Source organism: Archocentrus centrarchus, chromosome 10, assembly GCF_007364275.1.
Source record: "Archocentrus centrarchus isolate MPI-CPG fArcCen1 chromosome 10, fArcCen1, whole genome shotgun sequence".
NCBI classification, from domain to species: Eukaryota; Metazoa; Chordata; class Actinopteri; order Cichliformes; family Cichlidae; genus Archocentrus; species Archocentrus centrarchus.
Window position 1 is genome coordinate 39,740,161 of NC_044355.1, and position 142,822 is coordinate 39,882,982.

The window sequence follows — 142,822 nt, forward strand, 5'->3', positions numbered from 1 at the left end:
GGTTTGCACGGCAGCTCTGCAGTCACGACTGCCCTCAAACGCTGCGAGAATGAGGCTAACGCTCCGGCAGAGTCGCTGTGTGGACTGCAGCTGCTCCCTCTGCAGTCACGGGTCGCCCTGCGTCAGAGCCCGGCTTTACAAGCTCCGCTGATCAGCATCGCCGTATACGGCAATCCTTTGAGCTCCCAGCAAGCCTTTACGTCATGGGGACTTGCGTCATACACAAGTGACGACATGCTTCAGATTATGCATCGATGCTATTATTAGAAAACTACAGCGAGAGGGAGCGGGGGAGGGAGGGGTAGCGTGATGAATACCGCTCCTGCTCTGCCCCCCACGGCGGCTCCAGCAGCAATCAGTTTTCATTATGCTGCCCTGGCATCATGCTGGGTTTTGTAACAGTGTTATGTATGGCTCTGGGTGGGCGAATTACCTAAAGTGTGCACACAGACACACAAACACGCGCGCAGCGTTGTGTGGGTCTCTTGTTTGCATGTTTCCTGTTTGATGATTTCTGCTGACGGTGCTGCGTCCAGTTATTCTTCATACACACCGTCATCACAGCTTTGCTGCTCATTACAAACACATTTTCAGCATCTGGGGTCAATCATAGCTAGAAGTTATTAAATACATTTTTGCACACATGTAGCTTACAATACCCCAACTACAGTACTTCTTAAATACAGTCATTATAAACGTCCTCACAACTATTTTTAGCCTGTTTAGAGGATCTCACAGGGATCCAGTCAGAGTGGTGCCAAAGAGGATTTTTATTGTTGCTGATCCACCCTTCAGTCCACCACCCTGTGGTGTGCAGTCACACATCAGTCCTGGTTCTTACAGACGCTGCAGGATCAGCTGAAACTGAGAGGCGGCTACAGCAGATGGTCCGAGGACTCTTTCACATAACCTGATGTTTTTAAGCTGTGATTAACATGCTCACACTGCTGATTAATAATCCGGTTTGAATTGCTGCTCCTTTTTAAAATGCAGACTGACTCGGATTGATTACAGCATGTTGGCAATCTGCAACTGCTGGTCTGCGACGTGTCTCTTTGCAGCAGGAGGCTGGTCAGCTGATAGCAGGGGTGCTGCAGTTAAAGGTGTGTCACAGTGGCAGCACAGTCATTAACTCAGGGACAGCTCAGGGTAAACGAGGCAGTGAGAAAGATCTGTTTTCACTGTTTGGCTGCCAGTTTATTCTTCACCTCACTTCCATTTTTACACGAGCTGACGTCACAGCTCTGCTCCAATCATCTTTATGCACGCCTCATTCCAGCCAATCAGCCTCCACTCTGCAAAGTTTAAATCTCACTGCTTACCTGTCATTCTCCAACCCACCTCCACCAGCATCCAGACCCCAGGGGCAAACACACATCAGACAAACACAAACCTCCACCAAGGATACTGCGCAGTATTTCAGTAATATTCATTATAAGGGAATATTATTTTTTTTTGTATGTATTCATGTGGTTTGTTCTTTTTTATCAGATGATCATGACAGACGTCGATTACACAAACATGATGTCGGAGCAGGTCATGATAACATGATTAACTGGAGCTTAACTGTATAATATTATACTGCAGTATATTTCTAACGTTCTCCTATTAATGATAAAACACAGTTTGGGGTCAGCTTGAAATGTGAGCCACATTTAAATGGATTGTTATCATGACCTCTGACCTCTGCAATCCTACAGAGTTTTATCAGAATTCAGTCAAATCACACAAGTGCTACCAAAAACATCCCGTCCTTGGCAGAGGTAACGATGCAGCCCTCCTCCTGAGCTCCACCTGAGCCTCCATCCTCAGGACCTCCCAGTCCTCCTGATATCAGAAACACGCTGATCCTCCTTCAGCCTCCTCTCATCTGAGCCGCCGCTGATTTCAGACAGAAACACGAGGAGAACCTGAGCGTACACTGGATTATTTGGAGAGTCTGTGCCACACCAAAGCAAGCTCCTGATTGGCCAGTCTGCCTCTGGCTCTGGTATAGCATCAAACCTCTCATGTAGATGGCAATAGCCTAGCAGTTTATCATGTTAGTCACTGTATTATCACAGATTGTACCTAATCTCCGTCTCAGTGCACCAAAGTCACTTTGAAACAACTGACTGTGAGTGCTCGTAGACCTTTAAAGGCAGTCTCAAAGGCAGTGAGATCATGAGCTTCCTGCACATGGTCACAGTTCCCACAGTGTGACTGCAGCACGAATGGAGCCGAACCTTCAGGTGTCTGAGGAACTGCAGACCTTATCTGCTGCTGATATCTGCTGCTCATACTTTTAATCATAACAATGTTTCAGTGGGTATGAATGTACATCCCTATAACCTTTGATAGGCATGAAGGCTTTGATTGGATTGCCACTGCTTTATCAGGGACTCCATTTTAATATTGGTATATTTCAATAAACCCAACCAGATGTTGGTTCATATTTAGAGGCAGCACAGGATGAAGAACAGCCCGACTCTGCTGACTTCACTGGTACCATCACCGCTTCATCTACTGCTGGTGGAGCATATCATTCAGCTGCAGTACAAACCAGCCAGTGCTGCCATGCTCCATCATAAATGACTGGATCATTATTTATTTTACTGGCCTTAAAAACTGTAAAATATGATCTTATATTTTTATTTTCAAATGAGCAGATGATGGTGTATTTAGTCAGGATGTGTGTTACTCAGTTTCTGTAGCTGAACAGCATCCTCAGAAATATGAAACAAACATTTGCTGAGATATGAACTGTGTGTGTGTGTGTGTGTGTGTGTGTGTGTGTGTGTGTGTGTGTGTGTGTGTGTGTGTTTGTGTGTGTGTGTGTGTGTGTGTGTGATTTTTATGAAGGGTCTGTTGCTCACTTTGCATTATTATATTTTCATTTAAAGTAGTACAGTAACTGTTTATACCTGAGTGCCAAATTTCACTGCCATACATGAAAACCTGAGATGTGAATTTTAAAATCCTCCCACTGTCACCAAGTGCTGCTCATAGGGGGTCGTTCTGACTGTTGAGTTTTCTCTGTATTATTGTAGGGTCTTTACCCACAATACAAAGCAGCTTGAGGTGACTGTTGTGATTTGGCGCCATAAAAATAAAATTGAAGTGAAATTGAATTGAATTAAAATTTCAGCAGTGATGAGAAGGATTTTTTTTATGTTTTGGCGACCTCAACCTTTGACCTTGCACATGAACCATGTTCTCGGGCCCCTGAGGAATATTGAGTTCTCAGCTGCCAGATGTGCACACACCTGAATGAGACTGACCAATGACCATCTGACTGAATGTCAGCACAGCTGTAAGTGAAGTTAGGGTGAGTGTTACCTGAGGCCTCTGCACTCGTTTCATGTGCACAGCTGTAACTTCATTAATTAGCCAGAATTAAATCTGAAACAAGCTCCCAATGATGAGCCACAGCACTGTCCTGCACCTCCAACAGGTGAGCCCCCAACAGGTGAGCTGCAGTTTTACAGTTAATAATGTAAATAGCTTCATTGCAGCCGTCCACATTTTTCTTTTAATATTAAACCATTCAGGTCAGGGTTTTTGTTTTAAAATTCAAAGTATGTCTGGTTATTGTGCGCGCATGCACGCACACACACAACAGCACCTGCTGCTAACCACATCTACATGCGTGAGTGTTACCCAGCAGACACACACAGACACCACAGACATGACTGTGAGCCACAAACCTTTACTAACCTCTGCAGAGGGACTCTCACTGTTTACAAAGCCTGAGTGTGAAAATCAGCGCACACACACACAGAACCCAACGAGCACGTTACAACATGACACAGAGGAGGTGATGCTGCTGAGAAAAGACGCTGCAAAGCAAGCACAGAAAATATCTGCAGCATGCTTCTATTTTACAGCACGTAGACACACAAACACGTCAGCACAGCCAGTGTCACATGAAAATAATACAAAAACATTCCTGACGTTGGATTTGAGGGCTGGAAACGGTTGGTCAGGGTCACAGCCCCCCCCCCCGTCTCAAAGGAACACCGGGTCAGTTAGTTTCGTGTCGCTGTGACGTCAGGCTCGGTTTAAGCTGGACTGACCTGATGGTAAATTCAAAAATGTGACTCCCACAAAGAACTGAAGATAAGTGAAGCACAGAGCAGCGACTGAGAAACAGTTAGAGGCAGAGAGCAGAGGCAAAGCAGAGCAGGAGATCGTCAGACTCGGTGCCTGCAGCTGTGTTTGGAACGCCCTCCCGGTGACCTGGACTTCTCAGGTGTGATCTCAGACCTGCTGCTGGACCATAGCCGGCAGGGCGGAGCGATGCAGCGCGTCTAGCTGAGAATGCACGTCTTTGACTGTGATTGTGCACTCGCTACAGGAGGAAGCAAGGAAAGGCAGAAGGAGAGAAAAAAGGACAGAAGTTAATTTTAGCAGTGAAAGTATTTGGAAAGTTGTGCAGTTTGTACAGCAGGTCGCTTCCTTTTGTTTCTCTCAGCTGAGGCTCCAGTGTCCCTCAAAAACAGGCTGTTCAGGCGTGCTGAGCATCTACATCCCACAGGAGATGAGCGCAGTGATGCCGACAGCCTCCTACCTTGTCTGGCTGCTGCAGCTTTCTGGGCTTCCTCCTCTTTGGCTTTCTTAGCTGCTTCGATGGCAGCCATTTTGGCGTCGTGCACCTCCTTCAGGGCGTTCCACTCCTTCCTGTTGTTCATCAGCCGCTCCAGCATCGGGGTGATCTCCACGTGGAAGCGACTGAACTCCTGAGGCGAGCACACACAAATCAGATCAATGTTCGATCCAAACTGCTAACGGTTATCACAGGATCAATCCGTAATACGATTCCCACATTTACAGCTGGTTATGGTGATGCAGTTGCACACCTGAGGGTCTGCAAATAAAACGACTCAGTTTTCCACCTGAAAGGCGGTGCTGAGTTTCCCTGAAGTAAATCATAGCTCCAGCTTAGCCTCCTGCAGAGTTTATTTGAGTCAGGAGCAGCTGTGGGTGTCTGAGTGGGGTGGGCTCTGACCTTATACACAAAAGCGCAGACAAAGTCGATGAAACCACACTGCAGCTTTGGAAGTTCATCCGCTTTGTTCCTGTCCATCATGGGCTGAAGGAGAGAGAGAGAGAGAGAGAGAGGGCTTTCAGTGTTGCTGCACTGGCATTAGTGCCTTTTCCTGTCCTGATACTGAAACTTCACTAAGTTTATCCTCCTGCTGTGAGGTCTGAACTCACAGCACCCTTTAATGGCTGCACAGTTCTTACAGGAACAGCTGAGTTCCTGCAGTCCTTACATGCTCCTGAACTCTCTGTGGGACGTGTGATGGTGAAGGACACATTTGTTCTGTGACTGAGGCTTCTTTAAGTGTTTCTTTCAGACAGGCATCACCTTTAAAAACAGAGGTTCAGGTATGAAAGGTCAGCGAGGCTGCGACTCGCCTCTGTCCATGTTACATTAGCAGCTACATTCAGACTCTGCTCTGCAACAACTTAGGTGAGCAGCAATCCAGTAAAAAGGTCATGCTGGCTGTAACTGCTGGAAAAACTGCCCACCTGCACTTCACAGAGTGTAGCCGCCTCTGCAGAGTCCTGTCAGGCCACAGTGAGTCACAGACCCCACTGTGGGAAATAAAAACACAGCGGCTGAACACGGCAATGTGAAAGAGTGCAGGACGGTGCTTCTCGCTCTTCAAGTGTCTCAAGGACACGAAAGTGTGAAGCAGAGCGAGGAGGGGGGGCAGGAGAGCCAGGGAGGTTTGGGTCAGCTGTGTCAGCGACCGCTCTCTCTGTGTCAGTGCTCCACATAATGAGTCGTACACCACCACCACGGGGACACCGATCTGTCTTTCAGCTCCGTGTTTCTGTCTCAGTCTGATCTTCTCTCTTCCCGTCCTTCCTGCTCCCCTCACTAATTAAAGCCCTGTGGATCTGTCCACCCACCAAGTCCTCCCAATGCCGCTCCAACTTTAGATTAAAAACATGAATCAGTGGAAGTGTGTCTGAGAACAACATTTGATTTTACAGCTGCAGCTTTAGTTGGTTCAAAGTGTAGAACAATGATCTTGTAAGCTTTGTGCTCCAGCAGCATGATGATTATTAAACTTCATTAGTTCACATCCTGATGTTTGCTCTCAGATGAAGAAGCCTTCAAACTTAAACCAGCACGTGGCTTCATCAGTCTGAGCTGAATTCACCTTCTTATTTTCCCGCAGGTCAGATCCAAGCTAAAACTGCCTCCCAAAATCAGAGGACTGGTGAGTGACTTTAAAGGTCAAAGATTACAGATGACCTTTGTTGCTGCAGAGACTAAACATGCTTGAACCTGTAAGCTGTGTGCTTAGCGTCCTTCTTGCTCTCTTACGATGGGCTGTTGCTCCAGGACTGTCCTCTCCAAGTCTCCCTGCTCCCAGAACTCTGCAGCCACCGACAGCGCCACCTACAGGGGGAAAGAGAGGGACCGCTCAGACCTTTTGATGCTGTCACACACACACACACACACACACACACACACACACACACACACACACACACACACACATACACAGTGCTGATTGGAGGAAAGCCTCGCGCACATGTATCTAATATCATCCTATAAATGGTTCCCAGTCAGATTGCTCTGCAGAGATCAGGAGGCAGTTTCAGGCTCAGTGAGCTGAAAGCATGTTTGTCTCACCTAAAATGGAGCGATGTGGGCTCTGATGAATAATATGGAAATTCTGTATTCAGCAGTGAGTTAGTCATCAAGCCCATTTTGGGGGAACAATTGCCATGAGGCGAGCGTAGCCTGTAGACACAATCTGTGTGCGTGGGAAGCAGAGTGGGAAATATCAGCCATAAAAATGTCAGCAGAATCTCTTCCAAAGAATCAAGAAGCTCGAGCTTTTGTCTCTCTGAAGCTTCTTAAGGAGCTTTCCCCTTCATCAGGGAAAATCTGATATCAGCTTCCATCACAAAGCAGACCTATAACAGCTCATTTCCTGCTCAGACACACTGACTCAGGTTCAGTTACATTTTGTTTCCAAGTATCTGCACATCTGTGGACATTTCACACCTGTGAGGGTCCACTCAGTTGTCAGTGTCACAGCAGATGCATGCTAATGATTGAACAGAACACTATAAAAAATAGACTGCTTTGTCAGTATCTTAGTTTTACACCAACTTATTTTGCAAGAGGCTGAATTATAAAGAGTGACGCTGCAGGAAGCAAAGACTCCTCTGACTGCCTCCTGATGAAGACTCAGTGTGTGCTGAGTGTGTGAGGGCCTGGAGCACGGCCTCCTTTCAGTTATTTATAGCAGCAATCATCACTAACTGGATCAGTGTGTATTGCATCACACAGGTGACAAAAGTACACACATTCTTCACTTAACTAGAAGTACAGATACTAGTGTTAAAAATACTCCAGTAGAGTTTGAAGTACCGAGGCTCAGAGAGTAAAAGTAGCTCTTTGGAGGAGGTTTGCAGCAGATACCTCTGTGCACAGCTGACTGAACCTCAGGCTACATTAATAATAAAATAATATACAAACATATTTTCTGAGCTGAAGGTACTGCCGCACGTTACTCCATTTAGCTGTGGCGCTAACTACCACAGCTTACTGAGATCTGCCAAAGTGTTTCAACACTACTAATGATACACAAACCATATGTCTTTGCCTCTTTCACGTCTGTGTGTGCGATAAGCCGCGGAGATGGAGGACACACCGATGTCTCTGTGTTTAGGCTCCAATCAGTTTGGTGGGAAACAATAACTCCACTCAGGTGAGTCACGCCTAAAGTCACGAGCCTGTTCTGTGAATGTGAGGAGCAGAAAGTTCAGATATTTGTGTAAAAATGTAGGGAGTAAAAGTACTCAAGTACAGATACCTGGTAATTCTACTCAAGTACGGTAACAAAGTATTTGTACTTTGTTAGTTCCTGCCTCTGTTCCCGACCAATCAGCTGCACAGAAACATTTTCAGTTCAACACCTGTGATGTGAGAAAGTTCCTGGATAAATGTCGTCTGGATGAAGTTGGAGCAGCAAACAGTTTTAATAGAAACCATCAGAAGGCTGTGGGTCACTGAGGGCCTCAGCTGCTGTTCCCCTCTGAAGGTTAGGGACATTTGGTCCTCGAGCTGAAGACACGACGAAGCACCAAAGTGCAGAGACAGACCTGAACCTAACGCTGTGTGATGGACGCCCAACATGTGAAGACCAACGCTGAGTCTCCATCTCACAGAATGTTGGACAGAGTCACAGCTAGAAGATGATCCATCAAATGTAGGTAGAAGGAGACCTTTCATCTGTTCTCACCTGGTCTGAGCAGACACCTGTCCCTCAAGGCTGACCCTGAAAGTTTACCCAGAATGCACTCTGTGAAGTTTCCTGCAGTGAATGATCAGAAACAGATCAAACATCCAGGTAGCAGTGCTGGCTTCCTTCAGCTCACAGACCCTTACAGTGGGTGTGCTTGCACAGTGCAGCGGGCCTCCTGAAACTGTTATGAGCACTCAGGATTGTGTGTGTGAGGCAGGGTACACCCTGTACAGGTGGCCAAGTCGGCTAACACAGCGAGACAGACAACCAATCACACCTGCAGGCAATTTAGAATCACCAATTAACCTAACTGCATGTGTTTGGACTGTGGGAGGAAACCAGACACAGGGAGAACATGCAAACTCCACGCAGAAAGGCCCAGGCCAAGGTGGAATCGAACCCCGACCTTCTAGCTGTGAGGCAGCGGTGCTAACCACAATGCCACCTGTACAGAAAATATTCAGCATGAAGGTAGAAGCCCTGTTTACCTGCAGCTCCTCTGAATATGGGTCTGAGTGCAGGAACATTTCAATCAAAGCATGTTTGTTTGGTTCACTTCCATCATGCCATAAGTCATGCAGAGGAACCTTTTATGTTACGTTAATCATGCCCCGCCTCCTCAGACGTGTTTGGCCAGTCCTGGGGGGTCCAGAGCCCCGCTGGGGGCTGCTGTCCCAGAAACTAAACACATACTAGTCTTTGAGTTCTGTCAGCAGAGGCTTCACCTGGTTTGATTGTGGCTACAGTGTTGCAGTAATAGGTGTATGTACAGGAACATAAAGCACACTGCAGACAAATAAAGGTAAGAAATGTGGCTGTCAAACAGCCAGATATGCCTGCTGTTCATGTTGATGTGGCGGTGTGAGCCGGCGCCACAGTAATGTGTATATTACATACTTTACAGAAATAAAATGCTGAGCCTGCCAGGCGGTGACGAGGGGAATGAAAAGCAGCAGGTTGCTTTTGATGCATGAGGCCATCAGGAAGCAACGCTGAACGCTGCTCAGAAAAATGGCAGTGCTGACAAAATGTCTCTCTGTGTCTACTTTATCACCGGCTCGCCTCAGCCCGCCCGAGCCGGCGTCTTATTCCTGCAGAGGGCTGGAGAGCCGTTTTACAACGAGAACCGAGCAGCATGGAGACAGGCTGTCACACGGGGCCTACCTTACTCTGGATCTCCCACGGTTTGGCGATGGCAGACAGGTCACAGGCTGTCATCATCATGGCCCTGCAAGCACAACACGTGGCTGGGGTGAGATCCTGGAAGGACTCTGAGTGTGTGTGTGTGTGTGTGTGTGTGTGTGTTTCTGCCTACATGACGATCTCTTTGCGTGTGGTCTCCAGCATCATGTATTTGGTCCAGTCGTTCCAGTTCTCGTAGGTCTTGGACTGGTCCACAATCTTCTGGAACATGGTCCTCTTCCTGCACAGAAACAAACGGCCATAACTATACAGACATGAGGCTACTGCAGCCTCAGGAACCATGCTGTTGTACTGACTTGAAGTACAGAGCCAGATCAGTGGCAATGATGGCGATGTCCATGAGGTGGATGACGAGGTCGTGCTGACGCCGGTTCAGATTCTGATAAATGTTCAGTGACTGAAGCAGAAGAGAAAGAGCAGAAGGACTCAGGAAAGGACCCTGATACAAAGGTGGAGGTCTGCATGTGTGAGACAGAGGAGCTCAAAGAGGCCTCCTCTGCTCTGAAGCAAATGATCACAAATCTGATAAACTGGGAAAGCTCAAAGCACATTCATGACTTTCCTCTCTATATATCAGAGTAAGTATCTCTGCTGGACAATAATGTTCAAATATCTGAGCTTAACAGCACCAAAGCTTCAGTGCTGGAGACCGGCTGCTGCTCACGGAGCTGCTGCACGACGTGAAGATAATCAAACAATCGATCTATGAACAAAGGTTAGCTAGAAGAAGGGCGGAGGCATCGCTGCTCCATAACAGGTGCTCAGGTGTGTGTGTGAGACCCAGCGTACCTCATCTCTCAGCAAAGTCTTTCCAAACTCCAGATGGTGTCTTTCCAAGATTGAGGAGCCGTGAAGCTTCGCCAGAGGATTACCGGACCTGGACACACACACACACACACACAAACACTCACACACACACACACACACACACACACACACACACACACACACACACACACACACACACACACACAAAATGGGAGGTCAGACTGTGATAAATCATGCATGTTAAACTCAGGGTGGGCCTGGCTGGCTGTGGCCACTGCTAATGGTGGGTTTCATTAGCTCATCCATCAGCAGGAGGAGCAGCGCAGCTGGAGGCGTAGCTCGTCAATATCGGCTCATTGATATTCTCAGAGGGTGACGTTAACTTCACCTAAAGAGCTGAGGTCAGCTCGTCAGCACACGGGAGGAGTGAATGCTGTCACTGAGAGTCGATTAAAATGCTCCTCAGAATAAACCCACAGTCTGATTTCCAGAGTTTCAAAGAATGTGACTGATGCTCTTCAGGAAATCAGGTCACGGCTTTATTATTTACAACTTTATTCTCAGGTTAGGGTTCAAAGTGCCGGTCTTCCTTATACGTACGTACCAGAGACACGGAGTGACAGAGAGATGGAGGTCAGACAGGATCAGCAGCAGCCCGAACACACTGCTGCACAGAGGATCACAGCACTGTCAGCTGTGCGGTGGCCAGAACACCTTTCTACTCATTATGGCAGCAACGACACAGGTACGTTTGCTTCTTGGCCACCTGCGTCCACGAGGTGAGTCAGCGTGGCGCTCTGGACGGAGCCGTTAATGAAACTTTGATCAGATTTAGCTGTGGAGTCTCAGCATGTCTGCAGGCACCAATAAATGTTGAGGCTCTGATGAACTCGACAATATGAACACAAGCATTTGAAGTGTTATTTGAAAAGCTCCATCTATAAAAATGAAGATGAGTCTTACTGCCCTTTGCACAGAACTCTTATTTTAATTTAAAGCAGTGCTGATATTACCGCTGCAGCTACATTATATTTTCCTATTCTATGTATTCAGCTTTGAATTTGACACAGCAACACGTCTCAAAAAAGGTGGGACAGGGCAACAAAAGGCTGGAAAACTCAGTGGTGCTAAACAGAAACAGCTGGAGGAACATCTGGCAGCTAATCAGGTTAGCTGGCAGCAGGTCAGTCACATGATAAGTATAAAATGTGTATGTATATAAAAATGTATAATAATAATGTCTGTCAGACAGAATGGGACAACATTCCTCTCCCAAAGTTCAGCATCCCAGCATGCTCAGGTGTTTTTATTTAAAGATTTTTGTAATCAACGCCACTTTTTCTGCACATGCTCCTGCCATCTTCAACATGCCTTTAAATCTTTCTGCTGCCAAACTCTTAACTCTGCCTTCACACCGGCTCTCAGTGCTTGGGGGTGGCTGTGGCTCAGGAGGTAGAGCAGGTCACCTACTAATCGGAAGGTTGGTGGTTTGATTCCTGGCTGCTCTGGGCTGCATGCCAAAGTATCCTTGGGTAAGATACTGAACCCCAAGTTGCTCTCAGATGCAAGCATTGGAGTGTGAATATGTGTGAATGTTAGACAGTAAGCACTCAGCTTAGTTACACATGGAAATGCTGGTGTGACTGGGTGAATGTAAACGTGTTGTATAAGTGCTTTGAGTGCTCAGAGTAGAAAAGCGCTATATAAGAACTAGTGTGTTTTCACAGACATCAGCGTTTCTGGGTATGGACTGTGTAGGGATGTAACCATCACTCTGCATGCATGTGCCTCTAATGTCCAGCAGGGGGCGGCGGCTCTGGCTGTAAACGGAGCTGAGTGTAGAAGTCAGAAAATGATGCTCAACTGATATGAGCTCAGGAACAGTTTGTGGTCTCAAATATTCTTTAATACAACATGTTTATTTTGGACATTAGAGGAAAATAAACACAATGCTCCCCACCCCCTTCCTCCTTACTTCATCTGGTAGAGGTTGTTGGTGCCTCTGTGGTCGATATCGTGGCAGAAGCCAGCAGTTACCATGGCCATGCACTCCAGGTCTGTGTAGTAACGCTTCAGATCACCTGTCTGTCACAGAGAGCTGATGGTTATTCACAGAGGCAGCCATGCATCCAGATTCACACACACACACACACACACACACACACACACACACACACACACACACACACACACACACACACACACACACACACACACACTTCCACACAGTCATGCATGGTCACATGTACAGTACATGCCACACAATAATGAGGAAAATATTGAGAAGAGAGAAGAAGAAATAAAGGGTGTTCATCACGCTGACTGAGAGACAAGAAGAACGGGCTGGAGAGAGGAAAGGACTGAGCCGGGGGGATGGTACTTAGGGAGTAAGGGAAGATGGAAAGAAGTGTGTGTGTGTGTGTGTGTGTGTGTGTGTGTGTGTGTGTGTGTGTGAGAGAGAGAGAGAGACCATCAGGAGGGTGAACATGGTCTGTCCAACGTTGAATCCGTGCCTCCAGTTGTGGTAGGTGATCTTCCTGTAGCCTTTACTCAGAGAGTACATGAATCTCACCAAGACCTGTAACACACACACACACACACACAGATTAATTATTCCTTATGAAGTTTTGTCATGTAAGTACCAAAAAAATAAAGAAAATGAATCTCTGAGCAGATGAAGCTGAGGTGAACTTGGATGATGAGACGAGTCTGCAGAAGCAGAGAAGCAGCTGATGACCTGAAGGATCATCGTGTGTCTAACATGGTGGAGGCAGCATTAAACACAAAGCTCAAGGCTGCAGCAGAGCATGTGCTGACGTCCATGACATGAAAATAGTCCTGATATCTAAAATGATCTTAGTTTGTCCAATTAGGTTTGAGCCTCTGAAAATGGGCGACTGTGTCTAAAGTAAACTCAGAGGCACAGCTCCTCACTGGGACGTCCGGGATCAGAGAGTAGAAGCTGAGGGCGTTTAGTCATTTAGGCTGAAGTCAGAGAGCTGCAGCTGTTACCTGGCACAGGTGTGTCTGAGCTACATGCTCTTTGTTCTAACACACAGCTGAGGACTGTTTTTGTGTTGAACGCTGTATCTTGTGACTTTGTAGTGATGCGTGTGCGTGTTGTGGGTCTTTGCTGCTTTCTTCACATAAAAGTCAGAATTGTGTCTTTCAAAGTGTGGAGCCAATCAAAGTGAATGTGAGAGGATAGGAGCCATCAGAGCTGTGCAGTCCCACAGAAACATCACTCAGGTTATTCTTAGACACATGAAGCACTGAACATCAGCTGTCTCATCCTTCATCTATGTCACAGTTTGATATTCCAAAATGCTCCTTTTAATATTGACTTCAAACTCCAGTCCAGCTGAGACAGACATCACCTTAGAGACGGCCCTCAGACCTCAGCTGGATGCACAGCTGGATGCACAGCTGCAGACTGGTCTGAGCTGCTTGTTGGTCATCAGTGTAACTCCTGGATAATGAACTGTACTGTCTGTAACACACTGCAGACCTCTGAGATACACAAACACATCACGTAACATCGACTAAGCTGCGCAATATCCTCCTCCTTCACCCGTGTGTTCATCACTGTGCCGCTGACCTACCTGTGTAACACCTATGTTGGTGACAGTGCCCCTCACCCCCAACTCCACACATCTGAAGAGGAGCTGATTCATGTGTTATGGGGCTTCCCGGCAGGGTTTCAGGGCTCCCTGCTTGTGCAGGTGTGGAGTCCCAGCCAAGAACTCCAAGAAGAGCAGGTGATGGTGTTACAGCACAAACACTGAGTCTGCTCCCTGATGTGAAGGCGCACTGAAGGCATTGAACCAGGGGCCTCCACCCCTGCTCGCAGCCTCTCACTGAGTCCAGCCCCCCCCCCAGCTGTGTGTTGACTACATCAGGTCTGTAACTCTCGACCTCACACACTGACTCCTCTTCCCCACTACACAGGTGAGGTCCCTCCACCTGAACCCCCCGCTCTGGGCTGAACACCCCCCGCTCTGGGCTGTGAGTGACAGGCGAGCAGATCCATGAGGGTCATTTGGGCGGAGGCCTGGCTCCAGGGTGGAGCACACAAACCCCTCCACCATGATGAAGTGATTCATGGAGGCTGTAAATATCAGCTGTAAACTTTTTTTCTCCCTAAATGATATGATTACCACATTATTTGTTATTTACTGTGATTAACGTCATTAATTGTGTTATTATAGCTGCATGTGAGCGTGCACTCATTGAAATCATCATGAATGTGTGTGTGACATCATCTGCTCTGCTTCTTCCACCTTAAATGAGGAGAAAAGCTTTTGCAGTTCACATAACGAGTAAAGAAGACACGGACCTCTCTGGGAATGTGGAACTTGTCCACCACTTTGAGTTCGTAGTACATCTTGATGCCACACTTCACCAGGTCCAGTTCGCTGTGTTCAAAGTCACAGAAGTGGAACTCGAAGATCTCAGCTTTCTTTGAGTTCGGCAAAACCTCGGACTGTGGAGAGAAATGAGGAAGATGTGTCAGTTCAGTCTGGAAAGACTGTATTTGGCGATGACTCGGAGCGCTGTGTGAATCAGGAAGTGCTCAGCTTCGTGCTTCAATCCGTCCCGATCCTACCATCGGACCCGTTTCATTCGGCCACAGGACTCGGCCTGATTTCTCTCTGACGTCTGGTGCTCTGAGCATTTCCTCTTTTCTTGAAGTTTCTATAAGCACGAGCCGAGATTTATTTTGAAGTTTACCAGGATCTCCTGAAGCTCCTCCTCCTCGCACTCGTCTGGTTCCTTCCCCCATCTCTCTCTGGTGTCCTGCAGAAAAACACACACATCAACAGTCACCTTGGATAAAATGGTTTGGCATCCATCAACTGCCTCCTGATCTGAGGTCAGTGCAGGTCACCTGTCTGCGTCCGCTGACAAATCACCTCATAGAAAACCTGACAGCTTATTTCAGCCTACAGATGATGCTCTGCTCCTGCTTCCATCATCCCCATCAGCCAACAAAGCTTCAACAAAGACAGGAATAACCAGCTCCTGCAGCCAGAGCGCGCCGCCTTTTTCTCCATCTGATTAAAAATACATCTGAGCTCATCCTCGCAGAGCTGACGGTGCTTTCATTTAAAACCAAAGATGGTTCCTCACTTCCTGAGTTTAACTCATCACAGCTAACATGAAGGCACATTAATATGAAGGTGTTACAGGCTCTTACAGCAGACATGTTTATTAAGGAAACTGTAAGTTTAAATATCTCAGATTTAAGTCTCATATAAAGAAACTGACTATTAAATACAATCTCATCAATTCAGGCACATTAGAGGCTGCCTCCCAGTGGATGCTGCTGAGACCTTCATGCACTCCATGATCCTTTCCCATATGTCGGATTGTTGGGGCCAAGCTGGGAGACAGTGACTGAACCACTGGAGTCTCTAAAAATCTGTGTTCTATCATCACTGTAAGGATCAGTTAATGATGAACCGCAGTGGGTGTTTGGTGTTTAGGTCCCTCCTCCACTGCTTCATTTTATTAACATTCATCCAGGAAAATCCAGGAACTTTGGAGCCCAAATATTCAGCCAAGATTCACAGACGTGTACACATTTCTGTGCGTGTGTGTCTGTGTGTGTGTGGCCGACCGCCCCACATTTACTCACCAGGATGTTTTGGATTTCATCTTTGCGACACTTGACGTGGTAGAGCACCATGTCCTGGTAGATGTCCTTCCTGTTCTCCAGCTTGTTCATCTTGTCATAGGTGTCGGTGTTGAGCACCGACCAGCCCAGGAACTGAGTCAGAGACTGGGAGAGAGAGAAGCTTCACTCAGCTCACCGTCACAGCTGCCTGTCAGTGCTGGAGCCACAGACAGGCAGTAAATAACATACCATCAAATGTTTGTCATGTCTGTGATGTGTAGGTGAAGGCTTCCCATGTGTGACTAATTCATGCTCTGAAACTGCTGAGAGAGCGCGGCTGGAGCACCAAACTTCTGCATGTGTTCTGTTTCATGTGTGCAGCCATGTATAAATAATCCATCCATCCTCTTCCACTTATCCTGTTCAGGGTCGCAGGGGGCCTGGAGCCTATCCCAGCTGACACAGGGTGAGAGGCAGGGTACACCTGTACAGGTCACCAGGCAGACAGACAACCATTCACACCTATGGGCAATTTAGAGAGACCAAAGAACCTAACCCCAGTAACTGCATGTGTTTAGACTGTGGGAGGAAACCCACACAGACACAGGGAGAACATGCAAACTCCACACAGAAAGGCCCAAGGTGGAATCAAACCCAGACCTTCTAGATGTCATTCTAGCTGTGAGGCAGCAGTGCTAACCACCACGCCACCATGCCGCCCCCGATTCTAAATAAAACACAATTAAACAATGGGGTAGGGTGGCTATGGATGAGATCAGATCAGAAGGTCGGTGGTTTGATTCCTGGCTGCTCCAGTCTGTGTGCCAAAGTATCCTTTGGCAAGACACTGAACTCCAAGTAGCTCTGATGCAGCCATCAGAGTGTGACTGTGTGCTCATGTTAGAAAGCACTGTGAATGTGTGAATGAGGCATGTTGTATAAAGTGCTCTGAGTGCTCACAGTAGAGAGAACTTCATAAGAACCAGTCCATTTATCATTGTATGTTTACTACTTTATATTCCAGTGGGTAGCATCATCAAAATATCAAAACTACACAATATCTTCCTGCCTTATTCTGCAGCAGCACCTGTATGCAGTCACTACAAGGTGCTAACAATGCAAGCATCAAACAGTAAAGATCCAGCTTTCAGTTACGTTCATTCAGTGATAAAGCAAATTAATTAAAGGCAAATAACATTAAGGTGTTTGTTCATGAGTGGCTTTGATGTTAAAGGTGAGCCGAGTGTTGAGGTGAGACGGCCAGAACATCAGGAACAGCCTCCAGGCCTCATTATCAATAATGCAGACGCTCCCAACAGCCTGCAGTGTATTTATAGTAAACCAGCTACACACACACACACATACACACACACACACAGTACCTCCATCAGGGTTTCATCCATTTCATCAAAAGGTTTCCCATCCTTCCTGTTATAGAATGTGGCCACGCCCACAATTTCCTCCTTCTTGTTGACAATGGGCATGGACAGGACGTTCTTCACAGTCCAGCCAGACTCATCGAGCGGCTCCGTCTGAGCAGGAACACACACACACACACACACACACACACACACACACACACACACACACACACACACACACACACACACACACACACCTCTGAACAGTGTTTATTAGATGTTTTAGTCTTAATGTGACAGAAACACAATCAGACCCTCTCTGAGTCCGTCTCTAACATCAGCACCAGCAGAGGTGACATGTTCACAGCGTGACATGTCAAACTCTCGCTCTCCTCTCACGGTCTATGAATACACTCTGCAAGTCACAGCCGGTACCACAAGAACCAACCAGAGACCTGCAAACCCACACTAAGGTCAGAGACTCAAACAGCACTCTCAGACTCATCCCTGAGCCCTCAGCACACTATCCCACACTCCATTAAACAAAAGCTCATTCAACAAACCCCCTCCAGTGACATCAGACATGACATCACCAGCACCTTAAACACAAAAGCAGGAGATGCTGGGTGGGGCCAGGCAGGTAGAAATGTAAACCTGTAACAGAATGAAAAGAAGCGCGGCTCCTGGCTGTGTGTTTGCTGTAAGCAGCAACACAAACGAACCCACAACAGCAGCCGAAGCAGCGCCGTGCTGGCCACGGCACACAAACACGTGAACACGTAGAAGACGCTGCAGTGCATAAAGTTATCATGCACGAGGAAAGTGGTGAGCATCAAAGTGGTGAGCCTCATGCTGAAAGCTCAGCTCAGGGAGCGGCTGAGCCTTGCATCAGATCGTGCACCGGTTAGTGTCACATTACCAGTGGAGCACCAGTTTATATCAGTCTAATTCAAAAGGGAAGGAAAACACACCGGCGAGGAACGATCAAGCAGCCGCTGCAGAAGCAGCATCTTGAATCGATGCCCCAGAAACGGATACAAAAATACAGCTGCAGGCTCATTTCTACAAACCAGGAGGAAACAGAGTAACAGGTCAGTCTGGACCACACGCGTCTCAGGAACTGTGCCAACAGTATTTTGGAAAATGTGGGAAGTTTCTGAGTGATCAGACCTTCAGAAGGCCGGCTGGAGGAATGTCACTGCCTGATCTGATTAGGAAATACATTTCCTGGAAACTTCAAAGTGAGATGAAGCTTTCAGAGAGTACAACAGCGTTTCGTCCCTTCACTCACCTCGGACGATGCTACCACCACCAGAGGCCCAACATAATAAGAATCAAGGCTGCTGCAGCCCCAGAAAATCATTTAAAGCAAGGAGAGCAGAGAAATATCACTGATTCATATCTTCATGACTGCTCTCTGGCGCTCTGTTACAGTACAGCAGAGGCCATTATAGGGCCACGGTCATTTGTTACATACATTATTTCCACACATGCTCTGAGCTGAAGGCAGATAAACTCCAGCGTGCTCCATCAGACGGACACTGAGGCTGAGACAGCAGCCGCATCAGGACCCTAAAACACCACACTTCAAAACTTTTCAAACCTCCAACGACATCCTGCTCAGAAATGATGGTCACCTGTACACACCAGTCTGGAGTCACTGATCACTGACAGAGGGTCAGTTTAAACTCATTTAAATAAAATCTTTGTCATTTATTGAAGATGTTCTACGAGGCAGTTCATCTTTGGAAGAAAAGATGACGTTCATCTTACCTGGAAGTCGAAAAACTCGTCCTCTGCTGCATTCATTATGTTACAAATCTGTCGGAAAAGGAAATGAGAAGATCAGCGTCTGAGGAGAAGAAGCTTCACATGTTAGCACCAGATTTCTGAACCCACATTCATCCCCAGGATAATCTGCAACGTCGCTTCCAGTTTTGGAAGCATCAGTGATAATGGAGGAACAGAAACTGTTTAGGCCTCAGTTCTTTGGAGGAAAGAACCACATGTTCATGTTCCCCTCTGTATCACATCAGTCAGTCTCAGCTTGTTCTCTCAATCATGGAAACGTGAGTGGGTTTCACCTTGTACATAAAGCAGAAAATGAAATATGAAGGAGGAAAGATGATGAGGATGGGACAGGAGGAGGAGTTATTACAGTTGTATATGACAGCAGCGCGTGGCCGAGCACCTTTCACTTCCACAGCGGCGTGCACACCGACAGCTGTGTGATGGCGCTCTGCTTATCGACCACCCGCTGACTCCACGAGCATGTGTGGACATCAGGGATCTTTGGCTTGCTTACAATCAGGGATTTAGATTCTATGCATTTAATGCTTGATTTTATTGAACTGTAGCCTTTTTAAAGCAGTGTGGATCTGACTGAGAACACGAGCACACTTTGCACACCTGCACCACAAATCAGAAGGAGGCCATATTGTTGCACACCTGCTGCAGCTACTTCACACCAAATGAGGCATAACTGACATCATGGAGGTCATTCTGCATTGAAAGCATGAACTCATCAGGGCAGAGTTCTCTGAGGTCAGCAGTGAGCAGCAGGCTCCTTTTCAGAGCCGCCTCCTACTGGCCATTAGAGAGAATGCTGCTTACAGGGAGTTGATGGAAGAGTGAAGTCCTTGAGCTCCTGCCTCTGAGGCTGAGCCCAGCCAGCCTTCAGAGGAAGCTCGTTTCTGCTGCTCGTATCCAACACCCAGAGCTGGTGGTCCCAGGTGGAGGTAGCTCAAGCTTTTAAGGCCTTTAAGCTCCGCTCTCTCTCTCTCCATCACAGCAGAGCGGTGCAGAGTCTGCATCACTGCAGACATCTGTCCCTCTCCCTCTCCCCCCACTCACGAACGTGACCCTGAGATACTGAGACTTCTCCACCAGGGGCAGCAACTTATTCCCAACTGAGAACCATGACCTCAGACTTGGAGGTGCTGATTCTCATTCCTGTCACCGCCTGATGAGGCCAACAGAACCGCATCATCTGCAAACCTGACACTTTATATAAATCATTTTAATATGTCTTGTATCATTATTTTTGTGAATGCAGCTTTTTGTTGTTGCTTCCCCTCCACACCAGAGGACCTGAACTCCATGCAGACGCTGTGTGTTGTGTAAGTTCAGACCAACACAGCTCTGTTTGTGTGAGAGAAGCTTTGGGCTGCTCCTGTATTCACAGAGACGCCACTGTGGGCGGCTCCACTCAGCTGCACACTTCTCTGTGCTGCTGTTTCCTACCATCAGTTTCTCAATCTGTACAACTTTCCCTGTGTTGTTGTCAAACAGGAACCCTCCCATTGGTCCGCAGCACTGTGAGGATCTGCAGTGGCTCACAGCCGGACCTCGAGCAGCACGTTTCCTGCTGCGGCAGCCTTGAGGCAGATATTTGAATCCCGCAGTGAAAACAGCTCGAAGCATCATCGGTGTGGAATATCCACCACAGATAAAGAAACTTTACGGGAAACTCAGAGAGGTGAAGCGACCTCACTCAGCAGCTGGAGGTCAGCACTGAAGGTTCAGGAGCCTGAACCTTTCAGTCAGTGTTTCTGCTGCCTGGTAGTGAATCTCACCTGTTTGCACTCAGCCGGCTCACTCACCATTCATTCATTATTCATCTGTTCATTAAGTCACACGTGTGGGGCCTCCAGGGTGTCCGAGCACAAAGGTCACATGGTGTTCAATACCTTCGCCGGTTATCACATGTCACGTGACCTGACAGACTGTCAAAACTGCCTGTAAGACGAGAATGCAAATGTCTCACATTTAAATCTCATTATAGTCCTGCTCATATCTGCTCTTACTGAAGGCCTCTGGGAGGTGACTTTCCTTACAATGCCAAAGAAAGAAGGTCCCACAGCCACAGAATGAACAAGGAGGAATGATGACGTTTTTATAACACGAGCTGCAGAATCCACCTGAACACCAACCACGGCAGGACTCCTCAGACTGTCTGTGACACACCTGGACACTGCCGGGGCCAGGACGTCAAACACGAGTAATGCTGAACTAGTTCAGGACCGGGGTCACTAACCTGTGCTGTTTCTAATGACCAGCAGGGGCAACGACGGGCTGCAAGAAGACTGTTTAAAAGTGTACAGGACAATGAGCCTACTGCTGCTCAGGGTGGGCCTCACTGCTTTAAGTCCTCTTAATAAGACGTGATGATTATTCTGATTCCATTAGGAGTAAAATAGGTGATAAAGCAGGGTGTGCAGAGGCCTCGGTCTCTCAGTCAGATCCGAGGCAAGACTGCTTAGGATTCATTCTGCTGTGACAGTGAGCTCTGAGGAAAAGCAAGTACTGACCAGCCCAGTTTCAGCTACATAGGTGGGTAACCCGCTGACCAGGGCCCAGTGATCTGCTGGAGGATTCCTGGAAATGAAGACGTGCCACACAGAAAGTTAAAGTGCCACAATCACCTTTAACAACAACCAACACATTTCAGAGGTCATGTTCATGTTCCTGCATCAGTGTTAACCAAACCAGCTGAAGTCAAACCACGCCTGCACGGCCTTCAGTTTACGCTGCTGTGGCTTCCTGTGCTCTGAAGTGTTTGCACAGTGCTTATGAATGTTTGCAGGCCTGAGCTCCCCCATCTTTCTGCCTCAGGTCTGAATCTGCTTTTCTTTTTCTGTTATTAGCACTAAACTCGGATGCTTCATTTAATGCCAGTTTATCACTCATGCTGAGTTACCTGTGCTGTCTCAGACTATAGTTACAGTCATGCTCGTTTCATTTAATCATTTTAACAACTTTTCCAAGAAGATTTCTGCTGCTAATGTTTGTTTGCACAGGGTCACGATTTTGTTACGCTGCCGTCACGTGTTTGAGTGTTTTCAGCAGGGTCAGAGTTCATGTTCAGGCCGTAACACAGAGTAACGCTGTGTCTGAACACAACCCTACAAATATCGTGCTAACTTCATTAGTGCAAAGCTGCAGTGTTTACATCCATGTTGAGGTTTCCGCCCTGCACCGCTGCCCCGACCAAAGACACTTACGGGATGACTTTGATGTCCTCTTTGCCATGCAGGATGTAGTCAATCACTTTGTAGAAGATGATTTCCTTCAGATAAGATGACAGTTAGTTTGTTGGAAAAATCTGGATACACTCTTAATCATACAGAAGTCTGACACAACCTGTGCTCAGGTGTGTAGAAAAACAGCACTTTCTGAGCCCACCGTGTGCAAGTCTTAATGATTTAGAGCCTTGGCCAGAAGCCGGGCTGAACCGTGAGGTCAGCATGGTCTAGAGGAGCATGATTAGTCGGGGAAAGGCTGGAAGTGTGATTTTGCTCAGCAGGTGTCACAGAAATCTGTCTGTTAGCTTCTGATTGGCCTGATGGTGCTACAGAAAGTTGGATGTGTTACAGAGAGAGGCTCGTTTTGACCTGCTGGAGGCACCAGAGTCACTGTGAATGAAGGATGAATGCCAGACTGCTGCAGCTGAGGTCAGGACCTCTTACCCTGCCATCAGGAGTTTTGGGTCCATCGTAAGGTGGAACCTCTCCCATCAAAATGGGCCACAAGTCAAAGAACTCCTGTAGACATAAAACACAAAGACAGAGAGATTTAGAGGGGAAACATCACTGATGCAGCTGCTTCTGGTCTGTCATTATTTAAGTTCCCTGCCTGTGTGCTGCAGGTCACACCCCAGCCCGTTATCCTGCCTGAAAACGCTCCTCGCAGCAGCCTCTAAGGAACAGGGCTGCTGCTGCTGCGTCTTCAGAACATGCAGCGTTTCAAGGAGCTGCATGTTCTGTTTATTATTAAGTGTGTTATTCATGAAAGCCAGTATTGTAACCAGACAGCCATCTGTGCAGACACACAACATGTGTTTGTTCTCTGATAGCAGGTGCTGGGAATCAGCCGGCAGCTGCTTGTAATTAGGTGACAGCCACAGCCAATCAGTAGTATTTATGGTCCCGCGTTAGTTATTACAAATTCACGAGGAAGAAGGTACTTTAAATATTCTTTAGTTAGCACGAGGAAGAAGCGAAGCAGAACACACAAAGGAAGCTCAAAGGAGTCTGAAAATATCATTCCCAAAAGAGGAGGAGAAAAAATGAACTGAATTCCATGGGAAAGGACGGAAACAGGAATGACAGCATACTGTCACCCACGGTGGCTCTGCAGTCCTGATGCTGATCCCAGACCAGCACAGGCCTTCACTCTGTGCAGGTCTTTGTGGATTTCCTCCCTCCAAACATGCGAGGTTAATCCTCCTGTTCCCAGGATTTCCTCTCATCCAGGCCTCAGACCCTTTTTTAGGGTCTCGGAGTTCTTTGGATGTATGTGATATATTATTTTCAGGGTTTATGGAGCCAAGCTGACCTAAGACTGCTTTCTAAGTTTCTGAGCCTGCTGCTCCCCGCTCAGGCTTCTTTGAAGCTGCTCTGAAACTTCAAGTTAGTGGGAATCACAAGATCATCTTTATGGGAGCAACTTCAGAGCCAAAAAGAAACAAACCGTGTGCGACCGGCCGCTCGCTGTTGGTAACCCACCTTGGTTTTGGTCATGTCCAGCAGACCCACAGAGTAACGGTCACAGTTGAGGAAAGCTCTGACTGTGTACAAGGCCTTGTGGAACTGCCTCTCGATGTCCGTCATCTCCTCAAACACCTTGCTGGCTGACCACAGCAGCACCTGGACAGTAAAAGAAAACCCGAGCATCAGAATCTGCTTCTACTGCAAAGACCTGTGACTGCTCAGTGTGAGCTCAGCCTGAGAAGCTCTGCAGCTGGATACCCTGGAGACCCTCACCAGGTATTCACATCATATCTGACATCTCAGCTCAGAGCCAGCAGGTCAACACATCTGATCCACCCTTACCTGTCCTCCATCCTTACCTGTCCTCTCCTTGTCTCACAGTTGTGCAGGTAGCTCAGGTGGAAAACTCTCAGCACCAGGTTAGCAAAGTTCAGATATTTGTTCAGGGTCTGGAAGAGAACAGAACACGGCTCCAGCTGTGCTGAGGATTTTAAGGGACATGCCATCACATTTCTCATTACGTCACTAACACAGGAGAGAACAGTCCCAAGAAGTCGCCCCCTGCTGCTCATCTGGGAGAATTACTTTAGGACATGGAGGCAGTGTCCATCTTTAAATGAACGGAGAGTTCCTGGGAGGAACTTGCTGAAGCGCCTCATTGGAAGTGTCACTGTATTGTCACGGGCCTGTGTGCTGGAATTAGGAGAGACACAGCAGATTTTACATCATTGTTCAGCTCACTCTGGCCTCACACTGGAAATTTCCCTCTTCAACTGCTCACACCTTACTCAGCTGAAAAATGCTTCCAGCTCTTGGGTTTAATCAGAGGATTCAGCTTGTTCATTATGATTTTTGAGGCTCTGGATTTATTTTTAGTCTGAATTTCAGTGAGTTCCCCTCATCGCTGTGGCTTCAGTCAGACAGGAAACATGCACTCTGTGCTGACTGGGAGCGCTTTCCAGTCAGCTGATGGAAGGATTGGAGTTTTGTGATGAAGCTGACCTGACTGTCTCGATGCCGTCCAGCGTGAAAATGGTTTGGTGTTTTTCTGGTGACGGTCGCACCTGTAAACTCGAAACCATCCTCCTCGACAAGGATGTGACTGGTCTTAAATTAAGATGATTTATTGGGGGTATTACACATAAATAAAGGAGGTAGTTAAAGGAGTTAAAGGCTCAGTCTAGTCCTTTAGTCTAGGACTACGTTTAGCCCAAGTGTAACTGGCTCTAACTGTTATTAGGTAAGACGACAGGGCTGCAGGGCTTCACAGACCAACTGCTGCTGAACAACAGAGGCTGCAGCCACGAGCAGACCATTCATGATAACGTGCACATGAAGCTTCATATGTTATTGAATCAGTGGCATGAAGGACTACAGGTTACCTCTTCATCCTTGGCAGTGAAGCACGGCCCGTCCAGCTTGTTAACAGCCATCATCACGGCCACCATGTCCTTCCCGTTCATGATCGGGACGGCGAGGACGTTCTTTGTCTCATACTCGGTCAGTTCGTCCACAAAGTTACTGAAATGGGGGCTCTAGGAGGAGAAAGAAGTGGATATTTCATTGTGTGTAATTATCACATCTTTCTGCACTTTCCAAAACTCCCAGACCCGCTTTGATGAACACTCTGCTCTTATCCAGAAATGCTGCAAGCAAAGACCTTCCATTATCCACAGACTCTACGCTCTCTCTGCTGCACTCCATCTACTTTCCTCCTGAGCAGCAGGGGTCATCAATTGTGTTCCTCTGGGGGTGTAACAGAGTGAGAGCAGCTCATTAACTGCCACGGAGGAACAAAGACCTGCACAGAAGCCAGATTTGGGTAGTTTCTCCTAGTTTCTCAGGTTGGATGGTGCAGGTCGTATCAGTGTATCAGTGCCTGCACATGTCTGAGAGAAAATCTGGGAAAGTCTGATTCATCTCTCTTTTGTCTGCTTCTCGGTAAACGTCACAGACGCCAACAAAAGGCAAGTCCTAAAGCTCAGACAGTGAGACGGTATAAATGGACAGACGCTGAAGCCGCTGCTGTCATGTTCAAACTCTTCTTCTACTCTAAAAACAGCGGTGTGACAAATGTGCCCCAATGATGGGAGTGAAAAAGTACAGCTAATTGAGTTTGGAGGACCTGAGACCTGATCAGCACTCAGCTCCTGTCTCAAACCTCATCACCTGCATTCATTAATGTCTCACACTGATTTCTGCTCAGTGTTTGGTGTGGAGTGTGAAAAGGTGCTGGGAGGGAAACACCCCACTGAGACTGACCCTGGATCAGTACAGCATCTGATTCACCTGCAGCCTCACCATTGAACACACTGCAAAGATCTGGGCAATTTAATGGCTTGTTATTAGGTGACCTTTGACCCTGTAAAGCTTAGAAAGCTCATCATCCTGCACATTACCTCCTGCCACACACGGAGCGTTTACCTGATTGATATTTTTAAAGGATTTCTAATAACTGACGCAGCTCTTCATCACAGTGGGTTTCTGCTCGGGCTAATTCAGCCGGCCGTGACGCGCTGAGTGCAACTCCAACAACACAGGAGGAGAGCGATTAAAGGTGTGCGATTGTGCTGAGTCTGTGAGAGTGGCTCAGGGCCTGCGTGACCTCTGGGAGTAATCTGGGATCTCTCTTATTCAGGACAGATTAACCTGCTTCATGTGGAGCCTGTCTCCCCCCCCCCCCCCCCCCCCCCCCCCCACACACACTATATGACACAGTAACAGTTTAACTGCTGTTCTGCGTTTTACTTTGAAGGAAAAGATGGTGAGGGCGAATCGAGGTGGGTTCCTACTCCGATCCTCGCTGGCTGAGCCGCTGTGGACTGAATCAGGAAAGGCAGTGATTCCCAGTGTGTACATTTCACATCATCTGTGCATTAACATCATAAAGCCAGCCAATTATCTGGAAACAGTAGCTGCTCCTTCGCTGCCACGGGGGAAACTGAGGCTTTGATCACTCCCATCATGCTGTCGTGTGTTTGTGTGAAGCTGCGGTGTGTTTCACAATGAAGAGGCTGCTGGGAGCAGAACTGCTAGAAATAAACCAAACGGGAACAATGAACCCCAGCCTGCTTTGTTCCTCCATCAGCAGCAGCAGCAGAGCCTGCTAATATCCAATGAAAGCATGTGATCGAACTGATACAGGGCAGTCCCTGTAATCCATCACTTATGTGAAGTAAGCTGCTGCCTTACGTAGTGTCAGTGTCACAGTGAGAGGTACGAGCAGGAGCCTGAAGCAGACCTGCAGCAGCACAATATGGACGAGGGAAAAAGCTGGCCAGCTATTTTCAAATGCCAAAGGTATTGGCTGTAACGAGACTGAGCCGGCTTTGGTTTGAGGGGATTAGTGGCAGAAACAGGACGGTGTCACGTTGCCCTCTGCTGGCCACACAGAAACAAAGCAGCAGTAGCCCTAAAAGGCATTAATTAGCACTTAAAAGCTCCTTTAAAACATTTGAACATGAAACGGAGTCCATCATTCAAAAATGTGAGAACACAGATGATCAGTGACCTCCACCCAGAAATGTCTCAGCTCCTCTGAGTGTTTGTCCTTCCTCGGGGCTCTTTCACTCCTCCCTCACCTCTGGCTGCTGAGGCACCCCCCCCCTCCCTCAGTCATGTTTCTCCATCCTGAAAGGGAGTTTTTCCTCCTTGCTGTAGCCGAGCCCTTAAAGGGAGCCCCGAGGCTTCAGTCTGCACTTCTGAATCTTACTTTATACTTTAGTTTGGTGCTACATTCATAAAACTGCAATTACTACACACACTTGAAGTCATAATCACACTAATTCCCTCTGTTTAAACCAGTTATGCATTCTTTTAGGGGCCGGCAGTGTATATGCAAGCCTGAAGCTCAGCCTAACAGCCGAGCGTGCTGCCTTGAAGAGCGGAGATGATATTTAATGGTATTTTCTGTCTTTCCTTCACGTCTGATGGCAGACCGTTTCTGATCTACACGGAACATCACAGTGAACAGAAATCATGGAGCGTTTGGAGGCGTCTACCTGTGACACATCGGGAACGTTGACCATCTTCTTGCTGGTGGCCACATGGCCCACGATGCCCATATCCAACGGGTACACGATTTCACTGTCGGGCTGCACCAGGCACTCCTCAAACTCAGCATCTTTGTGAACATTGAATAATCTGGAAGCAATCAGAGACAGAAATATAATGCATCAGTGCCCCCTGAGGACCTGGACATGAACATAAAGATAACCTAAACCTGGAGCTCCCAGCTGGGTCTGCCTCTGACGGCAGGTGTGTGAGCTGGCTGCCAAAGCGGCAGAGGAGTGTAAAGTGACAGACCACATTAGTGCAGTCATGCCAGCCGCTGCAGCGTGTGTTCAGGTCTAATACCAACACACTTTCATGCGCAGTAACCTGGTGGCCAACTCAGCAACGCCGTTCCTCTGCCGGTACATGAAGAGGCTCGTGCAGTCTGCCCGCAGCATGAAGCTCAGGTGTCTCATCAGCTTGAAGACCGACTTCTCCATGTTGAGGTTGTCCTGGATGTCACGCACCAGGTCGATGAGGATCTCGCTCTCATCCACCATCGTCAGCTCGTGGAACTTGCTGATGTCCACCGCCGTCTTACGGTTGGGATCCAGCAAGTCTGAGATGACCTTGGGCCGGAAGGTCATGTCATAGTACTGCTTGGCGAACTGCGGGTTGGCGTCGAGGAACTGCTCTGCTGCCGCTGCGTCCACCATGGCTGCTGCTGACAGGGAACAGATGGAAACTGAGCGGAGGAGGGCTTCCCCATAAAGTTCAGATTCCTGTTTAAGATCTCAGTGATCACTTTCAGAGCTCCGCAGGGTCAAACGCCTGTGTACATTAGTGAGCTCTTACACCCAAATATAACACACAGACCTCTGAGGTCTACTGACCAAAAGCAGTCGGTGGTTCCTCGCTCTAGACTAAAACCTAAGGCAGACTGTGCGTCTGAGGTTGCAGCTCCTAACCTGAGATCTGCGGACTGAATCGTTTAAAGAACAGCTCAGGACTCACCTGTACAGGCTTGCTTTTACCCAGAGGTCTGTGTGTGTTTACTGTGGACCACTGTTCTCCTTGATTGTTGTGATTTTTATCTAGAAGGGTGCTCTATAAATACATTTTACTTACTTCCACTGACCACAGGTACTGAGAAAAAGATCTGACTCTGAAGCTTCTTCACCTGCTAATTCACCGTACAAGAAGAAAAACTGGATTTGAAATGTTGTGTTAAACCAAAACAGTAATGTAAAACCTACATCTGTATTCCCAACAGGTAAGAGAATAGAGAAATAAAGCCTTGTACCTGTTAGAGTCCTCCTGTTGTCTCCAGCTAAGTGCTAATCCGTCTGTCCTGCTGCAGATGTCTGATTACAGGGCTGGTTCTAATGTCATGTGTGGACATAAGCCTGCGTCCAATTATAACACTGGGATTATTTAACAGCACCGTGTCCCACTCCTCTCTCTGCTACTCCAAAACTCTGCAACACTTACTGAGCTTCAACCGGACCAACAAAAAGGCTTTAAGAAAGAGCTTTATTTGTCACATACATGCAGTGAAATTCAGTCTCTGAATTTAACCCATCACACACAGAGTGTGTAGCACACACGGCCCAGCGTGGGGCAGCAACCTGGGGGGTTGGGGGGGCCTTTCTCAGGGACTCATGTGATGCCAGCCCAAGGATTCAAACCAGGGGTCCTCTCAGTGATGAACCCTTTTCTTCTCCCCTGGGCCACCACTCCCCCTATAAATGAATAAATAAAGCTTAAAGAACACACACACACTTACTTAATCTACTGTGCTGAAGCATTTAGAAGCATTAAGACTTTTACAATAACTTTGTGGTTTTCCTGTTGAGTTTCAGTTTTCAGTTGAAGGCAGTAAAGCTCTGAATGAGTATAAAGGCCCAGGAGGCCTCTGTTCACTGAAGATGGAAGGAAACCAATCTGTTTTCACTTCACCACGGACAGTCCAGTCCGCTGCTCTGCACACCATCACCGCAGCCACCGAAGGGACAAACACCGGTGAAAAGCATCTACGCGTGGGCCAGCCCCGGGTGGCTGCACGGGACCGACCGGAGTAAGATGGAGAAGCAGCAACATGAAAACAAAAAGAGTCCACCCCAAGGCCAACACCCACATCTTCATTTGCCTGGACCGGGTCACTCAGAACAATGTTACACCCACACACTAACGCACCTGTTACCACACTGCTGCATTGGGTGGTCATTACAAGAACATGTTGTTCCCCTCGCCGGCGTTTCCTGTGGCTGATCTGATCCACTCTGAGGTGATGAGCCCCAAACCTGAGAGCAGACCAGAGGTCAGATCTTTGGGGAACAGAGGAAGCGTGAAGCACTGACAGCACAGTCATCATTTCAGAGCAAAGAGACACAAATGGCTGCACTGCAGGGGGGATGTTTTAACTTTAGGTGAGTCCAGGAGGTCTTTGTGGCATTGGGAGGAGTGCAGAGGGACTGTGTTTGTTTCTGACAGCATCACACATGGTTTCTCTTTGAAAACAGAAAATTTTACCATGACTGCTACATTTAAAAAAGACAGAGAGCGGGACCAGACCTGAGAGACTCTGAGAGGACAGGACAAACTGGTCCAGACCTCAGGAGACATCACAGAGGTGTTCCTGGGTGAAATACACGCTCTGTATATGTGTGTGTGTGTGTGTGTGTGTGTGTGTGTGTGTGTGTGTGTGTGTGTGTGTGTGTGTGTGTGTGTGTGTGTGTGTGTTATTATTATTAATGACGATCTTTAACACAAAAAATGAACAAAGTTTACAAATTAAAATAAGACACTCTGATACTGATCTACTTCATTTTCTTTTAAGATAAGATAAGATAAAACTTTAATGATCCCACGATGGGGAAATTTGTGCATTACAGCAGCTCAATACAGAGAAAAAATGAAAAGGATGAGTAAGAACAAATAACTAAACTAAAAACTAAAATAGAATAGAATAAAATAAAATAGCAAAAATCTATTCACATATACATAAGCACTATATACATAAATATATATATCAGTGTCAATACCCACATTTACATATACACACATATACACACACGTCAAAACACTATATACAGATATCAAAATATTACATACATTTGTAGCCGGTAAGGTACACAGCATACACGGTATGCATTATATGGTAAATGGACTAGTTCTTATATAGCGCTTTTCTACTCAGTATGAGCACTCAAAGCGCTTATACAGCCTGTTTGCATTCACTCATGCACTCCCATTCATACAAGCACTTCCATTGTTACGAAGCTAAGATCTTTTTTTTTAATTAACTAACACTCACACGCATTCATACTCCGACAGAACGGTCGGAGAGCAACTTGGGGTTAAGTATCTTGCCCAAGGATACATTGGCATGTAGCCTGGAGTAGCCAGGATTTGAACCGCTGACCTTCCGATCAGCAGGTGACCTGCTCTACCTACTGAGCTACAGCCACCCCTATGGGTGAGTGTAATAAATAAAATGTATCTGACTATATGGATAAAAGCAAAACTAAAATTATAGATCATGTTTTATTGCACAGAATAAAATTTATGATTTAAAAAGTAAATCAAAAAAGAGCTATTTCCAACTTTTGTAAAGGGCTTTATAAATTAAATGTATTATTACTGTCACGACCAGCAGAATGAGGTGACACACGGAACGTTAGGGTTAACAGGTTTATTTATCGTGTAGAATGAGCGAGGGGGAGGGAGCAGGAGCAGGGGTTGCTGAGGGAATGGAACAGCTGACTCCGACGAGGAATGAGAGTGACGGTGACACCAAGGGTCTCCAGAAACGAGAGGACGAGGCGGCGGCGGCGGCGACTGGGCGCAGGCAGGAATCTACGGCTGGCCTGAGACGAGAGACGAGAAGCAGGGTAAGACAAAAGCTACAGGTAAGTAACAACCAAGATACTGAGCCGACACTGACTGTAACTCAATCAATGATCCAGCGATGACTCGAGGTCTGCTGTCAGCTTAAGAAGTCTGCGTGAATGCTTCAATGGGAAACAGGTGTGGAGCAGCGCCGTGGAAGGACCGCCCAAGAGGGAGGTATCTCGGGAGGTCGCCGCCTCGGTGTCCACCCGTCAGTTGTATACACGCCTCTCACGTAGAGGACCAGCCGGAGAAAGTCCCGACAAAACCGTCACCCACACACACCAAAATCCACAGGGCATGACAATTACACAAAAACAGAGTGATGAGCAGACAGCAGCAAACAGAAGGATTTGACCTTAATCAGTTTGTTGGTATCAGAGTCGCTGTAGGTCAGATTTTCACTGAGGGTGGACCTGCAGAGGATCACTGCAACGTCTGTCTTCAAAATGCTGTACTGGCCAAATACAATAAAAAAAATTACTGTTCACTCTCACCTGTGAAAGGTGAGCCCACGTGATCCAGTTTCCTCTGTAAAACCGTTTGAACAGCCCCACGCAGCACCAGAGTGACGCACGTCTGTTTATGTTTATGTTTGCCACATCCAATATGGAGGCGACGCTGACGTACGAGTCAGCGCTCAATGCGGCGTCTACGTACGCAGGTCTATGATGCCGATAACACGCAGGTCCTTTTTAATTTGTTTATTTCGAACAACAGTTTACAAACAAAACAAGGCAACCATATTAATACAAAGAATCAGATAGGTTTCACAGGTTGAATTGTACATATTCAATCTAATAAAACAAAACAAAAAAATGTTAATAACAGCGAACAAACATCGAAGCTTACAACAAATCAGAGTTGTTAAAGTACAAAGCTGTTGGGCAGTTTTGCTTTTAACCACCTTTAGAGACTCACAGAACGAGCTTAGGAAATTTTTCAAACTACATAAATTTGGATTAACTTTAAAAAAATCTGCATTTATGAGCCAAAAATTTCCCAGTAAAATTAAATTATTAATTAAAACTTCTATTTTGGAGTTTTGAAAATATATACCGAATTTAATTATTGTTAAACTCAGAGCTGGCAGTTTGATTCCCTGGGCCTGGAGCCAACCCCACATCCTGCTCCAACGGTGTTGAGTGACACAGCACTGGGAGAAAAGCTGATCTAAACCCTGTTATTATGGCAGAATGTGCACCCAGCAGTATCACATTTAAATCTGGACTTCAGAAAAGCATTAGTTGTCATTTAGAATTTTAAAATGGACTTCCTTTACTTTTGGAGGTAGGGGAAACAAAATATACTTTGTCCTAATTTTAGAAATTATATCTATGTCAAAACCCTTAAGAATATACTGCCATTCAACTTGACCAGGATACAGTTCCTTTTGTAAAACTCTCCGAGTGAACGTGTTTGTCATCTTTTTATCTTTAAAGTCCATAAAGATAGATTTTAAAGATAACTTGGAGTTGAGTGGGAGCAGGAGAGCAGCACATAACCAGAGATTTAAGAGGTGTTAAATTTGCTTTTATCAGCTTGTTGTAAGTCTCGACATCAAGAACACAATTGAATTTCAAACAAAATTTGTTGAACGATAATATATAACCTTTATCATCCATGTGATATGGCCAAAATCCCTTTCAAACACATGTTTTCTAAAAATATAGATTTTCTATTCAACAGAATATACCTGTTGTTCCATACTGGAGTATTATGTGGTGTGAATTTATGTTTGTACAAGAGTTTCCAATAGAGCAGAATCTGTTGATGTAAAGTCTGACAGTGTGATGGGTAACTTATTATAGTCAAAATCGCATCTCAAAAGAAAATCAATTCCACCTACATATTGAAAAATGAAATTAGGAATGACAAACCAGAACGAATGTGAACAGGTATAAAGGATTTCAGCCAGTTGGGTTTTAGGACACCGTTCATGGGTCAAAGGTCATGCTGTCCGTGCCCACCGCTGTCCAAAGCTTCAAAAGCTGAACTGAAATAACTTGACCTCTGACCCATTTATGGCAAAATTTTAATGGGGTGATATAGGAATCTCTGGCCATCTTTCCTGCAAATTCACTATGCAGTGAATCATTTTACTGTAATATTGTTAACAGACAAACTATCATAACTGAGACCCTCTGTTTAAAGACGCTGACACACCTGGAAAATACATCCCAGCAAGAATGCCTGTTATTGTTACTGTAACAATAATAATAATCAGAATAATAAGGTTGTATTATTTTTAATGCAAACGCAAACTGCAACTAAAATTTACCGCAGATCCTTCCTCCCAGCAGCTGTAAGACTTTATAACCATCACTGCTCCCAACAAAAACCACAATAACCTACACAATGTAGGATAATATATAATATACTGTAAATAGTCTGGCCTGTTAAGGTTCAACACACAGGCACATCATGTACATTGTATATAGTGTTATTATTAGTAGTATTAAGGTTAATCTTGTTTGTTGATTTTATATATATATATATATATATATTCTTTATAGTGTGAATTATTATATTTTTATTTATATTTATAATAACTGCGGCTGCTGTTACACCCAAATTTCCCCTCTGTGGGACAATAAAGGCTGTTTCTTCTTCTTCTTCTTCAAATATATTTTCTATGGTCAGCGTGTACCTGCAGCATGACGTCTGCAGAGGTCGCTGTAGAACGTATGACAGCACGCTGCGCAGCCGCAGCTGAGTGTCCCGAGTCTGCAGGAAGCAGCAGGTTCCGTTTAGATGGACTTACGTCACTGTGACGCTGGAACAGAGTCCGACACGTTGATGCTGCGCTGATGTTTGAGCCTAAATCACAATTAAAATGACACTTATGATATATTAATATTGATGCCAGGGAACAAATCCACGCCACGCCACTTTTAATAATAATAATAATAATTTGGATCTCTCAGATGAATCAGATTTTTTGAGTCTCCCATCAGTACGTGAATGCATCCCAGTAAGAGTTTTAGCTGATGGTGGGAATATTTATACTTGGTACCATAATCCAACTCAGAAGATTTTAAAGCAAATATTAATAAATAAAAAGAAAATAAAGCTAATCAAAGCTGGAGGATTTATTTTTTTAAATTGCTGCTCAGACATGCGCAGTTGGTTTGTCCCAACTGTGCCAGCAGCGGTAAAGGGAGGATGAGGATGGAGGAGGGGTTAAGGGGAGCAGGATGATGCTGAAGAAGGAGGAGGAGGAGGAGGCTCCTGTCCGCCGGCAGCGCGCTGAGCTGCTCTCCATCCCTGCGCTGTAACGGGGAGAAACGGGCTCGCGGTCAGACACGTGCTCCTAGGATTGTGAAGCTCTCTTTTTAATTAGTTGCTGGGAATAATCCAGCGGCGGGCGGGAGGATCATCCAGTAGTCCAAATGCTTCCCTGCTCATCATCCGCGCAGATGGAGGGGTGCTCGGAGGAGAAGGACGCACACATGCACACAGAGGTAAAATATTCTGCCCTCTAACCCGCTTCATTCTGCAGGTGAACCGGGACCACGAGCGGAAGATGGAGCGGTTCTCTTGCGCGAACCGGACATGTCGCCGGTGAATGTGAGTCGCTTGAATTCGCCGGCCGGCTTCTCTTGGAGGATGTCGGACATGGAAGCGCCGGACCCCTCCCTGAATGCTGCTCTGCACGCCATTTAACTGAATCCACGAGGCAGAAGAAATGATCTGAATGCCACAGCTGGGGAAGTTTCTTTGTGTCCTTCTGTGAAAAATGTGCTGAGTGAATGAGGATGCCGGTTTGATTCCGGGCTGTAAAGGCTGCACGCTGCATCACAATAGACAGAAAAGAGCCTTTAGGCATTTAGTGTCCACAGTCAGGGCCGGGCTATGATCCAAACACCTGCATGGGAGGGGGTGGACATAGGGGCAGTGAACCCCAGACCCTTTCAGGGGTAGTGCCTTGCTTTCCAGAATTTAGCTGCCCCACCCTTTGGCCTCCCAGAGCAAAAATAAGCTTGGAGTGAAGTGATCCCTCAACCTTCAGTGCTTATCACCTGCTTGCTGTCCCCTTTTGATTGCTTTTAATTGGAATTGGACCCCCATTCAGTGCCTGGCTCTGATGTTCCAAGGCAAAAATGAGTCACTAAGCTACATGTTCAGGGTTCATTCCATCAGGATGTACCTTCCAGCAGCATCTTCTCTGCTTTGTGGCTAAGAGTCGTACTGTGTGCTGGTCCCAGGTCAGCTGCTGGGTTAGAGCGTCACTCTTTGCCTCTGCCTGAATATTAGAGTGCTTCATTTGGGGGTCTCACAGGCGACTGCCTCAGTCATGATCACACAGTCACAGCCTGGAAGCGCACGCTGTGAAGCCTCAGGCTGAGTGCTTTCAGAGAGTGAGGCGTGGATCTGACTGAGAGACACCACAAAGGTACCAAAGCATCTCCACCTGCGCCTCGTCCACCTGCCACACGTCATTCTGATGCTTCAACCTGGCTTCATCAACACAAAAAAGCACAACTTTGATCACGTGCACCAGCTTTTCTTGCTGAAGGGAATTGTTGGATTCCATCGTGTTATCATAATAGTCACAATGCAAAGAAAATAATATCCATAAAGTGAGTTTGTTCCCATTAAGATTGAAGGAAAGGATGCCAGTACCGTTGCTCTGATTAGTGGGTGTGGAAGATGTTTTATGTACTGACTGAATCAAATGTTCAGTCACTGGGCAGGGCAGGAGATCGAACCACTAACCTGAGTGCCTTGCTGTGTGCCGGTGAGGCGGCTGCCCTCACTGTGCTCCTGAGGGAAATCTAAGCTGACAGCCTGTGAGGCTGCAGGTAGAGCCAGGGAAAAGTGGGACAGAGCTTCCTGCTGCTGCAGGAAGGAGAGAGAGAGAGAGCTGGATGCTGAATATGGGTCCGTTTTGCTGCAGTTCCTCCCTTTTCCAGCCTTGAACTTTGATCAAGCTGTTCCCTTTAACACCTCTGTGATTTTACTGTGAAATGCATCCCATCACACCGCATCACACCTCTCTGGAATCTGATCTCAGGGGAGCTGGAGACGATGAAGCATCGATTTAGGGCTACACCCCAAGAACAGCTCAGGTCCTCGGAGCTCTAACGTGGTCCTGCTCTCGCTGCTATCTTGCGTCTTACCTTTTATGGCAATAACGTTTAACTGTTTTGCTCCCAGAGGAGCTGAAGTCTCACCTTCGGCATCGGTGTGCAGGTGAAATGTGTTTAAGGGCCGAGGAAGCTGTTCAGATGTGTGTGAGGAAACAAAGACATTTCCAGAACTAACACACACGTGTGAGCTTTTGTCGAGTGTTGAGTCGCCGTCAACAAGACAGCCTCCATGTTCTGCTTTGCTGATGTATTTACCTGCTACGCCCTGTTAGAGAAACATCAGGCAGGAACTGTGGTCAGATGTGTCCCCGACACCTGCCTGTGATCATAACACCGTCATCATCAGAGCCGCACAGACCAAAACTAATGATGAAACTCTTCAACGCCTGAGCTTGGTTCATCAGCTGGAGGTCACCCTGTAACATCAGTTTAACTCCATTTGTCTGGAGTGCATGAAATAAAGGTGCATGTCACAGCATTACATCACCCATCGGTTTGGGAAGCTGAGTTTGGCCTTTCATCCGTCACCATCTTTGTTTTATCATGATGGAGGCAGCCATGCCCTCACCCACGCCCAGCTTCATCTTCTATTGTTCTTTAAATGTGACTGAAATGTACTAAATGAACACGCGCTGCATTCAATAAGGCTTGAAACTAATGACAGGGGTGGCTGTAGCTCAGGAGGGAGAGCAGATCACTTACTGATCGGAAGGTCAGTGGTTCGATTCCTAGCTACTCCAGGCTGCATGCCAATGTATCCTTGGGCAAGATACTTAACCCCAAGTTGCTCTCCAACACAACCGTTGGAGAGTGAATGTTAGATAATTAAAGCACTTAGCTTAGATACTCATGGAAGTGCTTGTACAAATGGGTGTGAATGAGTAAATGTAAAAATTGTTGTATAAGTGCTTTGAGTGCTCAGACTGAGTAGAAAAGCGCTACATAAGAACAAGTCCATTTACATCATCATAAACTCATCAAGAAAATGTGTCTGACTTCCTTTTGGAACCAGAGAAGTGGCCCCTGCTTACAGCGGCACTGCCTTCACCTGCAGCCTGCTGCAGTCACATGCTGCTGCTGTATTCACCGCTGACTCATGACCACCTGAACACAGATCCCTGATAAGTACAGGCTGGCTACTGTGGGATTTTTCCAGGCTTACCAAGCAGACAGTAGCTGCCTGAATGCATCATTAAACTGCTGGTGAGAAAGCAGTGATGGACACTAAAAGCCACAAACGAGGCATCAACATCATCATCATCATCATCTATTTCTGAGAACTGTAGAAATCAAACATGTAGAAGTTCAGATCCTGAGTCCCTGAGAGGAGCCTGTAGCTGGGCCATAAGGAAGATCTGCTCCGCCTGGACTGAGTGCCTGATTGGACACTGGTGACAGTGAGCCCTCACTCCACCCTCTGGGCTGTTACTATAGTCCATCTTCTCCTTTAAGTAGTTACCTGTATTCCCTGGAATATGACCTCAGAGTTCACCTTTGTAACCTTGGATTTAACATCAGTGAAGGGGTCTGATGTCGATGACCTTTCACATGTTAACCATTCTGTGTGTTTCACTGTGTTGCTCCAGAAAATGGGCTTGAATCAGTACAAGTGTGCAGAGTGCTGGTTCATGCAGTGGGTCTGTCCTCTGGAGGATGTTTAATCCCAGAGGGAGACGTCTCTTTGTACTCTGATTTTTTGAGTTCCAATTACCGTTTTAAATGAATCTTATGCAGAGCCCAGCAGATACTCCATTATTGGTCACTCAGAAGGCCTCAGTTCATCTGTCCTGCACGGGGAAGAGGACAAAAACGATGCTCTGTCAGCACGCAGGAGGCATATCTTTGAGAGAAGGTCGGCCATTTACCTAAATTATTATTCTTTTTAAAAAATACTCATCATCCTAAAATGTCTTTCAGTCGCTCCCTTATTCTCGAGGGTCCTCATTCCCGGATGGCCTTCCTGATGCAACGCTCCCAGGGATCTGTGTCTCCACCTGGTCTCAAACAGGGATCTTTCACGTTAGGCGACTGTGTCAACCACTGCACTACAGAGCCGCTATGTGCTCTAGCACCATCCAGTTTTTCTGATGTTGCAGAATCAAGTCTTTTCCTTTAAGGATGCAGTTTTAGGAAGCGGTGGTAGTACAGGGAGACTCTCAGCTGAGCGTGGTTCATCTCAGTCAGAGTGGAAATCAGAAGGTTTCTATGTGTGAGTGCTGTGGAAAGGTCGATGTCTCTGCTGCAAATGAGAGATGAAAAAGACCAAAATATATAAAACAGCTTTGGGAAATATTTCCATCATGGCTGAGGTCAGCTGGTCCAAAAAACGAGCTTTGTCCTTTCCTCAGTTTTTCCCTGATTTTGACACAAAGATCATGAAGTGAAGGGAAGGTGTGAGGAAAGAAACGGGATCCTCTGGGACACCCAATAACGTGACTGCAGGTGCTGAGGGGGCCCTCCATGCTGCAAAACTGCGCCTCATGCACGGCCCTGCCTGCAGCACCTTTCTCAGTGTTCGGAGGATCCAGCCTGCTCTAATGCTGTCTGCAGTCTGAGCTCCGCCGGCTCTTTACCTCCACATACCAGCTCCTCATGCTTTCAGACTCTGTGAGTCAACACTAAATGACCCCGGAAACGTTTTTGTTGACTCTTAGTAACAGAACCACATGATTGTCAGTGACACAACACAACTTTTACTTCATACTGTGAGTCTGTGTGAGTCTGTAAATGATAATAAAATGCTGGTTTTTGTTGTGCTGGGTTCCTGCGTGTTAATCGGGGACGTTTGCGGCAGCCGCTGTCGTCGCCTGACTTTCATTTTTCCAACATTCGCAGCTTCAGCTGCCCGTCCTCCATGTAGCACAGGAAGGGACAGTCGCAGAGGATCCCATGGATGTAAATATGAGCAGTCATGGCCTTTTTGGAGCAGAGTGAGTCAGTCTGTTATCAGAGGTGATGGGCTGTCAGTGTTACTACAGAAAGCCAGGCAGTGTTTTAAGGCGATGGAGAAGGGCAGCGCAGCCTTCAGCAGGGAGGGGGATCGGGCAAAATGAACGTTTATCTGGAGGACGGGCTGAGGAGGAAGTGCCTGCGGTGCACTTTGAGTGTTAGCAGAGTCAGCCTTGTGTCTTTGGAGTAGATGTAGGTATGAACCACAGTCAGACACCATTAATATTATTGGCAGGATTTGAAAGGAGTGACCAAGAATGCTGCTGTAGGTAAATCCACTCAGAAAGGTGAGCTCACTGTCACAGTGATCCACAGCTAACCCTGCACACATTCAGTGCTGCACTTTATGGGTCTGCATCCACTGGCCGGCTGGGCCTTTCTGCGTACCTGTGTGGGTTCTTTCTAGCTCCTCCCACAGTCCAAAGACATGCTTGCTGGCTGACGACCTGTCCAGGTGAACCTCTCATCCCGTGACTGCTGGGATAGGCTCCAGCACCCCCACAGATGGAGGAAGCCTGTGCTTAGGTTATAAAGCTAAGGTACTGTGGACTGTCTTGTTAACTCCCCCCATAGTTTGGCTGTGTTCTGACCTGACCTCTAAACAGGAGGGGAACCTTGATACCACATGTCACCTGATGAGAACTGCTTGTTGCCAGTGATGTCAGGGGCACCAGGCTGGAGTACCAAAAGTCTCTGCCTGCATCAGGATTAAATATGTGCACCTGGAAGGATGGAGAGGAGCTTTCATTAAAGCTAACACGCATGTTTGATGTGGATTGTTAAAATGATGACTCACTCATCAGCAGCAGCGGCGCACCTTCCAGGTACCGTTTGTTGTTGCTGCTGAGCGTGTTTGAGGATGAAACAGCTGCTTTGTCCCAGCTCTGTGTGTGTGTGTGTGTGTGTGTGTGTGTGTGTGTGTGTGTGTGTGTGTGTGTGTGTGTGTGTGTGTGTGTGTGTCAGTGACCCTGCTGTCTGACCCTGCTGTCTGCTCCCACAGTGCACCCGACTGACGGAGGAGAGAGACGAGGCCGAGAGGCAGCTCAAACACATCAAGAGGGGTGAGTCGAGTTCATGTCCACCTTCTCAGACTCGTCACAGTGTGGGCGTTTACCTCCCAGAATTCTTTGCCTCCAATAACTATAACAGCCACAAACATCAGTGCTGTGCAGAGGAGGAGCCTCTTACTTTTAAAAGCAGTCAGATCTGAAAGATGCCCCCCTCTGAGTTTGGGCCCTTTTAATGCATTTTTTGAATCCTTATAACTTCATAAGTCCAGGAGATATCACCCCTGGATGTTTGATCTTTCTTCAGTTATGACTGCTCACGTTGACCTGTAGATAAACAGGTCATGTTCATTGATGCTTTCTGTCTTATTGCTCACATTTCTTCACCTGTCAGGTTTGTAAAATCTTCATGCTCCTTGTTGCAAACTCTAATGATCCCTTAAAAGGTTACAATGTTGCCACAGAGCAGGATACTCATGGAGCAGACACACCTCACAGTCCACCCTTCACTTCCTCCCTCCCCCTTCATATTATTCCTCCTCACCTCTGTTGGCATGATGTCACCTCTGAACAGGTGCGTTTAAGAAGGCGTCACTGTTTCCGTGGTGAACGTCAGCTTAGGTAGCAGGTGTAGGAGCGAGCTTCTGTTTTGTGGAGTTTGAGCTCGGCCTGTAATGGTGAGGAAACACCAGCAGGTATCCACAGCTCCCACGGATCACTCACAGAGGTAAGAGGAGGCTCGTCAGGAACGGCCAATCACAGAAGCTCGTGTGCTCGTAGTGCCGTGTTTTTATGGATGAATCAGTTTAGGCTCTTTTTGGCTGCTGCAGTATCATGAAGTCAGATTACCGGCAGGTTTCTCTGCAAAAAGGTTTATGTTTTATGTTCATGTATGAATTCATATGTTTAGTAGTTTTGTGTTATGAAGTCGGTGGTGTCAGTCGGTTCACTCACCTGTGTGTCTGTGGTTGAGCTGTAAACACAGGTAAAAGCCCGGCTTCTCCTCAGGTGATGTTTCAGTAAACTGGTGAAGAGTAGGCTGGTTCTTAGTCATTTATTAGTGCTAACCCTCCCCTACTTACAGTGATTCCTCATAAATCCAATCATTTCATTAAATTGCTTATTTTCTGCAAATTTGCAGCAGACAGTGAAATAAATCTGAGCTCTGACCCCCCGGCTTATGGCCTGCTTTAGGACATTTAGTGTTTTAAATGAAGGTGTTCCAACTAGACTGTCTCTCTGAGAGTTAGTGCTCATGGTCCCCAATGGTTTGTTTTTCACTTTCAGTGAGATAGCAGGTGTTAACGCTCCTTCTTGGTCCCCAGAGGTTCAATCCTAATCCTGCCGTTTCCCCCCGGTGCCACCATCAGGTCCCAGCATCCGTTCCCCACCTTCACGGCCCCCCAGAGTTTAGTGATGCTGCCGTGACTCTGAGCTTTTCACGATCCCGGCAGCGTTAAATGATTCATGTTGGTGATTTTGCTGCAACATCAAGTTATAATTAGTGTTCCCAATGATTTGGTCTATGACCAGCGAATCAGCCTGACCTTTCTTGAGTGCTCTCTGACAGTTAGCAGACTTTGGCACGCTAACACGCTAAACTAAGATTGCTCTCATTCATTATTACAGGTTAGCATCAGCTGTTAGCAGTGACGCAGCGTTTATCTCACAGCACTGATGAGCAGGCCCACAGAGCTGCCATCAGCGTTCAGGAATAATAATAATATTATTACTTAGATACTAAGTTAACAAGTCTTTGCAGGTTTAACTGACAGCATGGGCTGAATTATCCGACTCCTGCTTTCTTCTATCTGATATCGTGTCTCACTGAATAATGTTCATATTAAATAGTAATGATGTGGCAGTATAAAATGCATGCAGTGCCATTCTCTGCTAATGGAAGGAGACTCTTATGTTTCTGTTCTGAGTGTAAATTATGGCCAGCGTACGGCAGGGACACAGTTTAGGGTTAGAAGCTTTCTGCCTGCAGTTATTGTGTTTATCATGTTCCTTTACTCAGAATAAAATCAAACAGCTTTGATAGAAACCTTTAAATGTTGATTCGAAGGACAAAATGAAAGTCTGGGTGTTCATTATGGGATGTTTCCCAGCACATTTCAGTGGAAACCCGTGAGTTAATCCGACAGAAGAGTGCAGCAGTGAAACTGGAGCTGAAGTGCTCGGTGGCGTCAGCAGAAACTGTGATCCTCCGTTTCAGTGTGGTTCTCCTCACTGCATCTATCACTCATTTATTCATTCACTGCCTTCCCCCAGAGACGGCAGCAGTAACTCCTGTCACGTTATTCTCATGAATTATTAAAAGCTCCTGACATGAATAATTCAGCAGCAGAAAACTGGGAAGTGTGTGTGGGAGCGGTTGGGGGGGTGCCTCTCTTGGCTTACTCTTTGTCCACTGCAGTCCATGAAAGGGCCTTTCTGCCTGTTACTCCATAATTGATGAGCATATTCTAATGGCTTTAATGAGGGAGACTTGGCTCACCGGCAGGTACTCGATTTGGAGCTCAGAGGCCGTCAGAGATTAAGTGATCATAAAACAGCGAAAACATGTCCCGACCCGACAATACACTGGCCTCAGTGATGGAGGATCATATTCACAGTCAGCGTAATCTGGAGTGAACTAACTGACGAGAAGTAACAGGGCAGGTGGATGGTTTCATACAAACACGAGACTCTCTGATAGATCCAGACAGCTCTTCATATTCTGACTGAAAACCTCACAGAGTTTAATGGAAGCATATTTCTGGTTGAGATGGTTGGTAGCTGGTGGTAAACAGGTCCACCTCAGCATCAAAGAAACCTTCAGATCCACCGATTGGCTGTCGGGGAGCTTTTAAACCAATCATCTTCATGAACAGAGGAAGAGTGCGGATGAAGACACTGCAGATTTGTGACTTTAACAAGGCTTACTGTTGGCAGCACCATGCCGCTTTGGTCTGTGAGACATCACTTTTCGAGTGTCCAGACTACATTTTAATTTATTGATAGCTAATTGTTCCAAAAAATGTTAAAAATCTAAATACGTGCCTGTTGTTTTCTTTATGAAGCCAGTCCCAGCACTTCCTGCTAACCTGGGAGGAACACTGGCTGCTGTCTCTGTGTCAGACTTGGCTTTGAGAGTATTAGAGTCCCATTTATTCCTGGATGTTTAATACCTTTGTACACTTTAACTGTATTTATCTGAAGTGGAGCGTAAACAACATGGAGGCTTTCAGGCTGCTAATGCTATGATAATATATGCTAATGATATGTAGCCTCTTTCTCATGCCTGATTGGCTTAGTTTAATGATGTGATCATATTGTGCTGTGTGATTGGCTATACCTACTTGAACATTACTGAGTGAAATGGATAAAGTGGGATTCCCCGTATCTATCAGCTGACCTCGGTCCCTGAACAGCTGGCAGGAGCTGATGGTGAGAACCTTCCAGGTAAAGAGCCAGTCTGTTTACAGGAACATCAGTTCTAGGCTGCAACCTGATTGGTTAGCCTGTGAGGCCAACTTCTGATTGGTCAGGACGACTCATGGCCATAAATAGTACAGACTGTGACTCATCATTGAGCAATATTAAAGCCATACCTACTGCTCAGCAATATTGCTCAAATGTAAACTGCATGGTTTCCTTATGATTATAGTTATATTATGCATAATGCATTGATATTAGCAGATTATGTAGTAATATTCCTGCACACACAGGGTCAAAGTTTAGGAAAGGCCTCCAGATTGGGGCAGAATAGTTTATCAGAAGGTAATCAGACGTCTGCTGAAGGGTTTCTGTTATGAAATGGGGCTGTGATGTTATGCTGACCTCTATATTTATTTGATATTTCATTAATGGCAGGAGGAAATCTCCATCACTGATGGGTCTAGTTATGCTCCCCAGAGTGAAGTCCAGAGTCTTCCAGCAGTGCTGTGCATCACCTAATGTTGCATGTAGCTGGAGTCCAGCTGTGCTACCACTCAGCTCCACAAACTGATTGCCTACAGTGTTATTATCATGTGCAGCCTAGTTATTCAATCTACTGTACTCACATCAAAGCCTGTGGCTGCACTTTCCCTGCATTGAAGTACTGCAGGAAATACTGTAATTACATGCTCAGAGCACGCGGTGAACCAACAAGCTGGTAACATGTGACCAGGAAAGGGCCATTTTCTTTGAGTGGTGTCACGCAGGTGACCAGAATGACATCGTGTGATAGTGTTTTTTTTAGATGTTTTTGTATCACTATTTCTTTGAACTTGTTTTGCACAAACACACTTATTAATTATTAAACCTGAAACAAAAGTGTTGCTACAGTGTAACAGCGTCTGAAGGCACACAATAAGAAGACAAACTAAAGGCTGAAGAGCTGCTCCTCAGCAGTCAGGAGCTTGTTTTGCTCCACTGATAGAAACCCTCAGACCTGGGCATAAACCCATATATTAGGTGTGTGCACAGGATTATAGCAATAGGTTTTCTATAAGGCAAATGGATTATTTTAATGACAGTGGAAACCAGATTTCCAAGTTTCAGTACACATGATTGGTTAAGAGCTTTATTGTTGTCATTGGAGCAGCTGCTTCAGTTCTGAAGGCACCAGAGGATGAGCACTGTAAACAGCTGGAGGACTTCCAGAGTGATCACACACTTGGATTGTTGTGTTTGTGAAGCAGCAGCAGGAAGAAATGAGCACCAGAACGGTGCTCACACGGTGGCTGATTACAGTCCATCGATAAAAGACTGTAAAACATCATTTCATCATATTTACAGCGAACATTGAAGAGCTGAATGAAGCAGCTGAAGGTTTGAGACATTCAGCCTTCCACAGCTTAGCACTGGAGCTTAAACACCAACTCAAACACTGCAAATCATTTTTGTACCAGAAAGTTCACTAAAATTCATCATTTATATTTAAAGTGCTGAAAATCAGCGTTAGCTGTCGGCTCTTTAAGGCTGTGGTGGGATTTCATGTTCCGCACAGATGAATGTCCGGACCGTTGGCTAATCCTGCAAATCTGACCACGGAGGAGCTTCACCAGCTGCAGCTCACTGATGAAAAACAAAAGCAGCTCTCTGTTTTTAGGTTTAACAGCACGTCATTGATCTCAGGAGGCCCTGAGCTCAGAGGAGCTGCTGACCCAGAACTGTCTGTGAGAGGACAGCCAAGCCCTTTTCTATAAAACCTTTAGAAAGAAGAGAAGGCAGTAAATTCATCACTGCTCTGTCAGATAATGCATTTGATTTGTTATATAGTTTCATTTATAAAAATAAAACCAATCCTAGTTTCACTGTGAATATTTTCCAGTGTAATTCTACTGCAGTAGTGAAAATACCTGCCAGTCACCACGTCGCTCTGTGGCCTCTCTGTAACTTCAGGCTAAATTTTTGAAGACTCTTTCAGTTCCTGCACTCGCTGTCAGCATGTGGGTTGTAGTTGCTATTGAATGAATTACTATCATCTCCAAATGTCTGATATGCATGTTTGACAGATGTTTGAATGAGCTTCAGTGGATTTAAGGCTGATTCTGTGGGCTTCCACAGTAGATACATGTGCAACAGGAAGGGCTGCTCTGTTTAGTGGGCTTAGCTGGATAAAATGTTGAATACAGCATAACCGTAATGACATTAAATATGGAGTATGAAACTTTTCTTCCATGCATGTGTTCAGCCCAGTCTGGAATAATGACGTATCTGCTCACAGTGGATTCATGCACGTTTTAACTAAAACAGGGACAGCTGCATCAGTGGCCTTTCAGTAAAGTGAAAAATCAGAGTCACAGGAAGAAGTCTGACATTTCTCACTGCACATTAATAGCTGCTGGATTATTGGGGGATCTAGAGACTGCCCCGGCTGAGGGTTTCTCTTGTCAAGTAAAATCTAATAAAACCAGAGCTATAAATAGCTGAGTATTAACTGTTTTCACCCCATTGTTACGTCTGACCCACAGAGCTGCAGTGAAGTCGAGTGGAGGACGATCCGCTGTGGCGTGTGGGTTGAAGCAGTGTTTAAAGGGACCAAACGCTTCCCTGAGAGGGTTTAAATGAGGCTGGGAGGGAATCACAACCAAAGCCATCTACAAGCATTAAACATTGAGTGAGGGATTAAAAATAGATCCAGAAGCCTTCCCCATCTTCCTTCTCTCTCCCACAGCATCCTCAGCCCAAACCCAGGGCCTTGCATCGACATGACCAGTGTCCTCTGCAGCTACAGCTTTCCTGCTGCCCTGTTTGCAGCTTTTGGCTCCTCAGAAATGTGTGTGGATCTAGTTTGGTCAGAGATATCAGGCTGGTATGTCTTTAATTATCCTCCACAGGCACGATGGGATCATATTCTTCTTTCTTTATTCATTTATTCCATCTGATGATAGGTTTAGAAACAAAATCATATGATGATATTAACCTTGTTTTGTTCATGTTTGAAACAAATACAACAATGCTCATAATTGGTTAACTAACCAATACCATCCATCCATTTTTGTGGGGATAGCAGTCTAAGAGCTCAGAGCTGCTCCCCCAGCTCCTGCCCCCCCCCTGGGCTGCTGCTTCAGGGGTGTGGGTTATCTGCTCTTTTGTTACAGGGTATTTGTTCCCTGTACAACAATAGTGAGAGCTTGGTTCACACTGTGGGCAGTAAGTGAGACTCGTTCCTGGTGGGAGCCTCAAGATCGCCTTTCTTTTTTTTGCTGATGACGTGGTTCTGTGGGTTTTATTAAGCAGTGACCTCCAGCTTGCACTGGTGCAGTTTGTAGCTGAGCGTGGAGCAGCTGGGATGGTTCTGAGCCGGGAAAAGATGAAGTACCCACTTCAGGTCAGAGAGGAGTTGCTGCCTCAAGTGGAGGAGTTCAAGTATCATGGGGTCTTGTTCATTAGTGGTTGGTTAATACTGATCCAAAATGCTGCAGCTAGAGTACTGACAGGGACTAGAAAGAGAGAGCAGATTTCTCCCATATTTGCTTCTCTTCATTGGCTCCCTGTTAAATCTAGAATAGGATTTAAAATCCTTCTCCTCACCTACAAGGTCTTGAATAATCAGGCCTCATCTTATCTCAAAGACCTCATAGTCCCATATCACCCCAACAGAGCACTTTGATCAAGCTTATAGTTAGGGCTGGATCAGGTGACCCTGAACCCTCCCTTAGTGATGCTGCTATAGGCCTAGGCTGCTGGGGGGTTCCTATGATGCACTCAGTGTTTCTTTTCATTCAGCTCTTTTCACCCTGTTTATACCCCACTCTGCAAAGTGCTGCTCTGATCAGTGACTTTCAGTGTAAAATATCTGCTAACACCAACAGCTGAAAAAAGTAAGCCTGAGGTCGCTTACAGGGTCACAGAGCTCAGCTTCCCCTAACAAATGTACAGCTGTGCTTTAAAAGAAGTCTCTCTTTAGAAATCACATCAGTGTCTGACTGAGTGATGCTGCTGCAGTGGGAGCATCGTCACATAGAGGAACATTAGTCATGTCACCTGGATTACCTGTGATGGGCTCATGTGACCTAAAGGCTTCACTGACACAGATACAGGGTCAGCTTGTGGTCATTGAAGTATTTCTGGGTTTTTTCCTTCAGCTTGACAGAGCCACAGCCGGTGCAGTATTACTCTGACATCTGTACTTTTTCAGTGGCTGCATATAAATCAGTGCTGTTTAATGTCAGATAAAGATCTGTGTTCCAAAAGCAGAAGTTTGTTTTGAAATGAGACAAGAAAGGGGGCTCTTGAAGGTGTCTCTAAATTGGTTCAGTTATTTTATGCAAATTTGGAAGAAAATATATAAAACAGGGAATTTATGGAAGTGATTATTGATAATATTTTTGGATCTTTCTGAAACAAGGCAGGTGTGGTCACACTGACAGAAGCTGATGTGTCAGGAGTGGGCTGTGTGTGCAGGCAGAGGGGACCCAAACACAGAGGCAACTGAGGTCCTGTTTACTGCTGAAGGTACTTGGATTTACAGAAATACAAAAAAATCCAAGGCAGGAGCAAAGTCCATAACACAAAAGAGAAAACCCAGGAAAGAGCACACAGCTCACAGGAGCACTAACAACAACACAACAAAGAACAAGACACAGACAATCCACACAGGAGGTAATGAGAGGAGAGTGGAAACATCTGGGGAGAGCAGGTGGACAGAACTACACTAATGAGACAAAGGAAACAAAAATAAACACAACACACACAGAACAGGAGACTGTCAAAATAAAACAGGAAGTGTGAAAATGAGGAACCAAAAGCACAGACTTGACACCGCACGCAGGAAAGCACAGGGAACACCGAAGGAATACGAACACACAGATAGGAGGGGACGGAAAACTAAACTCTGAAGAACACAGAAACACAATACAGAAACACAAAGGTGAGAAACAAACTGAAGAAAAAGTCCAAAACACTGGGATCAGGACACTAACAGACTGTTGAGGATCAGCTGAGCTCACACCAAGCAGTGGGAGGGTTTCACTTACAGCAGCCTAACAAGCAGTTTGGCAAATGATGGAGCAGCAGCCTGTCATTAACCGCTCAGCTGATGTATTATGTAGTTCAGCCGGTGATGGAACGAGATGTAGCTTATTGAGATTATTGTGCTTGAACCTGGGATACTGTATGCAATGAGCACACAGCAACAAAATGCTTCTATTGGACAGACCTGATAGATGCTAGCTCTGCAGCTCACTGTTTCTTTGCTGGCAGGCTGTTATAGTGTTTGCCTGAAACACTGCTGGAGGCATGTGTGCAGGGATTTATTCCACGTGCAATCACAGTAAAATATCCTTAAAAGCATGCTGACTTCTTTATATGCTTGTTGCTTACAGCTGCTTGTTCCAGTCTTTTCTTGTAGTTTATGTAGTAGCTATAATACAGGAGTATTTACTGTATGAGTCTCTAAAGTGAGAGCGTTGAGTCCTCCATTTCCTTTGGAAAAGTATCAGGAAATGTTCTCAGCAAAGAGAAAAAGATTGTTGGATTTAGATACAAAAACATGTAAACGTGTTTGATGATGTTTTCATATTTTGCCAGCATCACAGCAGCAGAGGTTATTTTGTGCTATGTAAATGATTTAGGATATGATGAAGACTCGTCCTGGGGCTCCCAGAGCTCCTCCCACTTAAACTTTAATTCAGATGACTTCTTCACTGAGTACACGACCAGCCCTGAGCACCACTCCGGGTAAACTGACAGGATTATGCTGTGCTACAGCCTCTGCCCAGGACTGTAACTACACATTGCAGCACTGCAACTGTGATTTGTGTGTTTGTTAGTAGTGTGTATGTAATGTAATGTAACTGTATCTGGCCTGCTCATAATGCCAGTCCATCAGTGAATGTTCTGACAGTCCGTGCAGAGATTCAGTCTGTGTCTCTGCATCCTCTGGTCCAGTAACTGTTGTGGACCTCTAACAGTTCAGTTTCACTCATGAGGACACACTGATGCAGACACACCAACAAGTGTCAATGCAAAAAAACACCCACTACAGCAGTGCACAATTATAAATTACACCGGAGACTAACACTAGTGTGTTTTTCCATCTTTTTATGCCACCTTTCCTTTTCACTAAACACTGCTGCAGCAACAGCATCATATTATACAGACGAGGACAGTACAAATGACCGTTATTACAGAGGGGCTGAGGTTGAGGGCAGGAACACATTAGTATTAGTACACAGTATAATTCGATTTTGGGTTTGTATATTGACCAGGAAGGATTGTGTTAATGGACCAGGGATGTTAGCAGGAGCTTCCTGTTGGCTGTGATACAATCCAGCTGCTGAGAGAGGTCAGGACTGCCTGTGTCACCACAGTGACCTCAGAGTTTCTGTCTGATTTCTCAGACTTTTTATCTGATTTAGTGCTCAGTTCAGATAAAATAATTATAGTGGGTGATTTTAACATCCATGTAGATGCTGAGAATGACAGCCTCAACACTGCATTTAATCTATTACTAGATTCAATTGGCTTCTCTCAAAATGTAAAGGAGCCCACCCACCACTTTAATCATACTCTGGATCTTGTCCTGACATATGGCATAGAAACTGAAGACTTAACAGTATTCCCTGAAAGCCCCCTCCTGTCTGATCATTTCTTAGTAACATTTACATTTACTTTAATGGATTACACAGCAGTGGGGAATAAGTTTTATTACAGTAGAAGTCTTTCTGAAAGTGCTGTAACTAAGTTTAAGGATCTAATTCCTTCATTATTGATATTATGCTCTTCAGTGCCAACACAGTGCAGAGCAGCTACCTAAACTCTGCTCCCATGAGGTCGATTATCTCTATTACATCCTCACTGCGTACGACTTTGGATACTGTGGCTCCTCTGAAAAGGAAAGCTTCAAATCAGCCCGTGCCTGACTCCGTGGTATAATTCACAAACGCACAGCTTAAAGCAGATAATTCAATTCAATTTAATTCACTTTTATTTATATAGCACCAAATCACAACAACAGTTGCCTCAACACACTTTAAATTGTAAGGTAAAGACCCTAATACAGAGAAAATCCAGCGATCAAACAAAAGTGGGAAAGAAAGACTCCCATTTAACAGGAACAGCTCAGGGAGGGGCATCATGGGAACCCCCCAGCAGCCTATAGCAGCATAACTAAGCAAGGGTTCAGGTTTTAAGCCTAATCTTAAAAATAGAGAGGGTGTCTGTCTCCTGAATCCAAGCTGGGAGCTGGTTCCACAGAAGAGGCGCCTGAAAGCTGAAGGCTTTGCCTCCCATTCTACTCTTAAGTATCCGAGGAACCACAAGTAAGCCAGCAGTCTGAGAGCGAAGTGCTCTGTTGGGGTGATATGGTACTATGAGGTCTTTGAGCTAAGATGGGGCCTGATTATTCAAGACCTTGTAGGTGAGGAGAAGGATTTTAAATTCTATTCTAGATTTAAAAGGGAGCCAATGAAGAGAAGCCAATATGGGAGAAATCTGCTCTCTCTTTCTAGTCCCTGTCAGTACTCTAGCTGCAGCATTTTGGATCAGCTGAAGGCTTTTCAGGGAGCTTTTAGGACAGCCTGATAATAATGAATTACAATAGTCCAGCCTAGAAGTAATAAATGCATGAATTAGCTTTTCAGCATCACTCTGAGAAAGGATGTTTCTAATTTTAGAAATATTGCACAAATGCAAAAAAGCGGTCCTACATATTTGTTTAATATGTGCATTGAAGGACATATCCTGGTCAAAAATGACTCCAAGATTTCTCACAGTGTTACTGGAGGCCAAAGTAATGCCATCCAGAGTAAGTATCTGGTTAGACACCATGTTTCTAAGATTTGTGGGGCCGAGTACAAGAACTTCAGTTTGATCTGAATTTAGAAGCAGGAAATTAGAGGTCATCCAGGCCTTAATGTCTTTAAGACATTCCTGCAGTTTAACTAATTGATGTGTGTCATCTGGCTTCATTGATAGGTAAAGCTGAGTATCATCTGCATAACAATGAAAATTGATGCAATGCTTTCTAATAATACTGCCTGGGGGGGTTCATGGGGGTTCCCACGATGCACTTTTCATTACTCTGTTTATACTCCACTCTGCATTTAATCATTATTTGTTATTAATCTCTGTCTCTCTCCCCCCTCAGCAGATGACCCCCCCTCCCTGAGCCTGGTTCTGATGGAGGTTTCTTCCTGTTAAAGGGAGTTTTTCCTTCCCACTGTCACCAAGTGCTGCTCATAGGGGGTCGTTTTGACTGTTGGGTTTTCTCTGTATGATTGTAGGGTCTTTGCTCACAATACAAAGCGCCTTGAGGCGACTGTTTGTTGCGATTTGGCGCTATATAAATAAAATAAAATTAATCTGAACTGAATTAAATAGAATTGGTCAGGCACAGAACCCTGTGGAGAGAGCTTTTTGGATCCTTCCCCTAAACCATGATGTTGAACAATCTTTGTTTGCAGCTCGTCTGAAAGTTGTTTTGAGGCTCCCATGTTGCCACTCTTCAGAGAAGATGCAAAGAGGAGAAACACTTGCAATTGGCCACATTTAACCCTTTCTCATAATTGGATTCACCTGTGTATGTAGGTCAAGGGTCACTGAGCTTACAAAAACCTCCTGGTTGTTGTCTGATTGTTGGGGCTTCTGTGTATGATTGTAAGGTCTTTGAGGTCACCTTGAGGTGACTAATGTTATGATTTGGTGCTATAAGTAAAATGGAAGGGAATTGAATGACACTGAAACAGTGAAGTTAAACTTGGCTTATATTTCATTTAGAACCCAATTTAGATTTAAGCTGTTACTACTTTCATATTAAAGGTCGATCGGGACTCTTACCAGATGTGTACATAATGCAGCAGGGGCTGATAAGAGCGAGATAAGCGGAGCTTTATTTTGACACAGTGGCAAAGCTACTTCATCACACTGCTGTCTCTCCTCTCAGTCTACATTTTTTCACCAAGTCTTCATATCTGGGTCATTTTAAAATAACCGAGGAGTCACAGAGGCCTGGTAACACGTTCGACAGCTGTGAGGATCTTATTACCTCAGGCTTACTTTTTCAGCTGTTAGTGTTAGTGGAGATTTTACACTGAAAGTCACTGATCAGAACAGCACTGTGCTTCGAAGATGGATGTGTTTGTGTTGCAGAACATGTATGATTTTGTGTATCCTACTGAAGATCCATCAAACAATTTCTCTTTGTTTAAAACACAGCGACTTACTGCCTTAAAACAAAGGGCCTTTAGGCTGCTCCCTGCAATAAACGTAGATGCATTTTTAAGAGATACATCTGTTTCCTTCACTCTTTTCATACTAAATGAAAAAATGCAGAATTTTACCATACAAATGTCACTACAGCTCATCACAGCGGTTTCAGCACTCTTATCAGTCAGCCCTAAACAGATATTTGTATTTTTAAATATATTAGAATCATGTCAAGAAACCAAACCAAATCCACTTTATTTTCCTTCCTTTCACTGTCATGGATTTTTGAGGAATACTGGTTAAGCTAAAGGTTAACCTTTCAAAACTGGGTGTAGCTGCTGTTGGGGGCAATCATCAAAGATTGCCCCCAACAGCAGCTATTCTCACCTGGTCTTATATTTCATTGGTTTGACACCTGATAAGTAGCAGAGCATTCTTTAATTATTGCTGTGTAATATTGGGTGGCAAACAGCTTCAAGGTGCATTTCCAGTCCCTCACAGTGGTAACAGCATATTAAATCCTGCCAGGCGCCAGTAAAAATATATGTTTGAAGACAAAAAGCAGTGGCACAAGTGTTTGATTTTTATCCCCCTGTGCAATAGAAAGCAGGAGGATGACGTCCTCATACCGTCTCTGTGAGGTTTCACCTTTCTGGTCTGCAGACTCCAAACCACAGGACCGTGGTGCAGCATGATATTCATATTCCTGGATGTTTAATACCTTTGTACACTTTAACTGTATTTATCTGAAGTGGAGAGTAAACAACATGGAGGCTTTCAGGCTGCTAATGCTATGATAATATATGCTAATATATGCAGCCTCTTTCTCATGCCTGATTGGCTTAGTTTAATGATGTTATCATATTGTGCTGTGTGATTGGCTATACCTACTTGAGCATTATTGAGTGAAATGGATAAAGTGGGATTCCCCGTATCTATCAGCTGACCTCGGTCCCTGAACAGCTGGCAGGAGCTGATGGTGAGAACCTTCCAGGTAAAGAGCCAGTCTGTTTACAGGAACATCAGTTCTAGGCTGCAACCTGATTGGTTAGCCTGTGAGGCCAACTTCTGATTGGTCAGGATGACTCATGGCCATAAATAGTACAGACTATGACTCATCATTGAGCAATATTAAAGCCATACGTTTAACTGTCCCACAAATTCATGTAAGTCAGAGTATTTTCTACTAAAGTGATGAAAACTGACACCGTGTGTGTGTGTGTGTGTGTGTGTGTGTGTGTGTGTGTGTGTGTCCTCCTCAGTGTCTCAGATGGTGATTGAGGAGGTGAGTGTTCTGCAGACTCAGCTGGAGATCGAGAAGTCGTGTCGGGAGAATGCAGAGGCCTTGGCCACAAAGGTTACACACACACACACACACACACACACACACACACACACACACACACACACACACACACTAATCAGTGCTAAGATTATCATTATCAGGGTCCGGCTGAGAGTATTAGCAGAGTGAACAGTTGAGTCAGGAAGACGGAGACAGTTTGAGGACATTATCTATGTGCATTAATGCTGCCACTGTGAGAGCTGCGTGCTTACATTAATTATGTAATGATGTTCTCAAAGTACAATAAAAGTGTAATTATATATATATATATATATATATATATATATATATATATATATATATATATATATATATATATATATATATATAGGTATTGAACTGTTTTCATGTTAATAAAAGCACTGATAACAAATTGTAATAGTACTCTAAGGAAAGTAAATAAGGAAAGTGCATCAAGTATTAAATATGACAGTGTACTCATGTACTGTATCATATCATTTCTTCCCTAAAATGTTCAAGCATAGTGAGAAGAAACCAGAGTGTGTTTGAGTTCATGTGTGCAGCTGCATTTCATCACTGGTAAAATCAGAGTGTAACCATTTGAGAACCATGATGTGTGTGGACGTCATCTCACAGTGTTGTGTTCTTGTTGACCTTCGTAACCTTTGACCTGCAGCTGAACTGTGAGAACAGGAAGTTGAAGTACCTGAGTCTGTCGTCTCGGCCGTGTTTGGACGAGCTGCTTCCCAGCATCTCTGACTGCATCGCGCTGGAGGCCAATGCTGATGCAGCAGACGCTGGAGACTGCAGCCCTGACATCTTCATGCAGTGCCATCAGCAGGTTAAAGGTACAGCTCGTAAAATGAAAGTCACTCATAAACAACTGCAGGAGAAATTTGTTTTTGACATGGAGTAATTTTTTGAGGGATTTACTCGTGCTTGCTAATAAATAATAATTTTTTAATCAGGGCACTTCAGGGACTGTGTAAGCTGCTAACCTCCTTTACTGTGTTTGCTCAGAGCTGCGGGAAACGGTGAACAGCTTGTTGGAGGAGAAGAAAAACTTTGTCTGTCAGATTCATGACCAGCAGCAAAGGATAGAAGAGCTGACTGCACAGGTGAACACTGACCGCTGCTTCACAAGAACACCTCTGTGGTTTCTCCTTCCTGTTTCTGACCCAGACTCACCTGAAATCATGTGTCACATCATTTGTCTGCTTGTAGTCCAAATTTTTCTCTTAACTCATGTCTTCATCTTATAAATGTAGGTCAGTGTCATGATCGTCATGCACTCATCAAAGTCTCAGCAAGCAAAAGAAAGTTTCTGTGATTTTTCTCCTGTGTGTGTGTGTGTGTGTGTGTGTGTGTGTGTGTGTGTGTGTGTGTGTGTGTGTGTGTGTGTGTTCTTGCCCTGCGTGCAGTCAGAGAAAGATCAGGCAGAGATGAAGCAGCTTTGTGAAACAGTTGAGCAGCAGAGCAAAACCATCAAGAGGTTTAACAGAGGTGAGTCACTGCACAGAGCTGCAGACCTCACTCAGGATCACACTGATGTTCCTCCACTAATGACTAAGAATCCAGCTTTCTAAGCATGCAGCTCATGTGTTTATGATTTTTGCTGGCTGCATTGAGACAGTTCCCTGGTGTTCACTGTAACATAATCCTTCACTGTGGTGGTAGAAGGCTGGCTGACATACAGAATACTAATAACACTGAGATGAATGCTCTCTTTCTCTCTGCCGCTCTGCAGTCTCCATGATGGCGGCTCAAGAGTTCGAGGGCATGAAGGAGCAGCTCGACTTGGAGCAGAGCCTCAGGGTCAAAGCTGAAACGTATGCACACGAGGTAACAAATGAGTCACAGAAACACAACGCCGCCAGGGTGCAAAGCAGCATATGCATATTTGCTGTACAGTTACAGAGGCAAATACTAAAAGATGATTCTTCTCTTTACAGTAAAATACAGTAAATAAAATCACTAAATAAGTCTGCTTTTTCCCGTTTACCTTGTGAAGGGTGCAGGGACAGGTAGTTTTAACTCTTGGAAGAGCAGAAGTTAAACTATGAATACAGTGTTTCAGTTTTCCATTATTTTCATTCCAGTTTTTCCATCAGGCAAACAGAAAGGCTAATCTTTCACTAGATTAATACATAAAGCTTGCTGCTGCCTCCCCACAGCTGCACAACATAATCTTCATATTTTACATAATCTGCATTTGAGAGTTTCTGCTCCTTTTCCCAGAATACTTTGCGACTCAGCTCCCACAGCTTCATGAAGTCTGATGGTTTAAGAAACTTTGTTCCACAACCTGAAAGCTGAGTGTTGCTGTTGCTAGCTTCAGTCATAAACAGTGACCTGCACTGCTGTGTTGGTGATTGCTGTGTGTATTAATAACCATGTGACTGATGAATGAAATCTGGTGTTTATTGACCTGAAAAACGAAAAGCCTGTAGGATGAAAACGGCCTGACGAACGAACTGAGAAAAATTCAGAGAGGGCGTTTCCTTCTCTCTTTCTGACTCCTCTCACCTTCTTCTTCCTCTTCCTCTGTCACCTGCAGATGCTGGTGAAGCAGAAGGAGGCCAACAGGCAGAGCATGCTGCTGCTGCAGAGTGCTGAGCCCAGCATTCAGCTGCTCAAAGCCCTTGAAGACGTTGCTGCTGTCACCAAAACCCTGGAGGAGGAGCGTCTGCAGCATCAGCAGAAGGTAACAGCAAAGCTTCTTCTTCGGCAGCCTTAATTTTACTGTCAGGAAACTTGTGTTTCTACTGTGTTTGGGGTGGGTGTGGTTCAGGAGGTAGAGCGGGTCATCTACTAATTTGAAGGTTGGTGGTTTAATTTCTGGCTGCTGCAGTCTGCATGCCAAAGTATCCTTGGGCAAGACACTGAACTGTTGGAGTGTGAATGTGTGTGCACGTTAGATAGAAAACACTTTGAAACAGAAAACTGTGCTTGTATGAATGTGTGTGTATAAAGCTCTTTGAGAAGAAACTTGTCCATTTATCATTTACTGCTGGACCTGTGTGCGCATAGCCTGAGACAAGTAGATATGATCACCTTAGCCCCTTCGGTCACCACGTACACAAATATTGTACTGTAATATTCATTTACAGATCACATAGGCAGAAGATGATTTTTTTTCCAACAAAATTTCTGTATTGTGGCTGAAGGGGACACACAAAGTTGATAACTTGACAACAGTGAGGTGGGCTGAAGCATGGTGATTGCTTTTGAGTCCTTTGCATTTATTATTTTCCCTCAGTGGTTCCTCCTGTTCCCAGTTAGTTCCTTGTGTATTTATAGTCCCGTCTCCATGTATTCCTTGTGCTTTGCTGGATTCCTCATTTGTTTTCAGGACATTTACAACAGCTCAGTATTGAGTTTTGTTAGCCAAACACTCTTTTCTTTTGCTTGTATGTTGAGCAGTCAGACTAAATTATGCAATAAAGAGAGAATATGCACATAATGTGATATTCAGATAAACATGCATTCTTCTTTTATGCATTTATGCTGGGACTGGATTCATTTAACATATTTCACACCAGAGCCCATCACCTCGACCAAAGGAAAAATAGAAAGTGAAGGAGGACATGCAGAGGGCTGGTGTAACAGAGGAGGACGGTGTGGATAGGGTGATCTGCTGTGGTGCCCCCTAAAGGGAACAGCTGAAATAAGAGGAAGACTTACTGTGGAAATTTAAACCTGTAGGCTTGCTCTGTGAGGTGATTAATCTATCTAGAAATGGCAGATCTATAGATAATAACTCTCTGCTAAACAGTTTTTTTAGTCTTGAAGATATTTTGCTTCCACAGTTCTGCAAACTGATGGTTTGTGCAGGTCCTTTCCTTTTAGGTTATTACTTAATGACATGCAGCAGTCATGTGAATTCCAAGGCTAAAACAACACACCTGTTTGACTCCATTCACTGCCACATGCTGGGACAATCTTCAGTCTGGTAATAGACCTTCTGTAAATGTGCAGCTTGTTGTGAATTATGTGCTACGCTTGTGTGTGTAGGTGCAGAACCTGGAGGAACAGCTGGAGCAGAGGTGTGTGAAGACACAGCTGGAGGCTCTGCAGAGGCAGCTGGAGCTGCTGGAGGTGGACAAAAAGGAGGTGGAGGGACGACTGGAGCAGGCACAGAAGAAGAATGAGGAGCTGGAACACAGAGGTGGGTGGAGGTGGAGATGCACACGCAATAAGAGTATGGCATAGAATATATACAGGAGGTGGAGTTCACCTGGTCCTCAGGTGGGCGTTGAAATAGAAGACAGACATTAAAAAGAGACAATGCATACAAACACTTTAATATGTACAACTGCACATTACAGCAACGGAAAAGAACTGCATCTGATTGGCTGGCAAGTGTCCACCTGAACTAACTGTATGCAAAGCAGTGAGGCAGAGCAAGACGTGACGAACCAAAAGGTGCAAACAAACTCCTCCTCTCAGACTGCACCTTGATGGGGTGCAAAGTATTCCAGCTCCAAGAAAACAGGAGTCCTGTTAATACTGGGATCAGTGAACCCTGATGCTGTTATTTATGCACCAGTACTTTTACACCCAGTGTGGCACGTGTCAGTCGCCCCAGTTTTAGTGCTCAGATCAAGCTGCACCAAAATCAGTCCAGTGTAACCTTCTTGTTTCCATTTTTGTTCTTAAATGGATGAACAGATGAATATGCAGCAGATACCCAGATTGATGCCTACGATAGAAATTAGGGGGATGGGTGGGGGTGCTATCGGTCAGTTATAGTTTTTGTCATTTTGGAAAAATACACTCAAAATAAGAATGAAGGGAGGTGTGTGTGTGTGTGTGTGTGTGTGTGCGCGTATGTTTATAATACCTTGTGGGGACAATTTTCCTGACATATACTACGTTGTGGGGACCAATTGCTCCTTGTGGGGACTGGAACCTTGTCCCCACAAGGGGAAACCCTGTTTTTGGGTCAGGGGTCAGAGTTAGGGCTAAGGTATGAATTGAGTTTAGGTTAGGGTTAGGGTTAGGTATGTGATGGTTAGGGTTAGGAAAAGGGTAAAGGTAAGGTTTAGGCTGTAGAAATGAATGGAAGTCAATGGAAATTCCCCACAAAGATAGCAAAACACACTTGTGTGTGTGTGTGTGTGTGTGGGCCAAACTTTTCCCTGAATCTGTGCTAAAGAGGTGGAGAGAGTAAAGGCAAAGAGCCACAACAGACACATTAATCTATAATTTACATTAGGCTGCAAACGTGACTGTGTTTACTGGAAGGGTCTGTGGATGATTTGGATTTCTTTGAACTAAATGGAGTCAAAGTAAAAAGTGCAGAAAATGTTTTTGTTTTTTTAGTGAGCTTCCATTATAATTGAACCCAACAGCACCTAAAAAATAAAGGTTTTGTTACTTTGTGGCTTCTTCTTTTATTTCTCTACTGATGCAGAAATGAACAGTGCTGCAGAGAAAGCTGGAAACACGCTGAATTGCTCCAGTCTTGCAAGTTGTATGTTACTCTTAAATGGGTCACATGATGTCAGGTCCAAAACCACCAACCAGCTTCAAGCATTAGAAACACAGTAGAATCATGAATTGGTGTGCAGAGGTGGCAGCTGTGAGGAAGAGCGCTAACTGCTTCTGTTTTTGTCCTCTGCAGTTCACGAGCTCCAGAAAGAGATGACGACCAGCACAGACCCCCCTCCCCCTGCACCTGGGGTCGCACCGCCTCCCGCCCCTCCCCCGCAGCCACCTCCACCCCCTCCTCCTCCCCCTCCCCCGCCCCCTCCACCTCCCCCGTCCAGATGTAACCCCCTCAGGTGAGGACGGCAACCTAAACACATGGTGCACGAATCTCACTGTGCTTAAAGGTGCATCCTCATTTTATCACGTGGTTGTTGTCCTGCATTTGTAAGAGGCTGGGCCAGCAGCTGCCTCAGCCAATCAGTGTTTGTGATGTCATCACAGTCTGGCCGCCAATGCCAGCAAATAAACAAAGTGAATAGAAAGTGCAGAGAAGGATTGAAATAGACTTATTTTCTCTTATCTGTTGTGTAAAATTGCTCGTATAATAATTCGTACTAAATCTGTCTGCTGCTGTTCTCAGCTCTCTGATCGCCATCATGAGGAAGTCCTCCAAAGGTGCCAAAGCCTCTGTGAAGGCCGAGCAGCCTCCAGGTGGGTTTATATCTACGCTTTATCAACAGTGTGTTATTACGATTGTTTATCATGATAATTATGGTCATCAGCATGTTCTTACCCAAAGCCTGAGAAAGAAATGATTAAGCTAAGAGCCTTGTTTCATCCTTCCCCTGCAGATGGAGGCTGTGCTCCAGCTGCAGCAGTGGAAATTTTTTTTTTAATAATTACTGAAGTGCTTTTAAAGGAGTCCGTAACTTCTGTAATGAGGTGACCCCCCCCCCCCCCCATCTGTGTCTGTGTCCAGCTGCTGCTGAGGGTGTGGATGATGTAAAGGTGAAGGCAGTCAATGAGATGATGGAGCGGATCAAACACGGTGTCGTCCTGCGGCCCGTCAAGAGTCAGGACACCAAGGTGAGAAGGAGCTGTGCAGACCGATGCTTGCTATGATCGGGTAGCGTGAGGGCGGTCTACCTGCAGAGAGCGTCTGTGCTGATGGAGGCACTCTGGCTCGTGCTGTTGTTGCTCCGTCAGCCTCAGAAAAGACATCCAAAGAGCTGAAGTGTTGAAAACAATGAAAAGTGTCCACTGCAGCCGCCGCCTGCTCTGTTTTTAATCTTTGATGTTTGTTCACGCTTCTCGCTTTCCCAGTGAGCGCCCCTCTCACTCCCTTCCCTCTCGCTCCCTCCACTCTCACTCCCTTCCCTCTCTCTCCCTTCCCTCTCGCTCCCTCCACTCTCGCTCCCTTCCCTCTCTCTCCCTTCCCTCTCACTCCCTCCGCTCTCCCTCCCTTCCCTCTCTCTCCCTTCCCTCTCGCTCCCTTCCCTCACGCTCCCTTCCCTCTTGTTCCTATCCCTCACGCTCCCTTCCCTCTCGCTCCCTTCCCTCACGCTCCCTTCTCTCTCGCTCCCTTCCCTCACGCTCCCTTCCCTCTCGCTCCCTTCCCTCTTGCTCCCTTCCCTCTCGCTCCCTTCCCTCTCTCTCCCTTCCCTCACGCTCCCTTCCCTCTCGCTCCCTCCACTCTTGTTCCCTTCGCTGTTCCGACCCACTTGACAACCAGTCAGCACTCAGCTGACACAGGGGACCACACGGGTCCAGCGACGTGCAGTTTTCAATGTGTGAAATCTGCTCTCTGCTCGCCGTCCCTACAGAAGGGCGTACGCACTCGATACATGTGATGAATGAAATAAAGATTTCACAGCTTTATTGTCACAGAGGAATGTTTGAAAAACAAGGACCAACTGATGTGGATGTATTTCTAAGCTGCATTTTCACCATGATGAGGCACACGTCACAGATGTGTGTCACAGGTGTGTGTCACAGGTGTATAAGAGAGATTTGTGTGTCTTTGTGGTCTATTTTGGTAGCTCTTTGTCTTGTTGTTGCTTTTTTTCTCCTCTCTGTTGTTGGTTTGTGAGTCCTTGTATTTCCTGTGTTTCTTGTTGAGTGTTTTAGAAACACTAACTTCACTTCCAGGAATCCCAGATGTTTAAATGAGTGTAGAAACCCTGAGCTTGATCCAGCTGCTGATAAAGGCTGTGAGGTGTGTTGGAGAGCTCTGAAAGATGCAGGAGACCAAAACAAAACTTCAAATTCAGAAGCAACACAATTGTTGGATCATTTCCTGCTCAGTCTCACCTGAGATCAGAGCATATATAATATCAGTATTGCTGTGGTGCCCCAGAATGGGACTGAACACACTTGCTCAGTAACCTTTTAAAATAAATGTCACACTGGTTCTTTTGGGGTCAGCTTTCACTGATTTTGTTACCTGCAATAACAGGAAGAGATAAATATCAGAGGTCTCACAAATATGACTGAGCTCTAAGAACCAGTCTGTACCTCAGATGCAGTCAGAGAAGATGATCCATCATTCCTCATTGTTCTTGGCTCTGTTGTTCATGGAGAGATGGAGATGTCTGCTAATACTGTGAGGGCATTTGATCCTGTTTCATGCAGCCTGAGTGCACTCTGCCTGATTGCTCTGCTCTCTTTCCTCCACATGTTTGTGCTGCAGCAGAGGATCGCAGTCAAAGTGAGTGTAATGATGCTGGCAGCAATCTGGATGTGAACTCACCGTTTTCCCTCCTGTGACCCCACCCCACTCACACGCACGCACGCACACACACACACACACACACGCACGCACACACACACACACACACACATGTTCACATACATGTTCAGACACATACATGAAGGTCAATTATGATGTTTTTGTGTTTGTTCCAGCAGCCTCCAGCCTGTGAGGAGAAACAGGAGAGCGCCATGGAGGAACTGAAAGGCATCCTGGTAAAAAAGTGTTGCTTTGTTGCAGTGATGTACCACAGTGATGTACCACAGTGATGTACCACAGTGATGTACCACAGCATGCTTTATGTCCAGACTGCTGCTGTGAAAAGTCAAACTTTAATCCACATGGATCTCCAGCTCCGTTTGTCTGCCTGTGTAGATTGGAAAGATCACAGAGATGTGACATCTATATACACTTAAAGCAAAGATAAGTAGACTGCCCCCTGGTGGGAGGTACATATCTTAAACTGTGACCCCAGGAATACACCGGGCTCAAGACGGCATGCCTTACTTCCATCACTGTGTTTAAAAATTATCGTGGATGTGGGTTTTTGTTCCACGTCTCTAAAAAATAATGTAGGCTTTCTGTTTGAATGAACATCAAAGACATCAAGTTGCGCAGAGCAGATGAAGCAGGCAGGAAGTCAGACATGGGAACAGAAAATCAGGTCAAATTTTAAAATAAAAGCATGTCCACATTAAACACAGTCTCTGAAATGCTCCCACTGTTATTTGAAGCCACATGAAGGATGGCACAAAACTGCCCCAGAGACAGACATGCACCCAGTGAACCCTGGGGTAAAGTAGATTCAACCCTCCCCAACCATCTCCTCGACCTTTTCTGGGGTCAGAGGAGACATGTCATCTCCTCAGTGTCGGCCCGGGGGCCTCATCCCAGTGGGACAGCTTCCTCACCAAGAAGGCATCCAGAGGAGTCGGGAGGACGCAGCTCTGTGCAGCTGTCTCAGTAATGGAGGTGTGCAGCATGCTGCACTCTGACTCAGTGCCCCCAGTCTCTCATGGACCGGGTCCTCTGCCAGGCCCTCTCAGCGCACCCTTGCTACACCGGGCCGGTTCCTGCCCTGCCACCTGATCCAGCTCCAGGTGGTGACCAGCTGACAGCTGATAGGGGTCCAAGGACTCTAAGAAGGCTGGGTGCTCTGAATGTCTACCCAGTGTTTAAGCACTGATAACAGTCAAAACCACCCTCTCCTCCACTGGTGAAAACCCCAGGGGGGATACAAGTATATCCACCCCCACTCGGTGCCTTTGGCCACAGGCGACGTCAGAGTGGAATAAAGTTTGGCCTTATCCAGTGAACTGGTCCCAGAATCTGAGCCGTGCACTCAGGTGAGCCCAGTATCGCTCAACCTCACGCCCAAGATTGGGCTCCTTCCCTCCAGCCAGTTTAAGTAGCCGGGATTGGACTGCCAAGGCCTCCGCCTTCGACTGCTGTCCAGTCCACAAAGCACCAGACCCCTGCAGCTCCTCCTGCTGGTGGGCCCACCTCCTGTTTTTAAAAGTTCATTTGGTGAACATCAGTTTAAGAGTCAAGTATCAGTGCTGTGACCTGCTGCTGTTCACAGACCTCAGAACAGTTCAGCTTGTGTACAAAGGTTGTGACAAACTGACTGATACTGTAAATGACAGCTGAATTAATTTGTGTTTTCTGGAGCTGGTTAGGTCATTTATGATTGAATACATAGTGTAAGTTATCAGGAGGATCAGCTGTGGGATGCAGAAAAATGCAGATTTTAATGTGTGATTGATATGGGCTTTAATAAAATATTAAACACACATTCACTTTGTGTATAAAAGTTATCTTAAAGACATTAAGGCCTGGATGACCTCTAATTTCCTGCTTCTAAATTCAGATCAAACTGAAATTCTTGTTCTCGGCCCCACAAATCTTAGAAACATGGTGTCTAACCAGATACTTACTCTGGATGGCATTACTTTGGCCTCCAGTAACACTGTGAGAAATCTTGGAGTCATTTTTGACCAGGATATGTCCTTCAATGCACATATTAAACAAATATGTAGGACCGCTTTTTTGCATTTGTGCAATATTTCTAAAATTAGAAACATCCTTTCTCAGAGTGATGCTGAAAAGCTAATTCATGCATTTATTACTTCTAGGCTGGACTATTGTAATTCATTATTATCAGGCTGTCCTAAAAGCTCCCTGAAAAGCCTTCAGCTGATCCAAAATGCTGCAGCTAGAGTACTGACAGGGACTAGAAAGAGAGAGCAGATTTCTCCCATATTGGCTTCTCTTCATTGGCTCCCTGTTAAATCTAGAATAGAATTTAAAATTCTTCTCCTCACCTACAAGGTCTTGAATAATCAGGACCTTGTATAAAACTGAAATGTGTCACACTGGTTGTAAGAGGCTTGTTTTTAGATTAAAAACTCTCCTTCCTGCAGTAATGTGTATTCTCCTCCAGGAGACGGTGAAGAGGAGCCCCAGCCGAGGCTCGCAGGAGTCTGGACCATCACCTCCCGGGAAGAAGGACAGTGAGCTGGAGGTCATCCTGAGACGCCGACGCAACAAGGCAGGAGAGGCCGGCTCAGGAGGTAAGCCAGCCGGTCGCTGAGTTGCTGAGCATTTTTCAGCAGCTATTTTTATTGTTGCTTAATCAGATCATTATTTCTATGACCAATCAAGTATTCAGACTTTAAAAATTCATAAAATTTTTGTCAAAAATGCCAACAAGTTTTGAAGGACCTCAAAGTGACATTGTGGTATTTAGATCCAAAAGTACTGAAAGAGAATGTTAAAAAATACTCTGCTGTAAGTAAAAGCTCTGCGTTATTATTTATTTAAGTAAAGGTATGTAAGCATAATCAGAATGTATTTAAAGTGTTTAAAGTGCTTAATGAATTTAATCATGCAGAGTATTTGAACTGGATAAATATTTATCTACATAAACTCTGCTTCTAATAACAGTGCAGTTACAATTAGTGTGAGAAAGAAAAACCCAAACATTATAGTTTTAAAAACAATCAAAGAGAATATGGTTACATTTGTAACCTGCATCAGCACTGTATAATCAGATAGTACAGAATAGATACAAAATCAGGCTGTCACACCTTACAGTTTTATATTTTTAGCACATTTGGCTAACAAAATGTATCCTAATTAAAGGTTAAGTGTGATTAAAGTAATAAAGACCTGCTTTTTGTTTTTCTCTATGATAACCAGATGAGGGCCAAATGAGCCACGTCTCATCTTCTGACAGCCTGAATGAAAGGCGTGGCAGCAGCGACTCCGGCGGGCCGAGTGTCCCCTCTGACCCGGCCGGGCCCAGGGTCGGCCCGGAGAGACGGGGGTCGGGGCCGGGGCCTGTGGTGGCCAGGAGGAAGAGCTCGGACACGGGCAGGGAGAGGAGGTCCTGCAACTCTCTGTCTGAGAAAGAAACGGCCGAGTCTCCAGTCAGCAACGGCTGCATCAGCAGGTGGATCATCACTCATTAGAAACATGGACAAGAATGCCATAAAATGCACCATCCGCCCCGTCCCTACACTCTGTGACCCCTGCACACACACCGCCTCAGACACACAGTCTGCAGCAGTGAGTCTGCTTTGTTGACAGTCCCTGGAAGTGTAGCAGCAGCTTTCCAAAGGAGGAAACTCCACCTTTATACCAGTCAGTCTGCTCTGGTTACCTTCTCATTCGTGTAACCCAAAGGCCTTTGCATGTGTGTGACTCAAAGACAGAACAAAAGTTCAGTGACTGACAGACAGGTTTGTGGTAATAAATGAATATTTTAAATGATGCAGTGAAGAAGAAGGAGTGCAGTTAGCTGCAGTGTAGCTTTGGTTCCGCCTCTCTGTGACACAGCAGTCAGGTCTATGAACAAGTCCCAGTGGATCTGGACCTGAGCCGTACACATCAGACATCCAGCCACGTTAACGGGCTCGTATTTTTTTATGTTTCACGGCGTTTTAGAATCCAGGTCCAGCAGAAGGCTGATGCTGAGCAGGTCACCATAGTTCACAGTCCTCATTCTGTCTCAGCTGCTCTGACGTGTCCCTCGCTGTCCCTGCTCCACAGTGTCGGGGAGGATCAAATCCGGTCGAACGGAGTCGAACATGCAGAGGACGCGGCCGCCGCCGACTCAATGAACGGAGACGCAGAGTGCTAGGATGGACTCTGAGGATCCTTGACTTTGCTTCTGTGATCCGATGTGTGCATTTACTGACATACGAGTGATGAGATCAGATGATGTAGAGTGCTAACATGTTTGCCTTTTGTTTCCTGTGTCAGATCAAAAATGGAGAAGTTGACTTTGTTGTACTTTTGTATTTATGTTTCTCAGATTTACACTAACCGTCTAACAGCTAGCTGGAATGAAGCTGTGCAGGTAACAGAGCAGTAAGAGCTCACCGGGCTGAGGTTCAGTCACACAGGGCTCAGAGAAAGGAAGGTGCTGTCATAGTGAGCCGCTGTAGAAACGCCACCTGCACAAACACACCGTATCTGCTGCTCCTCTGCATCACCGCATGCAGACTGCTGCATGTGAGTGCACACGCACTGAGACATCAGCTGACTCCACCTTCTATAAACTGGCCGTTAGGTTTTTGTAGCAGCTTGCAGAAACAGAACAAAGCTCCGGAGGAGTGAAAGAAAGGCATTAGCGCCCTGCTGGCTTTTCTACTACGGCTCTCATTCAGTAACTGAAGCCGTTCTTTCCTTTGATGCTTTCTGAACATGAACCCGTGGATCCGACTGAACAAGGGAAGCTGCACTTTTTTTTTTGCACAGAACCTCAGTTTTCTGAGACTAGTATATGACTGCAAAGCTTTAGGCTGATTAGTTTTTTTATTTGATGCACAAAGCGTCTGCTTGTCGGCACTTTGTGCCATCAGAAGCACCGTACTGTTACAGAATCCAGCTCTCCGACTGCTCCTGCCTTCCCTCCACCTCCTTTTATTTCCTCTCCTGGTCTGTAGTGAGGACTGCAGCACTGAGTGAGGTCAAATTGCTGCAGCTGCATCTTTTTCTTTGTCTGTGAGCTGCAGTCGAAGCGCTTCCTGAACCCTTCTTAATGAAAATGCAGAGAATGTGGTGAAACCTGCTCTTTCTGATGCTGCATTCAGACACATTGTCACAGGCTGCTGTGAAGGCGTGCGTGGCGTCCACGATCAGTGTGGAAACATCAGCACAGATGCTGCTGTGCTCCCTGCCAAACACAGCAACACCAACTGCCAACAGCAGGCTGGGTGTGTTCTTGGTATCGTGGGGATGCTGAAGCCGAGGTGTCATTTAACACTTCTTTTGAGGCGGTCAGTGATGAGAGCCGTGCAGCTCTGATGAAGTCAGTTAAGTCTGGTTTTGTCGTGCTGTGTTCAGCTGACTAACGCCCCACCTGTCCAGGTATGTACCTGAGTCTAACCTCAGGCGGATGGAAACACCCAGGAGCCATTTTTACAACCAGGGCTTTAAAAATCAGTTGCAGCGTGTTTTCTTGGAAACATGGAAGTGACTGATATTTCAGGTTTAGAGGAACACGGCACGAGCTGTTCAAGGAACATCTAACAGAAATGTTCTCAGGGTCCACGGGCCAGAACTCCACCACAGCCACCCCAGGGCCTCAGTGAGAAACGACCTTTGTTCTCCTGAAGGAGCGAAGAAGCGGTTTGGAGGAGTTAGGGTGCTCGTCTACTTTTTCTACCTCTCCATACTCCTGCCTCCAAACCGAAACGTTACATTTTGTGGTGTGAAAACTCACGAGATCCTGTCTCAGATCCTGAGACGTCTTCCTCCATAAGCACTGAGTCCACATACCTGGATGCACTAATTCTGAAACACCATCTTTGTTTCTCACCGTGACACCTGACTTTTATTTTGTAGGGCCTGCTGTCTATACATAGCTGTCCTGGCACATGATGCAACATTAAAAACAATTTCTAAGCGTATGCAACTGCATAAGGCACATTCATGTGACGCTTTCACAGCTCGCCATCATGTCTTCAGTCATGTAGAAAAATGCATTTTGTTCCATCCATTATGCGTATTTTACTCTGATGCAAAAGGACCACACATGTAACATCGAAAGCTGCCTCAGGCCTGAATATTATGCATACTGAGGGCTTGCACGGGCCTCTGGGCGGTGGGGGGGGTCGACCTGCAGCTGGTTTGGAGTTTGGGTCCTTGCACTGATTGCTTAGTTGTTAACCGAGGGGTTGATAGAGATGGGGGGGCTAGATATTGTGTGTGTTTGAGATATAAATGGAGTGTTTTTTAAACATCACTTGGAATAAATTGGAACTCAAATAAAACAAGTGAATTTTGTCTTTATTTCAAGAATGAATTTAAATCCTTCTGTTTTGGCCACCTGAGACCAGCAGCAGTGTTTCCACCATCAGACAGATACAATGGCCGGTGAGGGTCAGAGAGCTCATCAGGTGATGTCTCAGAGCTGCTGCCACAGGATCAGATAACTGTGAAGTTTGTTGGTAAAATGCAGAGTGCAAACCCTCCCTGCAGATGCAGACAGACTGATCATTGCAGCATCTTCATCATTAAAGTCCTGGTGAGGCGTTCAGGATGGGAATGGGAGACGGTGGAGCTTTGTTTGCATCGCTCTGGAAAAGGAAGGAAAAATGGAGGAAAGTGAAGCATTCCTCAATAACTGACCTAAAAGCAGAGCGTGGCATTTCTTTCCAACTCTTCCACAAATGTTCACCAAAATGCAGCAAACCAGCTGATTAAGCATGCAGTGTGTCTGCATATACAGTATGAGCCAGTATTACTAATGATGAAACCAGGAAAACCTCTGGGATCGAGCTGTTTCTGATCATCACAGCGTGTTCTGGGTGAAGCCCATTCTAAAGTTATTAAACAGTTTATAATAATTCATCAGCTTCATCCTGAAAGGTGAAGCTTGGCTCCAGGAAACTGGATCAGTGATGTCACACTGATCGATCAATAATTCTTTCAGGTCAAAATCAGCAGTTAGGTCTGAGGAGGCGCAATTACAAACCAAACAACAGCAAAAATGTAATTCCATCTCAAAGTTAATAATTAATATTACTGAAGAGCCGTGCCAAATCTCTTCACTCTGTAAAAAACCTTTATGACTCTGCATCCACAGATCATACAGTTACTCATTATATGGATTTAACAATATTGAACCAATACGTGAAGATTTAGAGGAACTATGTAACTCCTGGATTAAAGAATCTAATAGCAGGTTAAAACTCAACAAATCCCCGGCACACACGGATTAACTGCAGAGCTTCATAAGAGATGCTCAAAGGAGACATCTTCGTTACATCAAGGATATCGAAAGCCTAGAACATGGTTCACTCTCCCCGTGAGCACTCGAGGACTCATTCCTTTAATCCCTAAACCACAAAAAGATCAGCTGCTTCTTGATCATTGGTGACCAGTTACTTTATTGCAAAACAATTATAAAATTACTGCAAGTTGCACTGCAAAGAAACAAACTGCTGATGAAATCATGGATGAAGCTCAGTCAGGATTTATCACTGAAGACACAAAATAAAAGACTTGTCATAGACACCATAGATGACCCAGACTATTGGAGGACGATGCTTTCATTTGATTCCTTTTTAAAGCCTTTGATACATTTGAACAGAATTTCATGTTTAAAGCTGATATTTGGATTTGGAGAAACCAAAACCTGCAGCGTTTCCAAAAAATTATCACATGGTTGTATTAAAGGGGTCTTAGGCAAGGATGCCCTGCATCACCATACTTATTTATATCAACCCAAATAAAGTCAGCTGGCAGATGACACTTTTCCTAAAGGACAAACAGCAGTTTAAAAAAGCACTTAATGCCATTAATACATGTTCTAAGCCTGACATTAAACATTAGACAATGTGAACTGGTTCATATAAAGGCCCATATGGAAGCCACTTTATATGACACACCAATAAAAAACTGGGAATTTCTGTACAAAGAGACCAAAATGTGAGATCATCTGGAAACTTCACCCTCATAATCAGATCAGTAGAACAGAGGTTCAGCTCGTGGATCCAGAGGGACCTTTTAGTCAGATCCTTATCCAGACTGCTGTGTACGGCTCTGACTCTGCACGTTCCCAAAGGTGGATTCAGCGTCTTCGATTTTTCAACTCTTAATGTCACTTTTAAAATGAAATATATTCAAAACCTCTTAAAAAATTCTGATTCAGTCTGGAATGCTATAACTCTGTATCTGTAACGCAGCAGGAGGACTGTCTTTGTTATTCACATGTATGAAACATCTCTTTTTCACAAACAGCTATTAATCTGGTCACTTACATATAAACACAATTTATCACTGCATAAATATTACATTGAAAATATTACAATGATATTAAATATAAAAATAAGACACTTTTCACTTTAAAAATGGTTTGATAAAAGGTATGTATCTAGTTAGCCAACTCCTTAATTGAGATGGATTATTACTATCATATTCAGCATTCATATCCTTTTATAAATTTCCTGTGCCTCCAAGAAAATATGCAACTCTTTTTGATGCAGTGAGACTTTCAGCATCTGCTCCCAAAGGTACTGACTGCATCACACCATCCTTTGATCCAAGTACCATTTCTACTGTGACCGCTCAGGAACTCCATCACCTCTCCTTCCTGTATCCACATCTGGAACGACACCTTTGAGAGCTGGGAATGGTCGTGGCTTTTACCTAGAAAGGTCCTGCTGACCAACAAAGTAAGAGGTCATTCAAAATTATTCTGTTGCCCTGTGAAGATGTTCTTAAAGCAGAGATATAAACAGGAACTGGATATTTTGAGGACATTTTGTAGAAACCTAAAAGAAACAGTGATGGATATAAAGTATCCATCACAAATGTTCACACCAAAAACCAAAGTTTTACACATTTTACGCCTGTTTCCTTAATTATATGAACAACTTGAAGCTGAGCCTTAATGTCCAGGCTCAAAACACAATCTCTAAATAAATATTCCCTCGAGCACAGCATGTATATGTTTTTGTTTTGGTTCTCTCTTGGTCTATGTTTTACATGGACTGCCTGCCTTCATTTCTCACATTTGTACGCTTTTCTGTATACTGGTTGGTTGTGTTCAAATAAAGGTTAAAAAAAAAAAAACAAAAAAAAAAACAGATGGCGCATGCGCTCACGAACCGGCGCGCTGACGGTACTTACGTAGAAGGCGAAGATGGCGTCGCAGTACTTCCAGGAGATGCAGGAGAGCTTTAAGAGCAACAGCAAAAGCCGCGAGTTCCCCGCTCACACGGCCAAGGTGCACTCGGTGGCGTGGAGCTGCGACGGGCGGCGGCTGGCCTCCGGCTCCTTCGATAAGACAGCGAGCGTGTTCGTGCTGGAGAAGGACCGCCTGGTGCGTGCTGCTAACATGCTAACGCTAGCCTGGATGGATCAGTAACTGATTCCGCGGGATATTATCATCATCTTTGTCTCTCTATAACAGCCACGAAGGTTAAATATTCACAGTGTAACCGTTTAGAATGTGTTTCCCTCTGCGGACCGGCTCTTTACCTCAGCTTTGCATATTATAGTGAGTTTATCTCATGGCTCATAGGCTCTTACGATTATTTACTTGTTTGATGCTTCGGCTTTAAACCTGATTTAAACATGCGTCACGCATATTTGTTATAGGTCTGTATATTATAGATATTTATTATTTTTCGCTCGTTTACTGACAGAATCCATGTGTGTGCATGAGAGGGAGCCGGGTGGAAAGGTGAAGCTGCAAGGAGCAGAGGGAGTGAAGGTGGATGAGTTTAAATACCTGGGGTCAGCCATCCAAAGAGAGGTGAAGAAGAGAGTGCAGCAGGGTGGAGACGAGTGTCAGGGGTGATCTGTGACAGAAGGAGAGCAGCCAGAGTGAAAGGGAAGGTTTAAAGATGGTAGTGAGACCTGCTGTGATGGTTTGGAGACAGTGGCTCTAAAACAAAGACAGGAGGCCGAGCCGAAGATGCTCAGATCTTCACTGGGAGTGAGCAGGATGGACGGGATTAGAAATGAGTCCATCAGAGGGACAGCTCAGAGTCAGAGAGGCTGAGATGGTTTGGACATGTGCAGAGGAGGGAGGGTGGAGATACTGGAGCTGCAGGCAGGAGGAGAAGAGGAAGACCTCAGAGGAGGTTCATGGATGTAGTGAAGGAGGACATGCAGAGGGTTGGAGTAACAGAGGAGGATGCTGGGATAGAGTGAGATGGAGGCACATGATCTGCTGTGGCGCCCCACCTAAAGGAAGAAACTGGAAGAAGAAGATTTTTTGCTCTGTTATTGGTCTGTCAGTCACATGTGAAACACTAACCTGCAAAGTCAGTTTTTTTTGTTTATTAAATATATGTTTTAGCTGGGTGGTATTTGTGGTAATATTTTACTTGGATATCTTTTCTTAATCCTTTCCATAAAGTGTGAAAGACTACGAGTTATCTCCTGACTCGACTGCTTGTTGGTGTGCTCTGTGACAGGCCGCCCTGCCTGTCTGATGAGTGTTAATGTGACCTGTGTCTCCAGGTGAAGGAGAACAACTACAGAGGTCACAGTGACAGCGTGGATCAGCTCTGCTGGCATCCAACCAACCCGGATCTGTTCGTCACAGCTTCCGGAGACAAAACCATCCGCATCTGGGATGTGCGCACTACCAAGTGCATTGCGACCGTCAACACCAAAGGTAGGCTGCAGGTTCATGTGGGGACTGGAGTCAGATCAATGCTCCATACTGACCTCGGTTTATTTTTTTTATGTGGTTGCTGCACGTGTGTTTATTATGGCTGTAACTCATAGAAAATCCACAGATCCAAATACTCAGCCTGAATGACACTTCAGTCCACCGACAGTCAGGTGGCTGCCTGGGATCATTTATGGCCGCAGCTGTGTATTCATGTCTGTTCATTACATTATAGTCTTTGGTTTAACTTGTAGTTTGCTAGTAATTTCCATAAGTGCACATCGCATGTTGACATGAAATATTTTGTGTGTTTCTGCACAAAATCTTTGAAATATTCCTTTTGGAAGTAAAAAAACAGGCTGATCATGTTAGTCCAAATATTACAGTCACCAGTTCATCTTGTGTTTTGCTGTTAAAATGATGATAGCATGCTGAAAAACACAGTTCCTTCAAACATGCCTGAAGTTTTAAAATGTTTTTTAAAGAATTTGTCTTGTAAGACACAACAGATGAGGTGTTAATAATTATTTAGTTTGTTCAGTTTGTTTTGCATAAAAATGATTAAAAACCACAATTAATGACACAGGAGCATTTTTGATGATCTGCCACGCATGCAGAGCTGCGAGAAGCACAAATCAAGCCATTAAAGAAGTCACGAAGGACCCGAAAATGGCTGCGAGTCTCCCGATTCAGTCTGCGTGTAATTATGAAACCCGAGATTGGTACAGGTGTCATTCTGTTAGGCTGCTCACAGAAAGATGCAGCAAAGTCATAAAAGTGAACTTATTGTGGTGGTGGGATGCCGATGATATCCCATACCTGCCGACGCTCCCATTTTTCCTGCTTTGTCTCGTAAGAACATCTCCTGATGTCCTCTTGTTTTGTGGTGTCTTCAGGGAAACGCCCTCAAACTTATACACACATGTGTGAGCTTTGTGTTTGTCTGAAGTTACCCAAGTTTCCAGATTAGCACAAAACACAGTGTAAACACACAACTCACATTAATGATGAATGAATTTGGTGCAGCTCTGCTTACTGAGAGACTCTTTAAAACATCAGTCACTGTGAGCTGAGCTGTGTGTGCGCGCCTCGTTGGGTTTGTGTGACAGACCTCCTGATCATTAAATCATAAGCAGAACATTGTAAAAACTCAAACAATGCCTCCTTCATGCACTCTTAAATTAGGCAATGAGCTGCAGTCAGACGGAGCTGGACTAACAGCACGTCTCTGTGCAGCGGGCTGTATGACAGATGTGCACCCCGCACCAAAAACACCTGGATACAGGGACGGTAGTCTCACTGGCTGAGGAGAGTCTGCTGATATGACAGCAGGTGCTTTTGTGTTGCTCATAATTAATGTGAGATATGTTTTTTTCCTGTGTGGAAACCACAGAATCTCCTTTAGACCTTTTTTTTTTTTTTTCTTTCTTTCTAGGTGAGAACATCAACATCTGCTGGAGCCCCGACGGCCAAACCATCGCCGTGGGGAACAAAGACGACGTTGTGACGTTCATTGATGCCAAGACGCATCGCTCCAAGGCAGAGGAGCAGTTTAAGTTTGAGGTCAACGAGATCTCCTGGAACAACGACAACGACATGTTCTTCCTCACCAACGGCAACGGCTGCATCAATATCCTGAGGTAGGAAGCAGGCGGAGCGGCACCGGCAGGATTTCTGTGCGGCTGCATTCACATACATGTTCATAAAAAGCTGTCCATCGTGTTCTCCGTCACTTTCACGCCTGCAGAGTGAAACCGAACGGCTGAAGTGTTCCCAGAGCTGGTTCAGTGCTTCAGAAAGGGTTTCTGTATCAGAAGAACTTCTGCTCATTCTTACTGCAAAATGTAACTTAAACACTGGCTCTGAGCAGCCCACAGAGGTTCAGCATTTTCCAGCCAATCAGCTCGTAGGCTCATACTGTATTTATGAATCTATTTTCTTCTATTTTCTGTTGTTTTTTTACTTCATTTTGTTGGACTTAGCTGTTTTACTTTTGGGTGTGTAACACAGGAATTTATGGCCTTCTGTGATCAAATCTATTTTATTCTCTTATTGCTAATTTAGTTGGTAGTGCGAGAACATTTTACTATATTCTTTTACAACTAGTTATAGTTTGACCAACTAGTTAGAGGTAAATTTATCACTAGGGCTGCAACTAACAACTATTTTGATAGTCGATTAGTCATCGACTATTGAAACGATTAGTCGACTAATCGGATTATGAATCACATAATTATGAAATGACACTCATTTAGCTATCAGCTTTTACGTTTTGCATAAGCAGGGCTTTCAAATTGTTTTGGAGTGGCAGGGGGGCATGTCAAAGTACCAGGCGCCTTATGACCGAGACCGAAGCCATGACGGCAGCAGACGATATGAATAGTCACATGGCAGTCGTGAACCAATCAAATGGCTCAGATTGAAAGAACGTAAATATTGTCATGTGCGTCCACATGGCGCTGGATACGGAGAAGGTGGACAAATTTTTTTTTAGGAAAATTAAAAAGTAGACGGCGCAGAGCAGTGGAGTAGGTGGAAAATGCACCTGCCGCCAGCATAATTTGAAAGCCCTGCATAAGGTTATTTAAAATGTGGTAGTAACACATACTTCATTCAAAACTTTTAATCAGGTTTGCTACCGATATAACTTTAACGGTCCATTTTTCCAACCATAAAACAATATATATAGTACTTTTTCGTCCCTGTAAAACAAAGTTGGCACAGTTTCACCAGCATCCCCCATCACTAAACGTGCAGCTGAATGCTATCCGGTCTTTAAGTCGGACATCATTTCCAGGTCCAAATGCTTCTAAATAAACAGCAACGGTATAACCAATGACTGTTCACTATTAAAGATGATTGTAACATACCTTATCAACTGCAGCCATTTCTGCTTCTCTTTCTCATTGGTAAAATCACAGCTGAGTGTGTTTTTTTCGAGTTAAAACAACCAGGGACACAGCATTGCGGAAAATTGATCACGTGACAGTTTGGACCAGGAAATGGAATTCTACGTCATCACTTAACAACCAGATTGCGCATGTGTGAAGCTCGCCAGAGATAGACAGACAGGAAGATGTCTCACTGTGTTAAAAAAAAAAATCACCAGTAATAATAAACGACTATTATCGACAATTAAATTCGTTGTCAACTATTTTTATTGTCGATTATTGTCGACAGTGTCGACTAGTCGTTGCAGCCCTATTTATCACCTTTTAGAGTTTCTAAAAAGTCGTCCTTTTTCCATCTCCTGGTGTATTTGCAGAAATCCAAAGGAACCGTATTTCCCGTTTTACGCCTTCGTCATTAAATAAAGAGGATTCCCTCCAACTCCAACCCTGCAGCTGCTGCATTCATGCTTCCATGAAACGAGCTTGTTTTTCTGTGGTTTGTAGCATTTGATTTTCAGTCCGAGGGAAAATAAAAACATGTTTGTCTATGAAATCAAACGTGCTGCCGTCACTTGGTTTAGATTTTTGACTCGTCTCCACGCCACGCTGCCAAAGGAAAACCTTGCCGGATAATTAAAACTTTTCTTTAAAGGTTCTCAGGAAATCTGAAGTTACTTCACACTGACTCACCTGTTCCTCACCTGGTGTCAGAGCCCTGCCAGAGGATCCTGACCCAGTCTCCCTCACTCTGTTCATATGAATGACTTTATCTAATCTGTGAGGGATTGGGAGCAGAAATAAACGGTGGGTTTGTTTGCAGTTATCCGGAGCTGAAGCCCATCCAGTCCATCAACGCACACCCCTCCAACTGCATCTGCATCAAGTTTGACCCCACAGGGAAGTACTTCGCCACAGGAAGTGCTGATGCGTTGGTCAGCCTGTGGGACGTGGAGGAGCTGGTGTGTGTCCGCTGCTTCTCCAGGTCAGTGCGTGAGCTTTATATCTCATGGAGTAAGTGCAGTAACAGTCTTTTTTGTATTAAAAACACATTCATCGTGATGTAGAATGGAGCCGTTCTGACTTTGATCTCAGACTTCCTTTTGTGTTCACTGGTTTCTTTTTATCGCTCTGATGGTGCAGACTGGACTGGCCAGTGAGGACGCTGAGCTTCAGCCACGATGGCAGGATGCTGGCCTCAGCCTCCGAGGATCACTTCATAGACATCGCTGAGGTAGAAACAGGTCAGTGAGACCGGAGTCAGCACCAGTCCTGTGACTGTCTTTGGATTTAGACTCTTTTCTAATTCTCTCTTTGAATTTGGGATCAGTTCTTCTTACAAATCAACATCTAAATCGTTCCTGCCATTCTGGCTCCATTTGTTGCATTTGAAGTGGAGTCTCTGCCCTCACAGCTGTGAGGCTCCACTCTGTGAATATCAGATGCTACAAATTCAGGAGGGATTGAGTTGAGTGAGCTGACATTTTCAAAAAGATTTGGCCCCTCGCATCATGCAGGACTTCCTCGATAAACCTGGGTAGTTACTGATAACCAGCTTTAGTGGTACCAGGTTTCCACTGACGAGGAGCCGGTCCTCGTGCTGGTGCTGGTTTCAATGAACCGGTGAAACGCTTAAGAACGGGACCGCGTTTCCACTGCGTTTCTGTGAACTGCTCCTTTACGTATGAGTGTGGGCGGGTCCTTCTCTGGACACGGAAGCCGAAGCGCACAAACGTGGGAGAACACGCTCCCCTTTCTGTGCTGCAAATACGTTTTAGGGTCCAAACCAAACTACTGCAGCATCTGTGTGCAGCACAGAGGGAAACACAGACAGCGATTAGAGCAAGACGACAAGTACGCACTTTGTGTCCTTTTGTCTGTGATATGAACTGATACAAAGCAGCAAGTTCAGCCTTAGAGCCCAACCTAATTCACAGCCCTGAATGTCGCTTCGCTTTTCTCCTGTAATACACACCATGCAGTGAAACAGTTGTAGAAAACTTTACATTGAGACAGCAGAGTCACGCCCTTCTGCTGCTTGTGTCACATATTCTTGGTTCCAGACCAGCTAGCTTGCGGTGCTGGAGCTGAACCCGTTTTTCGGCCGACCACCGAGTGAGTTTGCGATGAAAAAAGCGCTGAACAGTTCGAGCGCTTGGCAGTGAAAAGGGCCCGGGTGGATTCATGTTCCTCCCACTCTTACAGACGAGCAGCGTGAACAAATCAAATCTCTGAACATTTTCAGAGAGGAAAATAAATTAATAGACTGCTGATTTTTGTAATAACTGTGGATTAATTTTCCTTAGCATTAAACTCTCTCTCCCTTCCCCTCGTGTCATAGGAGAGAAGCTGTGGGAGGTTCAGTGCGACTCTCCAACCTTCACAGTCGCCTGGCACCCAAAGAGGCCCCTGCTGGCCTATGCCTGCGACGACAAGGAGGGCAAATACGACAACAACCGGGAGGCGGGCACCGTCAAACTGTTCGGCCTCCCCAACGACTCCTGAGGCTTTGGCCGAGTTTATTTTTCTGCTCAGACTTGTTGGCTGGACTGTTTGGGCCCTCCGAGGGCCGAGCACAGGAAGCCTCCCATGGAAAAGGAGAGTCCTCTCCAGCAGCCTTTTCCGACCAGCAGATGGCGCTGCTCCCCAGCGCTTCCTTTGAATACTCTGACTTGAGTCCCCGTCTGTGTACGAGAACAAAAGTACACTGAGACACAGTTTTTATGTAAAATAGTGTTTTGATAATAAAGCTGCTCTCTACAGATGTCTTCTGTTCTGAGCTCTGATAGCTGACGTGTGATTGTAGTTCAATGATCAAAATAATGAAATTCTCTGAGGCTGTTGATATTTTTATGAATACAGCCTGCATTATTACACCTCATTTATTTGCATCTGAGTGGAGGGCTTGGTTCCTGTGGACGCTGACTCATCACAGCGGGCCTGCAGCAGGTACCAGATGATAAAAGCAGCTATACCTGTACTTCTGTACTGATTCCCTGCTTTATTATGTGTCAGCTGTTCCCTATTTTTATTTCTGCATCATGAACAGTGTGTGCATTACCTGATTTTAGGGATCTCTGGAACCTTAATGAAAACAGGTGTTGCTGTTAGCGTTAAATCCACTGATTGTAAAACAGACATCAGCTGACAGCAGTCCCTTCCTGTCTGATCTCCTGTGACCACTTTATTTTCCTCCACCCTGACATACGTACGCAGCGGGAGCCCAGATTTAAGGCTTTCAGCCGGCCCGTGGCAGCTGATCACTCCCCGTCCCCGTCCCCGTCCCCAGAGCCCGAGACCAGCAGGCTACAGGATGTTTTCACCTTAGAGCTTCCTGCCATCTTGGCAGGGGTGTCAGCAGGAGCCCCGCTGTCCCCGCTTTGATTTCAGCCCCACATGAGAAATGTGCCCAAATCCTTCCTGTGGAGGGACGGCCCTCTGCCGCCTCACCTGTGCTCGTCAGTAAATTAACCTCATTATTTTAGATTTCATTTATTTATGTTTTAGGCAAATGGTGGTTTGCTGTGCAAAAGTAACTCAGACCAGCACAAGGAGCAGCAACAGCATCCTCTCAAAGTAACAGCCTGAGTCATTTTTTTCAGAGACCACAAAAAACAAATTTTGAAAATGTGATTCAGGCAACAATAAAAAAGGATTCAGGCCGTTATTTTAGGAACGTGATGATAAGAAAAATGATGACGGGTTGTTTACGTGCCAGAAGTGATCGCTGTTAAGCCAACATGCAGGTGGAAATGATGATGAACCTTTGACACGGTCTCTCACCGTGGTTTCTAACAGGATGGAGTTATTTCATCGTTTTCTATAAAAATCATTTTCTATAAATGGTAAATGGACTAGTTCTTATATAGTGCTTTTCTACTCAGATATGAGCACTCAAAGCGCTTACACAACATGTTTTTACATTTACCCATGCACACCCATTCATACAAGCACTTCCATGATTTATTAATTAAGCTAAGTGCTTTAATTATGTAACATTCACTCACATTCATACTCCGACAGAACCGTCGGAGAGCAACTTGGGGTTAAGTATCTTGCCCAAGGATACATTGGCATGCAGCCAGCAGTAGCCAGGAATTGAACCACTGACCTTCCGATCAGTAGGTGACCTACTGAGCTACAGCCACCCCAAAGCTTTAGTGGTACCACTAAAGCTGGTTATCAGTAACTACCCAGGTTTATCGAGGAAGTCCTGCATGATGCGAGGGGCCAAATCTTTCTGAAGCCAGATTTGTTTTGTGGATTTAGCAAATCCTTCAGAAGAGCTGTTCTTTCAGTCATCCTTTGAGACAATGATGCATTTTTCTCTTCTGGTTTAGCTCTGTGTGTGTGTGTGTGTGTGTGTGTGTGGTGTTTAGAGCCAGGTGCTGATGGCTTCTATAATGAAGGCACAGCAGATGAATGGCACTCAGCTGCTTGGATGTCAGCACAGTCTCATCTGCGCTCTCGCGGCTCCTCTTGTGTTTGAGAGTGCAGCTGCTGGCGTGTCGGCGAGGTCCTTCCGTCCGTCGCTCTGTGCGTTTTCCACGTTAATTGTTAGTGCGGATGTCGTTTGGATGAAGCAAATGTCAGGCAGGTGAAAATGAGAGTGGCCTTTTCATTAATCATAACAGCATAAATGATTGACATAAGACTCTCCAAATATGAAGCCACCGTGTTTGCCCTGATTATAAAGTAGTAGCCCCCCCCCCAAAGGTCTTTCCTAATTGCAGGACACCTCCAAGGCTGGCACGATACCCCACAAGAAACAGCAGATCTGAAAGGTTCTGTCCCTGAAAGCCAGTGATGCATCATACTGTCACTGAACAGGACCAATGGAAGCTGCTAATTGTAAGCAGCACTCCAGGACTGTGTTAGCTTGAGTTGGCTGCTGTTAGATGTTAAGCACCATCTAACATCAGCATATTGTGATGACTTGATGCCTAATCGAGACGTCTGCTTGATTCTTTTTTGGCTCTGTGACACAGTTGTGGCTCCTGGTCATCTGTAACCTTCCCCTCATCATTGATTCAAATGCTAAACTTGCTGTCACTGCTCCATGAGTTCTTGTCCTTGTACTGTAATTAAAGGTTTTCTTGAAATATTGTGACATCCCTGCAGCGGATACTCATGAACGCACATTTAAGCTGACTGCAGCCATCTTCTCTTTGCTTCGTGGTCTGTGTGTGACAGCTACAGTTTGGATGGGCTGTAAATGTACAATCAGACTCAGTGAAACTAAAGAAAATCATGACAGGATTGAAAAATGATCAGTTGCCACCTTCATTTCCAGCACTGGTTACTGCGGGCCACGCCGGGATGCTGATGATCAGATTCTTCTTCTTTCAGCTGCACCAGAGCAGATCCCAGCATCCTCCTCTGTTACTCCAACCCTCTGCATGTCCTCCTTCAATACATCCATGAACCTCCTCTGAGGTCTTCCTCTTCTCTTCCTGCCTGCAGCTCCAGTATCTCCACCCTCCCTCCTCTGCACATGTCCAAACCATCTCAGCCTCTCTGACTCTGAGCTGTCCCTCTGATGGACTCATTTCTAATCCCGTCCATCCTGCTCACTCCCAGTGAAGATCTGAGCATCTTCAGCTCAGCCTCCTGTCTTTGTGTCAGAGCCACCGTCTCCAAACCATCACAGCAGGTCTCACTACCATCTTTAAACCTTCCCTTTCACTCTGGCTGCTCTCCTTCTGTCACAGATCACCCCTGACACTCGTCTCCACCCTGCTGCACTCTCTTCTTCACCTCTCTTTGGATGGTTGACCCCAGGTATTTAAACTCATCCACCTTCACTCCCTCTGCTCCTTGCATTAGGACCTGCAGAAAGCACTTTGGCTCTGCGGATTACAGGCAACCAGAATTCCCAGTGAAGCAGGAGTGGATTCCTTCTTTCTGTCTCAGGTCAGTGTGACATCATGAAAACAAATGAGCGATTTAACTAACAAAGGCTAATTTCATTCATTCAAAGGAAAAGGAAAAACTCTCCTATAAGGATCTTCATTTCAATGCTGCCATGAGAATGAGTACAGCCCAGCACCTTTGATTGAATCTGACCTCTTGGGCCTGGAGTGTTTCATCCCATCAGTGTCCCTGCTGATCCCAGCTGTTACTTATTGTGTCTGAAGGTTGTGAAGAGGGTGGTCAATATCTGTGGGCATGACTGCCTGCGGGCATCGCGAGATGATAAATCAAATATAGTTGGTTTTCCTGTCTTGTGTGAGTGGGGGTTAGCCTGTCTGATCCACACAGAGCAGCTTCATCTGTAAATCTCTGATATTCCAGCTTTGTGGTGCAGCTCTGAAACACAGTTACCTCTGCTGGAGCTGCATGCAAAGCCAGAATTATATATTTAACCTATAAGGGTTAAAAACCTGAAAGACAATATTTTAAAAGTCAAACTGGATTTTTGCATTTTTGCTTGGGCCCAGGTCTCCCCCTGCTCACCCTCCCAGCCCCTGTCAGAATAAAATTTTAAGGTCTGTTACAGGCTTACATATTCTAGATAAAATCGAGGTAAACAGCAGAGAGGAAGCAGAACAACTCTGTAACAGTGTTACACATCACTGGTGATCCCTGTCCCTCATGTCTGTGTAATGAGACGATGAGTCAGTTTCTGATCACTGTAATATTTGATTTCATTAGATGAGTTCAGACATCAGGTCAGAATCAGCTCATAGTGTAACTTTGATTTTCAGATACTGTGGATAGGACGCTGGATACTTCTCCACGTGTCCAGGTTTTTTAAAGACGCTGCACGCAGGCTGAGATGTGCCGAGTTTGCAGCTCTTTGGGAGTCAAATTATTATTTTCTGCTGTCAGACTGAGTGATGTTTCTGTGACAGGCTGCTGAAGATACCATTTAAAACTGGTTCTTTGACAGCTTGTCTTTATGTGCAGACACAACACTGGTTCTTTTTATGCTTGAATGATCCAGAGGTCAGAGTTCAAAGGCTAAACAACCCAAAACATTCCTGTGAAAATGGTCAGCTCCAAGGACCGGACTGAAAATGAGCAAAAAAGCAGCCAATGCCCAAAGAAGAAATATGAGAGAAGCTGGAGAACTGTTGCTCAAGAGCACTTAAAACATTACAAACATTACAACATAGTCTGGCTCCTGGGAAGCAAAATGTGGAGAAATGAGGGGCAGTGCTGTGGCCGCTCAGGGAAGGAGAAAGCTTGGCTGATCTGAATGATGGCAGCACGTAAAGAGGATCCACAGCCAGGCTTCAGTTTGATTTACACAGAAAGAAAACGCTAAATAAACCAAAGGTGACTCAATCAATCCTGACTGGCTAACGTTTCCCACTCTGCCTGCTGATTGGCTCTTTGTGGTCAGGGCAGTCACCACCTTTCTGCTCTCCTCCATATGTAACACCTGTGAAAAGCCCTCACAGGCTGAGGACGCCTGAAATATTAGGCAGCCAGAGGCCTATGAAGATGAATAAAGTAATTATGGCAGTGGTAAACAACAGGCTCTCTACAGCACATCAGGTTAACCAGTTCAAAGGTCTCCGGACGTCCTCCTAGTGTGCCTGAGCTGTGACAGTGATGCAGCAGAGCGATCAGCTGGGCCTGCTCAGGCTGAAGGCAGCGTGATTGTGACTGAAGGATGGCACAGACGGCGGCTCGGAGCCTGAGTGCACCTCTGCTTTGGTAACTCAAACACACTGGGAGTCCCGACCTGTCCTTCTGACTGCGTTTAGCAGTTTAAACGCGTGGAAGGCATTGACTGAACTGCAGCTTTTCCAAGGCGATCGTCGTCTGTCTCATTGAAGCTGTGCTCCGGCATGCCGATCAGTCTATCTGAATGCTTTCAGACCAGGTGTGTGTGTTTAAGCATGCGTGCACATGTAACATGGATGTGTTATGTGTGTATTTGTCCTTGTGTGTGTGTGCTGGTGAAGCAGCTGCGTGCTGAGACATAATCAGACCCACCCGTCCATTTGCCTCTGTCACAACCAGTTAGTCTCCAGATCCATTAAAGGGCGCTTCCGGATCGTTGCTGCGCTGCATCGACTGCACGCTTCCTGATTGATTTCTGGACTTTTGGTCAGATGAGGATCTTAAATGTCCGATCAGTGATAGCTATTTGAAAAGAGTCTTCCACGTCAATCAGCATTATTGAGCCAGCTCACATTCACTGTATTTACAGGGCCTTTGGGATAATCCAGCTTTCCAGCTGATTGCTGTCACATAAACTACAAAACTAGTTAGCATAAAGGGGACAGAGGATCAGAGGAACTGATTTCCCATGTGGGTTCCTCTGCACTATTTGTGAGAGAACAGCTTTTTAATTGGCCTTTACAAGTGTGTCTGTGCATGACAGAGGACTGCCGACAGGTATGTAACAGTGATGGAAGAGGTGTCCATATTGTTTAATAATTACTAATATGGTACTTGTTGCTGTGCTGGTGCCATCAGGAACATACGTGTATTATACTGATTGTGTGTGTGCACACCTTTCTTAAATCTAGAACACGATGTTTGTTCATTATTGATTAATCTCCAGACCTTTATATGATCAAACATGAATTCAAGAAATTAATAAAATTAAAATTCATAAAAATTTCAAATGCCATTTATAAAACAAGTATGAATAAGATACTTTACATTAGAGTTTGGGTCCAACTAAAAACTAAATTAACTACATTAAACCTTTACACAGGCTACAGCTGTTAGAAAGATAAAAACAAATATAAAGGTGGCACATGCAGCGAGAAGAATCGTATTTGGTGAAGCTGGTCCTTCAAGAAGCCTGCAGGAATATTCATGGAGACGTGACGCTCTGCCCTAACTCTGCTCATAACACACACGCATGCACACACATGTACATGCACATGCACATGCACAACCACACACACACACACACTGAAACTGATGATGTGCCAGAGGTGTTCTATTGGATTTAGGTCAGGTCAGTGTGGGGGCCAGTCAGTGGTACAGTATCAGTTCCTTCATCCTCCAGGAACTTCCTGCATACTCTCACAACATGAGGCACCAGGAGGAACCCAGGACCCACTGCACCAGCGTGGGGTCTGACATGTCCAAGGACTTCATCCTGATACCTGATGGCAGTCAAGGTGCCGTTGCCTGTAGAGGTCTGTGTGTCCCTCCATGGATGTGCCTCCCAGACCATCACTGACCCACCACCAAACATGCTGAACGATGTTACAGGCAGCATAACGTTCTCCACGGCTTTTTCACACCCTTTCAGGTCTGTCACATGTGCTCAGGGTGAACTTGCTCTCATCTGTGTAAAGTACAGGACTCCAGTGGTGGACCTGCCAGTTCTGGCATTCTATGGCAATCAGACTCCACGGTGCCGGGCAATGAGCACAGGGTACACTAGAGGACATCTGACCCTCAGTTCACCCTCATGAAGTCTGTTTCTGATTGTTTGGTCAGAGACATTCACACCAGTGGCTGCTGGAGGTCATTTTGTAGCTCTGCAGTGCTCATCCTGTTCCTCCTTGCACAAAGGAGCAGCTCCCGGTCCTGCTGATGGGTTAAAGACCTTCTACGGCCCTGTCCAGCTCTCCTAGAGTAAATGCCTGTCTCCTGGAATCTCCTCCATGCTCTGAGACTGTGCTGGGAGACACAGCAAACCTTCTGCCAATGGCACGTATTGATAAGCCATTCTAGAGGAGTTGGACTACCTGTGCAGCCTCTGTAGGGTCCAGGTATGACCTCATACTACCAGCAGTGACACTGACCCTAGCCAAATTCAGAACTAGTGAAAACCAGAAAAGATGAGGAGGGAAAAATGTGAGTGTCCTCCACCTGTGAATGCATTCCTGTTTGGAGGTGGTCTCATTGTTGCCCCTCTAGTACACTTGTTGTTAATTTGATGAACACCAAAGCAGCTGAAACTGATGAACACCCCCGTCTGATACTTACTGACCTCATCAATATCACAGGAGTTTAATTATCTTAATGTTGAACTCTGATTAAAAAGTGTTCTTTTAATTTTTTGACCAGTGTATATGTATGTATGAATCCTGTCACACCATTAACAGAAATGAAAGTACTGGTTGGTGCATTTCATTGACTTCTTCATTTGGCCTAACAGCTTCCCAGATAATTGATTACCTCATTTAAGTCTATGAAGCAGCTTCATTTAAAGTTCACAGGCCTCGTACAGCAGCTGTGCTCAAAGATTTAATTTCTGTGCCCAGATTAAAGTCATTGATCTGCAGTAAATTACAGATGTGTAGAAAGGCTTAATTGTAATTTGAGGTTTGATTTTTTCAGGGTTTTTTTTTCTTTTTTCACTTTCTTTTATTTCTAATCAGTTCCAATATTCACAGATTTGGATGAAAGAAAGGGGTGTGTTTGATTTGTCCTGGATTATTACAGCAACATGAATTATTACCTTGTATTTTACTCTGTAACAAAACAGAATCTTTAGCTGAAGGAGATCTGCAGAATGAAATAATTGCTTATGTCAAAGTGATCAGCTGACAAACAGAGATTATTGCCTTCTTACTGAGAATTCGTCGTTTAGCATTGGGGCGTAATGTGATGGTGTCCATGAATAAAATTTGGAAGAGCAGAGACATCAGCCTCCAGACCAAATGCAGACTAGTCAATGCCATTGTGTTCCCAGTTGCGATATATGTAAGCGAAACACGGACCATGAAGAAATCAGACAGGAGGAAAATTGATGCTTTTGAGTTGTGGTGTTGGAGGAGACTCCTACGAATTCCGTGGACAGCACATATCACGAATCTCGAAGTCCTGGAGCGAATCAAACCAAACCTCTCGCTAGAAGCCAGAATCACCAAACAGCGATTAGCTTACTTCGGCCACATGATGAGAAGCCGCTCCTTGGAGACAGACATCATGCTCAGAATGGTCAGCGGACGTAGAGAACAAGGCCAACCTAGAACTCGCTGGCTTGACACCATCAAACAGGATCCAAATATGACAATCGCCGAAATAAAAGAAGCTGTACATGATTGACAAGGATGGAATGCTGATCAAACGAGTGACCGAGAATCGATTGCGATTGAACGGATAAGAAGGAAGGGACTGAGAATTAGCACCCAGAATATGTAACTTGTGTTATATTGTTATGTTGCATTTTATATTGTTTATACGCCTTTCTGATATCTTTCTACCTTTAGTCTCCTTTTCTTTCTTGCTCCTTGTCGCTGTTTATCTTATAGTGTTGTATAGAGCTGGTTGGGTTCAGTGATGGTTGCAGTAGGGATTGTCCGGGATTGTCTATTCATATATTCTATGGTAGGGGGGGCCTAGCCTGGGGGCCCTTACTGGATGCATGCCCTGGCTGGGATTTAAACCCCTGGCCTATTGTTCCAAAGACAGCACTGGGTCCTGACATGATTCACCCCTACTGGCTAAAGAGGCTAACTGCACTCCATGAGCACCTGGCAGCACAAATGAACCAGCTGCTAGAGGCTGAGAAACACCGAGAATGGCTGACTGAAGGCTGGATGGTCCTGATCCCCAAGGACCCCCAGATGGGACAGTCCCATCCAACTACCAGCCAATAATCTGCTTCAGTACAACATGGAAACTCCTGTCAGGCATCATAGCAGCTAAGATGAACAATGTGGCTCAATACATGAGCGGGGCCCAGGAAGGAATTAGCAGGGATACCAGGGGAGCTAAACACCAGGAACTAGTATATAGAGCAGTCACTGGAGACTGTAAGACCAGACTGACCAACCTGTGCACCACCTGGACTGACTATACCAGGGGTGTCAAACTCCAGGCCTCGAGGGCTGGTGTCCTGCAGCTTTTAGATGTGTCCCTGATCCAACACACCTGAATCAAATGGTTGAATTACCTCCTCAGTATGCAGTCAAGTTCTCCAGAGTCCTGCTAATGACTTCTATATTTGACTCAGGTGTGTTGAAGCAGAGACATCTAAAACCTGCTGGTCACCGGCCCTCGAGGCCTGGAGTTTGACACCCCTGGATTATACGAAAGCCTATAACTTGATAAGGGCTCTGCCTTAGAGGTAGGGTGAGGTGCTCTGAGTGCTTCTGCATCTGACCCGGATGCTTCCTGAATGCTTCCTAGGTGAGGCGTTTCCAGAATGTGCAGCCAGGGTCCGATCCTGGGACAGATCCGGGACACACTGGACAGATTACACTGGGAACACCTTGGTGTCAGGTGTGGTCTTGGTGAGCAGTGATAAAATTGTAAAGACTTCATGAATGTTAACAAAGATGTGTATTTGCACTTTGCATTTAACATGGAAGGTGCTGAACTATATGAAGGTGGAGACGCGGTACAAAAAGCAATCATCATTTTTCCTTGTGCCAGCATAAATTGAATGGAAAGCAGCATGTGTGCTCAGCAAGCTCTCTTTGGATATATAAAGGCTGAGTTTATCACAGACAACAATGATTCAACATTCAGGTTTCTAATTTGTAGTTTTGACCTCGGGGGACGAGGCGAGAATGATGGAGATTACTGCTTTAACTCTAAGTGCAGGAGTCAGGGCTTTTCTTTCTGCACCGGCAGTGAACTGCTGACAGCGGCAACGCTTGGCTGACTGAAGCAAATGCTCTACATAAAGACAAAAAGTGCAGAGACACATAAGCACTCACGCACCGACACGAGTGGAAGTAGAAAAAAGTGCACAGCAGAATTCATCTCATTTTATTTCTTCTGCGTTCCTGCTGAGTAAAAACACTTTGTTGAGCACGGCAGGTCAGCTGATTGTTTTAAGCCCATCCTTCAGTCTGTTGTGTCCTGCATGTAACATGTTACAGAGTTACACAGACCAGCATCCATGTACGTGGAGCTAATGTGTGTAATCTTATTACTTCTTTCTACAGTATATTTACTATATTTTAATGCAGCTAAAGTGTACAAAGATTTTGTGCACCTGAATATGATTTTAGTCTGTCTGAACTTCCTCACATATATCATTTTTAATAAACTCATTTACATATTTGTTTTTTCACTTTCGGTTGTCAGACAGCAGAACGATCAATAAATCATGACAGCCCATTACGACTTAATGATGATTAACTCATTATCATAACTGTTCTAGAGTCCAGCAGACTCAGTTAATCACCATATTCTATCATTGATAAATAACAACTTCAGTATAAAAAAAATCCATAACCTCAGTCATTAACAACTAAATGCATAAATTATGTTGACACTTCATGTGAAGTTTGCACCCTGCCTGAGTACTCTGAGTAGTAGCTGACAGAATGCAATGATTTGCAAATCTCATATTTTATTCACAACAGAACATAGAAAACTGTTCTGCTATGAAGCCGTGCTGCTGGGATAGCTGCAGGATGTAGTTCAGCATCGTCCTGCTGCAACATGAAGGCCTTCACTGAAGAAGACGTCTCTGGACGGGAGCACGTGTTGGTCTAACACCTGGGTATACCTTTCAGCACTGATGCACCCCCCACACCATCAGAGGGCTTTGAGCTTGTCTGACCTGAGAACACAGCTGTGCTCTCAGGCAGTGGTTTATGGACGCGCTCCTGTCACCGTCTGTGGCTGATACAAAAAAGTTGGACCCGGGTGCAGACACGGAGAAGACAGCGTGAACTATATGCAAAGTCTCCTATTTACAATGAGCAGGTGAGTCTTTAAGCAGGAATCAACTTGAAACATTTATCAGAATAAACAGTCCATCCATCCAGAAACTCAAGGTCACAACTGAGCCGAGCACAGGTGAGGGTTACCCAGGCCTTCCACCGGCCCAGCCAATAACAGCTCAAGAACAAAACTGGCAGCATGTGAACAATGATTTAAGAGCAGGTTTAGGAGCAGTTAAAGTAGTATTTCCTGGATTCTTTGAAATTGATGTTGGAAAAAAGTTCTTAAAATCCTTAACTGGCTTTCTCCAGAGAGCATCGATGCTTAAAAAAACTAACTAAACTATAGCCTTACTCTGATGACTGTCATGTTTCCTTTCATAAACAGCCTGATTTACAGATTGTTTACTGCGACCTCTCTCTCAGTAGTAATGAAGGCTGCAGCAGCAATTTATCTCATGTTTTCTTCTTTGAAGTATTTCCAGCAGTGGAGGCGAGTAAGAGCAGTGATGGATGGTTTACTGAAGCAGGAGCGATGGCTTGTTGGCTGATGATAAACTGAGCTCCTCTCATGACTAATGGATTGATCAGCAGAGGAAGAGAAGGAGGGAGCCATCCAAAAACAAGCATGGAAGGATTTCAGTGCTGTGCCGTGACTCCACTGTCTTTACTTTCTTGTGAATGAATTCATTTTTTCCCCTCTTCCTACATTACCCACAATGCAGTGAGAAAACATCAGCAGCTCTTTAAGGTTAGCTGAACCTGAATCTGTTGTGAAATATCATGTTATGGAATATGATTCAGTCCACTGCGGAATCATATATAATACAACAACAGACCAGATTAATGAGGAGGAAAGGAGATAAAGGAAGGAGAGAGGATTCGAGGAGGATGGGCCCTTCCTGACACAACCCCTGAGGGATTTGTGTCTCCTCTCATTGGGTGGCGCTGTCATCTGGTGTTGGCTCTCACTGCGGTATTGTATCACTTCCTGTTCCTGTTTCGGAGCACAGTGTTTTGCTGTCTGTTAGCTGTTATATCTGTATAACTCGATTTATCTGGATAATAACATATTTTAGTGTAATCTTCACCTACTTTAAGTAGCATACTCTTTGCTGAATCACCTGTATTCACATTACTCACTTTATTTGTTTTTAGAAATTCGCTAGCTTAGCTCAGCTAGTAGCTTAGCCCTTAGCCGACTCACTACCAGCATGGCTTCTTCTCCTGTCTCTCCTGCACTTTCCTGCTCTGGGTGTCACATGTTTAGTTACTCCTCGGCCTCCTTTAGCAGTAACGGTACTTGTAATAAATGTAGTCTGTTTGTAGCTCTGGAGGCCAGGCTTTCTGAACTGGAGACTCGGCTCCGCACCCTGGAAAATCCTACATCTAGCCAGGCCCCTGTAGCGGGTGCGGACCATGGTAGCTTAGCCGCCGTTAGCTCCCCCCCAGCAGATCCCGAGCAGCAGGGAAAACAGGCCGGCTGGGTGACTGTGAGGAGGAAGCGTAGTCCTAAGCAGAAGCCCCGGGTACACCACCAACCTGTTCACGTCTCTAACCGTTTTTCTCCACTCGGCGACACACCCGCCGAGGAACAAACTCTGGTTATTGGCGACTCTGTTTTGAGAAACGTGAAGCTAGAGACACCGGCTGTTATGTTGCTCTCTTATAGTGTCACTAAGTAAACATTATTACTCGACACACAGAGCATGGAGGACAACTTCTTGCTGGTTCACTCATTTGTTTATTATGCTACTGTTGCTATCAGAACCCCTGTATGCCCTAGTGGCGGTCTGCCCCCCTGTGGTAAGTATTGGTAGGACATCTCTAGGTTCATACATCACATATCTCCTCCCCACTAAGATTTGTTGTCAGTAACAAAAACATTTCTTCGGAAACAAACGTAAGACATTATATCCCCCTTTAAACTACATGAGATTATTTCTTTCTTTACTTCTCCACAACATTACCAGAAAATAGGAGAGTTATGTCACAGCTTATAATCACTTCAAATATCAAAACTCAGAACCATTTAACAACATTCTACAAAGCAAACATTCTTAAAAATTCTTCAACTTTTTTTTTTTTTTTTTTTTTTTTACAACATCTTGGAATGTCAACATTGTTCAACTCTTTTTTTTTTTTTTTTTCGTGGTTGTTAAGTTTACTGATCCCTGTAACGTACCGGCGGACGTGTGATCCTCACAGGATATCGTCGTACAGTCCCTGTTGTCTCTGAATGTTCTGTGTGTGTCATTTCTGTGGACTGTGGTGTCTTGAGTGTTTTGGGTGTTTTTGGTGGTGCATGTGGTGTGTGTGGCACTGTATCAGTATCCTCCTTCTGTTGAGGTGTATTTGGGTCAGGTGTGGTTGTCTGAGGAAGTGACAGCGGACAACTCACAGGAAAACTCCCTGCAGTCTCTGGTGGGTCTGACTCGGGCCGAGTCAGCATCTGGTCCACATGACGCTTCCAGACCCCTTGTGTTCCCACATGTACCTTGTAGGACACTGGTCCGGTCTTCTCGATCACCACAGCTTGCGTCCACTTATCCTCCCCCCTCCTATAATCACGCACGAGCACTGGCTCACCAAGTTCAAACTGTCTCTGTTTAGAGTGTAGCTGGCGTCGTTGCTGTTGAGCCTCTTGTGACTGGTGCACTGTTCCAGCCATACTTGGTTTCAGGAAATCCAGTCGAGAACGCAGCTTGCATCCGATGAACAGCATTGCAGGGCTTTCCTTGGTTGTTGCATGGGGGGTGTTACGGTAGGTCAGGAGGAACGTATCCAGACGCTGCTGCACTGGTGTAGTTCCTCTGGAAGATTTCAGAGCGTGCTTGAAGGTTTGCACAAATCGCTCTGCCAAGCCATTGGAAGCAGGGTGGTATGGTGCTGAGCGAATGTGTTTGACTCCATTGGCTTTCAGAAACGTGCTGAATTCTTCAGAGCACAACTGAGGGCCGTTGTCGCTTACAAGACTGTGTGGAATGCCATAGTGACTAAAAAGTCCCCTAAGCACTTGGATGGTTTTGCTGGATGTGGTGCTATCCATGATGTGCACCTCGGGCCATTTGGAGTGTGCGTCCACTATGACCAGGTACATGTGCCCTTCAAATGGACCTGCAAAGTCCACATGTATCCGTTCCCAAGGACTGGATGGCCACATCCACGGGTGTAAGGGTGCTAGGCCAGGGTCTTTCTGCACTCGTTGACATGAGTGGCATGATTTTGCTTGGTGCTCGATCTGGGAGTCGATGCTGGGCCACCAAACGTAGCTACGAGCTAAGCTCTTCATCCTTACTACACCTGGGTGTGCTGAGTGTAGCTCTGTCAGCACCCGGGGGCGCAGTTTGGGTGGCACAATCACTCTCAACCCCCCACATAAGGCATCCGTGCTGCACAGTGAGATCATGGCGGCGCTGGAGATAGGGAGACAGCTCACCTGCGTCCTTTGCAGCTGGAAAACGACCAGTTGTGACCATTTCCATGACACGGGACAGGGTGGAATCCGACATGGTGTGACGCTTGATCTCGGCGTTGCTGACTGGCAATGTGTCCAACTGTGACGTGTAGAACACCTCCACTGCACCTTGTTTCTCACTGGGGGCATGAGGGAGCGGTAACCTTGACAGTCCATCAGCGTTGGCATGTAGGGCCCCCTTTCGGTACTCAATGGTGTAATTGTGAGCGGAAAGCATGAGCGCCCAGCGTTGCATGCGAGCTGCAGCCATGGATGGTGTGCTTTTCACTGGACTGAAGATGGTTGTAAGCGGGCGATGGTAAGTGAGTAGCGTGAATGTATTGCCATACAGGTACTGGTGGAACTTGCGTACTCCAAAGACTATCGCTAACGCCTCCCTCTCAATCTGAGCGTAGTTTTGTTCTGCTTTGCTGAGAGTTCTGGATGCATAGGCGATGGGTTTTCATCGCCATCCGGCATGACATGCGAGAGAACAGCTCCGACCCCATAGGGTGAAGCATCGCAAGCGAGACGGAGAGGCAACTCAGGGTTGTAGTGTGTGAGCACCTCTTGTGATACCAGGAGTGCTTTTGGCTTTCTGGAACGCTGATGCACAGGCTGACGTCCACTGCCATTTCTTTTCTTTGTTCAGCAGTTCATTCAACGGCTTTTAGCACAGTGGCCAGATCAGGGAATAAGCGTCCATAATAGTTTAGCATTCCTAGGAAAGATCGAAGTTTACTTACACATCGCCTGGTGCTGGTGCTTCCACGATGGCACGTACCTTCTCCGGTGACTTGTGGAGCCCAGCAGCATGATGATGTGGCCCAGGTATTCCACGGATTCCTGGAAGAAGAGACATTTCTCTTGCTTGAGGTGCAGGCGTATTCCTCTAGCCTGCTGAGTACTGCATCCAGAGTTTTCAGGTGTGTCTGCTTGTCAGGACCACTGACCAGTATGTCGTCCAGGTAGCAGTGATGTGTGGCCAGTCCGAGGAGCACCTGGTCCATTGCCTTTTGGAACAAGGCGGGCGATGACGCTACACCAAACACGGCAAGCGGTGTGAAGCAGAACAGTCCTTTCTGTGTGAGATGGTCAGCAACTTCTTGGAGCTCTCTTCTACTTCCATCTGTAGATATGCATTAGATAGATCCAGTTTACTGAAGCGTTGACCTCCAGCGAGAGAAGCAAACAAGTCCTCAATACGTGGAATTGGGTACTTGTCGATGCAGAGAGCTGGGTTGATGGTGACTTTGAAGTCCCCGCAGAGTCTCACGGCGCCGTCCTTCTTGTTCACGGGCACCACTGGCGTAGCCCAGTCACTATGCGCCACAGGTGAGATGACGCCAAGCTCAGTGAGGCGTGTCAGCTCAGCTTCCACTCGCGGTCGAAGAGCATATGGCACATTGCGTGGTGGGCAAAATTTGGGTACACTGTTTGGTCTTAGAGTGAGCCTGGCTTTCACCCCTCTCATGGTGCCTAACTTATCGGAGAAAACAGCGGAGTGTCTCTTTAACACTGTCTCTAAGCTGTCTGTCTGTCTGTACTCAATTGCATGTACAGTCTTTAAGTCTCTCCAATTTAGTTGAATGGCTCTCAGCCACTCCCTGCCAAATAATGGTGGAGCATCCGCCTTTACCACATACAGTGGCAAGACAGCGTGTTGCTTGTTCAATGCCACTTGCACTTAACAACTCCTTCTGGTGCCAAAGGCTCTCCTGTGTATGTCTTTAGTAGGATATCAGTGGGTTGCAGAGGAACTATGCAGCTTTCGTTTGTACAGTTCCCAAGGAATCAATGACACTGCAGCCCCTGTATCCAATTCCATCTCCATTTCTTTCCGTTAACTGTTGGCACTACTGATATGCGTGAATATTTCCCTTTCTGAGACACTGCATACAGTCCCCAAGTCACTGGTCACTATCCGATTTCGTTCCTTCACTTTCACTTTCATTCGCCTCGACGTGATGGATCTTTTTCTTTCTATCTTTCACGCTGCGTTGGTGTGCATGGCTTTCTGTTCAGGCTTAATATCTTTGGTGTTTATGTTCTCTTTCATGACTGCTTTTGATTTACCTCCTGCACATTCGTTTCGTGTGGCCCTTCCTCCCGCACTGGTGACATTCGCGGTCTTTGTACCAGCAGTCATCATCACTATGATTTCCCTTCCCACAGCGGCGGCATTTTCCACCTTGCGAAAACACTGCGTTTACTTTCAGGGAATTACTTAACTGCTGTACGTCGCGTGCTGCTGTCTCTGCTGACACTGCATGTTCAACAGCTTTCTTGAACGTGAGGTTTTCCTCAGTCAGAAGGCGTTTCTGCACAGCTTCGCATTTCAATCCGCAAACAATCTGTCCCTCAGAGCGTCCTCTAGGTAAGCCCCGAACTCACAGTGTTCCGATAGTTCTTGAGCACTGCTACATACTGTGCTACCGTTTCTCTCTCCCCTGATTTCGCTTGTGGAACCTGAACCTCTCGGCTATAACGAGCGGTTTCGGTGTGAAGTGATCTTTAAGCACAGTCACAGCCTGTTTGTAAGTCATTGTGCCAGGTGCCACGGGAGCTACTAAGCTACGAAGCAGTCCATACGTTTAGGTCCCATCACACTGAACAGTACTGAAACCTTCTTAGCCTCATGAATGTCATTAGCCACCACGTAATGCTCAAAACGTTCAATATACGTTGCCCATTGCTCACCAGACTCATCGAAAATGTCCATATGTCCATATATTCCAGCCATCATACGTCTTTCTGGGATTACGTGCACTGTAGATGAACTCGAAGCACTCGATGTCCTTGTATCCACAGATGTAACACTAGCTGCACGCGGGTCCTCCGATGATGGTTGGCTCATAGTTGATCAGCACATTAGCTATCCAAAAACGCGGGTGTTCATTTTGGTCCAAAAACTTGCACAAAGCTGACTTAACTTTCACAGCCAGTCGATGAAAAGTATTCCGAAATACACGACTCGTCGCCAATTTATGTTATGTTGCTCCCTTATAGTGTCACTAAGTAAACATTATTACTCGACACACAGAGCATGGAGGACAACTTCTTGCTGGTTCACTCATTTGTTTATTATGCTACTGTTGCTATCAGAACCCCTGTATGCCCTAGTGGCGGTCTGCCCCCCTGTGGTAAGTATTGGTAGGACATCTCTAGGTTCATACATCACACCGGCGACCTAGTCAAATGTCTTCCAGGGGCCAGCGCAGGCGACATTCATGGAAATTTGAAACTGCTGGCTAAGGCTAATCGTAGATTTGGTAAGATCGTTATTCACGTCGGCAGTAATGACACCCGGTTACGCCAATCGGAGGTCACTAAAATTAATATTGACTCGGTGTGTAACTTTGCAAAAACGATGTCGGACTCTGTAGTTTCTCTGGGCCCCTCCCCAATCAGACAGGAGCGACATGTTTAGCCGCATGTTTCTTGAATCGCTGGCTGTCTGAGTGGTGTCCAAAAAATGATGTGGGCTTCATGAATAATTGGCAAAGTTTCTGGGGAAAACCTGGTCTTGTTAGGAGAGACGGCATCCATCCCACTTTGGATGGAGCAGCTCTCATTTCTAGAAATCTGGCCAAATTTATTAACACTCCTAAAAACTGACTACCCGGGTTGAGACCAGGAAGCAGAGTTGCAGTCTTACACGCCTCTCTGCAGCTTCTCTCCTCCTGCCATCCCCCAAAACCCCATCCCATAGAGTCGGTGCCTGCTCCCAGACCACCAAAAACCAAAGCTAAAATCAGCAAAAAGCTATTTAAGCATAAAAATTCAAAAACAATAAATAATACAGCTTCATCAACTGCACCAAAAAATAAAACAATTAAATGTGGATTGTTAAACATTAGGTCTCTCTCTTCCAAGTCCCTATTAGTAAATGATTTAATAATTGATCAACGTATTGATTTATTCTGCCTTACAGAAACCTGGTTACAGCAGGATGAATATGTTAGTTTAAATGAATCAACACCCCCGAGTCACAGTAACTGTCAGAATGCTCGAAGCACAGGTCGAGGAGGAGGATTAGCTGCAATCTTCAATTCCAGCTTATTAATTAATCAAAGACCCAGACAAAGTTTTCATTCTTTTGAAAGCCTGACTCTTAGTCTTGTCCATCCTAATTGGGAAAATCAAAAACCTGTTTTATTTGTTTATCTATCATCCACCTGGTCCCTACTCAGAGTTTCTGTCTGATTTCTCAGACTTTTTATCTGATTTAGTGCTCAGTTCAGATAAAATAATTATAGTGGGTGATTTTAAGATCCATGTAGATGCTGAGAATGACAGCCTCAACACTGCATTTAATCTATTGTTAGATTCAATTGGCTTCTCTCAAAATGTAAAGGAGCCCACCCACCACTTTAATCATACTCTGGATCTTGTCCTAACATATGGCATAGAAACTGAAGACCTAACAGTATTCCCTGAAAGCCCCCTCCTGTCTGATCATTTCTTAGTAACATTTACATTTACTTTAATGGATTACACAGCAGTGGGGAATAAGTTTTATTACAGTAGAAGTCTTTCTGAAAGTGCTGTAACTAAGTTTAAGGATCTAATTCCTTCATTGTTATGCTCTTCAGTGCCAACACAGTGCAGAGCAGCTACCTAAACTCTGCTCCCAGTGAGGTCGATTATCTCGTCAATAGTTTTACATCCTCACTGCGTATAACTTTGGATACTGTGGCTCCTCTGAAAAGGAAAGCTTCAAATCAGAAGTGCCTGACTCCGTGGTATAATTCACAAACGCACAGCTTAAAGCAGATAACCCGAAAGCTGGAGAGGGAATGGCGTCACACTAAATTAGAAGATGCTCATTTAGCCTGGAAAAAGAGTTTGTTGCTCTATAAAAAGCCCTCCGTAAAGCTAGGACATCTTACTATTCATCATTAATTGAAGAAAATAAGAACAACCCCAGGTTTGTTTTCAGCACTGTAGCCAGGCTGACAAAGTCAGAGCTCTGTAGAGCCGAGTATTCCTTTCACTTTAACTAGTAGTGACTTCATGGATTTCTTTACAAATAAAATTTTAGACATTAGAGAAAAAATTATTCATAACCATCTCAAAGATTATTCTTCATGTTCGGCTGCTTTCAGCACTGCTGGTATTTGTTTAGACTCTTTTGCTCCAGTTGATCTTTCAGAGTTAACTTCAATAGTTACTTCCTCCAAACCAGCAACATGTTTGTTAGATCCCATTCCTACTAGACTGTTCAAAGAAGTCTTTCCAATTATTGATGCTTCAATCTTAAAAATGATCAATCAGTCTTTATTAGTTGGCTGTGTACCACAGACCTTCAAGGTGGCTGTAATTAAACCTCTGCTTAAAAAGCCATCACTGACCCAGCTGCCTTAGCTAATTATAGGCCAATCTCCAACCTTCCTTTTCTCTCAAAGATTCTTCAAAGAGTAGTTGTAAAACAGCTAACTGATCATCTGCAGAGGAACGGTTTATTTGAAGAGTTTCAGTCAGGTTTCAGAATTCATCACAGTACAGAAACAGCATTAGTGAAGGTTACAATTAACAACAACTGGTGTGACAGTAGGAATGTTGTCCCTCTGAAACAATCATGTTCACCTAACCTGGAGCTCCTAACCCTGAAATGCCGCCCCCACTACCTGCCCCGCGAGTTCACTTCGGTCATCTTCAGCGCCGTCTATATTCCACCTCAGGCGGACACAAATACTGCACTATCCGAGCTACATGAGGCGATTTCCACCTATCAGGCTAACCAGCGTGATGCGGCTCTCATCGTAGCCGGGGACTTTAACAGTGCAAACTTGAAAAAGCTGATACCGGAGTTGATTCAACACATCGACTGCCCCACCAGAGGAGAGAGGACCCTAGACCACTGCTACTCTCCATTCAAAGAAGGCTACAAAGCAAAGCCTCTTCCGCCTTTTGGGAAGTCTGACCACACCGCTGTCCTTCTCATGCCGAAATACAAACAACGGCTCAGGCAGGAACCCCCTGCTGTGAGAGAAGTGACACGGTGGTCTGATCAAATAGAGGCCGCTCTGCAGGGTGCGTTGGATTCAACCGACTGGGACATGTTTCGCAGCAGCGCGGGCGGAGACATCGAGGAGTTTACGGAAACTGTTGTGGGATTTATTGGGAAAGTTGTTGATGACACTTCACTTAGGAGGACCATCAGGACTTTTCCCAACCAGAAGCCGTGGGTGGATAAATCTGTCCGCGACGCCCTGAGGTCCCGCACCGTTGCCTACAACTCCGGCCTCGCCTCTGGGAACATGGAGGACTACAAGGTTGCATCATACAACGTCCGCAGAGCGGTGAAAGAGGCAAAACATCGCTACGGCCGCAGACTGGAACAGCAACTACAACAGTCTGACTCCAGGGGACTGTGGCAGGGACTACGCACCACCACGGACTACAAAGCACCACACACACACCCGGTGAGTGCCGACGCTTCTCTGGCTGATGAACTCAACATCTTCTTTGCGCGCTTTGAGTCGGGAAGCCGACAGCCCGCTGCGCTCCCGGCCGGAGGGGGGAGCGCAGTTTGTAGATTACAGCTCAGCATTCAACACCATAGTTCCCTCCAGGCTGGTCTCTAAGCTGCTGGACCTGGGCCTGGGCCCATCCCTGTGCAGGTGGGTTCACAGCTTCCTGACCAGCAGACCACAGGTGGTACGAGTGGGTCACCTCACCTCATCCTCCCTCACCCTCAACACTGGATCCCCCAAGGCTGTGTGCTCAGCCCTCTGCTGTACTCACTGTACACCCATGACTGCGAGGCCACGTCAGAGTCCAACGTCATCATCAAGTTTGCTGACGACACTGCTGTTGTGGGACTAATCTCTCACAATGAGGAGACAGCCTACAGGAGAGAGGTCTCCCGCCTGGAGCACTGGTGCCAGGAGAACCACCTCCTGCTCAACGTCAGCAAAACGAAGGAACTGATCGTGGACTTCAGCAGGAAGCAGCAGAGGGACTACCATCCACTTGTCATCAGTGGTGCTGAGGTGGAAAGAGTGGACACTTTCAAATACCTGGGAGTGACCATCTCACAGGACCTGTCCTGGACTCATCACATAAACATCACTGTGAAGAAGGCCAGACAGCGTCTCTACCTCCTCAGGCGGCTGAGAGACTTCAAGCTCCCACTCAAGGTGCTCAGGAACTTTTACACCTGCACCATCGAGAGCATCATGCGTGGGAGCATCACCACCTGGATGGGAAACTGCACCAAGCAGGACTTCATGGCCCTAAAAAGGGTGGTTCGTTCAGCTGAACGGACCATCAGAACCACCCTCCCCCACCTGCAGGACATTTACACCAAGCAGTGCAGGCTGAGGGCCATGAAGATCCTAAAACAGCCCAGCCACCCCGGACACTCTCTCTTCTCCCTGCTCCCATCAGGCCGGCGTTACCGCTGCCTGAGGACTAAGACTGAAAGGTTGAAGAAGAGTTTTTACCCACAAGCCATCCGTCTGCTCAACTCTGAGCCCTAACTGGACCATTATTGCACAATGTAAATATTATAATTTATAAAAGTGTGTATAGTGTATAGTATATAGAGTATAGTGTATAGTGTGAATTACTTTTTTTTATTTTTATTCTTCTTATTTATATGTGTGTATATATGGTTGCAGGTACAAAATACATTTCACTGTGCATTGTACTGTGTATAACTGTGCATGTGACAAATAAACACTATCTTAATCTTAATCTTACAAATGATCTTCTTACAGCCTCTGACAGTGGACTCATCTCTGTTCTTGTCCTGTTGGACCTCAGTGCAGCTTTTGACACTGTTGACCATAACATTTTATTACAGAGATTAGAGCTTGCTATCGGTATTAAAGGTACTGCACTGCAGTGGTTTGAACCATATTATCTCATAGACTCCAATTTGTTCATGTAAATGGGGAGTCTTCTTCACACACTAAGGTTAATTATGGAGTTCCACAGGGTTCTGTGCTAGGACCAATTCTATTTACATTATACATGCTTCCCTTAGGCAGTATTATTAGAAAGCATTGCATCAATTTTCATTGTTATGCAGATGATACTCAGCTTTACCTATCAATGAAGCCAGATGACACAATCAATTAGTTAAACTGCAGGAATGTCTTAAAGATATTAAGGCCTGGATGACCTCTAATTTCCTGCTTCTAAATTCAGATAAAACTGAAATTCTTGTTCTCGGCCCCACAAATCTTAGAAACATGGTGTCTAACCAGATACTTACTCTGGATGGCATTACTTTGGCCTCCAGTAACACTGTGAGAAATCTTGGAGTCATTTTGACCAGGATATGTCCTTCAATGCACATATTAAACAAATATGTAGGACCGCTTTTTTGCATTTGCGCAATATTTCTAAAATTAGAAACATCCTTTCTCAGAGTGATGCTGAAAAGCTCATTCATGCATTTATTACTTCTAGGCTGGATTATTGTAAATCATTATTATCAGGCTGTCCTAAAAGCTTCCTGAAAAGCCTTCAGCTGATCCAAAATGCTGCAGCTAGAGTACTGACAGGGACTAGAAAGAGAGAGCATATTTCTCCCATATTGGCTTCTCTTCATTGGCTCCCTGTTAAATCTAGAATAGAATTTAAAATTCTTCTCCTCACATACAAGGTCTTGAATAATCAGGCCCCATCTTATCTCAAAGACCTCATAGTCCCATATCACCCCAACAGAGCACTTCGCTCTCAGACTGCTGGCTTACTTGTGGTTCCTAGGATACTTAAGAGTAGAATGGGAGGCAGAGCCTTCAGCTTTCAGGCGCCTCTTCTGTGGAACCAGCTTCCAGCTTGGATTCGGGAGACAGACACCCTCTCTATTTTAAGATTAGGCTTAAAACTTTCCTTTATGATCAAGCTTATAGTTAGGGCTGGATCAGGTGACCCTGAACCATCCCTTAGTTATGCTGCTATAGGCCTAGTCTGCTGGGGGGTTCACATAATGCACTGTTTCTCATTCACCTTATTTACTTTGTTTATACTCCACTCTGCATTTAATCATTAATTGATATTAATCTCTGGCTCTCTTCCACAGCATGTCTTTCTCTCCCCTCAGCCCAACCGGTCGCAGCAGATGACCCCCCCTCCCTGAGCCTGGTTCTGATGGAGGTTTCTTCCTGTTAAAAGGGAGTTTTTCCTTTCCACTGTCGCCAAGTGCTTGCTCATAGGGGGTCGTTTTGACTGTTGGGTTTTCTCTGTATTATTGTAGGGTCTTTACCCACAATACAAAGCGCCTTGAGGCGACAGTTTGTTGTGATTTGGCGCTATATAAATAAAATTGAATTGAATTGAATTGAAAAGTAAGCCTAGATGAGAGCTGAAGAAAGGAAGCACAGGTGCAGTTGTGAAAGGAGATGAGGAGAAGCTGTGCAGACTGAGGGGAAAGTGTCTGGACCGTATAGAAAGATGGAGCGCTTCGTCCCCGAGGCCCCGCCGTCCTGGGCCCCACTGCAAACGTCCTTTATTTTACAGATATTATTTAATCCTTTGTTCAGATTCTTGTTTACACGAATAAAGCATTTTGGCCACTGAGCGTCCTGATATGGACTGAATCTCAGGTTGATTGATGGCAAACAGCTGCTCATCTGTATGAAGCTACTGCATTTTTAAATTCCTTTACTTTGGATCTCGCTGCGGGGGCTGCCTCACTCCTCCTCCTCACTCAGATCAGCGAATGCTTCCTGTGAAAAATCTCAGGCGATACCTCGGAGCAGAGGGGCAGCGTCTCATGACGCCGAGCACTACGACTGCGGTGGCGTTGCTGTTTTGATGACAAGGATTTCTCCAGCTCTATTTTCATGATCAGGTTGTTGGTGTGTTTCTGGACTCATGGGAACTTTGTGAACCACTGTTGGATTTAACAGTGATGCAGATGCAGAAGTGATGACTGTGCATCATGAGAACATGATGAAGTGTCTCCTGGGCTGTGCACAGATGGAGCATGAATTCACAGCACCACATATACAGTGTTTTCTCCATATGAATTATTCACCAATGACTGAACCTCATCAGTTTAAAAGTGACATCTGGCTAATGAAGCTGCTGCTGCTGCTGTGTAGGAGCATTTGTATTTATAGCAGCAATTAAATGAGACTTTTTAAATGTATTTTTGGAGGCAAACAGACCTGTGCTGAAGGTTAGCACCATTGTTCAGTTCAGTTAGACAAAGACCTTGTAACGTCTGGGTTGTGTTCGGTGGTGAAGAGGAGGCGGCGGGCAGCCAAAAAAAACGCACAAGCACACTGGCACTGAGAATTTCAGTATTGCCCTTTTAATAAATGTAATCTTCACAACCTTATGAAGCCCGGTTGAACGGCTGCTACATAAACACACATGAAAACGAGCAGTGTTCATACAACCTGACGGTAAAAAAAAAAGGAAAAGGAAAAGGTCCGCCTCAATCCAAAATGTCCGTCTGCAAAACACATCTCCCGCGCTCTCTACTGAGGAGCGGTGGGTGCACACTGGTGACATCATCTACACAAAAAGCCAGACTGTCGTAAAGAGACATCACAATTACGACTGTTACATATTCCCCCCCGGTTAACAAAAGGCTGTCCTCAGCCGAACACAGCAAAGGCACAGTACATACTTAACGAGCCTCCATACATGGATAAGCCAGGATAAGATGTTGAAACCAAACAGGAAATCTACAGTGCAATATTGAAAAGCTGGCAAACATGACAGTTTCCAACAAGGTGAATGTCAACTTGGACAGATATTGCATAATAAAAATACACTTAGGATGTTCAGGACAATTACAAAATGAAGTTCCCTTTTTTTTTTTTTTTTTTTTCCCCACAAAATTTTTTTCAAATTCTGGAACAGTCAACACAATATGTAAAAACTTATAAACATGAGCTGTATATTAACTCACATAACAGTCATGAAACACCAGTGAACAACAAGAAACACATAACAAATGCAAATAAGGTCACTTCAGGTCAAACCTGTCAGTATGAAAAGGGTTGGTCCACCTATTGACAGACCAATCAGTGGTGACTCTAGGAACACGCCTCGGTCTGAAGTTATAGGAAACCCCAGCAGCGCGCCCATTGTCAGCAGGAGGTGGACTGTTCACATCTGTTCTCAGGGCAGCGTCCGCGGTCTCATGAACAGAGTTTTGGTTCAACAAAGGAGGAACAGTATCGGCATAGTCGAAATCAGTCTCAGTTGGGATATCACCAGAGACCATAGCAGTGTTTGTATCAGCAACATCACAGTCACTAGGTTCTGGTTCCAAAAGAGCAGAGGGCAAGCTGCTGCCTGGCAAACTGCGAGTCAAACTGCAGAAGTCTTTTGTTTTGAGTGTTTGTCAGATAAAGCTGTGGCCCAGGTGTAAAATGGTTGCAGGTTTGCAACATGAAAAACTCCAGCTTTCTCTCCAGTGTCCACTTTTGTTAGACAGTAATTCACATCAGACATCCTCTTGGAGACACGGTAGGGACCTGTGTAAAGGGGTGCCAGCTTTGCTGAAAAGTTGGATGCTGCATCTGATTTGGGTGCGATTTCACTCTAACCAGGTCCCCAACTTCGTAAGAGACTGGGCGACGTCTTAGATCATAGTAATTCTTTCGCCGTTTATGACTCTCTGTGAGAACCATACGAGCATGCTCATGAGCCTCTTGAAGTGAAGCTCTCAGATTCTCCGAGTAGGATGTTCAGGTTCGCCCACTCCTTCCCAGGAGGGTTGAGTGATGAGGTCCCAAGGGAGTGTCCAACTCTCGTCCATAGAGCATCATAGACGGGCTCAGGCCTGTGCTCTCGTGAGGCGCAGTACGCAGGGCAAAACAAATTTGGGGAAGATATTTGTCCCAGGAAGTGTGTTTGTCGTCGACATATGCTCGGATGGCTGTTTTCAAGGTGCGGTTTACACGTTCAGTTGCATTCGTTTGAGGATGGTAGGCAGTTGTCAGTCTGTGTTCAGTTCCAAGTGTCGACAGAACATGCTCAAATAGGTCGCTGATGAAAGGTGTTCCCCTATCAGAAATAAGGTAGGAGGGAGAACCATGTCGGGCAAATATTTCAGTGATGAACTTATCAGCAGCGACTTGAGCTGTGGCTTCTCTCACAGCACTCACCTCAATCCATTTGGAGAAATAGTCCACAAAAACAAGAATATATGCATTTCCCCTTTGTGTGCGGGGTAGTGGGCCAACATAGTCCACACCTGTGTACTCCCATGGTCTTTGTGGTTGGATGGGAACCATAAGACCTGCTGTTTTCCTTTGGGTTGGCTTAGTGGCTTGACACAGACAGCATGAGACGACATACTTTTTCACATCGGAGGTCATGTTTGGCCAGAAGAAACTGAGACGCAGGGCGTGCCAGAGTTTTTGCAATGCCCAGATGTCCTGCTGTAGGGTGATCATGGTAATACTTGAGCAGATAACCATGGAGCGCAGTGGGAGCGAAAGTTAATCTGCTTGAGTGGGTGAAGACCACATTTTGTTTTTGGGTCGAGGAAATATAGGAGTCCATCTTGTATAATGAACTTCTCAAGATCTTATTATCTGTCTCACTTCGTTGGTCGCTCTCCAGCTGACGAAGCAGTGCGCCTGTGACTGGGTCCTCTAGCTGTAGTTGGCGAACATGTAGACGGTCCGACACAATTACAGAAGGCAGAGCGCGAAGGTCCATACTTCCCATCACGGCATAGGGAGGGAGGATATCGATAGGTGCATCCACATCTGGGAGGGGATTACGTGAAAGGGCATCAGGCACCTTATTACGTTCTCCAGGTTTGTGGATGATGCTGAAATCAAAATCTTGAAGGCGAAGAGACCACCTGGCAAGCCTGCCAGAGGGATTGGGGCGAGACATCAGCCACTTGAGGCTGCTGTGGTCAGTGTAAATAGTCACATGCAGACCTTCGACATAAGGCCGGAAATGCTCCAAGGCCCAGATGACAGCGAGGCACTCTTTTTCTGGAGTCGAGTAAGGTTTTTCCGATTTATGCAGAGCACGGCTAGCAAAAGCCACAGCAACATCTCTGTCATCCTCATCTTTCTGCATTAACGCTGCTCCGAGTCCAGCATCGCACGCATCCGTGTGGATGAAGAATGGACGTGTGAAATCTGGAAACTTGAGGATTGGTGCAGAGGTTATGGAACGTTTTAGAAAGTCCACAGCTGTTTGGCACCTATCATTCCAGTTAAACTGCACATCCTTTTTAGTGAGGGCGAAGAGTGGCTCTGCGTGACGGGCATAATCTGGTACAAAGCGGCGGTAGTAACCCGTTAAACCAAGGAACTGTCGCACCTGCTTTGTTGTGGTTGGTACTTTAAACTCAGTCACAGCTCTCACCTTGTCAGGGTCAGGATGAATGCCAGATGGTGTGACACGATAGCCAAGGAAGGTAAGTTCTGTGAGACAAAATTGACATTTGCTCAGTTTCAATGAGAGGCCAGCAGATTTGAGCCTACTAAGGACCTCCTCAAGGTCGATCAGATGTTTCAAAGGTTGGTGATGCGACAACAATGTCATCCAGATACACTGCACACGACTTATAAATCAGGCCGGCTAAAACATTGTTCATAAGCCGTTGAAAAGTCGCAGGGGCATTACACAGGCCAAAAGGAAGGACTCTGAACTGAAACAGGCCGCAATGCGTGATAAAGGCAGTCTTTGGTCTAGCCTCTTCAGCAATGGGGACCTGCCAGTAACCTCGAGCGAGGTCTAGTGTTGTGAGAAACTTCCCTTTGGCTAAAAAGTCCAATGATTCATCCACTCGTGGGAGTGGGTAAGAGTCTTTCACAGTTAACTGGTTTAGACCTCGGAAGTCAACACAGAACCGTGGTTCACGGGGGGGTCTGATCACAATGACCACAGGTGCTGCCCATGGTCCTGACGCAGGTTCGATGATGTTATCCTGTAACATTTTTTGTACTTGGTCTTCAATGATTTGCTTTTTAGCTGGGGAGGTGCGGTATGGTGGCAAGTTAATTGGTTTCGCATCCCCAGTGACAATGACATGTTCTGCCAAATCAGTGCGGCCAAGGTGACCATCAAACAGATCACCGTAATTTTTTAGCAGTCTTAACAGTCCTTCCTTTTCCACAGAACTTAAGTTAGCGTCATCAACTTTTTCATGAAGTGAGAGCTGCGGAGTGTTCTGCAGAGTCATTGTTCCGCATTCAAGATCAGCTTCCACAAAGCCACTGTCACAGAGTTCATCGAGACATGGGGCATTATTGTCCATAATTACGGTTCTGGTTGGGACATGAATTGTTAGAGAAGTGCGAGTCATAAAGTCCATCCCGAGAATGAAGGGGGATGACAAGTTCTGCACTATTACAAACCTTTGATAGACTGACTTGCCCATAAATCCAATGGTCAACCAGGTTGTTCCTAATGGATTGCAGTTCGTGCCGTTAGCCAGTCTTATGGGTGGAGAATTCCACTGAGTCTTTAATGAGGTATTTTTGGACTTTTCAGCTACCAGGTCTGCCTTCACTGCTGAAAGCGATGCCCCTGTGTCTAGTGTGGCTTCCAGAGCTGCTCCTTTGAAGTTTACCTTAACTCTGAAAGGGGTGTTCCATGAAGATTGTGAAGATCCATCTTCGACGTGATTGAGCATAGGTGGTGAGACTGGGTTTGACATAGGTAGTGAGGGCGGAGTTATTGACTGGGGGGAGGGTTGGCCCTGTGAAACACTCTCCCCCCCGGAAGTTTCCCTGCCTCCGACCTGCTGGTTGTGTCTGTCTTGCTGTCCCAGCACCGTCTGGTTCTGGAGTCTGTGTTATCGGATGATAATCTGCAGGCGACACTTGAGGAAGCTCTCTGACGTGTCCGGGAGACTGTCGAGTTCCCTGAAATTCAGTGGAACAGTTAGGGCAGGTGCGGGATGTGACCCCTGGCATTGAACATTTAAAACAGTAGGGTCCACCAACATCTCTACTTTTCACCTGGACTCTTGGTGGCTGCAAAAGGTTGGTGCCGAGAACAGAATGCAGCTCGTGGGCACGCAGCACTAGATCAATTACTGACCTGACAGGTGTCCCATACAATGCCACCCTGTATTTTTCCACTGCATGTTTACAGATGAGGTCAATTTGCTCCTGCTCAGGTGGTGGATTCCTCAATCTTCTGAACTCACTGAGCATGTGGGCTGCAAATGTTGGCAGAGGCTCTTCGGGGTGCTGGAAATGGTCCAAGATGCCTCTCATGATGTTCTCCTGGTTGTCAGCAGGCAAGAACACAGTTCTGAAAAGTTCACAAAATTTGGCCCAAGTAGATACATGAGGACTGAGAACACTAAACCACTTCCTTGGTTCCTTAGCTAGAAAATGTGGTAGTTCCCTCAGGATCTGGGCATCTGTTAGGTCCAATGAGGTTTTATAAGCATTAACAGACTGTAGCCATTCTTCTGGGTGGAGACCACCATCATTAGTAAATACAGTGGGTTCTAATTTAGCCTGGTGCAATGCCGCAGCGAGGACTCTGGTTGTATTGATTAACTCCAGTGAATCTGACTGCGACTGAGACAGGGCCCTATCAGATTGAGTGGGGCCAGGTGCTGGGTTGGGATGCTCTTTTTTCCTGTTATGTTGGCTTTGAACAAATGGAGTGGATGAAGCCTGAGGAAAAGGGTGAGTAATCCGGGCGGCTGGAACTGTAGGGGCTGTTTTAGTGTGTTGAGTCCAGCGCTCCAAAATATTTCTCTGGAGATCCAAAGAGTCATGCAGGCATCGCTGAAGCATGTCCACCTCTGCTTCTAAACTTTGTACTTTATGTTCAAGGTTAGGGGAATTTTGTTTGGTAGCAATTTGACTTGGGAGCAACATAAAGTCTATATCATCACATATATCATTCAAGTCAGGGTGAGTAGCCATAATGCACACTTATCAGAACCCAAATCTGTATAATGTAAGTTGTACTGGAATGAACTTCACGTCTGGTCACACAGAAAAAACCTGAGGCACATAAGTTCTTAACCATAGCAATTATTTGTCTGGCCCCCCCCTTTTTTTTTCTTTCTTTTTTTTTTTTTTTTTTTGTTGAGGCACCAATTTAAGTGATGATTAACGTAAAATAGACAGAAACTTATAACTTGTATGGGTAGAAAATTTTCGAGTCACAACGATCTTAAAACAGCTTTCAACTAGGAAACCGTCAAACCAGTGAAAACCAAGAAACCGTATTTAGAAACACTTAACTGTCCTTATATTATTCCTCCAAAAGAAAAAAAACATCCCACTGCTGAGTCCAATGGATAGCTCACTTTTTTTTTCTTTTTTTTTTTTTTTTCAATCCATTTTACAGTCAAAGTCAAGACTTCTTTTGTTCTCTCTTTATTTATTTTTTATACTCACGGCGTCGGTTCGGTATCTCTCAGAAGAACTGAAAGCCTCGCAGTCCTGATTCTGCACAGAGCTCAGTCCCGTGATAAAGTTCCGACGTGGAGAGACTAATCAGATGAAGCAGCTTGCAGCGTGTGCTCCGCCGATGAGGGGGTTTCCGGTGAGTTCGCTGTGCCTGCGTGCATATTCAGGAACTATGGAAAGTTGGGTCTGTCTCACATCCAGGTAATGCAGGTCTGCTGTCATCCGACGATTTCACGGCGCAGGGCTTCAGCAGGGAACCAGATTATATCCGAAAACGGCGCTGCAGCGGCTCCGCTCGTTGCCATGGAAACTCGTCGCGACTCTTTGATCCACCCGACGTCTGTGTCTGGGCCGGCCCTGGCCTGTTCCCACGAAGTATGGCGGACGATCGCTGCACTTCGACTACCGTTCTGATGTATCAGGCATCTGCTGCTCGAAGATACTGCATTCAGAGGTCCAAGATAAGATGTTCGGGCCGCCAATTTGTAACGTCTGGGTTGTGTTCGGTGGTGAAGAGGAGGCGGCGGGCAGCCAAAAAAAACGCACAAGCACACTGGCACTGAGAATTTCAGTATTGCCCTTTTAATAAATGTAATCTTCACAACCTTATGAAGCCCGGTTGAACGGCTGCTCCATAAACACACATGAAAACGAGCAGTGTTCATACAACCTATGACGGTACAAAAAAATAAGGAAAAGGAAAAGGTCCGCCTCAATCCAAAATGTCCGTCTGCAAAAAACATCACCCGCGCTCTCTACTGAGGAGCGGTGGGCGCACACTGGTGACATCATTAACACAAAAAGGCCAGACTGTCGTAAAGAGACATCACAATTACGACTGTTACAACCTGAAAATAAAAATTTCACATGTCCTATAATAGAACAGCTGCAAATTTACTTTATACTGTAAGGTAAAAACGCTGCACTATTAGAGACAGAACCCCAATAACCAAACAGTTCCCTATAAGCAGCACTTTGTGATGGTGGGTCCAAAGAACAAGAGACCTCCACCAGAGAAGCACAGTGTGTCCTCTGTAAGTCCAACATGTGACTTACTCATTTTGAGGCCAGCCTGCAGACAGCCTGTACTCAGAGCACATTAATTAGGATGCTGCTGTTTTAAGGCATGGGGGTTAATTCAATTACACGCTTGTGTCTGTTTTTTCCACAGAGCAGTTTCCAGCCACTACACACCAGTACAAGGTTCACTTCACTGCTCTTTGCATTTTGATCTCAGACACCTGTTGATGATCTGAATCTTTATCTGGTTTTGGTTTTATGCTGTGCAATTCTAGTTTGCTTCACAAAATGATTGTGTTCAGTCTCAGAGGCAATAAATATATATGTATATTTATTCTACTCTTTCCTAGCAAGAGACGTCCTTTATAAAGTACAGTAATAAATGTGTTTGAATCTCAGAATGGGGCCTAAAGTGCAGTCAGTGCGGAAGCTCCAAAGCTGCAGTTCCTCTGCCGTCCAGCAGAGGCAGCAGTGAGTCAGTCCCCATAGACTGCCATGTTAAAGCTTTCAGCAGAAAACAAACATGTTTACAGCTGATACAGAAACTGCTTTGGTCTCTGTGGATAATTCACCCTTCATAACAGCTGTGCAGGGGGAGGATTTTTCTATAACTCACCTGTCAATAAAGCTGACATTATTAGGGGTGTGGCCTCTGACTGACAGGTGGATGGTGACACAGGTGACTCTAGCTGCTAGTGTGGCACTTGTAGAGTGTATTTTCTTGTATGATCAAATACCTGTCTGCTAGGCTTCATCTCAGCTAAGTGGAGTCCCTGAACTGGACCTCTGGACAGTGTTGGACAATAATATGGCTGCTGTGACTTCATTTGACTAACAGATGTCCAGGAAGGCGGAGCTGAAGTTTGCTGAGTGAAATCTGAGGATTTTATTTGGATGCTACTGAGCAGCAGGTATCTGTCTTTTGTATCCATAGTCTGAATTTGTCAATGTGTGATCCTTTCTACCGCCAGAAAATGGGAACCAAAAGTTGGAGTGTTACAGACCATGCCAATCTTTCCTGTCCAGTCTATGATGAGTGATTGGGGAAGTTAGATTCAACAAATAAAATGTATCAGAAGCTGTGCCTATGTCTGATCTATTCAGAAGACTGAACATCCAGAATGTGTCAATGCCAGGCCAGCAGCTCTGCTCTGTGGTGTGATCGGCTTCCTGCCCCTGACAGTGTTGTACGTGCGTACTGAATCATTTATACAGAGCTAATCTAGCACTGCATTTTTATTACTGATTCCATTTTTATTCTCAGCAGCTTGGAAACTCATGTCTTGATTACATTCAGTTATATGTAGTCTTATTTTACAGCCTAAACTTCATTAAAGAAAATGGGGAGCGGTGAGTTTTCAAGGCTGATACGTGGAGCTGTAGGAACTACAGAGGGATGAAGCTGATGATCCACACCATGAAGACCTGGGAAAGAGTTGTTGAAGCTGGGTTAAGAAGAGAGGTGATAATCAGTGAGCAGCAGGATGGCTTCATGCTGAGAAAGAGCACTGAAGATGTGATGTTTGCTTTAAGAGTGTTGATGGAGAAGGTCAGAAGGAGCTTCACTGTGTCTTTGTGGATCCAGAGAAAGCAGATGATGGGGTGCTGAGAGAGGACCTGTGGGACTGCATGAGGAAGTCAGGAGTGGCAGAGAAGGATGTGAGGGTGGTGCAGGACATGTATGAGGACAGAGACAGTGGTGAGGTGTGCAGTAGGACTGACAGGGGGGTTGAAGTGGGGATGGGATTACATCAGGGATCAGCTCTGAGCTCCTTTGTTTTTGCAGGGGTGATGGACAGGCTGACAGATGAGGTCAGGAGCAGTCTCTGTGGACTATGAATTTGCAGATGACACTGTGATCTGTAGTGAGAGCAGGTGGGGGAGAGCCTGGAGAGGTGGAGGTATGCCCTGGAGAGAAGAGTGTTGAAAATCGGAAGAAGCGAGACAGAATCCATGTGTGTAACAGTTTTTACATTGACATGAACGTCCTTTATGTATTATTTATCCTGTTTTGTGGCAAAAGTACAGAAATTCTGCACTTAAGTAGAAGTACAGATATTGTGTTAAAAATACTTCAGTAACAGTTGAAGTACTGGTTCAACTTCTTTACTGAAGTAAAAGTGTAAAAGTACAGGCTGTGAAATGTACTCAGAGTAAGAAAGTAAAAGTAGCTCTTTGGAGGATGTTTCTACCAGATATTTTTGTGCAAAGCTGAACCTCGTGCTATATTACTGTAATAATAATGTATTACATGAGAATACAAACTTTATTCCAATCTAAATTCTAATGAATGCACTCAGCTTGAATCAGTTCTGCAGGACCTGAGCAGAGAAAAAGAGGGGATTAAAAATAGCTCTACATGATCCAGGGTGACTCCGCCTCATCACCTGCACGCTGGGATTCAGCAGGTGGAGGAACCCTAACATCGGCTGTAGCGGCTCAGTGCGGGGAAAACAATCACAGTCATTTCTATTGTGATCAGCTGACCTGCTGCTGCTGCTCTCTGTGGATGAACTGAATTCAACCAGATGTAACCCAGTATTTCAGAGCTATCCTGGCTGATTTCCACCCCCACACTGACAGCATACAGTTGATCCTGTACTGACAGCATACAGCTGGTATGAAGGTGGGACCATCTCTGCTGCACTCATGTAACCTGTAACTCTGAGCATGAACACCACAGCTGCTCTGCACCAGTCCAACACAGAGCTTTACTGGAAACTCACCACAGTACTGCAGACTGGCCTGCTCATCCTGCACTAAACTGCAGTATTTTCATGCAGCCTCTGAGTAACACAGCGTTAGTGTACCTCAGTGGGTTTTACAGGACGTTTCACAGTGTGGAAAATCATAACTTCACATCATAAACAGATCCAAGATCTGATTTTAAACTTCCAGCTTTAAACTTCCAGGTTATCGGAGCTCCCTGAGCAGTCCTTCCCTTTAAATCTGACCTCTCTGCTTCCTCTGCTTCCTCTTTCTTCCATCTTTCTCCATCTCTGAGTGAACTTCTCTCTCATTGTGGAAACACAGCAGCTGGACCTTCAGCTCGCAGACACACTGTGTGACAAACTGCACACAAACACTTTGTGTGTTTGCTGATATTTGTTGAGCTGATAGAAACGTTGCATTAGAAATGACTGCCATCTAAAACCCGTTACTCCCTTTATGCTCCTCTTCTGTAGGGCTAGCTAGATGCTGAAGTACCGCGACCCCAGCTTATGGACGTCTGCTCCAGAAACACTGTTCCAGATCATTCTGGTCCCCCTGTAACCCCTGAGTACAGAACTATAAATGATGCATAAATTATATGGTTTGAACTCTTTAATCTCTTTGTATGCGATAAGCCCCGGTGATGGAGGATACGCCTGATAAGTAAGCCCGCCGCCTCCTCTTCACCACCGAACACAACCCAGACGTTACAACCTCCAGGGGCCTATTCCAGAAAGCAGGTTTTGCTAATAACTCCGAGTTTGTTAACTCTAAAATGAGGAGGAAACTCGGGTTTTCAGTTCCAGAAAGAGTTAACTCCAACTCTGAGTCAGTTACCATGGTAACAGACTCTGTGAACCTAACCTGGCAGGTTTATCCATCAAAACTCTGAGTATCTCTCTGACTCCGCCCCTCCTGCTGCACCTGAACCACCTCTCTGACACTCCCATTCATTTCCTCATTCATAAAGACTCTGCAAAGCGATCAGAGGAGCAAATTCATCTGCAGACGTTTCTGTTTCTACAATCACTGAAATCCCAGTTAGACGTTAGTTTGTTGTTTTTGTAACATGAAGCTTTTACAGTCGTTCACTCGTCAGGCTGTAAGGACGGAGACAGAGATGATGTCACAGATTTATAATGAGGCAGCTGCAGCTGTCAAAAACTGTCAGTCAGTTCCTCTGAAACATTTACTGTAGTTACTGCAGCATCACTGTTACATCACACTGATCTGGATGAAGCAGCTGCTGACAGAACACACTGTGGATGGAAAAATGTCCGGATCCTGGAGATGATGTGAATGAGTGAAGATGAGGCTGAAATATTTGAAGACTTGAAAACTGAACTAAATGGATTTAAAGTGACCTAAATTATGTCATTTTGAAGGTTCGTTGTCTGAAATTCAGAGTATGAATTTCCACATATTTTCCACTGAAAGTCACCAAAGTCGGTGATCATAGGCTCTATAACCGATCCGCAAACCGTTGTCCGAGTCCAGCAGCAGGATCGAAATGGATCAGGATCACGGATTCAGACGTGATAAGGCCCACATCCAGTTCAGGCTCAGTTATTTTCCAGCTCACCAGTCTGGATCTGTTCATAATGGCTCATCTTCCCGACACGATCTGCATTCTTTAATTAAAATGTCTCATCCTCCCAAAATGTGCTGAATTTTAAAAGGTATAAAGCTGAGACATTTATCACAGCATGTTTGGCTTTACTGGTAAAACTTAACATTCATTACAGACTTGGAAAGCTGCTCTGAATGTTTTCAGCTAAATATGAAACTATGACTGAACTCTGACCTTTAACAGTAACTCAGTGAAACATCTCTGCTGTGGCTGTCAGAGAGCTGTCATCTATCAGCTGATCTTAGATCAGATTAAAATGGTTAAACTGGAAACATTAAAGCAGTTTTTCTGCAAACCTCATTTTTATCCAGTAATGGCAGAAATAATGAAATCCTCAATTAAATAAATGAATAAAGTGAGGTGGTTGCTATTTCCATCAATAGATTCCATTTTTACTGTACAATTATTTAAACCAAATAACCATAAACTGAACTGTCATAAACTGCAGCAGAAAAAGTTTTTATTAACTAAACTGACCTGAGGTCAGCTCCCCCCGGGGTCTGCTGCTGTCTCCGTCTCTTAACACACAGGTCGGTCAGTAAACTCAGTCTGAGCTGTTTCTCCACAGTTTTATCTTCACTTTCTGTCTCCTGCAGTTTGTCCGTCAGGCTCAATAATTAGATTTTATAAATCAAATGTAAAATTAGGATTCAGCTTCATCTGATGGAGATTCAAGTTGTGTAAATGATGACAGCAGACATTATAAAGAAATTATATATTTGATAACAAACTTTTATTCTGTCTATGATGATGTCAGAGTGGGTCAGGCTGATTAAAGTGACTCGTCATGCTCCACACTGACACGTGCGATCCTCCATCCACCGGATGTAAAATGGAGGCTCCGCTCTTTATTTACCCGTTGCCATGGTGAATCCTGGTATCAGCGCTCCATTGATGATGGCTTTCTTTCCCTACTCACACACGCGCTAAATCAGGGTGATCATACTCAGAGTGATTTGAACCAACTCTGATCAGCTGTTCTGGAACAGGAAACTCAGAGTTGCCGATCTCAGAGTTGATCAACTCAGAGTCTGTTTATAAACTCAGAGTTTGTTGAACCTGCTTCCTGGAATAGGCCCCCCTGGAAGAGTGCGAGCCTCCGCAGTGCTTGCAGATGGATAACACAAGCTGACACATCTCTGACACCCAGTTTAAAACACGCAGCCTGACATGATGTGGGCCTTGGACCACAGTCAGTCCAATAGTCTTTGTGGCCCTGCCCACTGAAGCTAGCTGGAGTGGAATTAAATCTGAACTTTTTAGATATTCAGGCAACACAAAGCAGTGAGTAAAGCAGGAAATCAGTGTAAATTATTGATACAGCTCCCAGTGAGCCAGTCTGAGCAGTTGTACACTGGTCTCAAACTACATGACTGAGTCTTTTAATCCCGCCTACATTCTTTCATTAGTGGCAGTGGGTGTGTGACGCAGCCTCGGTGGCACCAGCAGATCCTGCTGGCAGGAAATGTGGGCAGATGTCCTCCACGATTCGAGCGCCTCATCATAACTCGAGCAGACTCTCAACAAAATCTCAACTGCTGATGATTTCAAAAGCCTGAACACTGCCACTTATTTGCTCATTAACACAAAAATAAGTGGGAGCCAACCTTGCAAAAGTGGCCACGCGTGCAGTGATGTTAGTGCTGAGGATCGGCCTTTGAATGTTTTCAATGAGACGCCTGGTGTGAGGATGCAGTCAAACAGCATCTCTAAGACATTAACCAATCAAGAAATCCAAAGATGGGATCTGCTGTTGTTAAATCGATGCACACAGTGCAGACAGGATTAAAGCTGCGGCACCACTCAGTAACCTCTCCCTGACTCCACCATGGATTTTTTGGAGAGGTGACGTGAACGCCATAACTAAGATTTGTATCCTCAGAGGGCATACAGCCTGCAGACCCGGGGAAAGATCTCTGCCTCTGGGGAGTGAATGTCATGGTGATTTCTTTGAACAGTTCTTTTTCCAGCATGGAAGGATTGCACCACATTCATCTTTAATGCCTTTAAAACACACAAATTAAGTGCATAAGTTTGAATGTATTTGACTTTTGTGCCCATGATGAGTGATGGAAACTTCTGAGCACATCTGTACCAGAGGAAAAATATCCTGGATGTGATGTGTGATGTCAAATCTGTGCTTGGTGTGGTTATTTCCATACTTCTATTTGTGTAACAACAGGAAATGATGTGAAAAACTAATATTTGAAAGCAGTGATTTGGGAAAGCTGCAGGTTAATAAGGTGAAATGATCCTTAGCTGGATTATTGATCCTGCATTAAAATGAAATAAGCTTTTTTTGAGCCATTAGCTGCTGCTGTGTGTAATATTTGCATCATTAAAACCTGACAGTGTGCCTAATTTAGTCACTTAACTGGGTAAGAATGGTAAGAAATGGACACCACAACTGTGTATATGATGTTTATTTACGAGCCTAGAGTAATGGCTGTATGTGCAGTGCAGCTCTGATGTTAGTGTTCTCATCAAAAATACATATGAAAGCATTTTGTGAGTTCACTGAGGCTGGATTTTAGGTGCCACGCAGCAGGCAGCACCTGTCCTCTCTGTTTGCACAGGATCTGTGTACATGTGTGTGTGTGTGTATACGTGTGTGTGTTTGCTCAGCAATAAAGGAGGTTGGTAATGACACGTTAACAATGAATGCATTAGTGTGAGGCTTCACCGGGCTTTGGATCAACAGCCTCCAGCTACGCAGGCTGCTCTGAGAGCTGCTGGCCCTGAACGCATCAGCGGCACCATTGTTTTATTATAAAGAAATAAAACAGTGTGTGGCCTTTACATCTGTGCTGTCTGAAACTCTGAACCATGTTCTGGGCATTTATGAAATCACAAACTAACTCCTTCTTGTTATTTCCACAGTCTCAGCTCACAGAGGGTTCGATGACTCAGGACCAGCTGTTTGAAAACTGCAGGCTACTTTCAAACTTCCAGGCTTTGCCTTGAAGCTGCGTGGTTCAGTCCTCTGTCTGCTGCTTCATACACGGACTGTAGCTTTATGCTGCAGCTGGCTTCTTGCCGGCAGGCACCCGTCTCTGTGTGCAAAGCCAGTGAGGTAAGATTCAGGCATCAGAAGAGGCCTCTGTAAAAAGTAGATGAAACCCTGAACCTCAGTGAAACGCTCATGTCTACAGAAGAGAATCAGGGACTCTATTAAAACTTTGAGGGTAAAATCCCAAATTAAATGCTGTACTTCTGAATATGTGCTCACTAATCTGTATGATGACCCCTCAGTGCAGCTTTACTATGAGGCAAGTGTCCAAGTTTGAAAGTCTTTAGGCTGAAGTGGAAATGTTCATTTATCTTGACAGCATCGCCTGGTTCACGTGTGTGTGTGTGTGTGTGTGTGTGTGTGTGTGTGTGGGGGGGGGGGGGGGGGGGGGGGGGGGGCAAGGGGCAGTAACTTTGCAGCCATTTAAAAAGAAACCCGCACAAAGACTGTTTCTCTGCTTTTGCGCTGACGGTCCTGCTGGGAATCTGTCGCCATATGCTCTCTCTCTCTCTCGTCTTGGTGGATCAGAGTGGAGGCTGTGAGGTAATAGTGCGCAAGAGGAGGTGGTGGAGAGAAAGTGTGTGTGTGTGACAGAGAGAGTGGATATAGGACAGGCATCAAAAGAAGGCTTGCCTGCAGACTGGTCGGGATCCCTCTGGCAGACGCATCAGGTTAGTGAAAGCAAAGGCGGCGAGGCGCCGCGGGGAGCCTCTGCTGTTACTCGGTGCTGTTCGCTTGTTTCTTTGAGGACGTGATTTTGCATTTCTGGTGCAGCTCGAATGGTTTGGGGGGTGCTGACACCCAGCGAGGTGCTGCGCATAGCTTTTCAGGCGTGAAGTGCTGGTGTTTTGGTCTCACTGTGTATTTGTCCACACAGGCGGCGACGGGCGGGCTGCTCGCTGCAGGTAACAGCTTCACCTGGTCGGATGCTTTTAGTGCGACATGCGGAAACAGGCGTGCGGGGAAGGCGCGCTCTCTGTGCAGAAATGTGTGCAGTTAAAGGAGGCTTTTGGCACCGGGGTGCTAATCACAAAGGCATGCTGCGGATTATACCCCCCTCCTCCGCTCCGCGGCTTCTCTTTTCTTCCAGGTAAAGGCAGATCTTCTGGACTCCCTCACCGCCCCAACTCGCATGTATAGGTGTGCGTTTGTGACTGAGAGGTGGGAAGGAGGGCGAGGCTGCAGCGGAGTGCTTTTTCCATTTAAAGTCATTGATAAGACAAAGGCAGACCCACGCGCAGCTGGAGGAGGAGGAGGGCCTGGCCGGCTCCGGTTCTCCGCAGTGCCGTCACCAGCAGCAGCATCTCGGTGGTGATGGCCGGTGGAAAGCCTGAATTATTTATAGCAGCCAGCGCATTGATTGGCCTTGTGCATGAGGAGCCAGCTGAGGGGTGCTGTGATGGAGGAAGCCGCTGTTTGTATTCTGGATCGAGGAAATCAAGTCTGTGCACGCGCACGCACGTGCGCACGCTTTTCATTAGTGTTTGATAGGTGGTGTGTGTGGAAACGAGTGAGATACGGAGCCAATCACAGGTAGAGACGTAAGCGGCAGAAACCCTTAAAAGAGCGTCTGCGGTGCGGTTACTCCACGTTTGTCTCACAGCTGTGGAGCACACAATGCTGCCACATTAGAGGCCACTGTGGACTTGTGTCACGCATGTGACTTGACAGGCTGTCCATTTGTAGAAAAAGTTTGTTGGGTCCATGTGTTGATCAGGGTCAGCTGGGGGCGGCCTCACTGCTCCTGGGTTGGTTGTCACGTGTGGAGTGAATATGAGAGCTGATTCTGCAGGCAGCCATGTAAACAGCGACAGTTCTGTTTGTTAGCAGAACGCTTTGTGTTGCGCTACACACCAACAGCCGGCCCAACGAAGGCAAGATGAGTCAAGGCTTCACATGGAGAGCGGTTCAGTGCCAGTTTGATATCCATGTAGCTCACTTTTGTTCTCACATGCTGCTCAGATTACCACCTGATGATGTCAGTGATACACCTGCTCAAAGGAATCTTTTCTATTGGTGGTTTAAATACAGAGGGCATGAGGTGTTCATCTCTAAATGTACTGACGTCTCTATCTGAAGCTACACACACACTACAGTGAATATTTCAACACTGAGGTGAAACTGACTCTGGACTTCTAAGATTGATTTATTTAAATCAAGCAGAAAGGATGTAATTACACCTATAAAAGTCTTTTTTTTCTCCTTCTCACCTCTGTTAACGATCTCAGGACCCCCGTGACCTTCAGTGGGGCCTGATCCTGGGTGGGGAAACTCTGGATTACCTTATGGCATGAACCACAGCTGAGCAGCTGCAGCAGTGAAATAACTGTTACACATGTTTGCATGTGTATTAACTGAGGATGCGCTGATTGTGTTTGTTTCTGATGCTTTTTATAGTCCACCTTCTGTGGCAGGAAACAAAGAAGTCTCATTAAAAAGATAATCGTCTCTCAGCTCAACGTCAACCTGATGCTGCACGACAGATAAACGGTGATGAAAGTCCTCTTATTCACAGGTCAGAGCGAGTCACGCTGCAGACGCACAGCTGCGTGCTCAGTATTAACAATCACATCATGTCAGATATCACTTTAAGATGTTTTTCTTCAGATGAGCACTGTGATATTTTAAATACACGTTACTGATACTTGTTGTACTTGAGAGGATTTTTTTTTCCTCCATTGCTGATATTTGGTGAGTGCATCCATCTTATCGAGAGACTTTAAAAAGATTTTATATTTAACTGTTTTTAAAACATCAGTTTGATTTATTGTAGTGAGATATTGTGAGTTTAATGAATCTGGTGTCAGTCATACATCAGAGTCATAAACAGTCTCTCAGCTCTCCTGTTTGTGAGCTGCAGATAATTAATCTTTCTCAAACAGGTAAACCACCATCAGTGATTCGTCTGGTGGTGGGTCAGGAGTGCAGTGGTGGGAAAGTTTTCACATGAAGTTTTTGCTGTGAAAGTGTGATGAAAGCTGGGTGCAGACAGCCTGAGTGTGCACCGATCTCTCCGTTTGTTCGGCCAGCTCTGCCCACTGCAGATAAAGCATCTCTGCAGCTAATGTGAAGCAGCACGTAGAAAGAAACACACTCAAATAATGTTTTCTCAACATGAAGAAGTTCTACAAATCCTCTGAGCAGGAGGAATGGGAACATTTTGTTCTCAGAGAGAGGTTTGTATCTAAGGTTCGGTGCTGTGTGATCCAGCTCGGGCTCAGCTCCACCGTGGATCTGTGACTGTGCTGACGTGGTTCTGATTCTGGTTGTGAGTTTGTCACTTACAATTGTAAGCTGCAGTGCAATAACACATCTGATGGCAGACGTGTTGCCATTAGAAATCTCTCGTGGCTCCAGCTCAGATCAGACACAGATGCAGCCGTAGATGGAGCAATGATCTCTGCTGCCGCAGCGCCAACCTCACAACAGAGTAAGTGACAACACATCCATTATGTATCTGCAGTTTCCCTAAACTGGACTGGACCAAACGTCCCACAGACGGTTCCTGTGTGTGTTTTAATCTGAGTCCAGATTTATTGCTCAAAAACAAATGTTCCAGCTTAATCCTTGAGCGGCCGCAGTAACTAACTGATCGGGCAGCAGCACATCTCTCCTGTGGCTGCTCAGTCTCGGACTGATGTGATGGTGGTCCTGGCTCTGCTCCGGCTCATGTGAGGGACCGCTGCTTTCAACACAGTGGAGCTGGTGTCAGAGACTCCAAGTTAATTATTGTCTACTCATATTTGCAGAGAAGCACCTTTTATCTGGTGTTGTATGTGTCCCAGGACTCGTAACATATACTGTAAGAGCCTTTCACCCACACTCACGCACAGAACCAGGCATGTGCACGCCCCCCACCCTCTGCCACAAATACACTTAAACTCTGTGGGAAACACTAACCAGCATCATGGAGATGATGAGTGCATCCATTAAAGGGCCTTCATTGTTCCTGCAGGCTGGTGGATGTAAGAGCAGTGATCTGAAAGTGTACAGCAAACACTGAAGTGCATATAAGAGCTTCTCATGCTCTCGGAGTTTCTCATGTGAAGTACTCGGGGGTTAGAACTGCCCTCCTTTCTGGTAATTTGATTGTTTTTTTGCTATCGGGAAAGACTTGTTCCAAGATTGTGATTAAATCTAGTGGACAGTTCCCGTGGAGCAGAGAGATGCTAACATTGCAGTTTATAAGATAAGCAGTTTTTATGCACTGAAATAATAACTTCACATATATATGTAGATGATGTCAGCCACAGGAGCCTGTGCTCATTCAGCATTAGCTCTGATAGTCTGGAACTGTGTTTATATGTTAAAGCACTTCCAAATGAAAGCTGGAGCATATACAGTGGCTAACAGTGAGATCTGGTTTTCACTTAAAAACACCAGAAAGGGGCAAAAGTGTGGAGTGACTTTTAGCTTTTGTTTCTCAGAGGCCATCAGTTTTCATAACCGCCACACCCGTTCAGCTGATCCTTCCAGCATGGCGGCACACACGGGGGCAGCGGCTGGTGCTTCTCCTGGCTGGTGCTTTTTTGTTTCAGAAACACTGGAACAACTCCAAACCTGTCTCACAACATTGCAGAGGAAACTGTCAGAGTGACGGGGTCTTTGGGGAGGTGATAGTGGCACAGGCGCAGATGGTGGCGAGGGCTGCAGAGTGGGCCTGTTAGTCAGGCTAAGGAAGAACCTACAGAGACCACCGATACCAGGCCTGCTCCTCTCCAACACGGGGTCCATCAGCCATAAAATCAGTGAAACTAGCTGCTAACAACTCAGCACACAGCTGCAATATCCTGATAATCATGGCTGCTAGCAGCACGCTTGCACCCACAGGAACACGAGGAAGAGCAGAGGAGGACGACTCTGTTAACAGTCCACGGTGCACTCAGAGTCGGACCATCGACAGTCACCGTTCCCCCGACTCTGGAGACATTCTGTTTACCACGAGAGCTAACAGTAGCACTTCTTACAGCTGTCTGTGTACCGCCTGATGCTAATGTCAGTTTGTCACTGGCTCATCTGCACAGCACCAAGAAACAGCAGCACACGGGGAAACACTGGATCACATGTTCTGTAACCTAAAGCACGCCTACAGGACAGCATCAACAGCACATCTGGGACCGCCTCTCACTGCTCGTCCTTCCACTCAGGAGAACAGCAAAGCCCTGCATCAAGACCGTCACAGCTTGGCCCGAGGGAGCTTTGACGCAGTTACAGGACTGCTCCTGGAGAACTGAATGGATCTGCACGAACATACGCAGACTGGGCTCTTTCACAGCAAAGCCTGCATCAGCCAAGTGGCAGTGAATAAAAACATCGGGGTCTTTTATTCAGAAACCTGGATGACTTCAGAAATACACAAGATCCTCACTGAGCCTGACAGGGCATTCAGGTCAGGGGACAGAGCTCAGTACAGCTCTGCCAGAGCGGACCTGGAGAGGCGGATTAAAGCTGCTAAACTGGCCTACGAAGAGAAAAGTGAAGACCAGCTGATGGACAATAACCCGGATGGGTGTGGCAAGGATTACATCATCTCTCTGACTACAGACACTAGTAAAACATCAGCAGCAGCATCAGATGGGAACTCGCTGTCTACAGATACAGCTGTACTCAGCGTACAGCAACAGGAAGTGAGGCGAGAGCTCGGAGAGGTGAAGCCCAGGAAGGCCACTGGTCCTGGTGCAGTACCTGGGATAGTACTCAGGACATACTATAACGAACTCTCTGCTGTCTTCACCAACAGTCTATGTCTTGCACATCAGTTGTCATCACTGCCCCCCCAAAAATATCTCCAAGCAGCTTGGCAGATTACAGCCCTGTGGCCTTCACTTTGATTGGTGGTCAGAAAAGCCAGTCACCCTCCTTCCCATGCAGGCACAAGCAGAACATGCAAACTCCACAGAGAAAGTCCGGCCTGCAGGTTTGAACCTGCTAACCACCAAACCAGTTAGAGGTGTATCTTATTCATTAATGTGCCAGTGTTTCCTTTTTAATGGATGCATTAAACCCATTGCACACCATTTTTATAGAGGCTATACTGCAGCAAGAAAACAAGGTTAGATTTGTTTTGGATAGATAATACTTATGTCTACTTAAATCGATGCAACGAGAGGCCAAGAAGCCTGCAGGTCACGTTATGGCCTTGGCTTACATTGCTCTACAGCTAGCTCTCTTTTATTGATGATGGACACGCAGAGCCTTGTCCTGGACTTATAACACAATCTCAGAAAGACCCACCACAGCCCATCAAGCTGAGCTGTGATCAGAGGCAAATGATACAGTCCAGATTTAAAAGGCTCTGAGCTGAAAAGCAGATGGAGGACAGATCGAGACAGAAAACAAGCGAAGCACCTGCACCTTTATACGTAGTCATGCAGGTAAAGAAGGTGAGTAGTATTACGTGCTTCCTTCCCTGCATGGATCCTGTGAGTGTGTGAGGAAAAAAATGAATTTCCACGATCAGCACTGCGCTGCTTTTCTGTTCTCACAAACAAAAACTCAGCCAGCATTCCACACATGTATACAGCTGAGCATCGTCGGCTCTGCGCTTTGTGAGAGGTTTGAGTGACAGCAGCGTGTTGGCACTCTCGCTCTGTCTGTCACCCCACAAACAGACCTCTGTACATGTGAGCCATCGCTGCTGATAGGCCATTATCTTGTGTTAGTCATCCTGGCTGCACGTTCACTATGTCAGCTGTTTGTGTGGATTTTCTTTGTGAAACTGATTTGAAGCACATCAAACTTTATGCGACTTGTTTTGTGAGTCTGCGTTCCTGTAACTACGCTCGCTGGCAGTGCTGTGACTCTGCTGCCTTGTTGAGCACCTCATGTAGTTCAGATAGTCAACTGAGCAAAGCCCGTAAGAGCTGGAACTGTTAGACATTTAGCAAAATAGCTAAAGGTGAACTGAAACTGCTAAAAAAGCTTCAGAATGACGGGCAGGGGGAAGAATACCGCCCAGCTGGGATCAGGGAGCCTTCCTTCCTAAAACACGGGGGAGGGGGGCAACAGAAGTCAAAATGGTAGTTATAGCTCATTACATATTACAATTTAATTCAGGGGAGAAATCTTGTATTTATATTAGCATGTTTACACAGTCACAGTTGGCGGGTGGGCACACAAACAACTGAGTGCTGCTTCTCAAAAGTCTGCAAATCGTCCCTTTAGAATTATCATCTGACATTCTTGATGAAACTGATTTATTGTCATATTCTTATTCGCTGACCGATAATCAGCAATATGTAAGAGATTTTTTTTCAATTATATACAACTTTGGCCATTTTATTCACAAAACAAAAAGGTTCTATCTGCAAAATTAAGCTTTAACTTGATATTATAAGGGTCTATTATTTAATATCTCAAAACAGGTCAGAATGCAGGTATAACCATATAAGGGGATGAAATGCACACACGTACTGTCAAAAAGAAGCATATTCATAGTCTAAAACACTGAAGTTCACTGGATACAAATATGCACGTAAATAAAATATCTGACATACCCACACTAAGATTCACCTTCACCTGTGATACTCTGAGTATTTGCATGAAGAAAATTCAATCTGTGTGTGTGTGTGTGTGTGTGTGCTTTGTGTCATGCTTTCACCCTACAGGAGCCTCTCTGCAGGAGTGACTGTATGGCAGAGAGCCTTCATAAAAGATGCATTATTTATAGCCAGCTGTGCACTGAAATCCCTCCACTCACAGTTCTTTATTTAGAGAGAATCTCACTGTTTTCATGCTGTGAGATCTCTCACTTTTCTCCTGCTCTCCAGTACAAGAAGGTGACTGCTCAAAAGGTTTAAGCCCTGAAACGATGCAGGGATTGTGTTTGTGGTCACTGCATCCTGCTGTATTTATTCATTTTATTGTAGTGTGTGCATGACAGCATACAAATCTGAAGAGCTCATCTAGAAATTCCAGGGTAGGTGAGATGAAGGCTGTCGCTCCAAATTTTGAGAGGTCAGAATTTGAAACAGACTTCTAAGCAGTTCAAATGAAAGTCAATGAAAGTCACTCATATGTAAATGGACATCGCAGTTGCATCACCATAGCCAATCGCATGATGCTGCACTGCTGTACCTCACCATGTTTCTGTCAGTGTGCTTCACTGGGGTGGCTGTAGCTCAGTAGGCAGAGCAGGTCACCTACTGATCGGAAGGTCAGCGGTTCGAATCCTGGCTACTCCGGGCTACATGCCAATGTATCCTTGGGCAAGATACTTAACCCCAAGTTGCTCTCCGACCGTCCTGTCGGAGTATGAATGTGTATGAATGTTAGGTAATTAAAAGCACTTAGCTTCATAAAAATGGAAGTGCTTGTATGAATGGGAGTGCATGGGTGAATGTAAACAGGTTGTAGAAGCGCTTTGAGTGCTCATACTGAGTAGAAAAGCGCTATATAAGAACTAGTCCATTTACCATTTACCATTTACTTCATCTGATCTGATTCACACTGAGGACCAGAGGAAGTGCGGTTGCACTGCGAGTAGCGCTCATACTTGATCAGAAGTCGTTTTATTAAAACGCTTTCAGAACAGTCAGATTTCAGTGAAGGCCTTCATCATCAGAGGGGGATGACAGGTTTGCAACAACTCATAGTGTCACTTAGCAAAAAGTCTTCTTCATTTCCAGTAGATTTAATGAGCATTCAGCAGTCCCACTGCAGATGCAGTTTCTGGGGAAAACCTGGTCTTGTTAGGAGAGACGGCATCCATCCCACTTTGGATGGAGCAGCTCTCATTTCTAGAAATCTGGCCAAATTTATTAACCTCCTAAAACCTGACTACCCAGGGTTGAGACCAGGAAGCAGAGCTGCAGTCTTACACGCCTCTCTGCAGCTTCTCTCCTTCTGCCATCCCCCCAAAACCCCATCCCCACAGAGACGCTGCCTGCTCCCAGACCACCAAAACCAAAGCTAAAATCAGCAAAAAGCTATTTAAGCATAAAAATTCAAAAACAATAAATAATACAGCTTATTCTTCTTGCAGCCTCTGACAGTGGACTCATCTCTGTTCTTGTCCTGTTGGACCTCAATGCAGCTTTGATACTGTTGATCATAACATTTTATTATAGAGATTAGAGCACACTATAGGTATTAAAGGTACTGCACTGCAGTGGATTGAGTCATATTTATCTAATAGACTCCAATTTGTTCATGTAAATGGGGAGTCTTCTTCACACACTAAGGTTAATTATGGAGTTCCACAGGGTTCTGTGCTAGGACCAATTCTATTTACATTATACATGCTTCCCTTAGGCAGTATTATTAGAAAGCATTGCATCAATTTTCATTGTTATGCAGATGATACTCAGCTTTACCTATCAATGAAGCCAGATGACACACATCAATTAATTAAACTACTCACCCGCTTTACGGCTCAGGTCCAACAGGCTTTGAGTCTGAGTTTGTACGGCCCTGCACAGCCCATCCACCTGGGTTGGCAGCCTCTGCAGATGTCGAACTGCTGCCCAGATTTTCTCATAGTGATGCTGAAAAGCTAATTCATGCATTTATTACTTCTAGGCTGGACTATTGTAATTCATTATTATCAGGCTGTCCTAAAGCTCCCTGAAAAGCCTTCAGCTGATCCAAAATGCTGCAGCTAGAGTACTGACAGGGACTAGAAAGAGAGAGCAGATTTCTCCCATATTGGCTTCTCTTCATTGGCTCCCTTTTAAATCTAGAATAGAATTTAAAATCCTTCTCCTCACCTACAAGGTCTTGAATAATCAGGCCCCATCTTATCTCAAAGACCTCATAGTACCATATCACCCCAACAGAGCACTTCGCTCTCAGACTGCTGGCTTACTTGTGGTTCCTAGGATACTTAAGAGTAGAATGGGAGGCAGAGCCTCAGCTTTCAGGCCCCTCTTCTGTGGAACCAGCTCCCAGCTTGGATTCAGGAGACAGACACCCTCTCTATTTTTAAGATTAGGCTTAAAACTTTCCTTTTTGATAAAGCTTATAGTTAGGGTTGGATCAGGTGACCCTGAACCATCCCTTAGTTATGCTGCTATAGGCCTAGGCTGCTGGGGGTTCCCATAATGCACTGTTTCTTTTCATTCACCTTATTTACTTTGTTTATACTCCACTCTGCATTTAATCATTAGTTATTATTAATCTCTTTCTCTCTCCCCCTCAGCAGATGACTGCCCCTCCCTGAGCCTGGTTCTGCTGGAGGTTTCTTCCTGTTAAAGGGAGTTTTTCCTTCCCACTGTCACCAAGTGCTGCTCATAGGGGGTCGTTTTGACTGTTGGGTTCTCTCTGTATTATTGTAGGGTCTTTACCTACAATATAAAGCACTTTGAGGTGACTGTTGTGATTTAGCGCTATATAAATTGAATTGAACTGAATAAAACAGCTTTTATTTTTCTAAAATGTTTGGATGACTCTCTGGAAAGCTGAAGGTGCTAACTGGATATTTTTAAACAGGAATTATCAAACTAATATTCAGGACAGTGAACTATTTTTCTCTGTCCTGCATCCCGTTATTGATGATTACTTTAATACCTGGTAAAGCATTTATTCTGGGGTGGCACAGAGGTGCAGTGATTGCCTGTGCCACCTTATAACTGCCCTAGAAGGCAAGATGGCGCCACTGTGTACGGGCTGCCGTCAGCTGTTCTGTGTATTGTTTGCTGTCGCTCTGTTCCTGGTAGTCATCTGCCCAGATGTCTCCGCTTTGATCACCTACGATCGGCAGACACTTCTAAACCTCCAGTTTGTTTTGGTACCAGCATATACTGTAAAGAAAAACTCAACGATTTTTCCTCCACACCTGTCGGATGTACCTGAGAATTTGCGCCGGCTGCCCAGCGCTCCGGTCCCCAACAAACGCCAGAGGAGACGCGGAAAGCGGGGAGGTATCGCGGTGCGGGTCAAAACTTACCTGAGACTCCTAGGTTTGTCTGTTCATTACCCCCTGGATGGTGGTCTTTGCCGCCTCAAGGCTGTTGGGCTGCCTGTGGATTTCGGGCGTCGCTGGATCAGGCCGATTGTCCCACCTGTCATCCTGGAGACTCGGCGTCCCTCGTCCTGGCGCAGGATGCGGGATCGTGGAGGCGGCGTAAACCATGCTAACCTTCGCCTGTTGAAGCGGGCCCCGGCCTCAGCTAACAAGGATCTGGACATCCGAATGGCCCTACTAAATGCTAGATCGTTAGCCTGCAAAACTTTCCTTCTCAATTTCATCGCACAGCAGTTGGATTTTATGTTTGTGACTGAGACGTGGCTTCATGCTGGTGAGTCTGCACCTTTTTCTGAACTTTTACCTCCCGGCTGTTCTTTCTTCAGCTCCCCGCGGATCTCTGGAAAAGGTGGAGGACTTGCTTCAATATTTAAATGCAGTTTTCGCTGTCGTCAGGTCTCGGCAGACCTGTAGGCCAGCTTTGAACTGCAGCTGTTGGAGATAAACTCTTCCCCCTCGGTGCTCTGCGCGGTGATTTACCGACCACCGAAGTGCACGAAGGACTTCATCGGTGACTTTGCTGACTTGCTGACGGGTCTCATACTAAAATATGACCGTATTTTAATTGTTGGCGACTTTAATATTCATGTGTGTTGTGAGAGTGGTCCACTGGTTAAAGAATTTGTCTCGCTTATTGACTCTTTTAACTTAACACAACTCGTGTGTGGTCCCACTCATGAAAAAGGTCACACACTGGATCTGGTGTTGTCTTATGGACTTAGAGTCTGCATCACAGGGATACGTGACTGTTGTATATCGGACCATTTTCCTGTTTTATTTACAGCAGCGCTCCCCAGCTCTGGGATAAATAGAGTATCCTCTACACGTCGTGTGCGCTTGGTTAACTCTTCATGCGCTGCTGATTTTGCAGCTGCTTTTAAAAACTCTGACTTAAGCAATTTGGATTTTTGCTTGAGCCTGAATACCGAGGACTTCACTAACTCTTTTATATCTGCTTGCACTGCTGTACTGGACTGTATTGCCCCTTTTACAACCAAACGCACCAAACCTTCCTCCCAGCCCTGGCTGGATGAGACAACCCGCGCTCTCAGACATGAGTGCAGACGCGCTGAGAGAAGGTGGAAAAAGGATAAGCTCCATGTCTCCTTAGAGATCCTGCGTAACTGTTTATTGAAATACCAGAAAGCAGTAAAATATGCAAAGTCTGCTTATTTCTCTAACATTGTTTCAAGTAACAGTCACAGGCCTCATTTTCTTTTTAGTGTTTTTAATTCACTCACTGATCCTCGCTGTAATGTGAACCAAGCGAAGGTCTGTCCTGCACTGTGCGAAAACTTTAAGAAATTTTTTGTGGAAAAAATTTCTGCCCTCAGGCCTTCATCACCTCAGGCTGAAACAGACTCATCTGCACCTCCTCCCAGCAGAGCTGTCTTTGAGCAGTTTGAGCCAGTCACACTCTCCACACTAAAGGAGGTGATTCACAATATGAGACCTGTAAACTCTCCCACAGACTGTGTTCCGTCTCGCCTTTTTAAAGAGGCTGTTGATTCAGTGGGACCAACTATCCTTGCTCTGATTAACAGTGCGCTTGCATCTGGTTGTGTTCCAGCTGCCTTTAAACATGCAGTTGTACAGCCTCTAATCAAGAAGAAGAACCTTGACCCTGATGTTCTTTCAAATTACAGACCAATTTCTAAATTACCATTTTTATCCAAGGTTCTTGAAAAAGTTGTTTTTAAGCAACTTCAAGCATTTTTAAGTGAACATGGAATGTGGGAAAAGTTTCAGTCAGGTTTTAGAATGCGTCACAGCACAGAGACGGCTCTTTTACGAGTTTTTAACGATCTGCTTTTAACTGTGGACTCTGGTAGTCCTGCAGTTTTAGTACTTCTAGATCTGTCAGCTGCCTTTGACACTGTGGACCACGAGATCCTTCTATCCCGCCTAGAACATGAAATTGGCATTAAAGGCACGGTTCTGACTTGGTTCAGATCTTATCTTACTGATAGAAGTTTCTCTGTCCATCTAGGAAACTGTTTTTCTACCACAGCAAAGCTTTCTTGTGGAGTGCCTCAGGGGTCCATTCTGGGCCCAATTCTTTTTTCATTGTATATGTTGCCTCTAGGGTCGATTTTTAGGAAACATAATATTTGTTTCCACTGTTTTGCTGACGACATCCAGGTGTATATGCCCATCAAACTGAACAGCAGAGATCCATGGGAACCCCTGCTGAACTGTCTAAGTGACATCAAGTCCTGGATGAGAAACAATTTCCTAAATCTTAATGAAAGCAAAACTGAGGTCATATGCTTTGGTAAATTTGACCCCTCAAGCTACTCCTCTGGCACTCCGAGTCATTTGGCTCCTCACTGTCATGATGCTGTGAAAAATCTGGGTGTCATTTTAGATAGTAGTTTTAAAATGGAGAAGCAAGTAAGTGCTGTTACCAAAATCAGTTTTTACCAACTCAGAGTCATTGCCAAGGTAAAACCTTATCTCCCGCAGCAGGACCTGGAAAAAGTTATTCATGCTTTTATTACTTCCCGCCTGGACTACTGTAATTCTCTGTACTTTGGCATAGATCAATCATCTGTGCGCCGCCTGCAGGTAGTCCAGAATGCGGCAGCTCGTCTTTTAACCGGTTTAAAAAAGCATGAACACATTACCCCAGTCCTGTCATCCCTTCACTGGCTCCCTGTCCGTTTTAGAATCGATTTTAAGATTTTATTGCTTACTTTTAAAGCCTTAAACGGACTGGCACCTTTGTATCTGTCTGAGCTGCTTCACTGTCACACCCCTGTAAGAGCTCTGAGGTCATCGAACCAGCTGCTCTTACAGAGGCCTAAAACTAGACTAAAACAGAGAGGTGATCAAGCTTTTGCAGCAGCAGCACCAAAGCTATGGAACGATCTACCTCTCCATATCCGCACAGCTCAGACGATACACACATTTAAATCTCTATTAAAAACACATTTCTTTTCCTTGGCATTTGACTGCAGTGCTACCTCCTTTTAGATGATTGTTTTATGGTATTTTACGGTACTTGTTTTAAACATTTTAATTTTTAATTTTCTTATGTTATTTATTGTTCTTAATGTTTTTATTTATTTACTTTTATTTTATTATTTTATTTATTTATTTATATATTTTTATTTTTATTTAGTATAGTCCTTGGGGTTACAGATCTTGTACAGCACTTTGGTCAACGTCGTTGTTTTAAATGTGCTTTATAAATAAACTTGACTTGACTTGACTTGACTTATAACAGAAAGATTTTGTGGTCAGATCTTTTTGGGGGCTCTGTGGTCTTCCTGTGCTTGCTCAGGTTTTCTGCAGCTGCTCTGGTTTCCTCCTGCAGCCTAAACACTGAGTTGTGTCCAAGCTGGAAAAGATTAGCTGCAATGTAACGACAGTGGCAACAGGAGAAATAACCGTCAGTGACATGAAGGTCTGGCTCTGAGGCGAGCAGCTGTGTGAAGTGGGTGATTCTAAATTAGCTGTAGCTGTGAATGTGAGAAAGATACTAATAAATGTGTGTAAAACATGCCACTGAGACTCCAGCAGGGCTATCTTTCCCTTCCATTGCCTCAGATCTTCACATTTGTGATTAAATGCCAGATTCTTTCACTTTGTGTCAGCAGATGGACGCTTTGGTGAGTGTGAGGTGGAAAAAAATGAGCTTTTGGAAGCAGTAAACCTGTGATTATATCTGTGGCTTATTGTGATAATCAACAAAACAGTGAATGAAAAGTAATTCTTGTAGCAGCAGTGACCCTGCTGAGATGAGGCAGGGAAAGCTGTCCACGTTTGCTCTCAACATTGGCCGCAACAAAGCTCCAGATATCCGGAAATTTCTGCTCAGTGGCATTTAGGAAAGGAGCTTTATTTCCTTTAAAAGTGAAACTCACACACACACACACACACACACACACACACACACACACACACACACACACACACACACACACACACACCACACACACACAGAAACAGATGCAGAGCACCATCCTGGGCCTCAGCACAGAGCCTGTTACTGAACCCATGTGTGGTGAGGGGCTGATAGCAGCTGGATGGAGTGTCTTTCATCTTTCTGAAATGTTATGCAGATAAAGCGGCGCAGGCTTCACGCCGGCGAGGCTCAGTCTGTGCTTTCTTTACCAGCCACGGCTGAGCCCGGCTCAGCGAATCCAAGCCACTGCGAGAGGGATGGATACTAGCTTAACACCAGGGACACACAGGGATGCTGTCACATGGAAATAATGAGTATAAACACGAGTCCCAGGGTAGACGTTCAGCTCACTATTGACCTTGTTGCTCTCCTGTGATGATTTTCAGGGCATTTAGTTTGTTGCTGTTTCATTTGGCTTCATTCATGACTCGATAGGCAGAAACCAGGTGACCTTTTCTCGCTTTGAGGCTGCATTCATGGAAAATACATTTCTGTCCCAAACCAGTCTGCACTTCCATTCCTTCTTCTTGCACTTTATTCTTATGTGCTATTTTGTCAGGATGTTTGGGTCATTCAGAAGCTGAGCACTCGTTTAGGCTCACAGAGCTCTCATTCTAGATATCACCATGGCTGAAATGGCAGCAGTATTGCAGTACACCATGTACTGCATGTACACCATGTACTGTAGTACAGCAGTCCTGTTCAGCTACATTGCCTTCATCAATGAGGCCATTTTTGTTTACTTAATAAAAGTTTGTGTCAGTTTGTTGAGACGAACAAGGACAGGATCAGAAAGCTAACAGCTGAGTTATGAGATGGTCTTCATGTGGGATTTGCTGTGCTGATAATTTGTTATTTTTTTTTTTTACCACTAAAGGGGTCACCAGCCACGAGGTTGGGAGTTCAGATATTCAGCACGTATTGCAGATGTCCACAGCAGGAAGCTCCGCATGTTTGATGCCCTTCCTGACACAACCCCATGAATTTCACTGGCATGCGTTCCCTTTGTAACTTCATCTAACTTCAACCAGAGCTCTTAAAGTCAGGTTTAACATCACACCTGTTCTCCTCTCGGGCTCCTCGGGTTTGTTCTAATGTTTTTAATGTAGAGCCTGATGGATTTTCTTATTTGTACTTACACTGGTCCTTGTTTTTGCATTTATTGCTCTTGAGGTGTGTTATTCTTGTATGCATGAGAGCACACAAACACCTGAAATGTCACAAACCGCCAACACAATCAGACACAAGAGGCATTGTGGAGAGAACAGGCTCACAACTCTACTGTTTGCTGAGTGACTCAACGCCTCATTCAGACTACAGGACACACACACACACACACACACACACACACACACACACACACACACACACACACACACACACACACACACACACACACACACACACACACAGTTGTGAGCAGGAGGTTATTTTTTTTTGTTTCCAGGCTGATTTCCGGCCTGTTGGCTCTCTGCTGCGGCAGCCTGTTGTTTCCAGGTGTCAGAGCGGTCATGAAGACACGGAGACCTGCTGCTCTGGGCTTCTCCTTCTCCCTGTAAATGCCTTTCTGCTCTTCCACCAGGCTCCAGCTCCTTGTGTGATACATTTGTACAGGGAGCAGAAAATTGTTGCATGTTTGGTTGCATGTGTTGGCTTTCAGTTAAATCCATAAACTGTACTTTAACAAGACTATTTTTAAACTGCTCTTGCACACACCAGACTGAAGGAAATATAGACGAGACAGAATGAAAGAGATTATGGTTTGTATTGTTTCTGGGAGCTCAGGTTTTTTTGGTTACATTCTCCTCAAAGCCATCATTTTCCCATCTGGTCCTTGGCAAATACCTAATTATGTGTATATCAGTGTGAGTGCCTGTCAGTTGCTTTGGCTAATATTTATTCAGCGTATCAGTTTGTTAAATCTACCGGTCCATCTGTCTGCTCCTCTGGTTATCTCTGTCTACCTGCCCGTCTCTTCATACCTGGCCGGACTCGCTGTGCAGTGGCTGTAAATTGATGACTCATTCTGAGTCACCGACGCCTCCCCGGCTCATTATGAGTCTCGCACCTGTGATAGATTTCACTTTGTTTCCCATTAGGTGACTCACTGTAAAACATTTTCACATTTATTGCTTTTTAATGACCACTCAGACGTTTAATGGACTCTTAGTGGGCTCCGGTCTGCGTGACGGGACGCTGCTTTGACCCCTTTTTGCTTAAAAAATGTAAACTCGTAGTTCTGATTATCTAACAGCAGTTTGAAAGCGAAGCTATGCTGCTTTTCCTCATTTGCAGTCATATATAGTATCACCACGGTTCATGTTCATTTTAAATATGCCCAAAGTTTTAAATAATGCAGGTGATCCTTGTTTGCTGAAAGCCCAAACTTCAGGCTACTCTAATCACGTAGTTTCAGATAGTTTTCTTCTGTTTGTGGCTGAGTATGATGTAACGGGTGGATAGCCCTGACACGTGAGCGCAGAAGTCCCAGCAACCTGCTGTTCATGCCTTCTGTTTACGAGGGCAGCCAGTCAGGCTGGGACTGCACAGCAGCCCGGTGGAAGTAAATAAGGACTTCATGTATGTGAAGAGGCTCTCACAGTGTGCATGAATCAAAGTAATGAGCAGTTCTCCACTGATACATGTTAGGGTTGAATGAAGTTCTGATACATGCAGCTTGTGGCCATACCATCCCGGACACGCCTGAGCTCAGAAGCTAAGCGGCCCTGCTGGGTTTAACTGTGATGGATGGCAAAGCTGTTAAAATGAAGTTCTTCCTCCCCACAATCACCAAGTGCTGCTCACAGGCGGGCGGCTGATTGTTGACGACCCCTGTAGGGTCCTTACCTTACAGTATAAAGTGCTGTGAATTCCTGGCATATAATTACCTTTAGGGCAGCAAGGTGGAACGGTGGTTTGCACTGTTGCCTCACAGCAAGAACGTCCTGGGTTTGAATCCAGCTTCTGTGGGGAGTTTGCATGGTGTCCGCATAGGTTCTGTCTGGGTACTCCGGCTTCCTCCCGCAGTCCAAAGACATGCAGTTAGGGTTAACTTAATCTGTGTTAGCCCTGTGACAGACTGGTCACCTGTCCAGGTGTACCCTGCCTCTCACCCTGTGGCAGCTGGATAAGCCCGTGTGTGAAAGAAAATAGCTGGATGGATGGATACATTAGATTTAATTTTTGATCTATAAACTAAATGAAATTGTCTGAAATTGTATTTGATTACAAAATGAACGACTGTCTCTTCCTCTGAAAGTTAGACATTTGATTTGATCTGTTTGCAGCACAGCTTTAAACCATTTCAGGAAGAAATGTCTGTCCTTGCTGAAACTTATGAACATGTTGAGTGCTGTTGAAATATGCCTGCTGTAAAGACCCCTGCATGTGTGAGAGATGCAGGTCCACAGGTTCAGCAGCAGCAGCAGTCCTCACTCCAACACTTGCTGGTTATTGCTGTGTTGTTGCCCTCTGTGCCGTTTGCCTCCTGAACTTAGCTCTGGAGCCTCTGTGGTGCTGGTGTCTTCTTTTCTTTAGCTCTCATCCTGTAGCTGATGCAAAGTGCCTTTGTTGCCCTGGCAACGACCCTTTGGCACCTGTTGCCGTGGTTCACCGTGTCAGTGTTTGCCAATGGGCGACGGTTCTGGCTGACTTGGGAGAAAAGGCAGCTTGTGCAGCAGCGGGGAGGGTGCAGAGACTGAGCGCGCTCAGTGCATTTTACTGCGTTACTGTGACATGGTGTCTTCACTGTGATGTCTTCGTTGCTGGGCTGTGAGTGCAGATTAGGTTCTTTATTATTATTTGATTTCTTTAACACTGAGAGCAGCAGTGTTGCGCTGACCTTTCATTATTATTGATGACTTTAGTCTCTGAGACAGTCTTCTCTCAAAAATGGACCAAACTTTTTTACCTCCTGCTGTTCCTTAGCTTATGAATATGCAAATAGCTGTCAAATAGTATAAATAAATTAAATAGCCTGTCTGACTACACATAGATTTTCCCTTGTTTTGTATTAATAAATGACAGAAATGGAAGAACATGTGCGTGCTGTGAATAGATGCTGCTGCACACACAGAAGAAACATTCAAATGCAAACACACAACTGCAGCAGAAAAAGGAAAGAGAAGCTCGGGAGCATACATCAGAGGGAATCAGCCGGCTCGGGCTTCAAACGTGAGGGAGGTATAAATGTTTCTGATCTTTTGAGTCCACAAATTCCTTTGTGTTTTTTTCTGGTATGAAAAGGATCACCACGGAATAACCTGCAGCATGGAAACATATTCTCTAAGCACTTATTTCTATGCTTTTTCTCAGACCACAGTTCAGGGTTGTGGGTTCTCTTTGGACAAAGCTCTGTCTCTGCAGTTCCACCTCGGGTTCACGGAGCTTCCTCATCTCACCCTCAGAAACACGTGATTTATTGTTCAATCAGCCATGTAATGAATCACTGTCCACAGTCCCCCACCTAATTAACTGCACCGAAGGTCCCACCTCTCAGTTAAATAACTTGCGCCTGGCCCACGCTGCATCCTCCCTGAAGCAGAGCCGGTTCGCTTTATGCCCAGTAAGTGCCTTCAGACAGAACTGAAGAGATGAGCTGGAACACTGTGCTGGGTTTTGCATTTTCTCCCTTTGTGTTTTGCACAGGAAGTCTTATGCATGTGGGCTTACGCTGCTTTGGCGAAGCTGCAGAAGGTCCTGTTTAACTCACAGCTGTCAGTGTGCTTATCACACTGTACGTCTGTCACAGGAAGTGGGGCAAATCCTGGCCTTAGACAGAAGCTGTATATGACCTGGACAGAACACTGGAGTGCTCACAGTCTCAATTTTCATAAAATGTGACGTTCAAACAATTCAGGAGCTTCTACCTGCTCCTCCTGTCCACAGGGCTGGTGAGGGAATGCCTTCAGGTGAACGACGCTGCACCCGGCAGAAAAAAATACCAATCCAACATGCAGGAATTCATATTGAGATGTCCAGACGGAGTATCTGTTTTCATCCATTATGACTCAGTACGCAGGGATAAATTGATCAGCTGCTGTTCCCAATTTCCAAAGTGAAGCTCTGCAGCAGGGATCCTCAAATCCAGCAGTGATCGATGCCTGAGGCTGGTACAGATTTCACCTCCTTAAATCAGATCTGTCATGATGAACACACTCGCTCTCCATTTCACGGCTTTCCAAACGCTGCTTTCCATGAATCATGCAAAACTGCTGCAGCTAGATGTGCCCAGTGGTCTGAGTTGACTTGTAGATATAGGCATGATTTCTGGGTGATAAAGAATGTTCCAGTGTGCAGCAGACCACATAGTGCTGCTCTGAGCATGTGCAGTCGCCATGGAGGCCTGTGTGTGCTGGACCTGGCTCTTTGACTCTTTGCTCTTCACTTTGAAAGCTGGAGGACGATAAAAGTCTGCGCTGCTTCGTTACAGGCGAGGAAGCTTCCTCAGTGCTGTCCTCAAATATTTAAATAGGTTTGCTGTTTGTGTCACCAATCATATTTAAGCCAGTGTGTGTGTGTGTGTGTGTGTGTGTGTGCATTTGTCCAGGTACCTTGTTTTGTTGAGCATTGGTATTCATTTACACCTTTACACCTCAATTTAACCTTATTTGTTATAAATTGCATGAAATAAAAGCTAAAGGCAGCTTCAGTGTTTGTCTAAGTTCAGTTTCAGATTTCGGTTTAGAGCTATTTATTAGATACCGTTGGTAAATATTTATACACACGTATAATAAACACATATACAAGAATTAAAAAGCTCCATAGTCGGACACTGTTTCCTGACTTCCTGCTGTGTGCGGTGAGTGAGCTCAGCAATGATGTGATATGCATGTGCTGCCTCTGTCACACCGCAGCCATGCGCTGGATGTTTTTAAGCTCTGTATTTAATACTAATCATGTGTCGTTCCTGCTGTCACGTTCACTTCACCGATGAGGGCGAGCCAACAGGGCGTAACTCGATTACACCCCTCCCACACAAAGCAAAGCCAAAAGTCCTGCATTTATTAATCCATTAGCCCACTGACAGTAAATCAACGATAATCTTGATCATTGGTTAATTATATTATTTGTTCCTGCTTCACTCAGACACATGATGTGCAGTGATGTGCAGATGTCACACTGATGCTGGAAAACTGGATCACAATAAAACTACAGTTGAAACCCTCTGACAGTAAACACGACCTAAGCATCATGCAGAGCTCTCCATCTCTCAGCAACATTCATCAGTCGAGCAGGCGGCAGGTGTAGCAACCCTCCCACCCACACAGCACACCGCCGGCCGCTTAGCACAGCCCTCACAACCCCGGTGGAGTAAAGGGAGGGAGGCGCGGCGTGCACAGGAAAAATGGCTGAAGGAAGAAACAAACAGCATTCATGCAACTCGTTATGGCTTATGTTCTGTTCCTAAACTCTGTGACTGTTTCCTGCATTTATCATTTTTCCTAACAGTCAGTTAGGTCACAGGTTATGCTGCAGGTTCAGGTGTGTATCAGTTTTGGACCGGACTTAACAGAACTTCTGTTCACAGTGAGTGCCTTCTAGTGAGTGTGATTAAGCCCAAACTTTGACCCCAGCTAAAATATCAGAGCTGTTTTTAGATTTATTTACATTTATTTTCAAGTATTTATGGAGGATCTATGACCATAAATACTTAAATACCATAAATACAGTGTTCACTGACTCCTTTGGACGCCTCACGGTGCATAAACAGTTCTTTATCTTTGGAGGCGTTTCCGTGCATCTTTGGAGAAGCGGGACTTCAACCTAGATCTGCCCAGCAGAGCAGACAGCCAAAGCACTCGACTGTCCATGCATAATGTAGCATCCCTCCCTCTCAGGACGTCTGTCCTGTACAAACAGGAACGAGCACTGTTCTGCACAGCGTGCTAATTTGGTGCGTCATCATTCTTCCCCTATAGTTGGTGGACATGTTCATCTCAAGAAGTGTGCAGTTACTGGGCGAAGGAAAGGTTTGCAGCTATTTTCTGTCTTCAAGCAGTTCAGCCTCAGCCTCCACTGCTGACTTTTTCTTCTGTGTACAAATCTGTGTTTGATTTTCTTGCTGTAAGGCTTTTGTTGTCTGAATTTTGTCCTGCTGCTTTCAGTGTGGTGTGAACACAGTTTTAGTCTTCTCGGGGGAAATCATCCAGAACTTTCAGCTTTGCAGGAATCAAAAAACATCCTGATCGTTACAAATCACTTGAAGGCAAAATTCAGAGCTGCTGGTCTATGAGGAAGTAAAAGATCACATGTTCACAGCAGTATTGGATACTTGTGTGAAATGTGTTATAGCAACCATATGAATACTTAAAATGTGAAAAAAACTGATGCTGCTCAAACTGCTCATAACATAAATGAGCACCTTTAGTTCAGTCATGATACATGAGACTTTATTATGCTAATCACTATCTGAACTCCCCATCATCAGATCAGTGCTGAGGAGCACTGATCTGGGGGGGGGTGTCACATGCTGACCAGAACCTTTTGCAGCTGTTAGCAGGTGACTGCAGCTTGAATTAGCACCTGTGAGGCCCACAAACTGAACTGACTCTGAACTGAGGCAACAGAAGCAGCTTTATGTGTTTTCTGTGCATCATGTTGTGTGACATCATTAGAACTGCACATCTAAATATTTAGATTGTGTAGCAGCAGCACCACAGCTTCCCATGTATCTACCGCAGCAGGATGGAGGTGAAAAGCAGGTCAGGAGAGGTCCAACAGTGAGTGTCTGCAGCCATCTAAAACACGGTGGGGGATGCATTTCAGACAGTGGTGTTAGCGATTTTATCAAAATTGATGGAATTATGAATACAGAAAATACCATCAGATTTTGGTCCAGCATGTAACACCATTTGGAAAGAGTCTGCTTGGTAGCAGCTTCATTGTTCAGCATGAAAATGATCCCAAACACACTGCCAGTGCAGTAAAAGCATCCCTGGATAGAAAAACACACATTGTCACCCTTTCCTTTCCTTTCCTTATTTTCATTTTACTCTTACTTCAGCCACACAACACCAAGACAAATGGACAAATGCTATGATGGTAATATATAGTGTGCTGCTTCTCCTTACAGCCTCCATCGCCTGAGGGGAGGAGGCAGGGAGGTATGTCTGGTAGGTAAGGAAAGCACCCAAAATCATTTGAGGTATACACTATATTCCCAAAAGTCTTCACTCACCATCCAGATCATTGAGTTCAGGTGTTCCAGTCTCTTCCATGTCCACAGGTGTATAAATCAGCACCTAGGCATGCAGACTGCTTCTACAAACATCAGTGAAAGAATGGGTCGCTCTCAGGAGCTCAGTGAGTTCCAGTGTGGTACCGTGATAGGATGATACCTGTGCAACAAGTCCAGTCACTACTAAATATTCCACAGTCAGCTGTTAGTGGGATTATAACAAAGTGGAAGCGATTGGGAACGACAGCAGCTCAGCCATGAAGTGGTAGGCCACGTAAAATCACAGAGTGGGGTCAGAGGAGGCTGAGGGTCATAGTGCACAGAGTGTGTAGAGAGCTTCATGAATGGGTTTCCATGGCAGCTGCATCCAAGCCTTACATCACCAAGCTCAATGCAAAGCGTAGATGCAGTGGTGTAAAGCACGCCGCCACTGGACTCTAGAGCAGTGGAGACGTGTTCTTTGGAGGGATGAATCACACTTCTCCATCTGCCAATCAGATGGAGAAGTCTGGGTTTGGTGGTTGCCAGGGGAACGGTATCTGTCTGACTCCATTGTGCTGAGTGTAAAGTTTGGTGGAGGGGGGGTTATGGTGTGGGGGTGTTTTTCAGGAGTTGGGCTCAGCCCCTAGTTCCAGTGAAAGGAACTCTTCATGCTTCAGCATACCAAGACATTTGGGACAGTTTGATCCTCCCAACTCTGTGGGAACAGATTGGGGATGGCCCCTTCCTGTTCCAACATGACTGCACACCAGAGCACAAAGCAGCTCCATAAAGACATGGATGAGCCAGTTTGGTGTGGAAGAACTTGACTGGCCTGCACAGAGTCCTGACCTCATCCTGATAGAACACCTTTGGGATGGATTAGAGCGGAGACTGTGAGCCAGGCCTTCTGTCCAACATCAGTGTCTGACCTCACAGATGTGCTTATGGAAGAATGATCAGAAATTCCCATAAACACTCCTAAACCTGTGGAAAGCCTTCCCAGAAGAGCTGAAGCTGTTATAGCTGCAAAGGGTGGGCCCACATCATAATAAACCCTCTGGATTAAGAATGGATGTTACTCAGGTTCATGTGTGTGAAGGCAGACGAGTGAATACTGTTGGCAGTGTAGTGTATGTGATATCACTGGTATATGGTACATAATGGGGTTCCTGGATTCACTGTGCTTAAATAAGAAATTGTTGCTCGAACTACACGTGGTTCTGAAAATGTAAGTACACCCCATAATTCAGTAGCTTGTAGCAGCATTAACCTATAGTAAGTATTTCCTGTGTGGCTTCATCAGTCCGTCACATCACTGTGGAGGAGTTTGGTCCACTCTGCTTCACAGCATAGGTCCCCCCACAGCATTCAGTCAGGCTGAGGTCTGGACTCTGAGGACTGTTGCAGCAGCTTCATTCCTGCTGCTGTGTTTGGATCAATGTCCTGTTGGTGACCCAGTTTGCTCCAAGCTTCAGCTGTGGGACAGACAGCCTCATATGAGCCTGTAGAATACTTTGGTCTACAGAGGAGTTCATGTGCTGACAGCTGGTCTGAGGTTATTGTGCTGATATGCTTCTGGTGCATTTGCACACCTTTATATAGGAGAAACCAAACAGCAACTCCACAAACACAGTTTAGTAGAGCCACCTCAACAGGACCAGACTCAGCTTTAAACCTGCACTTAAAGGAGAAAGGACACTTTTTCAAAGATGTCAATGTTCAATGGACCAAGAAGACAGATGGTTTGAGAGAGGAAAGGAGGCCATCTATGCCCTCTGAGAATGACCATCATCAAACAGAGGTCGTGG

General features: G+C 45.5%; 3 protein-coding genes and 1 pseudogene across 14 annotated transcripts; 2 read left to right on the forward strand and 2 right to left on the reverse strand.

Annotated features, from left to right (window-relative positions):
* Positions 1-3,668: 3,668 nt before the first annotated feature.
* On the reverse strand, positions 3,669-29,100 carry pde6a (phosphodiesterase 6A, cGMP-specific, rod, alpha). 7 transcript variants are annotated; one of them, XM_030739204.1, is made up of 25 exons: positions 28,995-29,036; positions 28,820-28,874; positions 28,079-28,412; positions 27,700-27,841; positions 25,081-25,233; positions 24,058-24,147; positions 23,714-23,854; positions 22,676-22,750; positions 22,211-22,275; positions 21,518-21,584; positions 18,981-19,028; positions 17,229-17,378; positions 15,868-16,011; positions 14,961-15,026; positions 14,566-14,712; positions 12,700-12,807; positions 12,205-12,314; positions 10,251-10,338; positions 9,758-9,858; positions 9,574-9,681; positions 9,423-9,486; positions 6,323-6,397; positions 4,988-5,071; positions 4,550-4,718; positions 3,669-4,330 (listed from the first exon to the last, which is right to left on the reverse strand). In XM_030739204.1, the coding sequence occupies exons 3-25, from the start codon at positions 28,405-28,407 to the stop codon at positions 4,290-4,292; spliced, it is 2,565 nt and encodes an 854-aa protein (XP_030595064.1). In that variant the 5' UTR covers positions 28,408-28,412; positions 28,820-28,874; positions 28,995-29,036; the 3' UTR covers positions 3,669-4,289. The 7 variants fall into 7 exon arrangements, with proteins under 7 accessions (XP_030595064.1, XP_030595066.1, XP_030595063.1 ...); XM_030739206.1 differs by having other exon boundaries at positions 28,079-28,415; positions 28,995-29,028; XM_030739203.1 differs by lacking the exon at positions 28,820-28,874 and having other exon boundaries at positions 28,995-29,099.
* A 5,306-nt stretch (positions 29,101-34,406) lies between these two features.
* Positions 34,407-69,005, forward strand: shtn3 (shootin 3). Of its 6 annotated transcripts, none has more exons than XM_030739010.1 (17): positions 34,407-35,046; positions 40,625-40,685; positions 54,518-54,612; positions 55,238-55,409; positions 55,582-55,679; positions 55,983-56,064; positions 56,309-56,403; positions 57,119-57,265; positions 58,576-58,729; positions 60,188-60,347; positions 60,635-60,705; positions 60,974-61,080; positions 62,684-62,701; positions 62,899-62,958; positions 65,187-65,316; positions 65,945-66,197; positions 66,797-69,005. In XM_030739010.1, the coding sequence occupies exons 1-17, from the start codon at positions 34,975-34,977 to the stop codon at positions 66,885-66,887; spliced, it is 1,866 nt and encodes a 621-aa protein (XP_030594870.1). In that variant the 5' UTR covers positions 34,407-34,974; the 3' UTR covers positions 66,888-69,005. The 6 variants fall into 6 exon arrangements, with proteins under 6 accessions (XP_030594870.1, XP_030594871.1, XP_030594872.1 ...); XM_030739011.1 differs by having other exon boundaries at positions 65,190-65,316; XM_030739012.1 differs by having other exon boundaries at positions 62,902-62,958.
* A 2,874-nt stretch (positions 69,006-71,879) lies between these two features.
* Positions 71,880-79,034, forward strand: thoc3 (THO complex 3). Its single transcript, XM_030739564.1, has 6 exons — positions 71,880-72,080; positions 73,229-73,385; positions 74,818-75,022; positions 77,094-77,255; positions 77,414-77,514; positions 78,612-79,034. The coding sequence occupies exons 1-6, from the start codon at positions 71,901-71,903 to the stop codon at positions 78,773-78,775; spliced, it is 969 nt and encodes a 322-aa protein (XP_030595424.1). The 5' UTR covers positions 71,880-71,900; the 3' UTR covers positions 78,776-79,034.
* Positions 79,035-91,979: 12,945 nt separating this feature from the next.
* Positions 91,980-94,751, reverse strand: LOC115786560 (uncharacterized protein K02A2.6-like; annotated as a pseudogene).
* Between the last annotated feature and the right edge of the window lie 48,071 nt (positions 94,752-142,822).

Coding starts and splice junctions, on each gene's coding strand:
- pde6a (XM_030739203.1), bottom strand. CDS start 28,407: ATGGTGGACGCAGCGGCAGCAGAGCAGTTCCTCGACGCCAACCCGCAG. Junction 21,585..22,210: donor GAGGACATCAAAGTCATCCC/GTAAGTGTCTTT, acceptor CTTCATTTCCAG/GAATCCTCCAGCAGATCACT. Junction 14,713..14,960: donor AGGAGCTTCAGGAGATCCTG/GTAAACTTCAAA, acceptor TTCTCTCCACAG/TCCGAGGTTTTGCCGAACTC.
- shtn3 (XM_030739010.1), top strand. CDS start 34,975: ATGCTTCCCTGCTCATCATCCGCGCAGATGGAGGGGTGCTCGGAGGAG. Junction 56,065..56,308: donor CATCAAGAGGTTTAACAGAG/GTGAGTCACTGC, acceptor GCCGCTCTGCAG/TCTCCATGATGGCGGCTCAA. Junction 60,706..60,973: donor GAAGGCCGAGCAGCCTCCAG/GTGGGTTTATAT, acceptor GTCTGTGTCCAG/CTGCTGCTGAGGGTGTGGAT.
- thoc3 (XM_030739564.1), top strand. CDS start 71,901: ATGGCGTCGCAGTACTTCCAGGAGATGCAGGAGAGCTTTAAGAGCAAC. Junction 72,081..73,228: donor TGCTGGAGAAGGACCGCCTG/GTGCGTGCTGCT, acceptor CTGTGTCTCCAG/GTGAAGGAGAACAACTACAG. Junction 77,515..78,611: donor CATCGCTGAGGTAGAAACAG/GTCAGTGAGACC, acceptor CTCGTGTCATAG/GAGAGAAGCTGTGGGAGGTT.